At 37.8% G+C, this 144179-nt stretch overlaps 5 protein-coding genes across 8 annotated transcripts; 3 read left to right on the forward strand and 2 right to left on the reverse strand.

Annotated features, from left to right (window-relative positions):
* Window positions 1-18739: 18739 nt before the first annotated feature.
* On the reverse strand, window positions 18740-97392 carry LOC106083736 (coronin-1C-A). Of its 4 annotated transcripts, none has more exons than XM_013246960.2 (7): window positions 97297-97392; window positions 42057-42755; window positions 29930-30196; window positions 29430-29843; window positions 29068-29361; window positions 19771-19977; window positions 18740-19695 (listed from the first exon to the last, which is right to left on the reverse strand). In XM_013246960.2, exons 2-7 carry the CDS (start codon window positions 42252-42254, stop codon window positions 19438-19440), a joined length of 1638 nt encoding a protein of 545 aa, XP_013102414.2. In that variant the 5' UTR covers window positions 42255-42755; window positions 97297-97392; the 3' UTR covers window positions 18740-19437. The 4 variants fall into 4 exon arrangements, with proteins under 4 accessions (XP_013102414.2, XP_013102415.2, XP_013102413.2 ...); XM_013246961.2 differs by having other exon boundaries at window positions 19771-19956; window positions 97019-97392; XM_013246959.2 differs by having other exon boundaries at window positions 97208-97391.
* LOC131997945 (uncharacterized) lies at window positions 65120-68918 on the forward strand. Its single transcript, XM_059369833.1, has 2 exons — window positions 65120-65332; window positions 68721-68918. Exons 1-2 carry the CDS (start codon window positions 65174-65176, stop codon window positions 68916-68918), a joined length of 357 nt encoding a protein of 118 aa, XP_059225816.1. The 5' UTR covers window positions 65120-65173.
* LOC106083737 (uncharacterized) lies at window positions 74478-78145 on the forward strand. The gene is made up of 2 exons (XM_013246962.2): window positions 74478-76069; window positions 78008-78145. Exons 1-2 carry the CDS (start codon window positions 74983-74985, stop codon window positions 78139-78141), a joined length of 1221 nt encoding a protein of 406 aa, XP_013102416.2. The 5' UTR covers window positions 74478-74982; the 3' UTR covers window positions 78142-78145.
* Window positions 97393-105346: 7954 nt separating the features above from the next.
* On the forward strand, window positions 105347-106096 carry LOC106083735 (uncharacterized). Its single transcript, XM_013246956.2, has 3 exons — window positions 105347-105451; window positions 105513-105581; window positions 105643-106096. Exons 1-3 carry the CDS (start codon window positions 105443-105445, stop codon window positions 106012-106014), a joined length of 450 nt encoding a protein of 149 aa, XP_013102410.1. The 5' UTR covers window positions 105347-105442; the 3' UTR covers window positions 106015-106096.
* A 25738-nt stretch (window positions 106097-131834) lies between these two features.
* LOC106083732 (uncharacterized) lies at window positions 131835-133284 on the reverse strand. Its single transcript, XM_013246952.2, has 2 exons — window positions 133087-133284; window positions 131835-132353 (listed from the first exon to the last, which is right to left on the reverse strand). The coding sequence occupies exons 1-2, from the start codon at window positions 133093-133095 to the stop codon at window positions 131943-131945; spliced, it is 420 nt and encodes a 139-aa protein (XP_013102406.1). The 5' UTR covers window positions 133096-133284; the 3' UTR covers window positions 131835-131942.
* Between the last annotated feature and the right edge of the window lie 10895 nt (window positions 133285-144179).

The raw sequence follows: 144179 nt of genomic DNA on the forward strand, positions 1-144179 counted from the left end.
GAACAGGGGCAAACTTCTCACATATCAATGAGTGCAGTCCGATTCAAGTTTAAGCTCAATGATAAGGGGCCTCCTTTTTATAGCCGAGTCCGAACAGCGTGCCGCAGTGCGACACCTCTTTGGAGAGAAATTTTACATCGCATAGTACCTCACAAATGTTGGCGTTCAGCGTCATAGGCGGACATGCTAACCTCTGCGCTACGGTGGCCTAGCTTTACCCCTTCGAAAGTTAGCGTGCTTTCGACAGACAGACGAACGGTCATGGCTAGATCGACTTAAAATGACATGTCGATCAAGAATAAATATACTTTATGGGGTCTTAGACGAATATTTCGAGGAGTTACAAACAGAATGACGAAATTAGTATACCCCATCATGTGGTGGAGGGTATAAAAACACATAAAATTCTGAAAAATGCATGAAATCTTTATTTGAATTGATGGGTCCTATATGGACTTATGGATTTAATGTTTGAAGATTATTTCATGTAAATGTTGACCGTGACTGCGCCTAAAATGGTCCATCCGCTTAGTCCAACCTTGGCATACTCTATCCAACATTTCTACCGGTATCTCACGAATAAATGTTTCAATGTTGTCTTCCAATGCGTCAATGAGCTATAACATAGCCCCACAAAAAAAAATCTAAAGGCGTTAAATCGCACTATCTAGGCGGCCAATCGTTCACCGAACTCGCCTCTCAATAAGTCCAATGTTACGCCTGCTGTGTGGCATGTGGCACCATCTTGTTGAAACCACATGTCATGCGAGTCCAGCTCTTGCATTCTGGGCAAAAAATGTTGGATATCATCTCAAAACAGCGCCATTCACCGTTACGTTACGATTCGCATTATCTTTGCAGAAGTATGGTCCAATGATGCCACCAGACCATAAACCGCAAGAAACTGTGACTTTTTCTGCATGCATTGGTAGCTCTTGCAACGCTTCTGGCTGATCTTCACTTCAAAATCGACAGTTCTGCTTATACGTACTCATTGGGCCAAACATGAGCTTCGTCGTTAAAATGGAAGAAGCGCGCGATGAACTTTCTTAACAGAGCACGCATTTTGATAATAAAATTCAATAATTTGCAAGCGTTATTCGTTTGTAAGATGATTCATAGTTAAATTAAAGACCAAACTGAAGATGTTTGACAGTGAAACAAAACACGAAACGTACGTGTGCAACAGCTGATGAGGAATGCAAAATAGAGAGGAAATGAGAAACTAATAGGTTGGGATGCGAACTCTCACTACGTTTCGTGGGGTAGTACCAACATCGGGGCCAAGCCTTGACATAATTCTTGAATACTAACGACCTAATAGCACTTAATATTTTTAACGCCGCTACCTTTATTAATAGGATTAGAGGGGAGGTTTTAGATGTGACAATGCAAATGCAAATTTGCCCATGAAAATTCCATTAAGGAACAGGGCCAAGCTTCTCGCATATCAATGAGTATTTTTAAAGTTCAAACTCAATGATAAGTGACCCCCTTTTTATAGCAGAGTCCGAACAGCGTGCCGCAGTGCGACACCTCTTTTGAGGTGAAATTTCTAAATTACAAAGTACCTCATAAATGTCGGCAGTATTTTTAGAGGATAACCACCGCTGAATTTTTTTATGTTCTCTGCTCTACGGTGTGGTTTCCTTAGAGCACTCCTTCTTGGACCATCGCTACACTAGGCTTAAAATATCACGGCCAGCGCCGAACCCGATAAGCTTTCGGAATAAGATGAAAACCAACAGGACAAAATTTGGAAGACTCCTCAGAGGAAGATTTCTGCGAACACGGCGATAACGTTAATGACGCGGCCAAGATGAAAATTTTTATCTCAAAATCCCATGTCTAAACTGAGACGTTAGTAGACGACATGGGGATGAGAGCAGATACAACGTAGGACATTTTGAAACTTTTGATGAAAAAACATTTTCCAAGGAGCAGGATCTGGAGCTTGAGGAGCTTCCAACCATTAAGTCACCCGGACCTAATGGAATATTTCCAGCGTTACTACAGAAGGAAGTCCGTGGGTTCTATTCCCATCAGAGGCCTTGGTATGTCGCTACTGTATTATCACAATGGTCTTAAAAATTGTCTAAGGGAGTCTATTAAGGACTGCCACTCTTACCTAACCTATTACAGAAGGAGGCGAACTATCTGGCGCCCCATTTGGCCACTATTTTCACACCATGCCTAGTACCATGCCATAATACTTCTACCAAAAAAAGAGATCTGAATTAGCTATGCAAAAAGGCCGAAAAGATATTGACCATGACAAACGACTGGGCTAGACCTAGGAGTCTGAATATTAATTCAGGATAGACCGTAATCCGCCTGTTCAGGAAGGAATACGAACATCGGCCAATTTGACGCATCACGTTTCCTCAACAAAACGATTTCCATATCTGACAAGGTCAAATACTTAGGTGTGATCTTGGATAGGAAACTGAATTGTAAATGTTACATTTAGGAGCGTACCAAGAAGGCTCACAGATGTTGGGCTCTATGAAGACAGGCCGTAGGGGCCTCAATCCGAGGATAGTCCACTGGCTCTACAGGAGAGTGATTAAACCAATACTTCATTACGCCTCAGTAGTTTGGTGGACTGCGATGGAGAAAAAGTGCAACGCAATAGTTTGGTGGACTGCGATGGAGAAAGTGGTGCAACGCAAGGATAATACAACAGGTTCAGAGGACATGTTGTTTTGGCACTAGCGAAGCGATGAGGACATAGACCTCGCCCACAAGGGCACTGGAGACTATTCTAGATATACGATCCATAGACATACAGATTAGGTGTGAGGCAGCCACTACGGTTATCGGACTTTGGGCAATAAGAAAATGGCTAAAGGATAGGAGCAGGACATACCATCGCGGTATAATCGAGGCGACGATAGGAAACCTAAAGGGAATGGAAGACGTTTCCGATCGGATACCTAAGACGACACTTGAAGTCGAGTGTGAGGCATATTAACCAGCGACAATGTCTGGAATTTCATGCTATACTGATGGATTAAAACTAGGCGTCTACATTGAGGAATTGAGATCTGTTTTCGACTGTCAGACCATAATACGATCCTGCTGGCAGAGATCCCGGCAATCAAGGAATGCGTGAGGTGGTGTTCTGTTCACGCGAGGACGTCGAGTGCGAACACCTTTTCGGACAGAAAACTGACCATTAGGGCAATAACAACCAGGACGGTAAGGTCTGGAACAGTCTTGGAGTGTAAGAAGGAGATAAACGCCCTCTCTGAGAATGGCAAAATCTGCATCTGCATCGGACTCGGCTTTGAAAACGAAGCCCCTTATCACTGAGCTTAAAAAAAATTGTGATGGCAACACTTTATTAAAAAAGGTTTTATACCGCTTTCGTTTCCGGTTTCTTCAGTGGTTTTATCAAATAAAACAAACATTTAATTAATATTGAAATTTTTTATTCTTATTGAAAATTGTTGATATAAAACGGGTGCAAGCAATTTATTTATATTTTTTTACCTTATTTTCTCATTTACATATCTAAATCTATTTTTTTTTATAATCGAATAAAAATGTTTATAAAAAATTCTTACAATAGTTACATTTTTATGGCATTTACTACATGGTTAGTGCCTGCTATAATTGAAATTTCAGTATTAATCTATGTTAGAAAAAAGTTAATTATTAAATATTCTTATGTTATATATATTAGGAATAGGTTAACAATGCGGGCGGATATACAATTATTTTGCAATAGCAACAAGCAGCAATTCAAAAAATATAATCGTTTTGTTCAGGTCATTTCTTCAGCAGTGTGTTAGGTATATATTGATTCCAGGTTCATTTTCTAAGAGACCGGTTATAAAACATTGTGCCAAAAAAGCAGGCCTTTTTTTTTTAAAAAATATCGGGTGCCAGAAGATTTACGGGACGGCAATTTGTTTATGATATGAGTATCGGAGAGAATATTAGGTTTAAAGCAACGAGACCCTTCATACATATCGAAAATATTCAGTGAAAATAATTTAATTGATACCATAGCACATCTAATCAAATCATCTCTCCTTTGGATAGTAGCTCCAAGTGCAATCTCGAAGCTACAGCCCATAAATGTGTGCTATTTTGATCTAGTGTATGTTCTTAAATGGTAATAGCTGAGGTGTTGACCAGAGTAGGTTCGACGCACAATGGGATAGAATCGAAAAAATTTAGTAAAAATATGCTATTTGAGAACGGATAGCGATAAATCTTTAAAATGTTGAACGGTTAGAGTTCAGGTGTCATCGAGATCATATGCAACATTTCAAAACTCTCGGTGGCCGGGCGCCTCTTGCCTGGCCCCTAAATTAGGCCACCTCGGGATTCAAAAAATTGTTCGGGCTGCCAAATCTTCATTTGTGGTTCAAGTTTTTGCTGGATAGTGCTTAAGAATCTCTATAAAAAAGTCTGCTTGAGGTCTGTCATGTCTTTCCTGGGACTCAATTCTCTTTTTATGAAAACAAGAAATGAAAAAAATATTTTCATTTCGGTTTACATATGAAAACAATATGACAAAGTGTTTTTTGTTTTTGTGTTTACCCAAAACAGGAATTCGATATGCTATGAATACATGAAAAAAACTTTTCATTTTTGTTTTAGAACGAGAAATTCGAGTTTCCCGAATATTTGATTTTTAATTTATATTAGCTGAGCCCGGCCCGCTCTGCTGCGCCCTATTATGCTATGTTGGAGAGAAGTGCTCTAAATTTGAACATTTCTGCGTAATTGTAGTTGAAAATGTATTCCAATTTTCCTATGGATTTTTCTACACTCAAGTACCTCTTATTTAAACCCCACATTGCAATGGTCAGTAGAAGTCCTTCTTGGGGTGTGGTGGACCTACGATTTACGAAGACAGTTTTTATTCGATTTTCGTTGTGATGCATGATTTAAGTAGTTTCAAAATTTAAAATAAACTCGCCGCGAAAAAAGTCCACATCCGATAATTCAGTTAAAAGTTTTAGGGTTTGAAAGTCAAAAAATTTAGATATTGCATTTATTGGTCACACAAGTATTTTCCTTGCTTAATCTTTCATTGATAAAACTCCCTTGAATAACTTAATTTGTACGCCCTGCACCATCGAATGGAGGTATACTTATTTCATCATTCCGTTTGTAACACATTGAAATATTGATCTCAGACCCATCAAAGTATATATGTACATATATTCTTGATCGTTCGATATTCGAAGTAGATTTAGCCATATCCGTCCGCCTGTCGAAGGCACTCTAACTTTCGAAGCAGAAAGCCAGGCGCCTGAAATTTGTCACAAATACTTCCGATTAGTGTAGGTCGGTTGGGATTGTAAATGGGCCATGTGAGTCCGTGTTTTAATATAGCTGTCATATAAACCGATCAAGACTTCTTGAGCCTCTAGAGGGCGGATTTGGCTGAAATTTTGTATGAGGTGTTTTGTTTTCACTTTCAACTACTGCGCCAAATATGGTCTGAATTGGTTCATAACCTGATATAGCTGCCATATAAACCGATTTCCCGATTATACTTCTTGAGCCCCTAAAGGATGAAAGAGTTGCATCCTTCAGAGGCTGAAAAAGTATAATCGGGAAATCGATTTATATAGCCAATTTGGCTGAAATTGTGTATAAGGTGTTTTGTTATGACTTCCAACAACTGTGCTAAGAATGGTTCAAACCGGTTCATAACCTAATATAACTACCATATAAACCTATATCACGATTATTATTTTGAGCCTCTAAAAGACGCAATTTTTATCCAATTTGGCTGAAACGACTTCTCCTATGATCATCATCATACGTGCCAAGTATGGTCTGAATCGGTCCATAACCTAATATAGCTCCCATATAAACCAATGTCCCGATTTTATGTTAGGATCCCTATAGGGTCATAAATCCCCATTTGGGTTTATGACTTATTTACTTCTATGTCGCCTAAACGTTTGCAACAAATTTTTTTTCGAAAACAATATTTGTAGGCTCCATAGTAAAATTATTAGAAAATTCCGATTTGAAACCATCTTTGCCCGAAATATTTTTGCAAAAAGAAAAATCGGCCAATATTTATGTTTTATTTGCCCATGAACCTTTCTATTAAGGAATAGGAGCAAACTTCTCACATACATATCAATGAGTGCTGTCCAATTCAATGATAAGGGAGCTCCTTTTTATAGCCGAGTCCGAACAGCGTGCCGTAGTGCGATACCTCTTTTGGGGAAAAGTTTTTACATGTCTGTTATACCATTCTATCAAAATGGCATAGTACCTCACAAACGTTGCCAGCATTAGGAGAGATAACCACCCCTGAAAAATTTTTCTGATGTACTTGCCAGGATTCGAACTCAGGCGTTTAGCGTCATTGGCAGACATGCTAATCTATGTGAAGCTATCACTATCCGTTCAAAATTGAAGAATTTCATTCACAAAATTGTTTTCCCATTCCACTTTACGCCGATAAATATTGACGATTATTATGCATCAGCTAGCTGTTTATGGGACATGAAAAAACACTGCGGCTTCCGTGTATTAAAATCGTTTTGGTTCATTCGACCCAAGTCAGAAATGGTTAATTTCGTAAAAATTTTGCAATTTTTGCACATGAACATTCCTGTGGCAAACTTCTCACGTACCAATGAGTGCAGACGGAATCAAGATTAAGCTCAATGACAAGGGTCTCCTCTTTAGAGCTGAGTCCGAACGGCGTGCCGCAGTGCGACACCTCTTTGTAAAGAAGTTTTTGCATGGGATAGTAGCTCACATATATTGCCAGCATTAGGAGGGGAAAACCACCACTGAAAATTTGTTCTGATGTTCGTGCCAATATTCGAACCCAGGCGTTCAGTGTCATAGGCGGATATGCTATCCTCTACGCTACGGTGGCCTCCTCCGGCGGTGTAAATTTCTAACAAACATAATTTGGCGATTTGGTATGAAAATAATTAGATGCCCAATCCCAATTAAGAGACCAAGGTGGCGTATGATATATGGTGCAAAAGTTAGCATACGCACCCATGTACATTTAATATGCCTGAGATGTGGGAGCAATGGGGTGGATCAATCAATGATTCATCATTATGGACTTTATATTAAAATAAGCCTTGAGGAGCTTCAAACTATTTAAGAATTGCCTAGGATGTGCATATTGGTCAATTTGTAAGGGCCAAACGACAAATTCTAAGAAGTTTTGCTCAAGATTTTAGACCATAGCTAAAATAAAAATAGAGCTTCCGATTTTTAACTACAAACTTTTAGTTTTAGAATAATATTTAGCAAACATTCGATTTATGACGGTAAAATTCGGAAACTCGATCTTAGAATTGGGCAGTTTCTTGAATTTGTCATTGATTAGGATTCTAATAAATGCCAAAATTTACCCACCAATGGTGGTGTCTATGTTCAAACCCAGCCAGGCAAGCTATGCGGCATCAAGACAGTAGGCCAGTAGACTTTCAATGCCCTACTCAGGGATATGGAGCGTTTGGTGGAAACAATGATAAAGTATGGGACATCCCAATGGACTCGTGAGGTTGTGCATAAAATAGAAGAATGCTTATCTTGATATAGGCGGAGCGATGAGGCCCACACCCACAAGGGCACTGTAGACTACTCTAGATATCCGACCCTTAGACGTACATATTAAGAATAAGACAGACATTGAATACATAAGACTTAAGGCCATGAGGAACAGGCCATACCATCGAGAGATACTAGAGGCGACGATAGGAAAACTGAATGGATTGGAAGAGTTTTCGGATTGGATACCTGAGACAACACTTGAGGTCGAGTTTTGATCTGACGGAACTCTGCTTTATGCCACAAGGATGGCTCAAAGCTTTTGGACAAAGTGGTCCTTGGGTTCTATATCAGAGCACTAAAAGCGGTTAGTTTTTTTCTGTTTTGCGATGTACTCATAAAAATGCGGTGTTCGTACGTATCGCCACCGCAACCGACGTTTTGTTAGGCTCAGCAAACGTATGAGAGTGACTGTATCCACAGCGGTTTTGCTTTCAGAACGATGAGAAGGGTTATTTATCTACCTAAAAAACTTTTTAACATTGCTAATAATTGATTTTCTTTTTGACTATTATTTTTTTATAGCTTTTATAAGGATAAGGAGATTAACGCCTTCTATAGGGTGGCACGATGCACATAATTTGGGGGCCGTGCCATAGCGGAGTAAGGAGGAACGAAAGGGCAAACGAATTCACAGAAGACTGCTCTCAGTAAACTTGACGAAAGCAAAGCATTTCGGAGCGAAGCAGTCCGATTAAGGGCTTGGCCGATGAACGCGGATTTTGTGAGCTGCATGGAATTCCTGATATAGATTTCTTCAAAGTTATGGCTGTTACTATTTTCGTTTTTCACCGTTGCGATTACTGTTTTGTAACATTACGAAAATAACAATTTTTGTTTGTTTCTCTTTCGAGACGAGCTCAATGATCGGAGATTCAAATGGAAAAGGAAAGCCAAAGATAGCAACACACACCTACCACTATGGGACGCGTTTCGTCTTTGATTAGAAGACTTTTCAACCATATTAGGTGTGATGGCTTCAAGGGCCGTGCGTTGGTATGTTGTATTTGAATCGTATTAATAACGAAAACACATCTATGATACAATTACCACATTAACCACGCTCGACAACCCTGTCTATTAGCTGTACTATTTCCCAACGCATGTATTTTTATGTACTACACATGATTATGTTCATCTGTTGGAAATTGTATTGATAATTTGTTATTTGTGTAATTTGGCACAGAATGAATGTCTGTCATTACACAAAAATACATGCATTGGGAAAAAGTACAGCTAATAGATAGGGTTGTCGAGCGTGGTCGAGCTCGTCTCGAAACAGAAACAAACAAAAATTGTAAATTTTAATGATCTTCGCCCTAACAGGCAAAAAACTTGAAAATTTTAAAATAAAAATTTTATTAAAATAGTACCATAAGTATTGAGGGAATGTCGTAGTGAATGAAATCAGCCAGTTTATTTGCTTTAAAACCTATTCACCCTAATTCCCGTTGTAGAAGGCGAAAATCGACAGCAGTAGTTGTCGAAGGCGAATTTCACATTTTGTGGTATTCTGTAAATTATTCGCCTTCAACAGTTTGATAATACAAAAATATTGTGCTAAATAAATAAAATAATATAAAAGTGGGCTCCATACTCTTTCGCGGAGGTCACCGTAGCGCAGAGGTTAGCATGCCCTCCTATCACGCTGAATGCCTGGGTTCGAATCCTGGCGAAAACATTAGAAAACTTTTTCAGAGGTGGTTTTCCCCTCCCTTGTTAGGTACTATGCCATGTAAAAATTTATCTCCAAAAGGGGTGTCGCATTGCGGCACGCCGTTCGGACTATGAAAAGGAGGCCCCTTATCATTGAGCTTAAACTTAAATCGGACTGCACTCATGGATATGTGAGAAGTTTGCCCCTGTTCCTTAGTGGAATATTCATGGGCAAAATTTGCATACTCTTCAACGGGCGCGATATGGTTTTTCTTTTTTCCTATATATGGATCGTTTTCGTCAAATTTAACTGTCAAATTCGACTTACGAAATACCAAAAATGTAAACGAATTTTCGCCTTCGACGAATATAATACCGACATTCGACTATGCCATCGCCACCCGGTATGAAGGGGATTACCTAAAAACAGGATTTGGTGAACAACTTCGCGAAAAGCGAATATAGTACCAGACTTTACTTGCTAATTGCAAGATTACTACTCGGAATTAAAGTACACAACAAGCCGATTATTGATTTATGTGTCTGTCCAAAGTGGCATTGGGCGGATAAAGATCCCCATCCTCTTTTTAACCCAATCCGAATTTAAAATACGATAATAAACAAAGTGGAAGTGACCGTAGCGCAGAGGTTAGTATATCCACCTATGACGCCGAACGCATGGGTTCTAATCGCGGTGTGAATCAGACAATGACAAATTGTATGGATTTGGATACCACAAAAATATTTCAATATAGCGAAATATATTTCAATTGGTTGTTCATAAAAAAATTCATAGGTATATACATGTGTACACATTTATTCATTCCAACAAACCAAACAACCACCACTAACCGTCAAACAGCTATCATACTGGAACATTCAACTTGGAGTATGGATCATACCTTTCTCGAATATATTTGAGTTGTTCATGTATGTGACAAACAAAATCTATTTCGAGTTGCGACTTGCAACTTGTGAGTATGGTAAGTGTGTTCCCAATTAGAATTGGGTATGTGTCTTGCACATACCCACAACATTTTGTGATTTTGTCATTCTCTGGTGTGAGTATCAGAGGAAATTTATTTACATACCAAACTTCTCTCAAACCAGCAAAAAATAAAGCTTATAGGAACCTAACAAGGATAATCTAGAGACCGATATCAGGCTATAGACCGATTTGGACCGAACTTAGCACAGTTGTTGGAAGTCATAACAAAACACTATGTGCAAAATTTCAGCCAAAGCGGTCAAAAATTGCGGCTTCCAAGAGCTCAATTCCGAAGATAGGTTTATATGGGAGCTATATCAAGTTAAAGACCGATTTGGACCATACTTGGTACAGTTGTTGGAAGTCATAACAGAACATTATCTGCAAAAGTTTGTCCAAATTGGACAAAAATTGCGACTTCCAGGGCTCAAGATCTCAAATCGGGAGATCAATTCATATGGGAGCTATATCTAAATCTGAACCGATATGGCGACTTGCAATCCCTAACGACCTACACCAATAGTAATAATTGTGCAAAATTTTAAGCGGCAGGCCTTACGCGTTCGACCGATATCGTGATTTCGACAGACTGGCGAACGGACGGACGTGGCTACATCGACTTACAATGTCGAGACGATTAAGAAGGTATATATTTTATAGGGTTTTAGGTCAATATTTCGAGGTGTTACAAACGGAATAACTAGATATATATACCCCATACTATGGTGATGGTAATCACGTTAAAAAAATTCAGTATTCTTAAAAACTGATCCTTGGAATCTTTTTGGTCTTACATTTATTATAAAAAGCTAACTGCGAAATCTAAGTCTTGTTTTAGCTTTTTTTTGTTTTGATCATTGTATGTATTATATGAACTAGGACTTGTATTGTCTTGTATTTGCTCGTTTAGTTTTAACATTTTCTAGAGCATATTGGCCTTTTAAAGTTTACGAGTATTGTACCATGTTTATAAGTGATTTCAACGTTATAATATTTAAAAATGATGTAATGCTTCTATTTTTATTGTTATTATAAGTAATATTTGTTGTATTTAAAGCCTAGTACTGAGTTCAACTTTCACCACGAACAATTGTCAAAACGCATTTAGAAAAACTGATGGCGAACATAACACATGCGAACACATTCCGCAGAAGTGATACTGAGTCTATGAGCAAACTAGCAGCGACATGGCGCTGATCATTATGAATTTCGCTTAAAATAATTACACATATATATTAAATCCTCATGAACTGGACCACAATAAAATCAGTTTCAATTGTTGTTTTGTGTTGTTGTATGACATTTGTTTATGTTCTGGCGAAAAATACAGTTCGTCTGATTAGGCAATCAACTAATAGGCAATTTCGCTGCGAATGAACTTAGTACTAAGCTTAAGTGTTCCTTGAATATATTTATTTGGTTTTTTATATTGTTGGTATAAAATATAAAAAATAAAATTGATGGGTTACCTCAGTTACATAGTTGTTTGGGATGTATATTAAGTGGTATGATATCGGACTAAATTAGAACCCAGTTCTTTAAGGTTTCCTAATTTATTTATTTATTGAATGAATGCCTATGCAGCAAGGCAATAATCTTGTAGTTACAGTGCAGATGTATAAATGCAATGAAATATCCTTCTAGTATAAATATGAATTTTTCCAATCCAGAGGGTTCCGAGTACAGCTGCCAAAGATCACTCAATCAATGATGTCATATGAAAAAGCAATCAAGTTATCGTCTTATAATATAAAATAAAATCATTCTAGGATGGTGAGGGACTAGTTATTATCCAAAGAATTTTCACGGCAGCTTTTGAAACAGTTTTTTTTATACCTTCCACCATTGGATGGGGTATACTAATTTCGTTATTCTGTTTGTAACTCCTCAAAATATTCGTCTAAGACCCCATAAAGTCATGACATTTTAAGTCGTTCTAGCCATGTCCATCAGTCTGTCCGTCGAAAGCACGCTAACTTTCGAAGGAGTAAAGCTAAGCGCTTGAAATTTTGCACAAATACTTTTTATTAGTGTAGGTCGGTTGGAATAGTAAATGGGCCAAATCGGTCCATGTTTTGATATAGCTGCCATATAAACCGATCTAGGGTCTTGACTTCTTGAGTATCTAGAGGGCGCAATTCTCGTCCGATTTGACTGAAATTTTGCACGAGGCGTTTCGGTATCACTTCCAACAACTGTGCTAAGTATAGTTCAAATCGGTTCATAGCCTGATATAGCTGACAAATAAACCGATTTTGGATTTTCTTAAACCTCTAGAGTGTGCAATTCTCATCCGATTCGGCAGAAATTTTGTACAACGGCTTCTCCCATAACTTGATAGAGCCATATAAACCGATCTCTCGATTTTGCTTCTTGAACCCCTTTGGCTATTAGTTTTTCCTTTAGAAAAGAAAATATCTTATATAAAGCAAGTAAAAAGGCGTTATGTTCGGCCGGACCTTAGATACCCACCACCTCGGGTATATATGCAAACCACCTTTCGTCATAATCCGGTGAAAAATGCACAATTTATGCCCCCATAGCAGCTATATCGACATATGGTCCGATTTGAAACAATTTCGGCACGGACATTGAGTGGTATAATAAGTACAAGTTATTGTTCAATTTTGTAGAACAAAATATTGGTATTTTTGGTAGCTGTATCCAAATATAGACCATATACGACATGGATGTCGAAAAGCCTAACATAAGTCACTGTGTCAAATTTCAGCAATACCGCGTAATTAATACGACTTTTAGGGGCCAAGACCTTAAATCGAGAGATCGGTCTATATGGTAGCTATATCGAAATCTGGACCGATCTGGGCCAAATTGAAGAGAGATGTCGAAGGCCCTAACACAACTCACTCTCCCAAATTTTGGCGACATCGGACAAAAACAAGTAAAAAGGCATTGAGTTCCGCCGGGCCGAACTTTGGATACCCACCACCTCAGGTATATATGTAAACCCCCTTTCGTCACAATCCGGTGAATATTGGATAATTTATGCACCCAAATGGTCTAAAAAATATAAGTCACTGTTCAATTTTGTAGAACAAAATTTTGGTCTTCTGGCAGTTCGACACAGATGTCGAAATCTGATAATAAATGCGCTCGAGAGTTCTTTGTATATGACACCTACATTAGGAGGCTTAAAACAACTCACCTTTTCAAATTTCAGCGAAATTGGATAAAAAATAAAGCTTTTATAGGCTTATAAAGGGTCTGCCTTTATCGACAGATCGGTCTATATGGCAGCTATATATATCTTTAGTCTGATCTGAACCATATTTAGATCAGATGTCGGGGGGCTTAAAATAACCCGCTGTTTTATATTTCAGCAAAATCGGGTAATAAATAATGCATTTATGGGCATCAGACCCTTTATCGGGAGATCGGTCTATATGGCAGCTATATCCAAATATAGTCCGATCTGAACCATATGTGGGTCAGATGTTAAGAGGCCTAAAACTACTCACTGTTTTAAATTTCAACGAAATCGGATAAAAAATAAAGCATTTATGGGCATTAGACCCTTTATCGGAAAATCGATCTATATAGCAGCTATATCCAAATATGGTCGGATTTGGCCCGTTCAAGAACTTAACCACCGTACACCAAAAAGACGTATCTGTGCCAAATTTCAGTTCAACTCAATTTTTGAAGGCTGTAGAGTGATTACAACAGACGGAGAGACACACGGACATCGTTAAATCGTCATAGAACTTTACGACGATCCAAAATATATATACTGTGTAGGGTCGGAAATTGATATTTCGATGTTTTGCAAACGGAATGACTAAATTAATATACCCCTTATCCTACGGTGGTGGGAATAAAAATGCGCTCTTTATGGATCCAAAACCATAAATCGAGAGATCGGTCTATATGAGAGCTATATCCAAATCTGAACTGATCTGGGTCAAATTGCAGAAATATGTCGAAGAGCCTAACAGAACTCACAGTCCCAAACTTCGGCGAAATCGGACAATAAATGAGCCTTGTATAGCCCCAAAACCTTAAATCGAGAGATCGGTCTATATGGCAGCTATATCCAAATCTGGACTGATCTTGGCCAAATTGCAGAAAATCTCGAGGGACTTAACACAACTCACTGTCCCAAATTTCGGCAAAATCGGACAATAAATACGCCTTTTATGGGCCCAAGGCCTTAAATCTGGAGATCGGTCTATATGGCAGCTATATCCAAATCTGATCCGATCTGGGCTAAACTAAAGAAGGATGTCGAGTGGACCAACACAACTTACTCAAATTTCAGCAAACTCGGATAATAAATGTAGCATTTATGGGCCTAAGACTTTAAATCGGCGGATAGGTCTATATGGGAGCTGCACCAAGATATAGTTCGATATAGCCGATCTTCGAACTTAAAATGCTTATGGACAAAAAAAGAATCTGTGCTAAATTTCAGCTCAATATCTCTATTTTTAAAGACTGTAGCGTAATTTCAACAGACGGACATGGCTAGATCGTCTAAGATTTTTACGACGATCAAAAATATAAATGATTTATAGGGCCGCAAATCTATATTTCGATGTGTTGCAAACGGAATGACAAAATGAATATACCCCCATCCTTCAGTGGTGGATATAAAAACATAAAAAGGAGAACAATGTAGTCGCGAATAAGAAGTCCCATCTCTTAAGACAACGCTGAATTCACCAAACAATAACTCTAGAAAAATGATCCTAATATTTATGTAATAATCGATTTTTTTAAACTAAAATAATAATAATATATATATACAGGGTGGCTGATGAAAGCCGCTACCAAAAAAAAATGTAATAACTTTTTTTCTATTTAATAATAATAATTTAATAATTAATTTAATTAATTAATTAATTAATTTAATTAATAATAATTTAATAATTAATTTAATAATTTAATTTAACATGAATAAAAGAAAAATGTATTCCATACACCGAAAAAAAAATGTAGCAATATTCATCATTGTAGCAATATTCATCAGCCACCCTGTATATATATATATATATATATATATATATATATATACATATATAATTTAATTTAATTTAATTTTTCTAAATTAAAATGTTTGAATATATTTAACATCATTTCATACCTACCTCTTGGTTCGTTGATTAGCATACATTTTGAAAATGGCCTTTCAGAAGAGGAGTTACCGCAGGACACAGGAAAGCGAGAAAATAGCCCACAAATGTTGACTTCATCGTGAAAAATCACAACATGTACATTTATTCAATGTCTTGTGCGGAAAGACTACTTCTTGATACATAATTTAACTAGAAATTACTACCAAATTTTCCATTTAAGTATCAGGGATTACTTCTTTCATATCAATAAGTGCAGTCCGATTAACGTTTAAGCTCAAAGATAAGGGGCCCTCTTTTCATTGCCGAGTCCGAACGGCGTGCCATATAGCGACACCACTTGGTAGAGAAGCCTTAACATACCTCACGAATGTACCCAGCACTAGTAAGGGGAAAACCATCGCTGACAAATTTTCTGATTAACATGGCAGGATACCTCACAAATGTACCCAGCACTAGAAAGGGGAAAACCGTCGCTGGCAAATTTTCTGATATTCACGCCGGAATTTGAACCCATGCGTTATGTGTCATAGGCGGACATGTTAGCCTCTGCGCCACGGTGGACCTGGAAGAGGTTGTTACTAATTTACATTTGTAGGGATTGTTAAGGAATTGTGATAAGAGTCAAAATCTTTGCATGAATGTTGTCTAGACCCGCTTGATCTAGAAGTTCTCTCTTGTAGCGCTGAACCTCACGCTCTAGATCATGCAGATCTAGAATGCGTCCCAGTACTCTTAGAGATATACTTTTGAAAACTCTACGTGCGACAGCGAAGTGGTCTAGGCGTAAATCCATCAAGATAGAAGTAGTTCTTTTCAGAGGGAGATAAAAGTTACCTACAATGGTACCTGTCTTCTTGCAAGAGAGAATGTTTCATTTACTGAAATCACAAAATATCTGAGTGTTTTGCTGGACAGGGAATACAACTTCCAATCAAACATCTTGGAAAGGGCAAGAAAGTCAACTCTTGCACTATACACCTGCAAGAGAGTCATTGGCAAAAGTTGGGCATTTAAACTGGGTGTATACTTCAGTTGTCAGACCTATAATGCAGCTCCCTACGAACCTCATATGTGTATGTAGTGAACAATGTGGCTGAAGATTTGGTGGCAGATATCATCAGATTCTCGCATCGAAACAAGAGTCAAGTTCGTTGAGGCAGACGTTTTACCTATCGCAGATGTCAAATATGAAACGTTCTCTATGCCGTCTGGAGGGGGTGGAATGGAGGGTGTGTGCGGGAGATATTACCCAGCTTAGGGGCACTCCATGTTTCACTTTACGGTGTTTCGATTTCTTATTTCTAAATTCCACAAATGACTGACAAATGGCCACACAGATAATTCGCGACCCAGCGTTTCAAGCCTGGCTGAAGAGACGTGGTGGCGATGTCCTCAATTAGTGTCGAATGCTTTCGATAGGTCCAGTGCCACGAGGACCGTCCTATCACATGGCTTGGGCTTACTGAACCCTCAAACAATGTGGCTGAAGATTTGGCGACAGATACCTTCAGGACTCTTGCAGAGAAATATGTAGCAAGTTCGTTGAGGTAGACGTTCAACCTATCGCAGATATCAACAATAGGTGGAGGGCCTGATGCCATGATCGTACAATCGTCCGCATATGATACGATCTCTATGCCGTTTGGAGAGGGTGGAATGGAGGATAAGTAGTGGTTAAACAGTGCCGAAGATACCACTCCGTCTTAGGGAACTCGCTGTTTCACTCTACGGTGCTTCGACTTCTTATCTCTAAATTTCACAAATGACCAGCGACCACACAGATAATTCACGACCCAGCGTTTCAGGTCTGGCTGGAGGGTTGGCGAGGTCCTCTGTGCTATGCAGTCTTCGAAATCCATGTTGATGCTGGAAATTCTCCTACGAGGCTCGGGAGAAGTAATGCCTCAGCGTCTTTGCTAATGGTGAGAGTAGGGAGATCGGTTTGTACGACTCCCCCAAACTCGGGTCCTTTCCAGGTTTCAGAAGCGGGATCACTCTGCCCATTTTCCAGACATCGGGAACAAAAAGGGACGAATCTGTTATTAGTTATTAGCCACAAGGTATGGGCTTCATCTCCAAAAGAATATATATACCGACCATACTTGGATTAAAAGGTGTATGGAAGACAATACAAAATGCAATTTTTGCCCATGAACATTCCACTAAGGAACAGGGGCAAATTTCTCACATATCAATGAGTGCAGTCCGATTCAAATTTAATCTCAATAATAAGGGGCCTTCTTTTCATATCCGAGTCCGAACGGCCTGCCGCAGTGCGACACCTCTTTGGAGAGAAGTTTTACATAGCATGGTACCTCACAAATGTTGCCAGCATTAGGAGGGGAAAAACCGCTGAAAGTTTTTTCTGATGGTCTCGCCAGGATTCGAACCCAGGCGTTCAGCGTCATAGGCGGACATGCTAATCTCTGCGCTACGAAAATGTCTTCAAAAAAGGCCCACATCAAAAAAAATCCTTAACATTCATGTAGGCCGATTGGGTCAAAAATAACAATTTAACAAAATATAATTGGAGTGGAGTTAAAATCAAACGCAAATTTGCCCATGAACAGGGGCAAACTTCCCACATATCAATGAGTGTTGTCCGATTCAAGTTAAAGCTCAATGATAAGTGGCCACCATTTTATAGTCGAGTTCGAACGGTGTGCCGCAGAGCGGCACCTTTTCAAGGAAAAAAATTTTTACATGGCAAAGTACGTCACAAATGTCGCCAGCATTAGGAGTGGATAACCACCGCTGAACAATTTTTTCTGATGCTCTCGTCAGAATTTAAACCCAGGCGTTCCGCGTCAAAGGCGGAAGTGCTAACCTCTGCGCTACGGTGGCACCCAAATTATGATTAAAGTTGATTGAAAGGACCTTGAATTTTAACTGTTGTGGTACGTTTATGACATGATCTTGAAAATAGATAACAAATACGTTAAATGAATTTATTAATGCGTGTCTTAGAAGGACCTATTGCCATAAATGTAGCCACCAGCTTCAAAATAGGATGTAGCAATGCGCACTCGGCCAGCTTGATCTTAAGTAATTCCAAGTTCTAATGATGCAGAACTTGCCGCCAGCTCCAAAACCGATATTAAATCTATTGTGTCGATGTAAAACAATTAGCCCTTGATTATATGGGTTTAGTTCGCCCTGCGTTATATCAGTCTCTGTTTAAAACAACACTAACTATATATTCCCCCATTCTAAAATATCAGAAAGAATTCCTTATATATTCTTTATAACCCAAAAACTGATAATCAATGCTAAAAATTCCTTTAAATAAAAAATGAAAAAAAATTATACGTTTGTGTTTTTACGATTAACATTAAGGTTTCTCTTTGTTGTTTTGTTTTCTTGCTGATTTCCTTTTTTGTTTTAATAATTAAAATTAATTTATAGAATTAATTAAAAAGAATACAAACACGAGGACTACAATTATAAAAAACAATTTTTTATAGAAAAAAAAATAATAATAATAAAAATTACATTAATGAGAGAGAAAAAAGGCGCGGATCTCTGGTTAAGACTTGTTGTTGTGGTTGTTGTTGCTGTGAGCTATAATAAATATTTAAGAAAGTAAATAATGATTGGAAAAAATAATACGAATAGCAATACAAAACTAAAAAGATAATACAAAAACAAATGAATTGAATGATTTGAAAAATAAAATAAAATTAAGAGAGAGAGAGAGAGTACAAAACATTAAATAAAAGAAAATAAGTTTAATAAAAATTAAAAAAAAAATAATCATATAGGTATATGTAAATCCTTTCTTTGCTTTGCGTGACATGATCATTGTGGTTGTTGTGATTTAGTTTAAATATTTGTTGTCGTTTGTAATTTGTTTGTAATACAACATTATATGTAGTAGATAGGTATTATTTTTTTCTTTTTAAATGTAAAAGAGAAGGAGGGTGGTTGACAGGTTGTTTGGTGGGCACAGACGATCCATCACACGTCCGTTTGTTTAGATGATGAAGTGGGGGGGGGGCTTTCTTTGCATATGTTCAAGTTGTTGAAAACAAAAGTTTGTTGCTTCAGTTCGATAGAGAGTTGTGTGAGAGAGTGTGTGTGTGTGTGTGTGTGTGAACAGAACAGAAGAGAAGGCGGCAACTAAATCCTCCGCTTTTACACATCCTCTGACGCTGCTGTTGTTGCAGCAGAACCATTGGCATCTTCCTTGTTGGTGTTATTGCTGTCGCTGGTGGCTTTGGTGTCATTGCTGCTGCTGCTGGTGGTGGTGTTGTTGGCTTTGGGCGCAGCACTTTCGGCATGTTCCTCCTGCTCCCGTATTGTTGCTTCTAGAGCCCGAATACGATTCTCGTGCTTGACAATGATAGCCTTCAGTTTGCGGATTTCATCGGTTATGTCACGTAAATCTTTTTCCTGCAAAAAAAATCATGGGGAAATAACTCCAATTCTACTATGAAACTAATCCCCGCTACTTGAATCAACACTTACGGTTATTCCGCTAATCGGCGCAGATGCTGAAGAATTGTTATTGGAGGCACTGCTGCCGCCGCCGCCGCCCGATCCCAGTGTCGCACTGCTGGCACTCTTTGAGGTTCCCACGGCCGATTTATTCAAGATGTTGGCCTTCTTCGATACCGACAGTGATTTCGTCGCCGACTGCGATACATAGCCACCCTGTACAATAGAAACACGATCCTTTTTAGATTTTTTAGTAATTCTGTTCATTAAGGCGTTGCAGAACAAGCAAGCAACACAAAACACAACTAGCAATGAAGACAGCGGCGCTCTATATATGAAACACAGCGCTGGACAACACAGTGGTTTGTCTGTTGGATAATGGGGGAAATGATTGATTGAAGGTGATACTAGGTGGCGGGTGTTGGCGTTTAATTTTTTAAAAAGAGATGGCGTATCATTATTTTGTTGTTGTTTGAGGAGAAAAAAAGAAGCCATGAGATGTGGTGGTTACTTAGTGCAAAAAAAATATGAAATGAGAAACGCAAGCCTGGCACAAATGCATTCCAGTTAAAGAAAATTGTGTTGCAACATCATCATTATCATCATGTTAGAAGGTGAAAATCATTCTCCAAACTTGAACGACGAAAGAAGAGCAGTAACTCATTTACAATGTTGGTTATCACAGGGACATACTTTAGGTTTTATTTACTTATTACAACACTGGGACTTTGTAACAACGTAGAAAACAACATTGGCAAATTGAAAAGCATCACTCAAAAAACTGAACTGAAAAATATTGGAATACATTAAGGACCAAAAATCATGTTCATGATATTCAAAACTGCCATGTAGCGAAAGTTTTAAATACCATGAATGAATTAGAGTCCATTCGTTAAATTTGATTCACGGGAATGTGTTATGACTCAGACTCAGAGAGTATATGAGGACAAATTCGGATAAAAAATTCTCATCTTTCCTTTGTAATTATATAGGAAAACATTATTATTATAAAAACTTTAAATGAAAAATATGTGAAAAAAACGTGTCAAATTTTTACGGGTCAAAAATTGGGTACACATTATAATGGTCCACCGGATCAAGAAATCTATGAACTGCTTGGTTAAGTCCGCTTGTCCTAGAATTTAACAAAGGGACAAAAAAAAACAGACGCCATAGACGATATATCTGAGACCACTACGATAGGGTACATAAATAAGTTAGGTAGCATTGGGACAATGCCTAGTGTCTAATGGTCCACCGGATCATGAAATCAATGAACTGCTTGGTTAAGTCCGCTTGTTCTGGAATTTAACAAAGGGGCAAAAAACTGACGCCATAGACAATATATCTGAGCCCATTACGATAGGGTACATTAAGAAGAAGGAGGCCACCCTAGCGCAGCGTTAAGTTTTCGTTTCGGGAAATTTGCTTATTCCAGGAAATTCTGGAGCAGAAGAACTTGCTAGACAAGGAACTACTTTACATATTCCTTTCTTTTTATCTTTACCAACACGCCTGGGATGTCCCCTATATAAGCATATAGCCAGACATCTGTCTTTATTGACTATTGCACATCTCCCAAAAATATGACTGAACATTTAAAAAAGTTTTCGGGAAATTTGCTTATTCCAGGGAATTCTGGAGCGGACGAGCTTGCTATTCAAGGAACTACTTTACATAATCCTTTTTCTTTAGCGTTGGCGAGTGAAAATTAGGAATGGGAAGGGGAAAAGAGGAATTAGTGTTTATTGGCATTCGTCTTTAATCTCTAAATGTCATAGATGATGGGAAAGACATTAGCCGGAAGTCCATTTCACATAAGAGCAGTACGCTCGAAAAAAAGAAATATCCCTATAGTGCATGGTCCGGTCAGCTGGCCAATCACTGTCCGTTTGGAAAACATAATGATAGACTATAGGATGCAAGTAACGATGTTTACAGAAACAGTGAGGACGTCGTGAAAGAGGAAAATATGGAACATTCTGTCCCTTGAGAGCAGAAGAAGTTCCACTTTAGGATAGTATTTCTTTGAGGACTTGATTTGACGGATTTGAACATTTGCTAGTTTTAATCTTTAATCTTATCTAGTCTAAAATTCCATTAAGGGACATGGGGCATAAAAGCTTCTTACAGATCAATGAGTGCTGTCCGATTTAAGTTTAAGCTCAAGTTTTTATAGCCAAATTTGAACAAAAAAATATTAAAAAAAATTATTAAAAAATATTTAAACAATAAAAAATAACAATAAAATAATAAAACATATATATAAATTAGTGAGTATGTGGAACATGTACTCTTTTTGAGCCAAAATGGACTGATGAAGCTTGGTTAGCTTCGAAATCGCGATCTCCATAGCCTGCCCAATGCATTTAATAGCAACTACATTAATTTTTTTTAATGGTTTTTATATTGCATTTTATTCTAAATAGAAATAAAAAAACCCATTTTGGTTTCAGCTGGACAAAAAAAATCCAACGATAAAATAAAATATAACAAAAACAAAAACAATAAAAAATTATAAAAATAACTATAAAAAATTTAGAAAATAAAACAAAAAGAAAAAATAATTGTATAAAAAATAATATATTGCAAAAAATATAAATAAAAAAAAATAAAAAAAAAATTAGGAAATAAAACAAAAATAAAAAAAAAATTAGGAAATAAAACAAAAATAAAAAATAATTGTATAAAAAATAATATATTGAATAAAAACATAAAAAATAAAATAAAAAAAAATTAAAATATTCTATAAAAAAAAAATTATAAAAATAAAAAAATTGTATAAAACATAAAAAAATAATTGTATAAAAAATAAAAAAATAATTGTATAAAAAAATATATTGCCAAAACAAAAATAAAAACAAATAATTATGTAAAAATTAAAAAAAACACACACATCTGTTATATAAAAAGTAAACTGTTTCGCTTTGTTTGTTTCTTCCGAGCAGACTCAAAAACGGCTTAACCGATTTTCATGAAACATTTTGAAACATGTATACCAACGGTACAATATGGAATTCCAATGAAATGTTTTTTAGAGTTAAATAGAAATATATATTATTTTCAAATTTGGATCATGTCAAAAGGCGACCACAAACACTTAAGAGTGTAGCGAAGAACTAGATAGTTGGATATTTAAACAATACAAAATTTAATAACAAAATACAAGCAAAAACAAAAATTATAACATGTTAAAAAAAACAAAAAAATTATAAATAAGTTAACAATTTTTTTTTTGGTTTCTCTTTCTCAATGCAAATGGAAAAGGAAAGCCAAAGATAGCAACACACACCAACCACTATGGGACGCGTTTCGTTTTTGGTTAGAAGACTTTTCAACCATATTAGGTGTGATGGCTTCAAGGACCGTGCATTAGTATATTATATTTGAATCGTATTGTATTAATAGCGAAAACGCATCTATGATACAATTACCAAGTTAACCACACTCGACAATCCTGTCTATTAGCTGTACTTTTCCTAATGCAGGTATTTTTGTGTAATGACAGACATTCTTTCTGTGACAAATTACACTTCTTCCGTACTACACATGATTTTGGCCATCTGTTGGAAGTTGTATGGATCATTGAGCTCGTCTCGAAAGAGAAACAAACAAAAATTGAAAAATTTAATGATCTCGTCCTAACGGGCAAAAAACTTGAAAAATAAGTAAAAAAATATAAATATGTAAAAAATAATTATAAAAAATTATTAAACATGTACAAATAAAAAAAATATATATAAAAAAAAAATTTATATAAAAAAAATGAAAAAAAAAAAAAATAAAAAAATATTTGGACAAGCCGAAAAAAAACGGAGTAATAAAATCCAATAAAAACAAGTAAAAGCGTGCTTATACGGACGGGCCGAATCTTATATACCCTCCACCATGGATCACATTTGTCAAGTTTTTTGCCCCATAACACTTTTTAGGTACACAAAGGATTATTGATAAGAATTGGTCCGATTTGGACGATAATTGAATTGAATGTTGGACACCATAGTAAAATTGTGTAAAAATTCAGCATAAATGGGTAAGAATTGGGCCCTCCAGAGGCTCAAGAAGTATAATCGGGAGATCGGTTAATGTGTAGTTGTTTCGAGACAAAACAAACCACTTCAAGTTAAATTTAAGTCAATTCGGATAATACTTGCCCCCTCTAGAGGCTCAAGAAGTCAAGATCCCAGATCGGTTTATATGACATCTGTATCAGGTTACTAACCGATTCGGACAATACTTGGCACAGTTGTTAGAAGTCATAGACGAATATTTCGATGTGGTACAAAAGGAATGACGAATTAGTATACCCCCATCCTGCGGAAGGAAGGAATAAAAACAATAATAAAAAATAATAATAATAAAATAAAAACAATAATAATAATAAAATAAAAACAATAATAATAATAAAATAAAAACAATAATAATTCTAAAAATAAAAAATTAAATAAAAAAGCATAAGAAAAACAAATTGATTAATAATTGACAAAAACTTATAAAAATTATAAAACATAATAAAAACAAAATATATTAAATAAAAAAATTAATAAAATAAATAATAAATTATAAAAAACACCCTTTTCATTTTGGTCTCAAAAATATTTCTTTTGTTGTTGGAATTGTATCCAGCTTAGTCCAATAGGTTTCGTTTTACGCTCCTATTTAGGGTAGAAAAGCAAAATAAAATCCCTTTGATAAGTTAGGGCAGAATATTAAGAGGGTCATATCATTGCCGGATAATCAAAGCAACGACAAGAAATCTGAATGGATAAGCAGAGATATCGGATTAACAACCTGAGACAACCTTCAAATCCCATGACAGCCGGTTGTACGTACCGGATTGACCCCATAGAATCCTTCATCGGCAAGGGCTGCCGCCTCGGTGTATAATACACTGCTACAACAACAACAAAAATCTTAAAAATATCTTGGAACGGTCGGAAGAACGATCTATCGGGAGATCTAGACATTGGCAAGAACCAAGCATGATTTAATTACCACGCGGTAAAAAGAATCGTTTACTTCGGGAGATCAGACAACATTTACAGAATTTGTAGAATGAGAACTAAATGATCATATACACAGTTTTTATATTTTTATTGGTCACAAAGAGATTTCGAATCTAATACGTAAACGTCTTATTAGTGACAATGTCGCTGATGAATATTTAAAAAATCCTTGCAGTGATATGTTTGCTAAAGCTTTAATGATTTTTTTGCTCGTTTGCGATGAATTAAGAAGCCGTGCTGTAGCTAGTTTTACACCAGAAAGTTCTGAGGATAAGTTTCAGAAACTCAACGGTGGTTGTGTGACATGTTCATTTTTACAAACATACAAGAAAGTAATTTTACTTCGATTTATGAAAAGGACACATCTTTTGCGTCTGGCATGCCAAAGGACGTGCCACAGAAAAATCCTTCTTGTAGAGAAAAAAACTCGCCGGGATTTAATCGAAGCGTGCAGCATTAAAAATGTATGTGGTAACCTAAGTACCACGATGGCCTAGAGCCCGAAACACGTTTGAGATCCGCATTACTTTCGATTCAAAGACCGACCTAAAATATTGTTTGAGTAGTCAACATTTGATTTATTGGGTTGCCCAAAAAGTAATTGCGGATTTTTTAAAAGAAAGTAAATGCATTTTTAATAAAACTTAGAATGAACTTTAATGAAATATACTTTTTTTACACTTTTTTCTAAAGCAAGCTAAACGTAATAGCTGATAACTGACAGAAGAAAGAATGTAATTACAGAGTCACAAGCTGTGAAAAAATTTGTCAACGCCGACTATATGAAAAATCCGCAATTACTTTTTGGGGCCCCCAATAAATACAGGGTGCGCCAGAGAAACTTACTTATTTAAAAGGTCTATAAAATCTAAAGTACTTCAGTAATTCTTTTAATTCTTATTTAATTTGAGATTACAATATCCAATTCTTTTTTCCTGCAGACTTGAAAATGACAACGGGTAAATGGGGACTCCATGGCGCATACACTGAACAAGTCGATTTTTAGAATTCGTGTCCACCCTTGGCAGCGTATTAATCGATATCAAATCTTCCGAGGTGTTCATGAGGATTTACGCTACTCCAATAACGCATGTTGTGCTTGTTGATGCATCCGAAAAAGTTGAAGTGAGCCTCGTCCCTGGAAAAAACTAACGAGTCTTCAGACAGGCTGTCAATCAGCATTTCACATGCATTTTGACGAGCAACAAAATTGCGTTCGGATTCTAGCATAATTGATAGGGATAAATTTAAGGCCTTGAAGGACAATTCGTCGAACAGTGCTGTCAGAAATTCCCATAGCAGCTGCGTGTTTGGGAGCTGAACGCCGGGAAAAATGCACAACTGACTGCCCTACTCTTTCGATACTTTCCGGAGTTCTGTTTGTCCGTTTAAGTCTATTTCTGGGTTTAGCGACACTTTCACACTCTCGAACTGATTTAACCCACGACGGAATCGAATTACGGCCAGAAACGAGTTTGTGAGGAGGAATTTCAAAGCGAGCGGGGAAGGCACGTTGGGGTGCAACAAGTGAGCGACCGTTAGAAAAGAAGCTGTCGACGGTGAAGGTCCGCTGCTCCTTAGAACAGAGAATGATGGCAACTGACTGGAGAGTGAAACAAACATGGGGTCTTCCCCTCCAGATACGCCCTCTCTCGACCCTTCCAAACGCACAACTAACTGTCTTACTTTTTCGATATTTTCCGGAATTCTGTTGGTCCGTTTAAGTCTATTTCTGGGTTTAGCGACACTTTCACACTCTCGAACTGATTTAACCCACGACGGAATCGAATTACGGCCAGGAACGAGTCTGTGAGGAGGAATTTCAAAGCGAGCGCGGAAGGCACGTTGCGTAGCAATAAGTGAGGGACCGTTAGAAAAGAAGCTCTCGGCGGCAAAGGTCCGCTGCTCCTTAGAACAGAGAATGATGGCAACTGACTGGAGAGTGAAACAAACTTGGGGACTTCCCCTCCAGATACGCCCTCTCTCGACCCTTCCAAAACGCACAACTAACTGTCTCTTTCGATATTTTCCAGAGTTCTTTTGGTCCGTTTAAGTCTATTTCCGGGTTAAGCGACACTTTCACACTCTCGAACTGATTTAACCCACGACGGAATCGAATTAGATACGCCTTCTCTCGACCCTTCCCGACCAACTTAACGCTATGTAATTTGTTGCCCTACCGTAGTGCAGAGGTTAGCATTTCCGCCTATGACGCTGAACGCCTGGGTTCGAATCCTTCCGAGACCATCAGAAATTTTTTTTTCATGCAAATTTTTCCCATGAACATTCCACTAAGGAACAGGGGCAAACTTCTCACCTATCAATTAGTGCAGTCCGATTCAAGTTTAAGCTCCATGATAAGGGGTCTCATTTTTAAACCCGTGTCCAATCGGCGCAACGCAGTGCTACACCTGTTTGGAGAGAAGTTTTACATGGCATAGTACCTCACAAATGTTGCCAGCATTAGGAGGGGAAGCCACCGCTGAAAACTTTTTCTTATTATTTTTTGGTCTCGCCATTATTCGAACACAGGCGTTCAGCGTCATAGGCGGACATGCTTACTTCTGCGCTACGGTGGCCAGATTTGGATACAGCCCTCATATATATAAGGGGTGATTTTTTTGAGGTTAGGATTTTCATGCATTAGTATTTGACAGATCACGTGGGATTTCAGACATGGTGTCAAAGAGAAAGATGCTCAGTATGCTTTGACATTTCATCATGAATAGACTTACTAACGAGCAACGCTTGCAAATCATTGAATTTTATTACCAAAATCAGTGTTCGGTTCGAAATGTGTTCATTCACCGTAACGTTGCGTCCAACAGCATCTTTGAAAAAATACGGTCCAATGATTCCACCAGCGTACAAACCACACCAAACAGTGCATTTTTCGGGATGCATGGGCAGTTCTTGAACGGCTTCTGGTTGCTCTTCACTCCAAATGCGGCAATTTTGCTTATTTACGTAGCCATTCAACCAGAAATGAGCCTCATCGCTGAACAAAATTTGTCAAAATTTGAACACATTTCGAACCGAACACTGATTTTGGTAATAAAATTCAATGATTTGCAAGCGTTGCTCGTTAGTAAGTCTATTCATGATGAAATGTCAAAGCATACTGAGCATCTTTCTCTTTGACACCATGTCTGAAATCCCACGTGATCTGTCAAATACTAATGCATGAAAATCCTAACCTCAAAAAAATCACCCTTTATTAGTTCGATTTGGACTAATATTGCAATAACGTGGTCATTTTTAACCGATTCACATGAAATTTGGCACAAAGAATTCCTTATGAATCCCGACATTGCTGTTGAATTTCATAGAAATTGGATAGAAATCAGATATAGCCCCTATATATATGTAATAACCGATTTTCACTTTGTCAGGGTATTTCTTAACAGATTTTCTCTAAATTTTGGTCAATGTCTTTTTCTATTATTTTAGCTATATACGCCGAATAAGTTCAAAATCGGTTAAGATTTGTCCCTGAAGTTTTTCTTATGTGTCTTTTGATCGGTGGTACATTTTATAGAAATCTGTTCAGATTTAGATATAGCTCCCATTTATATGTCCCTCCCGATTGTCACGTTTAAGGCTTTTGCTAACGCATTTATCAACCGATCTTCTCAATATTTTGCACTAAAATTTTTTCTATAACTCCCACAATATGTCCGAATTTTGGACGAAATTCTACATTTCAAATTTAAGCAATTTTTAATTTTGACGACTTAACCTGCATACCCTATCTGGAGTAGGGTATCAAAAGGTTTGCTATGCCCAACTTTAGCCCGTCCTTACTTATTTCAAGAAAGTTAGTTTCTCTGGCGCGTCCTGTACAATATTGATGGAGATCTTATTTATCAAGTAGCCAATGTGCCACTTCATTACAAAAAAAAAAAAAAAACTAAAATGGATAATTTAACTCAACTTTATTCCTTAAACAACTACGTTTTCATCTCGAATAGGGAAAGTGAAAATAGGGTTCCAAAAACTCTTTCATTAAAGAAACAATATCAAACAAGAAGGCAACATTCTACAATGGCCTGTATATAATGGAACTATCGTGGCTAGACTTGATATGAAATAAGACTTCAAATTCGCTTTACATAGTTAAATGTCTCTAATATCCCTATAAAACACGTGTACTCAATATCCACGACTTCTCCCCAATGTTCAATTCGATATAAAGCACTCAATGTGGAGATCATGTTGCAGTCATAGCTGCGCTTATATGATGCCATGATCGCCCCAGAGTACTGCTGTATTCCAATATTTGGTAGCAGGCATTGTGGACATGGGCCATGTGAAAACTTACTTTAAGCGAAAATGTTACGGGGTCCGCATCCTCGCCCATTATCCATTTTTCCGCAGTGATGGCAGCATCTTCGGCTAAAGTGTCGGGATACAAGTCCTCTTGGAACAAATCCGATTTGCGGGGTACAGTCATCGAGATGACTTGACAGAGGCCATTGTTGTTGAGACGGTAAAATTTGGAAATTTCACAGGTTGTGACATCGCAACCACGCTTTGGCATCATGCCAATGCCACGTTGTGGATCGGGTGTTTGGAAGGTATTGATATAGTGAACAAATGGTGGCTCAGGCGTTACCTGTAGTACGAAAGAAGGGGAATGGAAAATTATTCAGCCATAGGTTTTGTATGTGATGCAGAACTCACTTCAAAATATCTGATCACAGAATCACCTTTACCACAGAGGTAAATTAAGTTGGTATCAGGGTCATATAGTGGGAACATTACACCGTTTGATGTATCCAATTCAACCATAACAATGGGATCACTTAGAGCGTCGGGGGCACGCAATGAATATTGCCGTTCGGAGGAACGATTGAAACCGGTGGTAAAGATTAGACCGTGGCGCAGGAATATAGCTCTTGTGGCCTTTGAGCCTTCGTGACAGACAGCTTCGCTTTCCACTTCACCGGTACGAGGATCATAGATACGAATCTTCTTATCTTTGCAGGTGGTAACCAATTTTGAGCCATCCCAATTGAAACAGGCACTGTAGACAATGTCCGGATGTGAGTCGATGTGAACCAAAATCTCACCGGTACCAACGTTCCAAATGACAACCTGAAAATTGAGAGGAATTTTAATAAAAGTTTTTGATTAATTTTACACCTCTTCAACACATTCGTGAATCGTTCAAGGGCACTCACCTGATTATCTGAGCCAGCAGTCAGCAGAACATTTAAAGCGGAGGGATGCCAAACTACTAAACCAACACGTCGCTGATGGAATACCAAATCCACGACGGGTTCAGTAAGGGTCCTCGATAGGCCACCGTCTGGAATTTGCCAAACTTTAACAACACAATCTTCCGAACCGGAAGCGATGACATTGTCGTTGTGCGGACACCAGGAAATATCAAGAACAGGACCCTTGTGACCGCCCACAAGAGGATGATCGGCAGCAATTCGGCCAACCTGAAAATGAAACACAAGATATTTTTTGCTTTTAATTACACAAAACACAAATGAAAAAACCCCAAATCCCAGATGGCTTAACAAAAATAAACTGCCGGCGAGCAAAAGCCAAGCCAAAATTATTCCCAAAACAAATTTTCATTAGTACGAAAAAAAAAACATGAAAGGGGTCATTTTTATGTTCAATGGGATGGGCTCTTCAAAGTAAATCAGTTTGGCTATATGTACATATTACTCATTTTGAAGGTGACAATGGACTACGTGTGCAGATATGTATGCTTTGGCTAGCACCACTGACCAACATTCCCCGTTCTTCTACGTTAACCTAATTTATTTTTTGTCTATTACCAGCCAATGACTGTCTGACCGAGTGTGTCATATTCCGCCGCCCCTGATGTACAATGGGATGATATTAAAAAAAACACAATTTTAAAGAAAAATGTAACTTTCGTAAATATCCGAAATATTGGGTTGCCCAAAAAGTAATTGCGGATTTTTTAAAAGAAAGTAAATGCATTTTTAATAAAACTTAGAATGAACTTTAATCAAATATACTTTTTTTACACTTTTTTTCTAAAGCAAGCTAAAAGTAACAGCTGATAACTGACAGAAGAAAGAATGCAATTACAGAGTTACAAGCTGTGAAAAAATTTGTCAACGCCGACTATATGAAAAATCCGCAATTACTTTTTGGGCAACCCAATATGAAATTTGGAGATTCAATTTGGTCATTGGCCCAAGCAGCACAATTCCAACAACAAATCATGAGATGATGTGAATATAAAAACAAGTAAAAAGGCATTAAGTTCGGCCGGGCCGAACTTTGGATACCCACCACCTCGGGTATATATGTAAACCCACTTTCGTCACAATCCGGTGAAAATTGGATAACTTATGCACCCAAATTCGGCACGGACATTGAGTGGAATTTTGTATTTATATTCCACTGTTGAATTTGTATTTCAAATTTGAACAAAATCGGGTACTAAATAAATCCTTTATGAGCTTCAGACCTTTAATCGGCACATCGGTCTATATGACAGCTATATCTACAATAAATACAGTCCGATCTTTACCATATTTGGGTCGGATGGCGAGGGCCTAAAGCTATTTTTTGTTTCAAATTTCAGTGAAATCGGATAAAAAATAAAGCTTTTATGGGCTTCAGACCCTTTATCGGCAGATCGGTCTATATGACCGATAATATGATCCATATTTAGGTCGGAAGTCAGGAGGCTTAAATTAACCCACTGTTTCAAATTTCAGCGAAATCGGGTAATAAATAAAGCTTTTATAGGCTTCAGACCCTTTATCGACAGATCTATCTATATGGCAGCTATATATAAATATAGTCCGATATGGACTATGTTTTGTTCAGATGTCGGGAGGCTACTACTCACTGTTCCAAATTTCTACGAAATCGGATAAAAAATAAAGCTTTTATGTGGCAGCTATATCTAAATATAGTCCGATCTAAACCATATTAAGCTCGGATATCAGGAGGCTTATATTTACTCACTGTTTCAAATTTCAGTGAAATCGGGTAATAAATAAACTTTTATGGGCTTCAGACCCTTTATTTGCAGATCGGTCTATATGGCAGCTATATCTGAAAAAAGTCCGATCTGAACCATATTTGGATCCTTTGTTAGGAGGCCTAAAACTACTCAATGTATCAAATTTCAGCGAAATCGAATGAAAAATACAGCATTTATGGGCATTAGACCCTTTATTGGAAAATCGGTCTATATAGCAGCTATATCCAAATATGGTCCGATTTGGTCGTATAAGAACTTAACCAGCGCGCATTAAAATAGATGTATCTGTGCCAAATTTCAGCTCAATATCTAAATTTTTGAAACCTGTAGAGTGATTACAACAGACGGACGGACAGACACACGGACATCGTTAAATCGTCTTAGAGTTTTACGACGATATATTTGATTAAAGTTCATTCTAAGTTTTATTAAAAATGCATTTACTTTCTTTTAAAAAATTCGCAATTACTTTTTGAGCAACCCAATATATATACTTTGTAGGGTCGGAAATTGACATTTTGATGTTTTGCAAACGGAATGACTAAATAAATATACCCCCTATACAACGGTGGTGGGTATAATAATATGGAACGCAAGAACAAATAAAGTTGTATCAAAACTTATAGCATAGACACGTTGTCCAATATGGATACGTATTGTTATAAGATTGGTCCTCTAATGCCAAAGACATTTCATTTGAATCCCATTGACCTACTGTCAGTTTTGGAGATTTTTTGCGGGTGAGGTTGTCCTTCAATTAATCGATGGCACTAACGACATTTTATTTTTAAACCCTCCACCATAGGATGGGGGGTATACTAATTTCGTCATTCTGTTTGTAACTACTGGAAATATTCGTCTGAGACCCTATAAAGTATATATATTCTTGATCGTCGCGACATTTTATGTCGATCTAGAAATATCCGTCCGTCCGTCTGTCTGCCGAAAGCACGCTAACTTCCGAAGGAGTAAAACTAGTCGCTTGAAATTTTGCACAAATACTTCTTATTAGTGTAAGCCAGTTGGTATTGTAAATGGGCCATATCGGTCCACGTTTTGATATAGCTACCATATAAACCGATCTTGGGTCTTGACTTCTTGAGCCTCTAGAGTGCAATTCTTATCCGATTGGAATGAAATTTCGCACGACGTGTTTTATGATGATATCCAACAACTGTGCCAAGTATGGTTCAAATCGGTGCATAACCTGATATAGCTGCCATATAAACCGATTTTGGGTCTTGACTTCTTGAGCCTCTAGAGTGCGCAATTCCTATCCGATTGGAATAAAATTTTGCACGACGTGTTTTGTTTTGATATCCAACAACTGTGCCAAGTATGGTTCAAATCGGTCCATGACCTGATATAGCTGTCATATAAACCGATCTTGGGTCTTGACTTCTTGAGCGTCTAGAGGGCGCAATTCCTATCCGATTTGGCTGAAATTTCGCATGACTTATTTTATTCTTACTTTCAACAACTGTGTCAAATAAGGTTCAAATCGGTTAATAACCTGATATAGCTGCCATAAGACCTACACTTAAGTATTTATGCAAAATTTCAAGCGCCTAGCTTTACTCCTTCGACAGACAGACAGATGGACGGACATGGCTAGATCGACTTAAAATGTCATGACGATCAAGAATATATATACTTTATGGGGTCTTAGACCAATATTTCGAGGTGTTACAAACAGAATGACGAAATTAGTATACTCCCATCCTATGGTGGTAGGTATAAAATTTGGTTGATTCATTCTTTACCTCAAAACGGGAGAAGTTCTTTATGGAATCCATATGCTGGTAGAACGATGGGAAAGGTAGTGGCTAACTTTTGACATTAAGTTGAACAATGTGTCACTAAGTTTTGCATTTTTCAAGCAAAAAAAACCATTGGTATCTTGTTTAACTTAAAAGGTAATGGTGTAGCTAAACAAAGTATAATAACTGTAAAGCTTTAAAACCTGCTTTATATTATACATAGTTAATATTTCATCCATATAACAATTATATATCATATTTTTATCACCCTTGCCCATAGTGCGTAGGTGCATTCGAATAATTTCGAATTATCGTAAATATAATTTTCTAATTACATTTTTCATCACTCGTTTTTGTTCTTGTGCTTAATTGAAATGGTCATAAAACATTTTTGTCATATATTATTTTTTTTGATGTTTAATTGCAAAATCTTTGAAAATCCACCGTATGTTCTTTGGTGTGCCAGATATTAATTTTTGAATAGATATCCGCCGGATATAGAGCTAGCTAACGGCAGTGTGTCGTGTGTAGAAAACAGGTGTCAAAACGAACGAAGACAATAATAACAGCTCTTGACAACTATTGCGTACGTTTGCATACAAACATAGATATTAAACACATATTTACACAAATGATTATGTATGACCGATTATTATCTATGGAAATTTCGCGCTTCTTTCATAAATTTATTCACACATTTATATGCATTTGCGAAACTGGGTTGAATGGGATTTGGGATAGCAGCATCACTTCCACTTTTAAAAGCTGCCATAACATGGTGATGCTCATGCTAATGAAATGCAAATTTTGTTTAATACCGTATTATGTGATTATGACAATTTTGAATAATTTTTGGAATAGGTCAGATCTACACACCCTCTATTCGAAAACTATGCACATATACAATCAATTTATTTGAGTTTATGTCGTATGAATACGAAATAAAATTTGGATTGGTTTGCAAGATTTTTTGAAACATTCATAGTTTCAAACGATTGACAAAGAATGTTGGCAAACGCCAAAACGAAGAAAGAAGATTAGAAATTTAGTCAAATCGAACAATGCTTAAGAATTTGAAGATATGGGTTTCTTTGTGGAAGGTTATTCTTTCAAAAAAATGAGAACCTAAAGTAGAACTTCTTCTGTCTGCCAGTGCGGGACACACGCACAGCAAATGTTCTAGAGTCTTCTCTTCCTTGACGTCCTCACAACTTCTGCAGAAGTCGTTACATGCAACATTCAGTCCGCCAGCATGTTTTCCGATTAGACATTGACCTGCTATGACGCACACAATGACTGAGACGCCTGGGCCACATAATTTTGGAGTGTTCACTGCATTGCAAAACCGAGCAGATAAAGATAAGGGAGAAAGTTGGAAACCACAACTTTGAGACAGTCAGTAACTTTATATACCTCGGCACCGCCGTAACCGAAACGACTGACACCAGTTGTGAGATTAAGCGAAGAATAATACTGGCAAACAGATGCTACTTTAGACTAAGTAAGCAGTTTAGAAACAAATACATCTCTCGACAGACTAAGATTACACTATACAAGACACTGATACTACCCGTGCTGTTATATGGTTCTGAAGCATGGGTACTTGTGAAAGCAGATGAGGCAGTGCTTGGAATATTTGAGAGAAAGATCCTTCGTAAAATATATGGACCAGTTTGCCATAATGGAGAATACAGGCGACGTATGAACCACGAGCTGTATGACGACGATAGCATAGTTACACGCATCAAAATACAACGGCTGCGTTGGCAAGGTCATGTTGTCAGAATGGATAAAGAAGCTCCAGCAAAGAAGTGTTTAGAAGGCAAACATGGTGGTACACGCAAACCGGGAAGACCAAAAGCCCGATGGAAAGATCAAGTGGCGGGAGACCTCGAAATTTGGTGTCAGAGATTTAGAATGAGCACAGAAAGTCGAGGCGCTTGTGACTGTTTTTTACTTCTAAAGATTTCTACTGAGCATTGTTCTTTTTCAATTCAAGTTATTTCATGCATAATTAGTACGTTGACGCGAAAATTAGCTCGGTCTATGCTTACATCGCTTAACTGGAAGCTAGTTTTATTTATCCGAACTATGCTAAAGTGAAAATTACGGATAAGTGAAACCAAATCGATGTATTTTTAACGTTTCACTTATCCGGAACAACAAAATTATAAGAGGGTGTAAATTTGGTGACTTTCGATGCGAAAAGCGGCGTTACATTCGGTCGAGCCAAATTTTGTATACACCCCACCATATGTAGTCTGCAATGATTTCATCGTCCTATTTATTTGTAAGTCAGCGCACGTATAGTCTGAACTTCATCTTAGTTTTACCATATTGGGTCCATATTTATTATGGTACTGCAGTTCTATTTACCCCTTTTATATGCAATTCCCGTTATTTTTGTATGATATTACATGTAACAAACGACATTTTGTTTAAACCACATCTTATTTATAGAAAGTTTACAATATGCCTTTTTGCTATTAATATCCATGATGCATGGAAACTTTTATGATTGCATCAAAATCACTAGAAAATATTTTCAAATATCATGTGAGCCACTATACGTAATTATTTCTATAAAATGCAAATATGAGGCAAATAAGACCTGTGCACCCCCAAAAGAGTTTTTTTTTTTTTTTTTTGAAATTTCTATCTTTCCTACATACACAAATATTCGCGTTCCAAATATTCCAACACAAGGCTCAAGTGGCACGCACACCAACGCCACAAAGGAAGACACCATAGGCATCATCACCGTGAAACACAACAACAAACATAGGCCATAGAATATCCATTTTTGAATTTCAAATAAAATAGAGAGAAAAAAAAACGCCGTGTTCGTTTGTGACTATTTTTGGGAAATGAAACAGAAATGATTTAAAAATAGAAGAAATGCTCGATTGTTTCATGTGTTATAATATATTTAATTTTCTTTTTGTTTTTACTCTTCGCTGAGCAGTTTTTTTTATTGGCCATTGGCCAAGAAAATGGGGTAACGCGCGCAAAAAACGCTTCTCATCTTAAAAGAGTGGAATACAAAAAAAAAAAAAATGAATGAAAAACGACAAAAAAAACGGAAAACTTCCATTGAATAAGCGGCGACGCTGGCGTTAAGATTGAATATTGTATATAATAACATGTACAAAAAACATACATTTGCAAATACACATAAATTAAGAGTTCAAATGTAAATACTTATAGGCTTGTATTTCTGGAGGATATGGAAAAGTTATCGATTACACAACATTTGGATTCATCAGGAAATACAAAAGTATTAAATTCATGTCTAAATGATAAAACTTTTTAAAAATTTATTAGGTGTGAAAGTTAAAAAGATCAAGGTCCTAAAAATGATGACTAAGAGGCCATCCAGCCGCCTTAGTTACAGTTGAATTGGTTAACAATGCTGACGTGACTGTTCTGCTAGGTCGTAAATCATATACACCCAAGCAAATACGTTTGTTGTTATCAGTAAATATTGAGTGCTGATATTAAACTAAACAAAACTTTTGAAGAAAGCCGTGTCTTCCTCTTCCATTTAAATTATTCTTTTGTAAAATTTACTTTGTTTGAATTGAAGTATTTATGACATTTTATTATAACAATTAAATTTTTTACCATTTTGGTGTTTAGCAAACAATTACTGCATTTCCTTCTTTAGCAGATATTTTGTTGTTATAGAAAATATTTTTCCTGCTTTTATAGAAAATGTTTTTCCTGTTTTTATTAAAAAATTTCCCTGAGTGAAACCGCTAATATGACCTTGGGCAATGCGATGTTTTCAAGAGGATAAGCTAAATTATAAAAACTTAATGCAAAACAATACAAATACAGGTTATTGAAGTTTTCAAAAACCATGTTTCCAAGATCTCTCGAAAGGATTGAAAAATGTGTTAGGAAAATTGTTTTGATGAACTGATCTATTTCGAACATGTTTATCTCTTTAAGAACATCTTCATAAAGGAATACAAATTGCAAATTTTGCCCATGAATATTCCACTAAGGAACAGGGGCAAACTTCTCACATATCAATGAGTGCAGTCCGATTCAAGTTTAAGCTCAATGATAAGGGGCCTCCGCAGTGCGACACCTCTTTGGAGAGAAGTTTTACATGACATAGTACCTCACAAATGTTGCCAGTATAAGGAGGGGAAAACCACCGCTGAAAATTTGTGTTGGTGGTCTCGGCAGGATTTTAACCCTGGCGTTCAGCGTCATAGGCGGACATGCTTACCTCTGCGCTACGGTGGCCTCCATTCATAAAGGAATGGAATGCTTTTTAATGGAAGTTACACACAGAAAAATGCCAACCGCAATTACTTTGTAATTACATAATAAAGATTAGTTTATGATTTTTACTTATATTTAGTTACAATAACTTAAATGTTATGAAAATTTACTTATTAAAAATAAAATTTACTTGAGTGAAAACTAACTATTTTCACACACCCATATGGACATATGTCACAAAATATGTTCAGTTCGTATGCTTAAAATGTTATTTTGGTTGTGGGAAAACGACTTTAACCCCAGTGAAATTAAACTACTAGTTGTAAACTAGTTGGACGAGTATATGTATATGTGGAAGTCATAGAGGAAGTCGTTGTGTATAATTTTTAGAAGATCGTTCGATAAATAGCGTTAGCGAAGGCCCTTAAAGTAAAAATCGGGAGATACATATACAGCTGCGGTCAAAATAATAGCACCAATATAATTTTTTTTTTTAAATTGGCGGTTTTATTCCATATAACTTCCAAACGATTTATATATTGGTTTCAACGATTTCGTGTAAGTTTAAGTTGGATTTTAAGTTGGGTTTACAACATAAAATAATCATGATTATTAGTTTTTTGGAAAAAAAAACTAAAAAAAGCAGTCGAAATAATAGCACCTCATATAACGAATTGGCCAAAAATAATATTGATACAATTGAAACAGGAACAACTTGGGGGGTTTTAAATTAAAGCCGGGAACAATGAAAAATTTTTGATATTTGCTTACGCGTCCCTTGTGAGTAATGACAGCAAAGCAACGCTTTCGAACTGAATTGATAAGATTTTAGCATAATTTTGAGGAAAAATAGCTCCATATACCCTATATTACATTTCAATGGTTTTTGTTTCTTGGTAGGTCTCTTGGATACTCTCATTTCTTAATTTCTGTTCCCTAATTTTCATTTGAGTTCAAATGATGTGACTTTTCTGGCCCATTTATGACACATTTTGGGATGTCCGCAAACTAAATTTTTTGCTAGTGTGTTTGGGACAACTATACTGTTGGAAGACGCAAACCAGCGGCATTTCGCAGGAGACATGTGGAGGCGGTTTTTATACCCACCATCATAGGATGGGGGTATACTAATCTAGCCATTCCGTTTGTTACACTTCGAAATAATGATCTAAGACCCCATTAATCATTCTAGCCAAGTCCGTCGACCGTCCCTCCGTTCATCAATCTGTCGAAATCACGATACCGGTCGAACACGGAAAGCTGGCCGCTTGAAATTTCGCCCAGATACTTACTATTGACATCCGGGCGATCACGGAATGCGTGAAGTGGAGTAGTGCTAACGCGAGGACGTCGAGTGTGAACATCTTTACCGACAGTAAAATTGCCATAAGGGCAACAACAACCAGGACGGTAAGGTCACGAACAGTCATGCAGTGTAAGACGGAGATTAACGCCTTCTCTGAGGATGGCAAAATCCGCATCGTTTGGGTGCCGGGCCATAACGGAGTAAGGAGAAATGAAAGGGCAGATGATTTGGCGGTGAAGTCCAGAGGACTGCCGTCAATAAACTTGGTTAACCCGAAGCCTTTCGAGTCGACGCAGTCCGAGTTAAGGGAGTGGGCGACGAATACACATGTAACATTGTGGAACAGTGAAACGGTCGTGAGAAGACGAGGCTATTACTGAAAGGAAGCAAGAAGGAGGTCAGTATAGCTATTGGTGTCATAACGGGACACATAGGACTACGAGCTCACTTAAGTAAATTCGGTGCGGCAAGTGATAGCATGTGTAGGGCATGCGGGGAAGACGACGAGACGTCAGAGCATTTCCTTTGCCATTGACCGGCTCTTGCGCCTTTGACAGATACCGGCACTTAGGTGGAGACACAATACCAGACATGAAGCAACTTAGGGGAGTGGTATTGAAAACAATTAAGGGTTTTGTAAGTAGCACGGAATCCCTAACTTAAAATTTTCTTTTTAGAGGTTACTTTATAGTTTTTAGAGCGCACAACAAACCGATTACCGATTAGTGGCATGGGGCGGATTAATATCCACTACCCTCTCTTCAACCTAACCTAACCTACTATTGATTTTAAAATTTTGCAGATAGTGTTCTGTAATGACTTCAAACAAGCCCAAATGGGTCTATAACATGATATAGCTCCCATATAAACCGAACTCCCGAACTTAGACTTTTTGAGTCCTTACAAGCCTCATTTTTTGTCCGATTTGGCTGCCATTTTGCACACAGTGTTCTGTTATGACTTTGAACAACTGTGCCAAGTGCGGTCCAAATGGGTCTTTAACGTGATATAGATCACATATTTCAGTAGAATCTATGGTGATGGGTTCTCAAGATTGTTGTTGGAGTAAACGGAGTATAATTTCCATACTTTCTGGTATATTAAGAAATTTTCTTAGATCCTCGGTAGGCATAATGATCTCTCTTTGGATTTTCGAACCAAACGAACGAATGACAATGAGTTTAATTTTAAACTTGAGCATAAGAGCGTTAATGATCATTTTGTTTGCAACAGTCAATTAATTTCCTTATATCCGAATAAGATTTTCCTTCAGATACCAGCTTGTTGATCAAATTTTGGCATTAATTCGACATTAAAATGTTAGATTTAATTAACATTCTAACTTTGTTATTTAAGCTTTTATCTGGTAAAATGGGATGTCACCGACCAGGTCCTTGTTTTTGCCTTAATTTTCAGGGTTTACTATATATTCAAATCAAGTTGTTTTCGATATCTTGAAATTATTTGACTTCCTAGAATCTAGGGGATTATATTGGGTTGCCCAAAAAGTAATTGCGGATTTTTTAAAAGAAAGTAAATGCATTTTTAATAAAACTTAGAATGAACTTTAATCAAATATACTTTTTTTACATTTTATTTCTAAAGCAAGCTAAAAGTAACAGCTGACAACTGACAGAAGAAAGAATGCAATTACAGAGTCACAAGCCGTTGAAAAAAATTGTCAACGCCGACTATATGAAAAATCCGCAATTACTTTTTGGGCAACCCAATATTAAAAAAAACATAATCGGTCCCATGCACAGTAGTTTTGATTTACCTGCTAATCGTTTAAGCGCGAATTCGTTTTTTTTTTGGCAAAAATCAAAAACCAAATGAATTTCTTTCCAATGCATGTGCTTATTTTGTTTACTTTTTCTTGTGGGGACTCTCTCTTATTATTTTAAAATTTCAGTTTTTATTATTTAGCAAGTAAAAAGGCGTTAAGTTCGGCCGGGCCGTACTATGGATACCCACCACCTCGGGTATATATGTAAACCACAATTCGTCATAATCCGCTGCATAATGCATAATTTATGCCCCTATATTGGTTTTTTATGTAGCTATATTCAAATATATACCAATCTGTACCATATACGACAAGGATGTCGAAAAACCTAACACAACTCACTGTCCCAAATTTCGCCGAAATCGCACAAAAATGCGCCTTTTATGAGCCGAAGACCCTAAATCGACAGATCGGTCTATATGGCAGCTATATTCAAATCTGGACCGATCTGAACCTTGGAGAAGGATGTGAAAGGGCCTAACACAACTCACTGTTCCAAATTTTGGCAAAATAGGACAATAAATGCGCATTTTATACCCCCAAAAACTTAAATCGGCGGATCGGTCTGTATGACAGCTATATCCAAATCTGGACCGATCTGGACCAAATTAAAGACGGTTGCTAAGGGTTTAACACAACTCACTCAAAATCGGATAATACTTTATAAGGTCAGAAATGGATACTGTACTGTATATGCTAAGTAGGTCCTATATAAACCGATATCTCGATCTGACATCTTGAGCAGCTATACAAATTCTAAGTTAAGAATTTAATAAACTACTTTTTGGACAACAATTTCTAATGCCAAGTAAAAAATCTGTTACCAAAGGAAAAGGTTTCTTAAAAAGTTGGAAAATTATACATCATTAAGTTACTTAACCTTGGCTCAAATCTTAAAGTTAAGACAAACATTGTTTCCCTATAAGATCATTATTATGAAATATTTTGTTTTTAGCTTAGCTTTTTTTGTAATTTCAATTCATGCAGTCTCTAAAGACAATTTTGCAGCTTACTTTTTACTTCAATTTAAGTAAAAAAAGAAATTTTACAAAATGTTTAACTTAACGTCGTTACTAACCAGAATAATATGCGTGTATGACTATTCTAGCCTTAAAATTACGTGTTTGGCATATAATGAAATGAAACTTAATCTTCACATAAGCAAATAGAAATGATGGTGGTGTTGGTGGTGGTGCATAAATCTATTTCAGGCTGCTCAGTGTGACTTACTTACCTTATTGTGTGGCAGAACTATGAAGGCACCGCCACCTGCTGACTCCACAATGATAGCCAAAAACTTTGGATTCACCGCACAAAAAGTGGAATCCCAACTGCTCTTTGAGACACGTATGTTGTCGTAGCATTGTTCACGTTTTAGAGCTTGACCGTAAACGTGACGAAATTTTGAACTTCTGACTACACGAAAAGACATTTTTTACACTACTCTCTGTCTGAGTTGCTTCTCTTGTTGTGTGGTGTTTTATTTTTCTTGTGTCGCTGCTGTCGCTGATGCTTTTGCGGTATGTTGACGAATTTATTATTATGAATGCCGCCACCGATTATGACACTGACACTCGCGAGCGCTCCCTCTTTGAACAATTTGTTAGGATTATTTTGTTGTTCTCTCCACAATACCCCAACAATAAGTAAAAAACAACAATTAAAGGCAAATATTCCAACTATAAAAATTGTGGAAAAATAAACAAAAAAAATAAACGTTGATCTGCTCTCTTCGACTGCTGCTGCTGTTATTGGGTTCTTGTTGGTTTGTTCACTCACTTGCACAGCATATTAGCAAGGTAGAGTGTGGACGGAGAGTTAGAGAAGCTTTTTTAAAATACAAAATTTTAGAAAAAAAGAAAAGAGAACGTAGTTTCTTAGAAATCGATGCTACGAACAAACAGCGGTAGACAGCAACATTTGTACGATAAAACTGAAAAGAACAAAAAAAAAAAAAAGAAAAATATACGTTAGTAAAAAATTTCCAAAATAAAAATAATTAAAATATACAATATTTGAATTTGGCTAGTAAGGTCTGTTTGTCAACACCGTGTTTTGCAAACAATCTATTCAAGGACTTAGAGATATAAAGGCAATTTTTTTAAGGCAAAGGCAAGGTTATCATAAATTGCTATTAGGGTGTTCAATAAACCGGGTTTCCCAAAAACCGAAGAAGTAATAATCACAATATATGGTTGGGAATGAACAATTAGTATAGAAATATCTTAAAACATGGTAATTTGTAGCAAGAAAGCGATTTTTTAAAATCCCGGAATATGGCAACATTTAAGAAACCGATTAAAATATTCAGCAATGAACATTCCATTGAAGAACAGGGGCAAGCTTTTCACATATCATTGATTACATACTAGAGCTGGCAAACTATCGATAATCGCAACATTTGATATTTCTAACAATAAATATCCATCGTATCGATACTATCGTTAATTTCTCATTACCTATATTTTTTAAACGAAAATGAGAAGTAACAATCAGATCAATAGATAGAAAAAATATCCATGCATAGACCGAATAAAACCAAATTTAATAATTGGGGTAGGCAGTATCCCTGACATATGGCCCAAAATTGTTTCAGATTTGTATTCTACTCTTAAATAACTTTCGATATTATTTATCGTTAATTTCTCATTACCTATATTTTTTAAACGAAAATGAGAAGTAACAATCAGGAGATCAATAGATAGAAAAAATATCAATGCATAGACCGAATAAAACCAAATTTAATAATTGGGGTAGGCAGTATCCATGACATATGGCCCAAAATTGTTTCAGATTCGTATTCTACTCTTAAATAACTTTCATTTGAGACCCATATTGTACCTATCGATCTGCATGTCCGAGAGCCGCACCCTTGGAGAACTTTTTGGGTTGCGGCATTCCCCCTAGGTACTTGATTCCAAATTCAAATATCTGATTTGGTTTCGGGTTTCTATTGGGATACAAAGTGAAAATTGTTCCATTTATCTCTGATATGTCTATCGCAAAATATGAAGACCCTTAGTCTTCGATTAAAGTTGTATATGAAGAGCCGTAAAAGAAATCTGAGAACAAAAAATCCTTTGATCTACTGACATAAAACTGTCAAATTAACTTGGAATTTCCGAGTTCCTATATAGAAAAAAATATTGGCCGAAAATTAAAGATCACGGTTCTTGCTTGAACCGTTGAGTGGACGTTTTGTTATTTAGCTCCGCAAAAATATTCTTTAACTAGTAATGTTTCCAGTGGAGCGTCAGACATAGAGCCCGGGAATAGCTTTTGAATAGACTCTAAAGACCCAACAGCTGCGATGGTGGTATCAGGCCGTAGCTGTTGTCTCCTGCTGACATCTCGATTGGTGGATCGGCTGCGCCAGGCTCCACTAGCCGATAGACGACTGCTCAGCAAGGACTTTTGACGAAGACACCTGGATTGAGTCTTAAGGACAAGGCCGAATCTATTTTATAGGTATTCTTCGTGTATGAAATTGACAGTTCTAAATATTATGGGATGAGAAATGGTCCTCCATTTTCCAATATGAAATTAGTCCAGTCTAATGTTGATATATAAAACTTTTACGATTTTTTTGTTTTTTACATTCCAGCTTAAGATAATATTAATTACAATATTTCTACCAATCACCATAATAATTCATAGACTGACCCAACAATACTTGTACTTAAGGCAGCCTAAGATCATATCTCATTTCAATTTCACAAATCACTGAACATTTGATTCAATTGATTTCATTAGAATTGCATGTTTGATAACGTTTTAGCCTATTTAAAAAAAAATAATAATATATATTTTTTTGAATTTTATCATTGAGTCGCATCAATTGAAGTGATTAATGGTTAATGATACATTTGCGTTTTCACTTAAGAACGTGTTACGAATTATATTCTGGTTGGATTGAGTGGTTTGTTCACATGTCAGAAATGTCAATAGATTTTATTGCTAAGAATATAACACATGTTATAATTATTAGAAAAACAAGGGCTAGCGTTAAATAGGTTTGAAATGCATCTAAATATTTACACCGGTTTTCATAGTACTTAATGTAGATTTGAAGTAGGTTTATTTGACAGATTTCGTTTACAAAACTGTCAAATAAACCCATTTGAATACATCATTAAGTTTTATGAATAAGGCCGTTATAGTTATATATTAATTTCAAGAATTATATTAATCAGCAAAAACTATTATATCTTTCAGTTGATTAAATTGATAACATAGGTGCCGAAAAGGATCATTTTTGGTTCTATAAAAAGAAATTTTCAAAATATCTGGTAGGTCTGATAGGAACGTTAAAGAAAATTCAACTCGAAAGAAAGCAAGAATCTATTGACCATGAATTAATTTTGTGAAAAACGTAATGTTTAGCATGGTTCTACGACTTTTTAATGTAGGAAGCTTTATAAGATTTAATCGGTACCCGTACGAAGGTAATGAACTTCTGTCCCACCCATTTCGACGAGGACAAAATAACAGAAATTGTTTTTGAACCGATTCTATCAAATCAAAATGAATATTGTAGTACGGATCCCATACCACTGAACCCTACTCGAGATTACTTCTGACTAGCAACGTATATAAGTTTTTCGTCGCAGAGAAATCATTAAGTTCTTTACTCCAGCGTTTCATGAAGCCAAGAGCACCACGTGCTTTGTCTACAACCATTGAGATGTGTTGACGGAAGTTTAAGAGTTAGTCTAGAAGAAATCCAAAGTCTTTAAGGCAAGTTGATTAGAACCTAAAAAGTAGGTAGATTTAAGAGAGGTTTTTCTTAAATGATATGTGTTTGCATTTGGAAATATTAACTTCCATAAAGTTCTGGTTGCACCATTCGTAAAGAGTATCAAGGTCATACTGAAGATACACTGTTCATCAGAGTCTCTCGTTGATCTGAAGATCTTTACATCATCTGCATAAATAAAAATATTCGAGTGCTTTAAAAGGGAGATCGTTTATGAACAAACAAAACAGCGTAGGGCCAAGATGACTACTCTGTGGAACACCTGAAGAGACAACAATTGATTTGGAAACTGCAGTACCAAATTTAACTCTTTGAGTACGTCCAGTCAGATATGATCTGATCCACTTTAGTAAAGATAGACTGAAACCAATAAAGTCTATTTTTCTTAACAGAAGGTTGTGGTTAACTTTATCAAATGCTTTACTAAAATCGGCAAATATAGTATCCGTTTGACCAAACAAGTAAATTCTAAAATATTTGTTATCGTCGATTTCGATTTCCGGAACCCAAGTTGGTAGGGAGACAATATAGAAGAGACTTGCTGTGAAATAGTGTCAGTTAGAATTTTCTCCAATAGCTTTGGAATAGCATTCGAAATTGAAATGCCCCTATGATTAGAAACCTCATTACGATTTCCGGCTTCAAATAACGGTCTTATATAAGATTGCTTCCACAATTCCGGCAGATATCCATGCTTTAATGAACCCAGATCGTGAGAAGACGAGGCTGTTGCTGAAAGGAAGCAAAAAGGAGGTCAGTATAGCTATTGATATCATTACGGGACACATAGGACAACGAGCTCACTTATGTAAAATAGGTGCGGCAAGTGATAGCATGTGTAGGGCATGCGGGGAAGATGATAAGACATTGGAGCATTTCCTTTGTCATTGCCCGTCTTTCGCGTCTAACAGATACCGGCACTTAGGTAGAGACACAGTACCAGATATGAACCAACTTAGGAGAGTGGTATTGAAAACAATTAAGGATTTGTAAGTAGCACGGAATTCCTAACTTAAAAATTTTTTTTCAGGGGTTTCTTTATAGTTTTTAGAGTGTACAACAAGCCGATTACTGGCTTAGGTGTATGTCCATAGTGGCATGGGCGGATTAATATCTGCACCCTAACCTAATCCAAAAAGTTGTATTATAGAAACATGTATACTGTTATTACTACTATATCTATTATTGATCGTCATGACATTTAAGGTCGATCTAGCCATTACCGTCCGTCTGTCTGTCGAGGCGCTTGAAATTTTGCACAAATACTTCTTATTAGCGTAGGTTGGTTTGATGTAGCTCTCATACAAACTGATCTTGGGTCTTAAATTTTTTAGCTTCTAGATTCATATACGATTTGGCTGAAGTTTTGCACGTGGTGTTTTTTTTTTATTTAACAATTGTATGTATGTATGGTTCAAATTGGTTCATAACCTGATATATGTAGTTGCCATATAAACCGATCTCCCGATTCGACTACATGAGCTTATAGAGAGCGCAATTCTTATCCCATTTGGCCGAAATTTTGCACATACCGTTTTGGTATGACTTCCAACAACTGTGCCAAGCATGGTCTAATTCCATTCATAACCTATAGAGAGCTCAATACTTATCCAAATTGGCTAAAATTTTGTACAACAACTTTTTCTATGCGTGCCAAATATGATATGAATCGGTCTATAAACTGATGTAGCTCCCATATATACCGATCTCCCGATTATACTTCTTGAGTCCCTATAAGGGGCAATTCTTATCCGATTTGGCTAATATTGTGTTGCCCAAAAAGTAATTGCGGATTTTTTAAAAGAAAGTAAATGCATTTTTAATAAAACTTAGAATGAACTTTAATCAAATATACTTTTTTACACTTTTTTTCTAAAGCAAGCAAAAAGTAACAGCTGACAACTGACAGAAAAAAAAATGCAATTACAGAGTCGCAAGCTGTGAAAAAATTTGTCAACGCCGACTATATGAAAAATCCGCAATTACTTTTTGGACAACCCAATATATTGCACAATGACTTTTTATATGGTCTTCAACATCCAAACCAAGTATGGTTCGAATCGGCCCATAAGCTAATATGTCTCCAATAGCATGGCAATTTTTTGTTTGCCTAGAGATACTGGGCAAAGAACTTGACAAATGCCATCCGTGGTGGAGGGTATATAAGATTCGGCCCGGCCAAATTTAGCAAGCTTTTACTTGTTCAAATGCATGTGATCATACTTTTATTTGACCTCTCCATAAAGGCAGAGGTGGTTCTGGCAACAAAAATACGCCTAGTTTCAATAAAAGTGTCTTCTGTAGAGTGTAATTTGTTGCAGACGCCTCCGAACACTGTGACGATTGGTGGTGGTGACATGTCTCTAACTGCGAGGTGGTATTTCTGTCTGACTGTGTCAAATTGTATGCGCTGTCAGTTTATTTTATTGCTGTCAACTCACAGTTGTTCTAGTTTTCGATTTTTTTTCTGTTTTCGCGCTTTGTTTTCGGCTTCGAGTAACAACAAAAACAAAAAAAGAAAACCAACATGGGAAAAAGACAAATAAATAAATATAAATAAACCAAAAAATAAAATAGAGAAATGCCGAACGCAAAAACGCACTGAACAAATAAAACATTTCGAATGGCAGATTTTCTGTTATGAGTAACGCACTCACTCAACATAAGTGGCCGGTCCCATTCATGCAGGCCGGTCCCAACATAGATCACCCATGCACGCACACAACACTTTCCCCCCACTTTCTAAGGCCACAAATCAGGTGCGATTAGGTTTATTTGAAGTAGATAATTTTTTGATAAATTGTATTTAGTTTTCCTACCCTAGTTTCTTAAGAACAAAATTATTATTAAAATTTTACAATAATTTCTTATCTTTTGGGGGCATTAGGTAAAAGAATCCATTAATATAGAAAAAAATGCCAGGGTAATGAATCATATAACTGAAAAACAGTCTATTGTCAAATACTTTATGAATTAAAAAACTTAATAACTTTTCGACGATAGCTACGTTCTGGATGAGGCGTATTTATCAGGTGGCCGCATAAACCCAGCCGAGAGAATTTGACAACTAATTTTGAATTCGCCCTACAAAAATCTAAACTTCAAAATAAATATTCTTTAAATTGTGCTTGCTGCTGTTATGGTTTCTAAACTTATGGTGTATAAAATATGGCTAGCAACCTCATTTACTATCAGTTTCACTCAGAAAACTTAGGTCTATTGTGGTGATAAAATTTACGTCAGTATAATGCCAGACTTTAAAATGAAGATGATTAGCAGCCAACATGCATGACAAAACAGCCAGGCGGTCTGGAGAAGCTCTTTCCAATATGCCATTTAAAGCTGTAGTAGTCAAGAATGGCGAAAGGGCTATAGCATGAAGATAATTTAGACAGGAAAATAGGTTTTTTGTGTAGCCATAATCCTGCACTTATTCACGCACGCAGTCTCACAATAGGTGCTCAGCCGTCTATGACTCCTCCTCATCTCCACAAATCAAGCTTAAGTCCACCATGTGACTGACATTACAATGGCTTTTCAGGACATTCAGTAGTGAGATCGGCAGCTCCATCACATCTAGGAGAGGTCCCCTGAACATACCAAGTAACCTAGTGTTTTGGCAGCATACTATATGCACTCTGAACGGCCACACACCATGATGACAACGTTATCCTCGAAGCCAACAAACTTTAACTGTCCTTTTCAAATGACCTGAAAATCCGACAGATATCCAAGAGCAAAAAGGAGCGCATAACTCCTCCTTGCGATGATTGAGCTCTAATCACAATCTTCCTATTCGAGTCATTTGTTGGCATTCACTTGGTAGCTATCTACGGCTACTATACAAAAAAAAATGCAAATTTTGCCCATAAACACCTCTTTGGAGAGAAGTTTTACATGGCATAGTACCTCAAATGTTGCCAGCATTAGGAGGGAAAATCCACTGTTGAAAATTTTATCTGATGGTCTCGCCAGGATTTGAACCCAGGCGTTCAGCGTCATAGGCGGACATGCTAACCTCTGCGCTACGGTGGCCTCTACGGCTACTATAGCCTTATGAAAACTATTTGCCATCTTGCCATCTTGGTGGTTTTTATGGGTTGTCGTTGTAGCTACATATTCATGTGGAGGTGGCGATCCTCGTCAGGCTCCCGTAGGTGAGCAAACTCGTTCCGGTCCAAAGGACCTATCGCCGCGGGAACAGGGTAGCCATTGGCGCCAATAACCCTCCTTGTCATATCGAGCATCATAGGCAGTCATTATTTGTGCAAGAGCCGGTGCCGTCCGATCTCTCACTGAGACTCTCCGTGCGATACCGCTGATTGTCCGCGTCTGCCGTTAAAGCTACTCCCCATGGAGCATTCCACTATCCGCAATTTGTAGTCGCAAGCTCGCAGCTAATAGATGGGACCTCGATGTTCCAGCCAGTTTTGTGGGTAAAGCCTCTGGAGCTAATTGAAATTTTGAACATTTTTATACCCTCCACCATGGGATGGGGATATACTACAATAATATCGTCATTTTGTTTGTAGCACCACGAAATATGCGTCTGAGACCCCATAAAGTATATATATTCCTGATCGTCACGTCATTTTAAGTCGATCTGGCAATTTCCGTCCGTTCGTCCGTCTGTCGAAAGCACGCTAACTTTCGAAAGAGTAGAGCTAGGCGCTTGAAATTTTGCACAAATACTTTTTATTAGTGTAAGTCGGTTGGGATTGTTAATGGGCCAAATCGATCCATGTTTTGATATAGCTGCCATATAAACCGATCTAGGGTCTTGACTTCTTGAGCCTTTAGAGGGCGCAATTCTCGTTCGATTAGACTGAAATTTTGCACGTAGTGTTTTGGTATCACTTCCAACAATTGCGCTTAGTATGGTTTAAATCGGTTCATGTTTTGATAAATACTGAACGCCTGTGATATTCGAAATGACAAGACCCACATGTTTTTATGGTTAAGGCGCTGGGACAGTAACCCGCACTTGTAAAAAATTCCATTACTTAATTTTGTTATTGGATTTACGTCCAGCTTATACCAATGGGTTTTGGTTTAGTTTCCATTTCGAATAGAAAAGAAAAACAACAAAAGTCCTTTAAAAAGTCAAGGAAAACGTGGTGTGCAGAATGCATTGGGCAAGCTACAGTGATCGCGATTTCGGCCTTCTCATGGGCCTCATCAGACTATATTGACGCTAAAAGATGACATGCTTGCACCTACGCACTAATTGGAGAGTAGTGCAATGGTGGTAGAAGCATGCCTTTCGAATGAAGCGCTGAGTCTTATTGGTTAGGTTAGGTTAGGTCGAAAAGATGGTGCGGATATTACTCCGCCCCATGTCACTGTGAACATACACCAAAGTCAGTAATCAACTTGTTGTGAGCTGTAGATACTAAAAAGTAACCTCGAAAAAGAAAACCAAATTCCGTGCTACTTGTAAAACCTTTAATTGTTTCCCATACCACGCCCCGAAGTTGATTCATTTCTGGTATTGTGTCTGTTAGCCGCTTATAACGGAAAACGTTTTCTTACAGCGCAGTAAGAAAAAAATTAGAATCCAAAATCTAAAATCTCCACAAATAGACATCGAGCAAAGACAAAGCCAAAACTTATAATGAAGACTATCTTCGATTGCCGTAGAAAAGCCTTTCAGTATGAGCATATTGCAGCTACATATTTTTCGACGTGCTGTTCATGCATTAATTTGTTCTTGCGCTTCCTTTATTTAGGATACCTCTTTCCTTACTCGAGCTAAAATTTTTCTAAGACAGCCCCATTCTTGGGTAATTTTCTACCCATTCGTCGTTAATGGATTAAGTGACAAAACAGTCTGACTGGTTAGACTGAAATCGCGATCACTTAAGCCTGCTCGATGCGTTTTGCACACCACATTCTGCCTTGACTTTTTAAGGGGTATTCATTGTTTTGTATTTCTATTTGAAATAAAAATAAACACAAAAACCCATTGATCAAGGCTGAAAAGGATTCCCCCTAGCGTTGACGCCACACGCAAACGACTGAAGACAGAAATTAATATCAAGTTTTTTGATTATTTCGTTTGCAACACCAGATTTCAACATCGTGATATTCCCAAAGCCAAAGATGTCCCCCGATCAAGAAGTGAAAAACCAAAGTGATTACGTTGTTATAGATGGAAAGCGTTCATCCAGCTTGTTGCAGCAAAGATTAGCACACGTCTAAGTGCAGCGAGAATCGTACGATCTGACGCAGTTGAACAAACTCAACAGATGGAAGCGGCACACTCTATTCAACTGAACCAATTGCATGATAACAATTAAAAAGGCGTTAAGTTCGGTCGGGCCGAACAAATATGAACCGATTTGGGCCTTATTGCAGAAAGTTGTCGAATGGCCTAACACAACTCACTGTTCCAAATTTCGGCGAAAGCGGATAATAAATCCCTTATATCGAGAGATCGGTCTATATGGCAGCTATATTCAAATCTGGACCGATCTTAGCCAAATTAACGAAGAATGTTGAAGAGCCTAACTCATTTCACTTCGGACAATAAATGCGCCCTTTATGGGCCCAAGGCCTTACATCGAGAGATCGGTCCATATGGCACCAATATCCAAATCTGGACCTATCTGTGCCATATTCTAGGAAGATGTCGGGAGGCCTAACGCAACTCACTGTCCCAAATTTCGGCGACATCGGACACTAAATGCGCCTTTTATGGGACCGAAACCTTAAAACGAGAGATCGGTCTGAACCGGACCGGTCTGTGGCAGCTATATCTAAATCTTGACCTATCTGTGCCATACCAGAAAGATGTCGAGGGGCCTAACACAACTCATTGTCCCAAATTTCGGCGATATCGGACAATAAATGCTTAAATCGAGAGATCGGTCTATGTGGCAGCTATTTCTAAATCTTGACCGATCTGGGCGCCGTTGCTTGGCCTAACACAACTAACTGTCCCAAATTTCAACAAAATCGGATAATAAATGGGGCTTCAATGGGCCTAAGAGTCTAAAATGGCGGATCGGTCTATATGGGGCTATATCAAGATATAGTCCGATATAGCCCATCTTCGAAATTAACCTGCTTATGGACCAAAAAAAAAAATCTGTTCAAAGTTTCAGCTCATTATCTCAATTTTTAAAGGCTGTAGCGTGATTTCAACAAATAGACGGACGGACGTGGCTAGATCGTTTTAGATTTATACGCTGATCAAGAATGTATATGCTTTATAGGGTCGGAAATGGATTTTTCGATGTGTTGCAAACAGAATGGCAAAATCCCATCCTTCGGTGGTGGGTATACAAATCGCTTATTGTCCAAATGATATACAGGAGCAATAGAAAACCATTGTCCACTCCATGGAAAATTCTTCGAAATCCGTGATAGAGTACCAGAAGACTCACCCATGAAACCCATGGTACGACCTAACAGCCCGAACTTGACACCCAATGACTTCTTTTTATTCCCCCACTTTAAATCAAAGTATATCTAAATCTTGACCTATCTGTGCCATACCAGAAAGATGTCGAGGGGCCTAACACAACTCATTGTCCCAAATTTCGGCGATATCGGACAATAAATGCTTAAATCGAGAGATCGGTCTATGTGGCAGCTATTTCCAAATCTTGACCGATCTGGGCGCCGTTGCTTGGCCTAACACAACTAACTGTCCCAAATTTCAACAAAATCGGATAATAAATGGGGCTTCAATGGGCCTAAGAGTCTAAAATGGCGGATCGGTCTATATGGGGCTATATCAAGATATAGTCCGATATAGCCCATCTTCGAAATTAACCTGCTTATGGACCAAAAAAAAAAAAATCTGTTCAAAGTTTCAGCTCATTATCTCAATTTTTAAAGGCTGTAGCGTGATTTCAACAAATAGACGGACGGACGTGGCTAGATCGTTTTAGATTTATACGCTGATCAAGAATGTATATGCTTTATAGGGTCGGAAATGGATTTTTCGATGTGTTGCAAACAGAATGGCAAAATCCCATCCTTCGGTGGTGGGTATACAAATCGCTTATTGTCCCAATGATATACAGGAGCAATAGAAAACCATTGTCCACTCCATGGAAAATTCCTCGAAATCCGTGATAGAGTACCAGAAGACTCACCCATGAAACCCATGGTACGACCTAACAGCCCGAACTTGACACCCAATGACTTCTTTTTATTCCCCCACTTTAAATCAAAGTGCGTGGTCAACGATTTTCGTCGCCAGAAGATGCTGTTGAAGCGTTCAATAACCATGTTTTGGAGGTGTCTCAATCGGAGTGGAAAAGGTGCTTCGACAATTGGTTTGAGCGCATGTAAAAGTGTATAAATCATGCTGGAGAATACTTTGGAAAATAATAAAACTATTTTTAAGATAAATATTTGCATTTTCATTATAAGGCATTTCGATTATAATGCAACCCTCGTGAATATAAACTTTAAGCAGAAATAATGGTGGTATGTGCCAACAAATCGACCCGGCTGAATTTAGCCCAGTTTTACTTGTTATGTTTTTTTTAGTTTTCTAATTTTAAAAGGTACACAAATGCAAAATAAATTTTTCATTTTATTTAAAAAAAATCTTTGAAATTTTTTGTCATAAGTTTCCTTTTTGATTATAAAAAATTCAAACATTTTTAATTTTCACACAAACTTAACTTGCGGTAATTGATGTTCTTTTCGTTTGCAAAAGCTTATAACGCAGAAAAAGCAAACAAAAGCGCTTCCACTACATTCGCTAATAGGCATATCTTCTCATATACAATTTATAAAAATATGGCTATGACATCATGCGCTAAACAAAATTAAAGAAATACTAAAAAATGTTTAAATGTTATATACAGACGCTATTTTTTGTGTTTTTTTTTATAGCATAACTGTTTTTGTTTTAGAAGATAAGATTACGGTTAAGAAGATGTAAAATAAATTAAAACAAAAAGAAAGAAAAAATTAATTTTTCCCTCCAAACAAAAAGAGGCAAAAAATAATAAAAAAAAACAAAGATAAATTGTTCGAATATCATTCATTCAGTCAGTTTCTCATTCATTCATTTTTGGTAGAGGCTGGTATATCACCATGTTGTTAATACCGTAGTAGTACCCGCTGCTGCTGCCACCAATGTCGCCGTCATCATCCCAACCTTTTTAGCTGCTTCAGGGCAAAAACATAAATGAAAAAAGAAACCAAACTAAAACAGTAAAAAACGGCCAGCGAAAAAACACAAACGACAAGACATTTGTTTATTTATTGTTTATAAACTATTTGAACTATAGTGAGAGATTGTTGGTGATAGTCCAACAAGTTACGGAGAAAAATAAACAAATGAATGAACTTTAACTTAGTCTATACCAACTGAGTGTTTAAAATACTGCTTGTCTGTCTGTACAAGTGCTGCTAGGCCAAATGAATGTGTTTAACTTGTTGAACGTAGTTGCGCCTTTATTTGCCTTGGCTTGGTTGGGCAGGTACGAGTACCAGATGGTAGGAAAACCCCTAACCAATTTAATATTTGCCAAATGACGTTTGAGCAAGACAGGAAATCTTCTTTATAGAGCTAATTTTTGGCTAAGACTACCAGAAGCTGAAAATCAGTATTAAAATTGAGCATAAATTGAATTTGGATTAAAATAACAAGTCATAAGACTATGGTATTCTGTTATGACTTGAAACAGATAAACGGAAAAAACAACGGCAAAATTTGTTAATTTTACTGCAACAATTTATTTTTAATCCCAACGATCCAAAGCATAAATTTGTTGTCGAAAGCCACTCGCCTTGCAAGCCAACATATAACAACAACAAAAACAATATTATTCATAAGCAAAACAAAACCATTAAGCCAACCACCAAATGTTCTTTAGTGGTGGTGGTTGATTTTATTTCTCTGTTTACTACTTGCTTTCGGGGTTTTCTGTCACTCTCTCTACTGTTACCCTAAAAACAATTTTATTATTTTTGCCGCCGCGGAAATTTGAACTCGTAGATCTCATGTTTGATTATCTTGAATGCCTCCTCTAGCCTACCGACATAATTTTGTTGATTATGGAAAAACTCAATAAACATTACTGCACAATAAGTCTCTCAATATATTAAATTATAAAAGAATCTAAGAACCACTCTTAAAAACTTGATTTGAACATGAAATACACATTATTAAGCCGAATTAACAAAAATAAGTTTAAATAAATAATATTCGAACTTATTTTTTGTGTACAATCTCCCCTGAATACTTGCATACAAAGAAAAAAAATATCTCAAGTTTTTTTAATTAAAAACTTTTTTGAAAATACAAATGTTTTCAATTAAAAAATTAATTAAAACAATGATTTTTTTAATTGAATCCGGATTTTTTTCAATTGATTGAAATTAAGGAAACATTCAATTAAACAATTAAATAATTGATTTTTATACCCATCACCATTAAATTGATTTTGTCATTCCGTTTGCAACACATCGAAATATCCATTTCCGACCCTATAAAGTATATATATTCTTGATCGGCGTAAAAATCTTAGACGATCTAGCTGTGTCAGTCTGTCCGTCTGAGATATTGAACTGAAACTTTGCACAGATTCTTTTTTTGTCCATTAGCAGGTTACGTTGAAGATGGGCTATATCGGACTATATCTTGATATAGTCCCCATATAGACCGGTACCTTGACATAAACCCGTATCGCCTCTTTTTCCCTTATAATTCGGAAAACAATATTTTCCGTTGCATTTTAAGTAGTGATCATGGACCTTAACATAAACCTCAGATTCGTGTTCCAGGATTTTAACATATGTGAACCATGTTTCATCGAAATTGAGATGCGCCCAATACATTGAGCTTTTCGCAAAAATTTTAATATAACATTTGCATCTTTTTAATATTTTCAATTCAATGACCCTATAAAAAATTAAATTGGTTTTTTTCGGAAACTTCAATCATTTGTTTAATTGAATATGCAATTTTTCTAATTGAAAACATTTTTTAATCACCTTTTCAAAAACTGTGATTGATATTATAACGTTCGTGATTAAAGCAGATTCATTTAAAAAATTAATTGGATCAATTAATTTCGGAATTCAAACCGATTTTTATTATTATTTTTTTTTTGCCATAAAAACCAATTCCCCGAGTTGACCTTTCAGGTGTACAAAAAGTTTTTCTTTTCACACGTTTTTTATGAAACTATTAGAACACCATTAGCTCATTTGAAACATAAGCTAAAACCATGTTTGTAGTTAATATCATAACATTTTTCTCCCAGTGTATAACAGCAAAGTAGCAAAAACTCACAATTCTATTCCTATTTCAATAATACAATGCCTTTTGACATTTCCGCATTTGTATGGAGAAATCAACAAAACTTCATCTCCATAAGCGGACAAAGAGACGAAAACAAACAATGCAGAGTTACTAACAAGTGCTGAAGTGCTTGATTTTCTTATCACTTTCGGTTTTTTTCATTTCCATTTGATTATTATGCAAGTCTGGAAGAGTAAACCCAACAACAATAGCTGGCTGCACGTCAAGCAGGGGGAGTAACGTATCCATTCGTATTCACGTTCACTCTACTGCCCGCTGCCTAGACGACCCGCAACAGACGACTGCACAACACTTGTCCCAGTCATCACTATTCCGCCAGAGGTTTTTCTTCTTGTTATTCATCTTGAGGCTATTGTGCGATATCATTTTCATAATATTTGTCTTTATTTTTTAATTCTACACTCAAAGAAATTAGTTTAGAAAAGGCTGCAATGTTTATTATGAGTATTTATAAAGGCATTTGTGGTGTTGAAACCAATTGAAACTCTGATCATCTTTTTAAGTAGATGTTCTACTTTTAAAGTAGATTTTACATTGAATGGGCCAATGGGGAGCATGGGGCGAGGCAAAATGTTTTAGGCGTCCTAAGACTTTTTATGGCCAAGGTTGGTGGCACTTTGCATATATCTTCAATTAGTAAGAGATATTGGCCTCTTTTGATAAGAATTTACGCAATTGATACGGGTTAGGTGATAGTTAAAATATGCTTTAAACCAGCCGAGTGAAACAATTAACTTTTCACTTTCGATTATATTTGTCATCAAACGATTAAATATACCAAGTGACCTTTTTGAGTGGCTTTAACTTGGCAAATTCCAAGATAATCTTGGTTACTCTTTCATTCCAACTATGACTGACTACCCGTGGAGTATACTTCACTGCTGTTAAAGAGTAGTGAGCTTAAATTGGTTTGTTAACTATAAAAATATGGTTGAGGCGCTGGGACCGGAAGAGACGAGAGAAAGAAACATGCATTGTCCTTAATGGCCCGTTACGATCACCGAAAGGAATTAAGAACCTTTCATTTTGAATCTGCATCCAGAATGTACAGAAGAATAGAATCAACAGACGAAGAATTTATATTTCGAGATTCTAGAGATTACTTACGAACACTGACCCGCATATTACATTGAAATGATGACAGGAGATTTCCAAAATAGGGAGAGTAGAGATTACCAAAATTGGCAAAGATTTTAGCATGTCCGCATATGCCGACGAACGCCTGGGTCGGCCTCCGCAATTAAAATGTGTTCCCTTATCATTTAACTTAAATTTTTGATCAGATAGAAGTATCCCACGTTGCTTAATGGAAATTTTATGGAAACATTTTGAAATCACAGGGTAGCTGACACAAAGTGTTTCAAATTTCACACTGGTGTATCTGTCAAACTAGAAATGACAGCTAAAAGATATTTGTTTTATTGTGATTATATATTGTTTATAAGCCACGAAAAGCATTTGCCTCTGAGTTTATTCAAAAATAAAATAATTCGTGATGGAATTCAAGCGCAATACTCGTGGAGTGACTGCGTTATATTATGCTGGAAAATCAAAACCAGCTATTGTTGGCGAACTCAAACAACTCAAAGTGGACAAATGGTTTTTGTATCAAACCATAATACGCGGCTAAAAATCTGAAAAAATCGTGAAAGGATGCAAACTACATTGAAAAAGGAGCTACATAAAGCCTTACAAGTTCCAAAATGAACACCATTTTACACAATGCAAAAAAAAGTTAGACACGAAAGTCCAAGGTATTTGCTGCCCCTTGCAACTCGTAACATGGAATACTAGGGTACAGCGAAACGATCGGTAGAATGACGAAAATTCTATGCGGAGATCCGCATCGTGAGAAGATGAGACTATTACTAAAGTAAAGTAAGGAGGCCTGTATAGCTATCGGTATCATAACGAAACACATAGGACTACGAACTCGTTTATCCAAAATAGGTGCGGCAAGTGATATCATATGGGCAAAGATGAGACGTTGGAACATTTCCTATGTCATTGCCCGGCAATTAGATAGGAACAAAAGGCCAACCATGGAAAACACCGTAGAGCAGAGGTTGCTTGTCGGCCTATAACACTAAACGCCTGGGTACCAATACTGGTGAAAACATCTGAAAATTTTCCGCTTTGGTTATCCCCTCCTGATACTGGCGACATTTATGAGATCCTGTATCATTTTGTACGGCAGCCGTATAAAAACTTCTCCACAAAGGGGTGTCCCACTGCGGCACGTCGTTCGAACTCGAAATGTGGGACAGTGAGTTGTGTATAGACAGATTTCTGGATTTAGAGCCTTGGGCCTATAATAAGCGCATTTATTGTCTTATTTCGAAAAAATTTGGTTAGGCTACTCAACATCCCTGTTCAATACGGCCCAGATTTAGATATAGCTGCCATATAGACCGATCTCCCGATTTAAGGTTTTAGATCCTTAAAGGATGCATTTATTAACCGATTTTGCTGAAATTAGGCACAATGAGTTGCGTTAGGATCCTCGACATTCGTACCGAGTATGGTTAAGATCGGTCTTTATTTCGTCATAACTGCCTTTTATTTTCTTTATTTCGTCATACCCATCTCTCAATTTTAGACCTTGAGCCCATAACAGGCGTATTTTTTCCTTAAATATGGGATAGCGGGTTGTGTTAGGCTCCTCGAAATCGCTTATCCATACAGCCCAGATTTGGATAAAACTGCCATACTGCCATTAGGCCGATAAAAGGTGAATCTATTAGCCGATTTTGTTGAAATTAAGCAAAATGAGTTGCGTTAAGACCCTCAACATTCGTATTGTTTATGGTCAAGATCGGGGTATATTTGAATATATAGCCGCCATATGAGCCGATCTCCCGATTTCTTGGGACAATAAAAGCACGTTTATTACTCGTTTCGCTGAAATTTCACACAGTGGGCTGTGTTAAGCTTCTCCACATCCGTGTTCTATATGGTTCAGATCACTCTATATTTGGATATAGCTGTCAAGGTGCCCGTAAAAGGTGAATTTTTCAACCGATGAATGTGTGGTCTAACACCTATTGCATAGCCTTCTTGAATATGATGGAGAACGGACTATATTTAGAAATGCTGCTAGGGGCTCAGAAATTATGAATTTTTCACTGTATAATGACGAAGGGTTTTTAATATATATCCGAGATGGTGGATATCCCGGCCGAACTTAATGCCTTTTTACTTGTTCAAGGTTACTTTTTAGTATTTAGAGCGCAAAACAAGCCGATTGCTGATATGTCCATGTTGGTATGGGGCGGATTTATATCCGCACGCCCTTTCAACCTTACCTAACCTATTCCAACTACAGGGAAATAAGTTTTTTCCCATCGCGTGCAAAATTCCTTCGAGCGTTCTATATAAGAGTTTGACTTCTGTAGTTAACGAGATATTTCGGCCTCGGTACGCACTATAAAACTGAGAAAATATTGAAAGTCATGAAATATAACTATAAAAAAAGTCTGCAAATTTATCTACTTCAGCAACGCCATAAGCGAAATGAACGGCGCCAATTCGCGGTACGACCTACTAACGAATGGCCCTTGAAGCCTCCACACCTAATGTGGTTGAATAAGTCACCTAACCAAGGACGAAAGGCGTCCCACTGTGGTTGGTATGTTGCGATCTCTGGCTTTCCTTTTCCAAGCAAGAAATCTTCGATCATTGAACTCGCCTCGAAAGAAAAATAAAGGAAAACCACCTCTCGCCAGATAAAAAAGGCATGGCTGCACTGGGCGTGTTTGAGATACTGTCTACTCAATCCAGAGTAGCATTTATTAGACTATATTATTCCTCGTTTTAGTTCAAAACTGGTCCCGTTCATTTCGTTCATGCAGATTCTCCAAATTATAGTTTCCAACTTTGGGTTCCAAGGACGTTTTATATCTCTTAACCGCTAGAGCGTCATGTTTGCTAAAACTAAAGCCATATTTCAAGTCTAGCTTTTTGGTCTAGAAATATTTGAATCCAGAATAAAAATTACCTAATTCTGACACACAATAATCAATTAAAAGGCGTGGATAGTTTTTTCGGTGTAGAAAATTTTCACTCCTGAATAATCCCAAGTTTTGTGTTGTAACATAGAGTTATATCGCCATTTTTCGCAAAATAAATTAGCAATCATTTTGCTATAATAACAAAAATACGAGTACGTCTCCAATAAGGATGGTACTATATTCGCTTTTTGAAGCAAAAAAAACTTTCTGATTTCATTCAGTAAGACATACCCTCATTACTTTTGAAAAAATTTCAATAAAAGTATTGTTTTATCATTGAGATTTTTATAATGTTTCAAACAAGTAACCGTGAAAAACATATGTTTTCACCTGTGAAAAACAACCAGCAGATAGAGTTTTTTACCATTTAATGTAGTTGCTAGTCTAACTTCATTGAAAGGTTTGTAACTGAATCAACATACTGACGAACAGTATATTCGCTGGAAACTATTTACCATGATGATATAAGAAACTAACCTAAAACCTGCCAGTCAAATAAGCACTGCATGGTTCTATTATTTGCTAATATCAAATTAGCAAAAACCAGAGAGTGGAAGTTCTGCACAGCATTCTGTCATCTCCATGTCTATTGAGTTTAGTGTGAAGTTTTATCACAGTACCATGGCATGCTGCGCTGCAATCACTTGTTAACGCTGCAATTGCTTCATTGTTTGTTATTTAAACGTTGTCGTTGCGTTGTTTGGTGTCATTTAGCCAGTCCGGCGGCAGTGAGTGGCAAGCAGTTGTTGGTGATGGCCACCAACCAGCAAGTTCAACAACAATAGCCGACTTCTAAAAAAACAAATATTATCGCACCATGTTGTTGCTGCCATTGTTACCCTACTACTCGGCCTGCTCTTATAGCTACCCGCTGACTGGCAGAGAAGCCACATTAAATCATCGAACTAAAATAGATTTGTTGTGCTCTACCATTGTGGCTGCTGTTGCCGCTGCTACTCGTAGTGATGATGTGTTCCTTTGATTCCAATTGATCAGCAAGCGAAAGTCATAAATTGATTAGAATTTAGAGATAGTGAATGATAGAAATTTCTGCACAGGGTCACAGCATAGTTGTTACAATGTTTTATTGTTGCTCATATTGTACATTAAGACAATGATTAACAATGTTTGATTTTGATGATATAATCGCGACAGATTTAGTCTATTTGCCAACCGTCCCATATCAATAAGAAGTATTTGGGCAAAATTTTGAACGGCAAGCTTAGCTCGTTCTACAGACGGCTGGATAAACAGGTAGGTGCACATGGGTAGCTCGATCAAGAAAATATTTACTTCGTCTGTGATCAATATTTCGAGGTGATACAAACGGAATGAAAAACTGGGTAGTAAAAAAACTGGTAAACAAGGCAGCAGCAACCGATGGGTTGCCAGCTGAACTATATCCGACCGGAGGCAACACGTTAATGCGAACTGGCTAGAAGAACGCATACCCGATGATTGGAATCTCAACATCCCATCTCCGTACACAAGAAAGACGACACATTTTTTGCCAGCTACAGAAGAATAAGTATCCTTCCCATACAAGATATTTTCGTCGGCCACAAAGCCGCGTTTGACAGTCCAATACGTTCAGATATTTGACATCATGTCTGATAATTTGATATACCTACGAAACTGCTACAACTTTGCAGTGTAGCCTTAGCTGACATACGTTGCTCAGTTCAAATAGGAATGTACCTCTTTGAACCGTGCAATACCAAACGAAATTTTCGACAGGGCGACAGCTTTTCTTGTGATCTTTTTTATATCCTGCTGGAGAGACTTTTGGACCAATCTGTATTAATGGGAAATATTGGTGGCATTAATTGAGGCCACCGTAGCGCAGAGGTTAGTATGTCCGTCCTTGACGCTGAACGCCTGGGTTCGATGGTAAACCCCTCCTAATGCTGGCGACATTTGTGAGGTAAGCTTGACAGCACTCATATAGGGCACGGATGTCGAAAAGCTAAACGTACTTCACTATGCAAAATTTCAACGATATCGAATAATAAATGCGCCTCCAATGCGGGCTCAAGACCCTACATCGGGAGATCGGTCTATATAGCAGCTATATCCAAATATAGACCGATCTGGGCCATATTGAACACGGATGAGAGCCCGACACTGCGCACTGTGCCAAATTTTTGAGCAAGATCGGATAATAGATATGGCTTTAATGGACCTTAGACCTGAAATCTTCTCAGACAGCCATGCAGCCATTAAATCCCTGGAGAACGTATTTCTGAACACAAAAACCGCCCTCGACTGTCGCAGATCCCTCAACGACATGGCCGAACAGTTCAAAATTCACCTGTTCTGGGTGCCGGGCCACAGAGATATCCCAGAGAATACTAAAGACTAGACTAGACTAGACTAGCAACTACCTTACACACTCCAGGGACACTGGAATCTATGGGTATGCCTCTAGCAATATGTAAGCTAAGTTTTGAGGACCAGGCCCGAAGGGCAACGAATGATAGATGGTCTCAAAGAGGGGGCTGCAAGCATTTCAATACTATGTGGCCTCATCTAGACTTGAATAGGTCTACTGCGTTGCTCCTATTGGCTAGAACAGACGTCTCAGTCATTGTGTCATTGCGAACGTTGTCAGCAACGATTTTTGCAGAAGCTGTAGGAACATCGAGGAAGAAGAGACTATAGAACACCTACTGTGTGTGTGTCCCGCACTAGCAGTTAGAAGGAGTTCCCCCTTAGGTTCTCATTTCTTTGAGAATCTGTCTGATTTTGCGGATGTGAACATTCGCAAGTTATGGGGCTTTTTAAAGCGATCTGGATGGTTCAACGGTAGGAACTAGAAGGAATCTTCCTTCTTCTGTTCCTGTGGTATCACAATGGACGAAAACGTCTAAGTGAGTCTGATGGCAGACTGTCACTTAAACCTAACCTAACCTAGACCTGAAATCGGCAGATCGATCTATATTGGAGCCATATCAAGATATAGTCCGATATAGCCAATCTTCGATCTTGCCTATGGGCAAAATGAATCAGTGCAAAGTCTCATCTCAATATCTCTATTTTTAAAGACTGAAGAGTGATTTCAACAGACAGATGGATGGACAGACGGACGGGCAGGCTAGATTGTGTTCGATTTTTACAACAATCAAGAATATATACTTTATAGGGTCGGAAATGGATATTTCGATGTGTTGCAAACGGAATGACTAAATGAAAATATCCACATCCCTCGGTGGTGGGTAGGCTGATCGTTTTTCCTTGTCTTCTAATATCGTATCCTGTGTGGTAAATAAGGACATATCAAACAACGGTTCTTCGGACTTATTGTGGTTATGTGAAGGTGACATGATACAAAGTTGCATGTGTTATCAAATGTGTTCGGTTACAGAGCTTCCGCATCTCGTCAGTTGCATTTTCAAGTGCTCCGTACAAAATTTTTGACTTTTTGAGTTAGGTGTGATGTTTAACCTCCATAATTAGGGAATTTCCATGGTAGAATCAACTCAAAGGTATCGTCACTAGCCCAGCTGATTAAAAATTGAAGAATTTCAGAGTTGTATTCCAATTTTTAGTTGTTGGGCATCTGACTATAGCTTTTATATGAATCTACCATGAAATTTTCCCAGTTCCTAGTAAAATCTATATTTCAGCCTGCGTTGCGTAAAATGTCTTTCAGAAGGTTCTCCACAATCCTTTTTCAGAAATCTCGACTTAAAAATGAATCCTATTATACAATAAGGTGGTTTATAATTACTAAATCAAGTCTCACACAATGAAAATGGGGGTGATAGAATGATAATGAAAACTATTTCTTGTTCATATAATGTGACTATTAAATTCCGATACTAAATAACTCTAAATGAAGACAAGATAAATGTTGCTCCCACTAAAAATACTAAAATAGGAAGATTATTTTTAAAACTATTCTCAAATGCTCTCAAGGGCTCCTGATGGGTAATAATAATAACATAAGGTAATTTTCTGTTGTACTACAACAAATGTGTTCACCATAAATCTGTCAGAATTTAAGCGTCATATATAGGAAATGTTTATTTTTATACTTCAAACACACCAAAGAGTAAGAGATCATCTGGGCGAGAAGGCATGACCATGCAAATGCCACCATGCTCTACATGTACCGCATGTATTATCATCATACAAAATAATGCCAAAATGATCGAATATTGAAAATATTATAATATGTGGCATTCCTTTTTAAAAAATTTAGAAATTGAAAAACGTAATCCTACTATAATGACATGATATCCGAATTTAAGATCTGACGTGTTAAGAGAAGCGATTCCATTTTCAAAATGAAGGTCATCGTTTTTAGGATGTGTGGGGGTAAGAGTTGGATGCTTGGACCAAAAAATGAGGTGAGGGTAGTGGTGGTGGCCAAAACGGATATGACCAATGCCAATGTTGGTGCTAGTGGTGTGGCATTTGCTATCAACAATGGAAAGATATACAAGGTATGAAGGCAAGAGTGGATGTGTACGAGTATGTTTGTTTTTTATATTTATTATAAATCAACAAATTAAGATTTCAACGCAAACTGCTATAAATTCTTGTGAAGACACAATGTGAGAAACACTGTGAAGGGCTGCGCCAGGCCACCTCAGAGCAATGGCATTCATTCTCGTCATCATCATTATTTACACAGCCAATTGTTGGTTATAAATTTTATTGTTTAAAACTAGTAATAAATTATTTGCATGGTGCATAGAACCTTCGTTTAGGGGTGGATCGAGAAAATTGATGCTAAATGGGCAACGACTTGTCCAATAAGAAAACAAAACTATAGTTTAATTTGCTTTCATTAAGATTAATAACACTTTTTACAAATATTTAAACAAGCTTACTCGGAACAGTTTAAACAAAATAATAGCGTACTTAGTTTGGCCGGGCCGAATCTTATATACCCTCCACCATGGATCGCATTTGTCGAGTTCTATGCGCGGTATCTCTTTTTAGGCAAACAAAGAATATTGAATAAGAACTGTTATGCCATTGGAGCTATATCAATTTATGGTCCGATTCGGACCATAAATGAATGCTGAACATTGTAGAAGTCATTGTGTAATATTTCAGTTCATTCGGATAAGAATTGCACCTTGTAGGGGTTCAAGAAGCAAAATCGGGAGATAGGTTTATATGGGAACTGTATCAAGCTATTGATCGATTCAGACCATATTAGACACGTATGTTGATGGTCATGAGAGAAGCCATTGTACAAAATGTTTGCCAAATCAGATGAGAATTGCGCCCTCTAGAGGCTCAAGAAGTCAAGATCCAAGATCGGTTAATATGACAGTTATATCAGGTTATGTACCGGATTGCGCCATACTTAGCACAGTTATTGAAAGTCATAACAAAACACCTCATGCAAAATTTCAGCCAAATCGAATGAGAATTGCGGGCTCTATTGGCTCAAGAAGTCAAGACCCAATATCGTTTTATATAACAGCTATACCAGATTATGAACCGATTTGAATCATACCCAACACAGTTGTTGGAAGTGATACCAAAACACGAAGTGCAAAATTTCAGTCAAATCGGATGAGAATTGCGCCCTCTAGAGGCTCAAGAAGTCAAGAGCCAAGATCGGATTATATGGCAGCTATATCAAAACATGGACCGATTTGGCCCATTTACAATCCCGACCAACCTATATAGCTTTACTCCTTCGAAAAATATGTTAAACAAAACGAAAATATGATCAGTAAGTCTTTGAGTTTTCATTGTATTTAAGGAGAGGCAAAAGTCAGGAAGTATCGTTTATTTAATACCCTCCACCTACCTTATGAGAGAACATTGGGCAATATCGCTAAATCTATATCTAATTCTGAACCGATTTTGATACATTTCGGAAGAGATTTTCAGATGTGTAAGAAGAAAATCCTTCGAGCCAAATTTCGTGAGAATGAGTTAAAGAAAGACCATATTATTGGAACTGTAGTTCAAATCGGGTGAACTTTTTCAATTGAAATTTTTTTCAATTACTCCTTCAAAAACGGTGATTGATATTATCATTTTCGTGATTGAAGCAGTTTCATTCAAAAAAATTATTGAATCAATTAATTTTGTGATTGAAATCGATCATTATTTTTTTCTGTGTAGTGATGCGTTTATATTCTGGCCTTTCAGCATCGTATCAACCCAATAAACTGATGTCCACCAGAGCGCCATATATGGGCCCCCAACTTCACGTTATTAGGTTAGGTTAGGTAAGAATGGCAGTCCTTAACAGACTCACTAAGACAATTTTAGGTCCATTGTGATACCACAGTAGCGACAGACCAAGGCTTCTGGCAAGAATCGAACCCACGACCCCTACAATGGTAATCCAAGAACGCTACCAACTCGTCTACCGGAGCGCCCAACTTCTTTTAAGCATCTGGATACCCAAGGGGCTACGGGGCCAACGTAGCACAGATATTAACATATCGACCTTCGAAGCCAAGCATCTGGGTTCATATCCCGGCGAGAACAACCGACAAATTTTTCCGCGGTGGTTATCCCCCTCTAATGCTTGCGACACTTGTAGCACATATATTTACATATCGACCTTCGAAGCCAAGCATCTGGGTTCAAATCCCGGCGAGAACATTCGACAAAATTTTCCGCGGTGGTTATCCTGCTCTAAAGCTGGCGACACTTGTAGCTCAGATATTAACATATCGACCCTCGCAGCTGAGCATCTGGGTTCAAATCCCGGCGAGAACATTCGACAAAATTTTCCGCAGTGGTTATCCCCCTCTAATGCTGGCGACACTTGTCTTCTCTACAAGTGGTGTTACTCTGCAGCAAGCCTCTCGGGATCGGCAGTTAAAAGTAGGTCCCTTAGTATTGAGCTTAACCTTGTATCGGACAGTACTCATTGATATGAAAGAAGTATCCCCGTTGTTCCTTAATGGAATGTTTATGGGCAAATTTGCATTTGCTACGCACAATAAGGTCACCAAAGTGAAGTCGCCCACGCTCAAATTACCTTCGATTTAGCCAGCCGACCATGAAGAACCGACCCACTTTGGTTTGGTACTTATAGCTGCATAACACTGAAGTGTTGAGACTGATTGGCCGGTAGTCCTTAGTGTTTCGGTTTCCCCGCCTTCAGGATAAATCAATCTTAGTCCAAATATACATATAAAAAAAACCTCAGTATGATTCGGGTTAAAACATCTCCAAACTTGGTGTTAGAAAGTGGAAATGAGGCATAGGATATTGGAGAATCTTGGATTCTGCCCTTGACCACAATCTTTTTATACCCACCACCGAAGGACGGGGGTCTATTCATTTTGTCATTCCGTTTGCAACACATCGATATATCCATTTCCGATCCTATAAAGTATATATATCAGCGTAAAAATCTAAGACGACCTAGCCATATTCCGATTTCGCTGAAATTTGGCACAGAGACTTATGTTAGGCTTTTCGACATCCATGTCGTATATGGGTCAGATCGGTTTATATTTGGATATGGCTGCCAAAAAGACCAATATTTTGTTCTACAAAATTGGATTATGACGAAAGGTGGTCGACATATATACCAGAGGTGGTGGGTATCCAAAGTTCGGCCCGGCCGAACTTAACGCCTTTTTACTTGTTGGTATTAAAACTTATACCATTAGCTAGAGCAACATAGGTTTTTTAAAGCACTACAAATCTACTCTTTTTCTATACACAACAATCGACCCACTCTAATATGTACGTAAATGTTGCACTATTATGTGATATTGCGAATTTAAGTTGAATTTTCTTGAATAAAATAGTTTGTATCAACAAATCGATGTTATTCTTTAAATTTGTAAAAAAACTGTTCGTTCTTGTTAGATTTCACCTGTTTTATATTTATTTTAGAAATCTGCATTAATTGTGGGGAGCAATGGATGGAGGACGTGGTGGAACGGCGGGCAACCCGTTAATAGACACACGCCAACACAGAAAGAACAAATTTTCGGTATGCGAACCATTTTTCGCACAACACAATTTTTGGCGGTTATTTTTAAACATTCCGAGTGCAAAGAGTCCAAGCACATCAGCCAGCTATGGCGTTGATGATGATAGCCGCCAGTCAGTCAGCCAGCTAGCTAGCCAGCACCAATGCTTGTTTGGTGGCATGGTTTTTGGCCAAAAAAAGTGATCTGTTTTTCGTTTATTCTATGCAAGTTTCTTATTCAATAAAATCGAATAAATCTACACGTAGGTATTGTAGGAATGTATGAGTGTGCGTGTGTCTGTATGGGTGTTTTTCTTTTTCAAAATTGTTATTCTAAACTCAAAGTAAAGTAACATGTTCAACATGTTCTCAAACGCCTCTCCTTATGTTTGCCCCTTGTGCCACCACAGTGTCTGGTCTGTTTGTCTTTTTCACCGGGTTGCGTGAAGTTTGTGTTCAAATCTTGTTTGAAAATTTGTTGCTATTTGGAGGCCAAAACATCCAGTCGTATTTTTATTCAGCAGCAAATTATCAGCATGTGGGCGAAACTTGACAAAGTCAAACATAGAAAAAAAAATAAATACTAAATTATGTTCTTTTTCTCAATTCGCCAAAAGATTAAATGATGAAATATGAAATGAGGCGGTTGTTTTTTTTGCAACTTCAAAAGGTTTTTATTTCTAGCAAGCAAAGTTTTTGTGAATCCAAGTTTTTGAAGGACTATGTATCTTCTATTACCTGCAAGAGAGCCATTGGCAAAAGTTGGGGGGTTTAGACCACGCGTCATGCACTGGATATATACTTCAGTTGTCAGACCTATAATACTATATGGTGTTGTGGTCTGGTGGACGGCGCTTCAAAAGTCCACCTACCAATCAATAATCAAACGCATGCAAAGGATGGCTTGTTTGTGCATCACTGAGAACGACACCATCTTATGCACTGAATTTAATGCTTCATCCTATGCCTCTGAACATTGTGGCTACCCAAATTGCAGCGATCATTGCCGTGAGATTAAGGGAGCTTTCTTATTGGTCATGTGGCGGCTACGGATACTGTGTTATACTTGATACAATATCCGATGTTCCAGCCAATGGGGATTACACCCTACCTGAGCCCGGTTTTTGATAAAAATTACTTTACCACTATTCCTGAAAGAACCGATTGGAACTACGATATCCCTGGTAACAGAAGTTACATAGACTTCTATATGGACGGTTCCAAACTAAACGACCAGGGGGGCTTTGGGCTGTACTCTAAAGATCTAGAACTGGTCATACCGAAGAGGTTACCCGACCATTGCAGTGTGTATAAAGCAGAGATCCTTGCAATTAAGGAAGTGGTGGAATGACTAAGATATAATGTCATTACGATGATTGGCATTAATATCTTCTCAGACAGCCAGGCAGCCATTTAATCCCTGGAGAACGTATTTCTGAATACAAAACCGCGCTCGACTGTCGCAGATCTCTCAACGAGATGTCTGAACAGTTAAAAAATCACATTTTCTGTGCGCCGGGCCACAGAGATATCCCAGTGAATTCTAAAGCGGACGAGCTTGCGAGACTAGGAACTACCTTACACACTCCAGGAACACTGGAATCTGTGGGTACGCCTCTAGCGACATGTAAGCTAAGTTTTCACGACCAGGACCAGACCCGAAGGACAACAAATGACAGATGTTCACAAAGGGGGGGCTGTGAGCAATCCAAAACTATGTGCTGTCATTGGCTAGAACAGACGTCTCAGTCATTGTGTCCGTCATAACACGTCACTGTCTAATCGGAAAACATACTGCCAGACTGAAGGTTGCCAGCAACGACTTTTGCGGAAGCTGTGAGGAAGAAGAAGAAACTATAGAACACCTTTTGTGTGTGTGTCCTGCACTGGCAGTCAGACGGAGTTCTTCTTTCTCATTTCTTTGAGAACCTGTCAGATTTAGCGGATGTGAACGTTCGCAAGTTGTTGGAGTTTTTAAACAGATCTGGATAGTTCAACGGTAGGAGCTCCTTCTGTTCCTGTGGTATCGCAATGGACGAAAACGTCTAAGTGAGTCTAATGGCAGACTTTCACTTTAGCATTACCTAACCTAAACTGCATGTCTGGGTTAAATGTTTAGAATTCTCTAAATATGAAATTAGTGTAGCGGTTTATTAGAGAACCCCGATCATTTGAATTTCTTATAACCTATGTCAATTTGCATTTAATAAATGCATTTTTTTCACTTTTCTTAAAAATGCTGCTCTATTAAAAATAAATAATTATACATATGTGTATGTCAAAAAATATAAAAAATCCAATTTTGTTTTCACTAGACTCGAAATGATGTTGCTAACCCAGTCTAAACCTCAGAACATTACTCATGTTCTAACAAAAACTAAAACTAAAAAAAAAAATGACAAAGCCCCATGACAAATACATACATGCCTTGGGCACTAAGGGATTGGAATCGGCATTAGGAAAGCGGTCACAAAATGAGAAAAATTACAAAATGCCAGCATTATTTGAAATTACTACTCGTACAACAAAAATCCCAAGAACTTGTTGTTGTGGTTTATTTTTGGACTAATGTATCAGTGTTACAGAAATATCTTTCAACATTTCAAACAGCATTGCGTCCATCATCCCTAGGACATTGTAAATTTAGAAAACTTTATCATCATCATCACCATCCGAAATCATTGAGTGGCAATGCTAAAAAGAATAAGCATCACAGCTTGCTTGACTCATAGAGTACACCAAAGAAACCACACTAACACACACTCACACATGATGTGACAAATCATAACAAAACAAAAAAAAAAAAACAAAAGCGACAAGATCTTGCAGAAGAAATTGTTGCATTTTTCACTTTTAGTTTTATACCCTCCGCGATAGGTATAGGATAGGGTGGTATATCAAGTTTACCATTCCATTGATAACGCATCAAGAATGCAACGTTAAGAACTTAGCAACCTTTGTTAACAGGATTAGGGAGGAGGTTTTAGATGTGAAAGTATGTTCGGAAAATCTAATCGATGAGGCTCATAATTGGATGGTCTCCTTCTCGTTCCATAGCTACATTAGGTTTAGAATAGCAAGGACAGCGCCGAATCCAATAAGCTTCCGGAATAAGCTAAGAACCAACTGTACTGAATTCGGAAGACTACTCAGAGGAAGACTTGGACAAAATACTTTGAATTATCCAAGCGTAGATGGCAAACAATGTCAACAGGATTTCGACTGCAATAGTGGGGTCTTTCGGAGAAAGTTGTCCTCTTTGAGAAAGGATGGCCGGTTAGATTCGCAACAGTGAAAAGAGGTCTCCATTTTATAGCCGAGTTCGCGTACCGCAGTGCGACACCTCTTTGGAGAGAAGTTTTACATGTCATTGTACCTCACAAATGTTGCCAGCATTAGAAGGGGAAAACCACCGCCTAAAATTTTTTCTGATGGTCTCGACAGTATTCGAACCCAGGCGTTCAGCGTCATGGGCGGACATGCTAACCTCTGCGCTACGGTGACCTCCGGGTCCTTATAGACTGGAAAAACCACATGCTAAAAAACAGGTGGATAAATTGTGGGTCCCAGACATAAATACAAGGAAGAAAGTACCACAGGGCACATCACTGGGGGCATTTTAATAACCTATTGCGGATGCTGAACACGATGCTATAATACTTTTAAGGTTAGGGATCCGAAACAGCTATGCAGAAGGGCCAAAAGGATTTTTGAGATGGCATATGACGGAGCTCGTTCAAAGGGTCTCAATGTTAACCCAGAGAAGACTGAAGTTTGCCTGTTCATGATGGAGACAATGTTGTGCCAATTTGATTCACCACGTTTCGTCCAATAAAGTCAAATAGTTAGAAGTGGCCTTCGAAAGGAAACTAAATTGGGAGTGTCACATTCAGGAGCGTATCGAGAAGGCTCACACATTTTGGGCATATTGTAGATGAGCTGTACAACAACAGAGTCCGAGTGCAATCCGATTCAAGTTTAAGCTCAATGATAAGGTGCCTCCTTTTTATAGCCGAGTCCGATCGGCGTGCCGCAGTGCGAGACCTCTTTGGAGAGATGTTTTACATGGCATAGTACCTCACAAATGTTGCCAGCATTAGGAGGGGAAAACCACCGCTGACAATTTTTTCTGATGGTCGCGCCAGCATTCGAACCCAGACTAACCTCTGCGCTACGGTAGCCTCCAGTCATTTCAGCCAAATCGGATAAGAATTGTGCCCTCTAGGGCCTCAAGAAGTCAAGACCCAAGATCGGTTTATATACCAGCTAAAGGGTGATTTTTTTGAGGTTAGGATTTTCATGCATTAGTATTTGACAGATCACGTGGGATTTCAGACATGGTGTCAAAGAGAAAGATGCTCAGTATGCTTTGACATTTCATCATGAATAGACTTACTAACGAGCAACACTTGCAAATCATTGAATTTTATTACCAAAATCAGTGTTCGGTTCGAAATGTGTTCATTCACCGTAACGTTGCGTCCAACAGCATCTTTGAAAAAATACGGTCCAATGATTCCACCAGCGTACAAACCACACCAAACAGTGCATTTTTCGGGATGCATGGGCAGTTCTTGAACGGCTTCTGGTTGCTCTTCACTCCAAATGCGGCAATTTTGCTTATTTACGTAGCCATTCAACCAGAAATGAGCCTCATCGCTGAACAAAATTTGTCGATAAAAAAGCGGATTTTCTGCCAACTTTTCTAGGGCCCATTCACTGAAAATGATTTGCAAGCGTTGCTCGTTAGTAAGTCTATTCATGATGAAATGTCAAAGCATACTGAGCATCTTTCTCTTTGACACCATGTCTGAAATCCCACGTGATCTGTCAAATACTAATGCATGAAAATCCTAACCTCAAAAAAATCACCCTTTATATCAAAACATGGACCGATATAGACCATTTACAATCCCAACCGACCTACACTAATAAGAAGAATTTGTGCAAAATTTCAAGCGGCTAGCTTTACTCCTTCGAAAGTAAGAGTGCTTTCGACAGACAGACGGACGGCCGGACGGACGTGGCTAGATCGACTTAAAAAATGTCATGACGATCAAGAATATTCATACTTTGAGTTCTAAGACGAATATTTCGAGAGGTTAGAAACAAAATGACGAAATTAGTACACCCCCATCCTATGGTGGAGGATATAAAACAAAGCCGTAAAGTTCGGCCTAATCGAACTTTGGTTGCCCAAAACCATGGACATCCATCCAAACCTTCGCGATATGGGATTATGTTATATACTTTCTAGGGTCAGATATGGACATTTGGATGTGCCAATATTAAATATACCCACATTCTTTGGAAGATAGTAAAGGGCAGCTTACAGGAAATGTTAACAAGTTCACACTGGTACTATAATAATTTCAATTCAGTAAAGATCATTCGTCGCTGATTGAAAAATAGAGAATTGAAACCATCACCAGCGAAGAGAGCTATGCACCCTCCACTAGAGTCTCCGATTTAACTGCACGCACAGCAAAACGATGCAAAAGTTTTAAAACACATTTCCACCTAGAACGAGTGCTTTCCAATTCTTGTTTCTTTATCAGTTTTCATTGTATTCTCAAGGGGCAAGCATTGCTTCGGCTTAGCGGAATTTATTTTTGAGTCACCGATATTAAAAGAAAAAGTGCAACCACACAGAATGCAAGCCCTTAATCAAATTCTACAAAACGATGATATTTTAATTCACATTTTTCGCATATTAGATATCGATGATCAAATTCGTTTTTCCAAGGTCTGCCAAGCGTTAAGGAATATCTTTGAATTGTACATTTTCACCAAAGAAGACTACAGCTCTCTGACGGTGAATGCCAATCATGACTACTATGTGGTCAATAATGAGAGCGAATGCAATCGCTTGGTGTTGAAACGTAAAGAGCTGAACGAATTTCTAGACTACCATCACTCCAGGGTGCGACCCTTTACTAAGCGAAATGGTTCGATTCCCTATATACGGCCCTTTTGCAATTTGACCCAACTTCACTACAGTTTCATGAAGGTCACTCAGGAGCATTTGAAAGCCTTGGCCAGATTTCCCAATATAGCTCCACAATTGGAGCAGCTTGTAGTCGACTGCTGCTTGGATGAGTATGGACACGACATAATGATTGGCAGCAATTGGAATGCCGACTCTTTGATGCCTATAAAAAATTGCGTATTTTGGAGGTCAATATGCCACACGTTAAAGCGAATTGGATACGACTTAGTTATAAGGATTTTTGCAAACTAGTTACTAAACAGAATCTGGAATACCTCCTACTTAGATGCATTGTTCAGCCTAGGAAACAAGGACGCAAACAATACCCCATCCCAACTACAACCCTGACAGAGCTGAATATTGGCATAAACTTCGGTTCAAACGACGATCTTATTCCTTATTGGGCAATGCTGGAACATTTGGTGACGCTCACGCTAATTGTCGATGGCTACGTAACCCAGAAAATGCTTAACGACATTGCCACCATATGTGTCAACTTGGAGGGGCTACATTTCCAAACCTCTTCTTTTGAAGAAATTAAGACCTTCGTTGTTCCTGCCAAAGTAAAAACATTTTTCTTATATCGCTGCAATTACCTGACGCCAGAAAATTTCCAACAAATCCTCTCAACAGCTCATTTGGTCAAATTATCCATAACTGAAACTCAAGTGAATGTCATGGAAAACCAAGGCCTGTCACCAAGCATAGAACATTTGGATATTAACGTTGACCTATGGAACTCGGACTTGATATTGGCTTTATGTGGCAGTGAAAATTTGAATTATTTATACTGGAATGCTCCAGGCTTCGACCGACATGTTGCAGCGAATGAGGCTGCCTTGAAAAGATGTAGCAGCTTAGAAGTACTGGACTTGAAAATGGGCACCTTGTCCTTGGACACCCTTTCACATTTGCAATGCCTTACTAAATTGACTCTACCACCCTCGATGCCTACGTTGTCATGGTCCCTCATCGTAGGTGTTCTCAAACATCCAAATCTAAAAGAATTCGCCTTAAATAAACACTGCACAGCTCGAGATCTAATAAATGATGCTGAAATACCGAGGAGGGGGTTTCCCTTGGGTCTTAGCACCATAAGAATAACCTTGGACATTTTCTGTATGGCATTGGACTTTTGGTTTGATTTATTTAACCAGAATCCTCACCTACAATTGGGTGTCTATAACTTTCGAGGAAATCCAGAACGCGTGCGAATGATTATAAACCATGAGAAGTTTCCCAAATCCCTGAGAACTTTGGATATTTGTCATTTTATTATAAGTAAGTATCAGCAATATTTTAATGTTTAATACACCCCACCATGGTAGAAGGGGAGATATACATAATTTAATTGTATTTGGCAAATTGCAAATTTTGCCTATGAACATTCCACTAAGGAACAGGGGCAAACTTCTCACATATCAATGAGTGCAGTCCGATTCAAGTTTAAGCTCAATGATAAGGGGCCTCCTTTTTATAGCCGAATCCGAACGGCGTGCCGCAGTGCGACACCTCTTTAGAGAGAAGTTTTTACATGGCTTAGTACCTCACAAATGTTGCCAGCATTGGGAGGGGAAAACCACCGCTGATAATTTTTTCTGATGGTCTCGCCAGGATTCGAACCCAGGCGTTCAGCGTCATAGGCGGACATGCTAATCTCTGCGCTACGGCGGCCTTCGTATTTACTGAACGCAATATTGATTTGCGGGAGGCCACCGTGGCGCAGAGGTTAGCAGGTCCGCCTACGATGCCAAACACCTGGTCTAAAATCCCGGCGTGAACATTAGTAAAATTGTCAGCGGTGGTTATCCCGCTTATATTTATTCCTTCCGTGCTTACTCTCAAATAAGCATGTATACCCTCTCTGTTTTGTTCAAATACTTCTTTGCCGTATAGGTTAGTAAGGACTGTAAACCGACTAAATCGATCCACAATTTGAACAGGCACCACATGAACCGATATTTTAAGTTTTAGAGTCCTTGTGAACTTAACACTTATCCTTTTGTTTATTGTAGTCAACATGATTTTCTGTTATGATTTCGGCAATTCTAATCGGATTTTAAAATTCAATTAGAGTTTTAACAACCCAGGCAAGTATGGCTCAAAATTGTTCAAATATCGATATCGTTAACGATCCCTGGTGTGAATTCTTAAGTCTCTAGGAGGCGCAATTCTTATCAATTTGACAAAAATGGCGACTTGTAAAGGCTTAAGAAGTCAAATCGGGAGATCGGTTTATATGGGAACTATATTGGGTTCTATACCGATTTGGACCGTACTTGAGACAGATGTTGGAAGTCGTAACAGAACACTATATACAAAATTTCAGCCAAATCGGACAAAAATTGTAGCGTATGAGGAATAAGGAAGTCAAATCGGGAGTTCGGTTTATATAGGAGCTATATCAGGTTAGTTAGCGATTCGGACCGTACTTGCCACAATTGTTGGAAGTCATAGCAGAACACTAAGTGCAAATTTTTAGCCATATCGGAGAAAAATTGCGGCTTCCAGGGGCTGAAGAAGTCAAAAAGGGAGTTCGGTTTATATGGGAGCTATATCGGGTTATATACCGATTCGGACCGTACTCATAACAGAACACTATCTGCAAAATTTAAGCCAAATCGGACAAAAATTGTGGCTTCCAGGGGCTCAGTCAAAGTCAAATCGAGTCATCGGTCTATATGGGAGCTATATTCAAATCTGAACCGATATGGCCCATTTGCAATCCCCAAAGACCTACATCAATATTAAATATCTATGCAAAGTTTGAAAAGGCTATGTTTGACGCTATCGTGATTTCGACAGACGGAAGGACATGGCTAGATTGACTCAGAATGTCGAGACAATCCGTCGACAGACGGAAGGACATGGCTAGATTGACTCAGAATGTCGAGACAATCAAGAATATATATACCTTATGGCGTCTTAGATCAATATTTCGATGTGTTACAAACGGAATGACTATATTAGTATACCCCCATTCGATGGTGGTTGGTATAATAATATGGAACTTATAGTTAGATCTTGTTCCATATCATCCATTTGGTATGACCAAGAATTTATATACAAATGGTAAGTAAATGTGATGCAATGGTCTACTGTATTATATAGTCGAATCCGCCCGACTTAAGACTTTACTGGATTGTTTAAAAAACATTCTACTTAAAAACATTATTCAACTTTCCTGTTGTCTTTGAAAATCTTATCTTTTAATTGCAGAATGCCGGGCTTTGAGACAAAATGTGGAGGCTACCATGGCAAAGCTAAAACAAGACATTGCCCATTTCAAATATCAAAACAATGAATACATGTACCGGATAATATTTGATAGAAATTTAGGCCAAACACAATAACAAAATTTATTATGTAATGATTTAATACCTATAAAAATATATAAAAAAATTTTGGAAAATAATGTTGTGCAGGTGAAAATTTAGACTTCTAGGGGCACAAGAAATCAATTCCGAGGATCGGTTTATATGAGAACTATATCAGTTTATAGACCGACTAGGATCGTATTTGGCATGGATGTTGGAAGTCTTAACACAAGTCTTTGTTCCAAATTTCAGCCATATCGGATAACAACTGAGGCTTCTAAGGGTTCAAGAAATCAAATCAGGGGACCGATTTATATGGGGGCTATATCCAAAACTGAACTGATATTTATTTGTTTGTTTGTATGTTACCCATAGACTCAAAAACGGCTGAATTGATGTTCATGAAATTTTCACAGATGGTAGAGCGTGGGTAGGGGTTCTCCATTTTTCGAAAGTCAGCGGGGGAGCGGACCCTCCCCCTTACCTCAATTTTCAAAAACGCAAGGTCTAGGAGATGTGTGCACCTTAAAGCGAAAAACACGAAATTGGTACACAACTTTGGGTTAACGAATCTAAGGGAAACCCCCACCCCAAAACCCACCCAAACGGACATGTTTATCGGCTGGGGCATACACATATTGTCAAATGAAATGTATTTAAAAATAGACTACGAACTTGATATAAAAATTTGGCCCTAAGTGTCCCACCCCCAAACAGATATGTAGACCAAAAGTGGCAGTATATGACTCAAACGAAAGATATTTGGCTGTAGAATACGAATCTTATATAAAAATTTGTCGACAAGTCCCAAAGGTCCACCCCAACCCTCGGGATAACATTGAACTCAAACGAAAGTTATTTGAGAGTAGAATACGCAACTTGCATTAAAGTTTGGGGTCTATTCGGTTTATATGGTACCTTTATCTACCTATGGACCTATCAGGCCGATATTTGATGTGCGTGTTGGTAGGCATTAACGTTCTTCACATACCAAATGTTACCCAAATCGGATACAAATGAAGGACTTTAGGGCTCGTGAAGTTAAAGCACCTTTTTATATGAAAACTATATCCAAATCTGAACCGATATGACCCATTCGCTGTCCCCTGCTCATTCGAGCGCTATTGTGATTTTCGTGGAGGGTCGGGGGGACCGGCATGGCTAGATCGACTTTGTAGGGTTTTAGATCAATATTTCGAGGTCTAAGAAACAGACTGAAAAGACGGCTAGGTCGACTTATTGAGGTCTCAGATCAATGTTTCGAGATGTTGGAAAATATTAGGCGGGTCAGCCAGTCTTTTAAAACCATTTTTTTATTTGACTTGAAAGCCTTATTCATCTGTTTCATTGAAAGGAGTAAGTTTATTATATATACACATATATTAGCCCAAGGCACGTGCGGATTAAATTACCCTCAAAAGTACTACTCAAAAATAAAAGTGGACTGTTTGGGACTGTATGGGACTCAAAAGAAAGGTATTCAGGAGTAGAGTACGAATATTGTCAGGAATGAGGAATATGCTTTATAATTTTTTGATATCGGAAGGGGGCGGACCCTCCCCCTTTACCCCGAAAACACCATCCAAAATCAAAAGTGGACCAATAAGGACAATATGGGTACCAAATGAAAGGTATTGAAGAGTATAATACGAATATTGGCCTCAAATGAAAGGTATTGGGGAGTAGATTACGAATCTGGCATACAAAATCAGGTCGAAGTATATGGGGGTCACCCCACTCCCCCAAAAACGCCTCAAAGGGGCATATTAGCCAATCACAACAAAAAACGACTCGGCTTGTTTGTTTGTTTCGTATAGACTCAGAACAGCAGAACCGATTTTCTCGAAATTTTCACCCATTGTGTAGGTTGGTCTGGAAGGAAAGATAGGCTATAAAATTTTTCGATATCGGAAGAAAAACCCCTTACCCCAAAAACACCACTCAAAATCAAAAGTGGACCGATCGGAACAACATGTGTATCAGATGAGAGGCATGAAAGGTCTTAGTACCCAGCGGGCCACCACAAACCCAAAACTTTCCCAAACAGACATATTGGACGTTCATTTCAATATGGGACTCAAATGAAAGGCATTCGCGAGTAAATTACAAATATGGCAAAAAATTAAGTCCATGTAATGGGAGGATATGGGACTCAAATGAAAGCAATTTGGGAGTAGATTAAGAAAATTACATTAACATTTTTTTAATGCTAGTTAGGTGGCCCTTATCCTCCTTAAAACACTCCAAATAGGTTATTTGACCCATCATGACAATATGGGACTCAAATGAAAGTTACTCGACAGTAGAAAAGAAATTCGGTTTTGAGGCCAAGTGTTTTTGGGTAAGCCCCAAAGCACATATTTCCCTAACATATCAATATGGGGCTCAAATGAAAGGTTTTGGGAGTAAAGAACGAATTTGGTAGCTATTTTTAAGGCAAAGTGCCAGACGCAGGCCCAAAACGCCCTCCAACCATGGCAATTTTGGACTTAAATGAAAGGTATTTGGGAGCAGAGCACGAATTTGACATCCGTATTTGGATATGGAAGGAAGTAAAAAATTTCACATATTTTGATAAGTATTTACTAAAGATGGCTTCAGTGCAAAATAATCCATTTATAACTTTTAAGTCAAGTTTTTATATGCGCTAATTACAAGTCAAAGGGCGTATGTCTGCCGGATTTAGAGATTAAAATTCAAAAAAGAATTTTGACAGAGCTTAAAAATATAAAAAAATGGAAGAGCGTGCTAAGTTTGGCCGGGCCGAATCTTATATACCCTCCACCATGGATTGCATTTGTCGAGTTCTATGCGTGCTATCTCTTTTTAGACAAACAAAGAATATTGAATAAGAACTGTTAAGCTATTGGAGCTATATCAAGTTATAGTCCGATTCGGACCGTAAATGAATGCTGAACATTGTAGAAGTCATTGTGTAATATTTCAGCTCATTCGGATAAGAATTGCGCCTTGTAGGGGTTCAAGAAGCAAAATCGGGAGATAAGTTTATATGGGAGCTGTATCAAGATATTGATCGATTCAGACCATATTAGATACGTATGTTGAAGGTCATGAGAGAAGCTGTTGTACATAATTTCTGCCAAATCGGATGAGAATTACGCCCTCTAGAGGCTCAAGAAGTCAAGATCCCAGATCGGTTTATATGGCAGCTATATCAGGTTATGTACCGATTTAAATCATACTTAGCACAGTTATTGAAAGTCATAACAAAACATCTCATGCAAAATTTCAGCCAAATCGGATGAGAATTGCGCGCTCTAGAGGCTCAAGACCCACGATCGGTTTATATGGCAGCTATATCAAAACATGGACGGATTTGAACCATACTTAGCGCAGTTGTTGGAATTGATACCAGAACTCCACGTGCAAAATTTCAGTCAAATCGGACGAAAATTGCGCGCTCTAAAGGCTCAAGAAGTCAAGACCCAAGACCGGTTTATATGGCAGCTATATCAAAACATGACCGGATTTGAACCATACTTAGCGCAGTTGTTGGAATTGGTACTAGAACTCCACGTGCAAAATTTCAGTCAAATCGGACGAAAATTGCGCGCTCTAAAGGCTCAAGAAGTCAAGATTCAAGATCGGTTTAAATGGCAGCTATATCAAAACATGGACAAATTTGGCCCATTTACAATTCCAACCGACCTCACTAATAAAAAGTATTTGTGGAAAATTTCAAGCTGCTAGCTTTACTCCTTCGAAAGTTAGCGTGCTTTTGACAGACGGGCGGGCGGACATGGCTAGATCGACTTAAAATTACATGACGATCAAGAATATATATACTTTATGGGGTCTCAGACGCATAATTCGAGGTGTTACAAACAGAATGACGAAATTAGTATACCCCCATCCTATGGTGGAGGGCATAAAAACAAAATATATAAAAAAAGTATGTCCCTATAATTTTATCCATCACTGTATATACTGAATTGATTTTTGCATATAGATGATTTCTGCGAAAACGATGCTTGGTTGAGGGTATGCTAGATTTGGCTCAGGCAAACTTATTTTTTTAATTAAAAAAAAGCTGAGAAATAGTAGAAAATCTCACAAAGGCACATTTCCAAAAGCTCCATTATGACTCATACATTACAAAAATTTATCAGAAAAGCAAAACGTTGAGAAAAATTTGAGTTTTTTATGGGTACTACCCATAAAGATTAGACTATTAATATTGGAACTTTACATTTTTTGCAGTTCCAAGTTCTTAAAGTCCATCTGAGGTTAAAACGGGGTTTTATTGGTATATGTGGTATATGTGATTGGTATATGTGAAGAATTTAATTGAAGCGCCGTAAATTGAGGCTTTGTTAGCCAGGTGGTATGGTGAGATTCTGACTACGGTCACTTTAGCATTCCACACATGTCTCACATCTTCCCAGTTCATGTCATTCTACTCTATGTGGAAATAATGCGTTGAAAACAATTTCCCCCTCAAAGGACATACAATATACCCTTATTGCGTTGAGCATGGTTTTAAGCGTCCCGTTGCAAAAATAAAACTTTTCATGGGCAAAATTTGCACTTGAAAGCGAGCGTCATTCTGAGCTGTAGTAGTCATTCTGTGTAGTAGTGTTTTAATTCGTCAAAATTAAAAATTAATTAACTTTTTCAAGTATTGTAGATTTTTTGATATTTGTTTGTAGAGTTGCATTATCATAGAGATAAACAAGATCCCAGATAGGTTTACATGGCAGCTATATCAGGTTATGCACCGATTACACTCATACATGGCACAATTGTTGAAAATCATTACAAAACACCTCAAGCAAAATTTCAGCCAAATCGGTTAAGAATTGCGTGCTCTAGTGGCTCAAGAAGTCAAGATTCAAGATGGGTTGAGCCACACTTGGCACAGATGTTAAAAGTCATGACGAAACACGTTGTGGAATTTCATATGGGATAGGAATTGCGCCCTCTAGAGGCACAAGAAGTCCAGACCCCAGATCGATTAAAATGACAGCTATATAAGATTATGGACCGATTTCAACCATACTTATAACAGTTGTTGCAAATCACAACAAAACACCTCATGCAAAATTTCATTCAAATCGGACGATAATTGCGCCCTCTAGAGGCTCAAGAAGTCAATACTCAAGATCGGTTTATATGGCAGCCATATCAAAACATGGACCGACATGGCTCATTTACAATCCCAACCGACCTACACTAATAAGAAGTATTTGTGCAAAATTTCAAGTCGCTAGCTTTTCTCCTTCGAAAGTTAGCGTGCTTTCGACTGACAGACGGACGGACGGAAGAAGATGGCTAGATCGACTTAAAACGACATAACGATCAAGAATATATATACTTTATGGGGTCTCAGACGCATATTTCGAGGCGTTACAAACAGAAGGACGAAATTAGTATACCTCCATCCTATGGTGGAGGGTATAAACATGAGTCTATGCCAATTTTTAAAATGATCGGATGGAATTGGAACCTGGACAGACAGACAGACAGACGAAAATAACTAGTTCGAATCAACAAGTCTTTAAGTCGTTGCAAACAAATTCACTTTGTTTTAATAAGCTGTAGAATAGTAGTGGTGTAAAGTAAAAAGAATAATTTTATATATGAACTGGAAAATGTAATTTATAACCAATGACCACTATATGTAACTTAGGTTATTGTCACATATTACCTAGATGGCAAGAAAAAAACCCAAAGGCAAATCGGACAAATACTTTCTTCATAAAACGGCTGGCGTTTGAAGTTGTAGTTCTGTTTACTTTAGTTTCATTATGTTTTAATATACAAAGAACCCCACGCATAGCTCCTCCAGACATGGTATAAAATCCATGTAAGGCTACATGCAGACCAGCACGTTTGAGACATACTCCATAGGAGAAGAAACTTTACAAAAAAGCATGAATCACAGCGGCACAACATACATAGAGATATGTACATACATACGTACATATATCAATTATACATACGTGCAATATTTAAACGACAATTTACTTAAGCTGTGGCATTATGTGTGTGAGCTGCGTGCTCCTATGCTGAAAGAAAAGTAGTTGGTCGTTGATCAACGTCATAAAATTTTGCCAAGATCGTCCATTTGTAAGTGGGGTTACATGACAACTAGTCATAGGGGATAGCTTGGCTAGCTGCTCGTTTGAGTTGTGCTGAACTTGTGTTTGGAAATCAATGCAAAAACAAATTCTGTTACCGTTTTCAATTCAATTAAGGCGGGCCGCGTATGAACCACTTTCACTTGACGCACATAAACCAACGCGCTTGCTTGGAAGTGCCATGATAACACAATCTATGTATGAATAAGGTGGCATTTGTATCATCGTCATCATCAGCATAGGTAAATAAAACTTATTAGAGACAATATTATGGAATTGAAATTTTAAAGAAAAATTGGTCTATTATAAATGTTGCATTTAATGGTGTTTTATATACAACGCAAAAGGGGGAAACTTATATATCTCGTCACAGCATTTATGACACCTTGTAATATTAATGTGCGATATATTATACAATATATTGTCAATAGTCTTGACATTCTATATAGATATTTTTTTAACTCGGTCCCGAATATCGTTTTCAAATATCGAAGCCAATCCATTTGTGCTGCAAATTGTCGCAATTAGCGGCCTATATGCCTATTTGGGGATGGGCGGCAACCATATACTCATCACTAAACAGTTATGTCAGATTCGTGCTCAATCTCAAAGACGTTTTACTATAGTACCTTATAGTCCCGATCGATTCACGTGCTTTGTTGGATAGTTTCTTTTTAGTATCCGAATCGAATTCGAATAGAAACCAAGTATTTGCGGCGAATCCGCAAATACTTGGTTTCTATTTTTCTAAAGCAAGCTAAAAGTAACAGCTGATAACTGACAGAAGAAAGAATGCAATTACAGAGTCACAAGCTGTGAAAAAATTTGTCAACGCCGACTATATGAAAAATCCGCAATTACTTTTTGGGCAACCCAATAGCTGGACCAGATCCGCTCCGCCGTCTTTCACATTCTACAACTTTTTAGTTGAGCTCTCTATGCCATGGCCTCCAAATAAGTTCTGGTTTATGGTGTTTTGGGAGTGAGACAGCCCCTCAGAATTTGTTTCCCGAATGTGGATATCTAATTCGTGCTTCATACTTTTCACTTGAGCCCCAATTTAGCATAGTCTGCAAATAAGTTCGGTTTGGAGGTTTTATTTTTACCATAATGGTAATCTACTCCCGGACACCTTCCATTTGAATCCCATATAGACATCAATTTCTAATATATGCTTGGGGGAGTTTTAGTGCTGGGGCGTATTCGCATTCTACTCTCCAATACCTTTTATTTGATACCCATACACATATTTCTGTGCCTTATTTCTGTGACTTATAACCTGTATTTTGATGTCTTCGACACATGGAGTCCGAATAAAATCTTGGCATCTGTTTACAGGGTGATCCTGGCTTTAAGAGGATTTTGCGCCTGGCATTACGCACTGCGTTGCCCATTTGGCGTTCGGTTCCCTTTTACATAATTCCAATGTTCAGTGGGATTGACAACAGGAGACTGAGCAGGTCACAACTTAACCACCCCTTACTAATATGTTCTCAGTAATTATCTTATTAGAGTACCAAGCATATTTCAGTCCGCATAATGTGTACTTGCTCGAAAGTTATAACATATCCTGGATGCCTGTTATTTCATTATTGAACCTACACCGTTGTAAAAACAACGCTCCATCAATACTTTTGCTCCAACATGTTTGACTGTGTTATTTTGGAAATTGTCATTTATATTTTGTGTTTGTTGTATTATGTACGGCAGTTCGGCCCTCCCTCGCTCGATTTGACTTTCTAAGCCCCTATAAACGCCAATCATTGCCATTGATCCAGAAATATACCATGTCAATTTATGTACATTTTTAGCACAAAACAGACCAAGATTCGGCCCGGACGAACTAAACCATATTTTCTTGTTTCCTTCAACAAGTTGGCAACACTTATCTAATGTAGTCAGCTGGTTACACACCGGTCCCAAAATATGCATCATTTAATGAGAGCGTGCTTTCGTTTGATATGGGAAAAATGTCTATCTGTCATACCCTCTGCCATTGAACGTGCTAGTGGTGTGTGGTTGAGACTTCTTGCGTATGGCCAATGTTCCCGTCGTCTTTCTTCTTACTTACTAGTATGTTTTCGGTTATTATCTTGTTAGAGTACCAAGCATATTCCAGTCCGCATAATGTAACATTGCTTGCTCGAAAGTTATAACATATCCAATATGTCTTTTATTTCATTATTGAACCTACAGCGGTCAAAAAAAGTATTCATCATTCAATGTTTTTTTTTTAATAAGTCTACAAAAGACAATTGGAATAAAAACATATTAAACTAATGATGCAGTAGTGCTTGTGTGATATATATGTACACAATTTCATTGTTTTTAAAGAAAAAAATAGTATTTATTGGAACAAAAAGGGCCATTTTACAGCTGAACACAAAAAATTAAACAAAAAAAGTATTCATCATTGCAAAAAAACAAAAAAATAAATAACATAATTTAAAAAAATTAATACTTTGTTATTCGACCACCGCGTCTTATAACTTCTTTTAAACGGTTTGACATCGATTGGACTAATTTAGCGGTTATATTTTGGTCTATATTAGTCCATTCCTCCATTATCACCTGTTGCATTTGACTCTTGCTCGAAAAATTGCGCGTTCTCAATTTGCGTTCGAGATGTTCCCAAAGATGTTCAATTGGGTTCAAGTCGGGACTTTGAGGAGGAGTTTTAATGACTTTGGGGCAGTTATACAGCATCCACATCTTGGTATTTAAAGCAGAATGTTTGGGGTCATTATCTTGATAATATTGAAAGTTATTACCAAGCCCAAGTTTTACAGCACTATCTTTTAAATTCCTCTTTAAAATGTCAATGTAATACTTATGATCCATTACTCCATTAATAATTTCAAGATTTCCCGCTCCTGAAGCCGCCATACACCCCCAAACCATTAAACCACCTCCACCATGTTTTACAGTAGCAACTGTGTTTCATTCTTCAAGCTCTGTATTTGGTTTTCTGTACACTATGACCTTTCCATCGCACCCAAAAAGATTAAACTTGCTCTCGTCTGCAAAAATGACTGTTTTCCAAAATGATTCGGGCTGTTTTACATACATTTTTGCGAAGTTTAGCCTTTTCACTCGGTTTATTTTATTTATAAAGGGCTTCTTACGTGCAGTTCTTCCTCTGTAACTATGCCTTTTGAGTGTATTTCGAATTGTTTGTGTAGTAACTTCCTTCCCTAAATATTCCATAGTGTTTTTACGAAGAATGGTCGCATTTGTCTTCGGAGTTTTCTGAACTTGCCGCACTAGCCAACGCACATCTCCAACTGAAAGTGCTTTTGGTCGACCAGATCTTGGTTTATTGTCAACAGTTTTCGTTTCTGTCCACTTTCTGATGATGGATTGTATAGTAGATCGTGGTCTATTTAATATTTCACTGATAGTTTTTTGAGTTAAACCATTCCTGTGGTGTTTTATTATCAAAACTTTTACCTCATCAGAAACCTCGTTTTGCTTACGACCCATTTTGACAAAAACTATATTTTCAATGAAATTAAATATTTGCTGTCAAGGGCAAAGCCTCCTTTACTAAATAAAACAGAAAAGGGGGATTCCCAAATAATATTTGAATTTGACTTTGATGATAGCACATCAATGATGAATACTTTTTTTGTTCTGTTTTTGGTGTTATTATATAAAATTGCATTTTTTGCGCTAATTAAATTTATTTTTTGAATTTATTTTAAAACATATTACGAAAAATAAACTATTGCATAAAACTGCATTATTTGTTTACTTTAAATTTTCTTCAATTACCCAAAATAAGTGAATTTATTATCAATTTTGCTAATGATGAATACTTTTTTTGACCGCTGTATACCGTTGTAAAAACAACGCTTCATCAATTCTGTTTTTTTTTTTTTTTTGCTGTACCATGTTTGACTGTCATAATTTGCAAATTGTGATTTATATTCTGTATTTGTTATATAATGTTCCGCAGTTTGGCCCTCCCTCTCTCGACTTGACTTTTTAAGTCCCTATAAGCGCCAATCATTGCCATTGATCCAGAAATATACCATGTAAATTTATGTACATTTTTAACACAAAATAGCCCAAGATTCGGCCCGGACAAATTAAACCATATTTACTTGTTTCCTTCAACAAGTTGGCAACACTTATCTGTTGTAGTCAGCTGATTACACACCGGTCCCAAAATATGCATCATTTAGTGAGAGTGTGCTTTCGTTTGATATGGGAAAAATGTCTATCTGTCATACCCCCTGCCATTGAAAGTGCTAGTTGTGTGTGGCTGAGACTTCTTGCGTATGGCCAATGTTCCCGTCGTCTTTCTTCTGTACAACATACATAAATAGCAGCTGAGGAGGATTCGAGTTGTTGTCACCAACAACTTTGTTGCTCTTGTTGCGATCATTTAAATCATCAAACCAAGTCTCATCTGAGTCATGGAGATTTGTCGTTTTTCTTGATTTGATGGATTTTTCTCTTCGCTGCGAGGTAGGTAGATCCTTTTGGTGAAAAATTTATTGCTTCAAATTGCATGCAACTGGTTGCGTTTGTTTCTATTTCGTCTGGGCGTCAGACAGTCTAATTGCCAACCAGAAAGAGCCACCAACCAGTCTGCATGTTTGTCAGTCAGTTGTGGCACACCATACAATAAAGCGAATGACCTAATACATACATATACACGTACATACATATGCAGTATATGAATTTCGCATAGTTATAATGTTTGGCGTTTATTTTTTAATTAGAGTTTCACTAAATTTATGGGGGCATTTATTCATTTTGCTTTTGTACCACACTGATGGCAGTTTTCGATATTATCTGGTTGATTTTTAGAAAGGAGACCCCCTATCTCCTTGCAAATTGTTATCCTAACCAGTTCGTCGGATGAATAGCTGCGACTAGAGACAGGCTGACAGATAAACGAAATCTCTAATAGGGGTGGGGGCAGATGCTGTCTTGCACCAAAATTTTATTTTTAGATGCGTTAAAATGAATTGTTATACTTTCATCTGATTTTGCTAGCTAGGCCCCAAACTAGGGTGGCGGTATGCACACAGTTCGCACTCGCGACAGCTTTTCCTCTCTTTTTCATTCTCATTTGTTTCCAAATCGTGTCATTAGCTTTTTATGTAAAACAATGAGGAAAGAACGGCATCTTAACTGGAAAACTCTTTTGCAAAATTTTACCAAAACTTTTGATTTTGTTGAAGCTCGTGGCTTGCTTCATAGAAGGAGCCATTTGTTGGTGTCAAAGTGGCATCCATCTACAGCGCTATCACTTTTACACCTGAGAAGATATTGGAAACTGTGGGACATTGATAGAATCTTCAAGCAGCATGACCTAGAACCAAAACAAAGGGCCAACAACGTGGTGGTCCGCTGAACTGGTTGGTATTAAAAGGGGTGGCAGGCGGAATTTCAATAAGGCAAAAGCCTCAAGGGAAACTCATGACTTCGACGTCTACTAGCATATGGCTGAGTTAGCAAAATACATGAGCAAGCTGAAAAAGATCAGAGCAAATCGTGGATGTTGTTCTGCAAAATTCACACCAATGTGCAGACAATGTCTAGTGGGGAAAGACTAGAACTACTCGGGAATAACATTCCGCGGGAAACTTTCCAACGAACAAAGTAGCGCTGGAAGTGATTGTCGTTGATAAGGATTATTCCTGGCCCAGAAGTCCTTGGCCAGTAATTATCTTGGATATATCCCGGTACGTAATCTCGGGAATCTACTGACATGGGTTCTTCGAGGCTTGTTGAGAAAGTTACGCCTGAGCAGAGAACTCTTTGGGGCAGGTTTCGACAGCTTTTAATCGCCAGAAAGTAGTTAATTACGCAGCGAAATCGTGTGACATGATTGTGTGCAATACGCATTGAACAAACCTGCAGACCTATTAAAACGTAGCCTTAGGGACACAAGCTTCTTAAAGACTACACACTTCCCATCTACACGAGGATGTCAAGATCACACCTTCTTCCGAGCTCCCATCACAAAGATCCCCGAATGTACAATTCAATAAGTTGGAAGCTACTGAGAGACATGACAGGAGGAATGTTTAGATGTTCAAAATTGCAATTTTAAAACACCTCACCGATCCACTTACAACCTTCTCATACAGAACGAGATTGCAAGACATTCTCCAGGATGTCGTAGCCCGGGTCTAGGCTTAAATCTGTGGTCTAGGCCTTAATGCCTGTAAGATGGAAGTGGTTCTTATCAGTAGGGGACACAAGGTATCCACGGTGACAATTGCCTGCTTGGAAGAAGAGAATGTTCCGTTTACTAAAACTGTTTTTCCGTAAAGGAAATTGAAATCTATCATTTTACAGGCTGCCTTGGGATTGATGCTTTATCGTGTTGTGATCTGGTGGGCAGTGCTTCAAAAATCCACCTACTACTCAATACTCAACCGGAACCTGAGTGAGGGCATCACAGCCGCAAATGCAATGCAAATTTGCCCATGAACATTCCTCTAAGCAACAGGTGCAGACTTCTCGCATCTCAATTAGTGCTGTCCGATTCAAGTTAACATCTCCGTCTATGACACTGTACGCCTGGGTACGAATCCGGGCAAAAACATCATAAAAAAATGTGCTACAGTTATCCCTTTCTAATGCTGGCTACATAGGAGGTACTATACCATGTAAAAACTTCTTCCCAACCTAGTCTTTGCCGATTTTTAATCAAAAATGTTGCTGTACCACTATATGTACATAATGAAAAAACTGATTTCACCTGCAATATCCTTAAAATAGAAAGTACGGAATTGCACAGATTCTTTTTTGTCCATAAGCAGGTTAAGTTCGAAGAAGGGCTATATCGGACTATATCTTGATATAGCCTGATAGACCGACCCGCCGATCTAGGGTCTTAGGCCCATAAAAAACACATTAACTATATGTACATAATGAAAAAACTGATTTCAGCTGCAATATCCTTAAAATAGAAAGTACGGAATTGCAAAGATTCTTTTTTGTCCATAAGCAGGTTAAGTTCGAAGATGAGCTATATCGGACTATATCTTGATATAGCCGCCATATAGACCGAGCCGCCGTTCTAGGGTCTTAGGTCCATAAAAAACACATTAATTATACGATTTTGCTGAAATTTGGGACAGTGCGTTGTGTTAGGCCCTTCGATATATTTCTTCAATTTGGCCCAGATCGGTCCAGATTTGGATATAGCTGCCATATAGACCGATCTGTCGATTTAAGGTCTTGGGCCCATAAAAGGCGCATTATTGTCCGATTTTGCCAAAATTTGGGACAGTGGCTTGTGTTAGGCCAGTCGACGTACTTCTTCAATTTGGCCCAGATCTTTTCAGATTTGGATATAGTTGCCATATATACCGATCTCTTGACTTAAGGTTTTAGGCTTATAAAAGTCGCATTTATTCTCCGATTTCGCTGAAATTTGACACAATGACTTATGTTAGGCTTTTCGAAATCCGTGTCGTTTATGGTTCATATCGGTCTATATTTGGATATGGCTCCCACAAAGACCAATATTTTGTGCTACAAAATTGAACAATGACTTTTACTTATTAGACCTCTCAATATCCGTGTCGAATTTGGTCCAAATCGGACCCTATTTCCATAAATCTGCTATGGGGCCATAATTTACGCATTTTTCACCGGATTATGACAAAAGGTGGTTGTTGTTGCTGTTGTAGCAGTGTGTTGTACACTGAGGCGGCATCCCTTGCCGATGGAGAACTCCATCGGGTCAATCCGGTACGTACAACCGGCTGCCATGGGATTGATAAAAGGTGGTCTACATATATACCGAAGGTGGTGGGTATCCAAAGTTCGGCCCGGCCGAACTTAACCCCCTTTTTACTTGTTTCCTTTTTTTAATTTTTGAACACTTTTAAGATGCTTTTTTTTCTTTTAGTTCAATATTATTCTTAAACCCCGTTTACACTGCTCATTAAATCCGAATTCAAGGCTCTCGTCAGCTGATTTTATAAAGTGAAAACAGATGATCGAGCCATTAAATACGGATTTGAGGAGCAGTGTAAACGGGGTTTTAATACTGTTGTCCCTATTGTTTTTTTTTTTCAGCACTGTATACCTCTATAGTGAAGATATATCTTCCCTGATAGCTATTCAACACATGACTGTCGCAGAACTCTCAAACAGAAGGTTTAACAAGTAAAAAATTCAGCTATTCTGGGTGACTGACCACAGAAAGTGTAGAACAGACGAGTTTCCAAGGGTAGGAAATAAAACATACGTACAAGGAAAAGTGGAATCTGAGGGCATGCCTCTATCGAAAAGGATGTTAATTTTCGAAATAAAGCATAAAAAACAAAGAATAGCAAATGGTCTCGAATTGGGGCCTGTGAACGTTCCAACCTGACAAGAAGAAGTCTCACTGTAAGGATGTTACTATTTTCATTTTTCTCAGTTGAAAACATGATTTTCGCGTTTTTTTAACTACAAAAACCTTAGCAATTTTGTTTCAAAATCTATTAATCACGAAAATATTTCACAAAAACGAACATAACAGCAGCCTTTAGATTCATATGTATTACTTCAAGAATTTGTCTGAATTAGCGGATGTGAACATTCGCAAGTTATTAGGGTTTTTAAAACGATATGTCTGTTTTAACTCTGGGAACTAAAATGCATATTCCTTCCTGTTCCTGTGTTGTCATAAGTCAGATTGCAAACTGCACAACTAACCTAACCTAGGACTCGAAAGAAATTGATTTTTTTAAATAAAAAAATTTTATAAATCCAAAAAATCATGCACCACAACTCTCTCTACTTTGCATTTTTTCAACTTTCCGCAATTGTTATTCGATTTGTCATAAAATCAAAAATAAACTCTCTCATTTTTTCATTGTGCACTTCCTACTTTATTCGTGGTGCTCTATCAAATGACAACTTGTTGCATGCATTCACTTCCAAGTCGTAACCAAAGACGCTGGGTAATCATTGTCTTATATCAAACAACCAAATTAATGAGACAACAAAAAATAAAAAAAACAATCCTCACCAACACACCCAAATAAATATCAAACTTAAAATGCATTTTATTTTTAACATTAGATTTGTTTGTTTCTTTCAAATTGTTGCTCTTTCGCAGCAACAAGCGAGTGAGAACGAACCAAAGCAAAACCAAAACCAACAACAAAAAACCATGATGTTTTGTAGCAAAACCTCTTGTGCGGCGACAAGAGAAAGAGAAGAAAAAGAGAGTATCAGCTGCCAAACATCAGGTATGATAAATTGGTAAATAATTTTGGTACCTTTTATGATTTGGGGGGTTTCTTCCAAAGTAGGTTGGGCCCAAAGCAGATTTGATTTTTTGAAGAAAACAAATTGTCACTATAATAAAACTTTCGTCAAAGTTATGTTGTAGCTTACAATTGCACATGAATTGAAATTGTGTTGAAAATTTGTGCCAATTGGCTTTTGTTACATATTTGTTTATACAAATCTATACGAAGAGAGGATTGTAGAACTCAATTCTTATTTTATAATGTGTTATTAGAAATTGTGGTTTGTGAGGTAATACCTATATAAGTAGGTATATAAAAAGATTCCGAAGTAATAAATTCTTTAAAACAATACTTATAAAAACCACAAGGTCAAAATAAGTATACATTTATACAGTTTCAACGTTATTTATCATTAGCAGAGAGAAAAAAATGTAACATTTTAAGATTATGTAAAATATTTCCAAATATTGCATTTTCTGCAGAAAAGGGTTCACTTTTTGATATGGGTGAAATTTCCACTGTGCGAAAAATTGGATCTTTGTGTAAATTTTATATAAGAGTCTCTAATCCTGTCGGACAGAAAATTTTAAACAAAAATCTAATTTGATTTGGACCGTTTGATCCATTTTAATACGACAGCAACAAAAAGCTTTACTTTTGATAAGATTAAGATTATATTAGATTTTGATTAGATTAGTTATTTTAAATTTTTATACAGTTTGTATATAAAGAATTTGTGTTTTTGCAAAAATAACCAGATTTTTAGATGGGTATTGTTTCCTTTTTTTTACCCTCTCCTGTTATGAGCTCATTTCTATACAAGAATACTCTTTTTAATAAAACTTATACATAAAAGCGAAAATATGTTTGTGTTTCGCTTAGATTCAAAAACCGCAGTTATCTTGAAGGAATAATACGCTATATAATTTCTCGATATTTTGAGAATACAATTCCGAAATTTGGAAACATACAACCATAACATAAATACCAGGTAGTCTACCGTAAACAGCTGAGTAAATTTTTTTCTCACGAATTTCACTATCCGTTAACTCGTTTGGTTGTGTGTGTGTCTTATTGTTAAGAGCCATAGCACACAAAAACAAAGAAACATTGCTCCAACTAGTAACATACTAAAAATTAGAGTTGCACTTATCGCTTATCTTGACAGAAAGTGCACTCAATATTTTGTAGTTGGGCAACTGCCATTATCTGTATATGAATATACCTTGCATACAACCAAGTCTAATGCGGGCTGCCCAACCTCCTAAACGAATCCTCTGATCTACGGATCCCAAAGTCGACGTTCAGCCAATTGATTTTTGTGTAAATAAAGCCGAAAATTCAAAGTCGACTTTCACTGATTAAAAATTATAATAATCGAAAAGAAAGCCGAAGACATATGTTTTGCTTTGCTTATGTTGCTGCTGAATAGTGATTCGTTGCAATAAATCGAGTCCACTGCAAAACAATTATTTTGTATTTTTCTGAGATGCATTTGGGCCCTTTATACTTGCCATAAATATATTTTTGAAAGTGAGCAGTTATTTAAATGAGAGGCAAATTTTGGTAATATCATTACATTGTTGAATCGATTCGATGAACTTCGGCACCGGTATACAGATGGGTTAAAGCAATTCGTGCCAAGTTTGGGCATATCCAAACAAAATTTTAGGGATTACGTCCTTATAAGATCGATCTCCAGATTAAACATATTAAGTCTACAAAGTGCGAGCATATAAAATATGGTCCATCCATATCGGTCCTACCTTTAGTATAACGCACCTCAAATTTTCGGTATTTTGAAACCACATTGTTGTTCTAATTTGTCTAAAATTAAGCAAGTGACATTTTCGAGCAAAAGAATATTCTAACACTTGGACGAATCGACCAATATTTTATAGAAGCTCTCATATAAGGGTACATTCCACAAATAGAGATTTTTGCACCTAATTTAGCGAAGTCTAGATAGAATGTAGAATAGATACACTCCGATTTTGGGGTCTGTTCTTATAATCAATGGTAAAGAAAACAAAAAAAAAAGTTCGAGATTTTTAAAAAATGGTATTTGATAATGCCGGATATAAAACATCGGATGGAATAAAGATATATTCATGTTTCTATTTGGGATTTATAGAGGAAGCGATAGAGAGTAAAAGTTGGTTACTCATATGTACAATAAAATTTGATGTTCTACTTGGGTTTTAACATAAAGAAGAATTATTTTGAGTGCCTAGTGTTAACTCTAGTTGAAAGACGGCAAGGATATATAGATCATTTCAAACTTTAATTCAAATAAATACCTTTTGGATATTTACCCATCGCCCATCTCTAGGGATTAGGGAGAACCTACTGTATTATTATCATTATCTCACTTAAGTTGAGACAAACTACATCAAATATGGTTTAAAAAACCAAAAATTTAATCAACTTTTTTTTGTGTTTTATAAGTTTTTTAATTTTTTAGAAAATTTAGAAAAACTTTGTTTTTTGCAAAATTGTCATTACTCGCAATTTGATCTTCGGATACAATTACGGCTGTTTTTAAATTTAGTTTGGGAGAATTTAACATTCCCTTATCTTACAAAGGTTTGCAAAGTATTCACAAAACTAAATAAAGCCTTAAAAAAGGTTTTTGTGACAATTTTATAAAGGAAATTGTCAAAAAAAACCTAATTCAAACCACATTTTTAGGATTTTTTGGAGGGCTTTGTTGTTTAATTTGCTCCAAATAGAATTTTTTCAACAAACATAAGATAGTCTGAAAATATCAGCTTTTGCTTATAAGCACTACACACATGATCTATATATATGTATGGGTCGACACTGTATGTTATTATCTTTTGTTGCATAGACAACACCCTTTTTTGCCAACTTTAAATATATTTGGGGCTAAATGTACAATTTTAAACAATTTTTGGTTTCATTGACTCAAATCTCATCGCTGCACAGCACACAAAAGAAAAAACGCGCCCATATCATACGAGTGAGAGCGAGGTGAGAGTAAGCCAACACTGAGCAGTAGCAGTAGTAGCAACAACGAAACACAAATTACGCGAGGAAGTAATAGCAAAAAATTTTTATTCCCTTTTTTGGGGTGTTGGACTCATATAACCGACACAACACTCACACTGGCGCATTCTCTGCCGCACTTTCGCACACACATTTGCATAAATGACCGGCAACAACAAGAGACATAAAAGAGATAAAACGCTGTAATTTAAAATATAGCCACACTACTTACTCTCATACCACCGTAAAGGGGAAATAGAACAACATATTTGCAAAAAGACCAAAGAAAAACAAAAAGAAAACAACCAAGAAAAACACTTTATTTGCTTTTACTTTGTGCGGTCACTTTTTCTTCTTGTACGTGCCGAGATTTTGTAACTTTATAGTGGAACTTTTTTGTTACTTATTAAAAATGCTTTAAAATTTTTATGAAATTATTCATCGGAGGGAAACCATAGAAACACACTTAACATTAATTAACAAAGCGAGCATTAACATGGAGTCGCAGCATTGTGTCATTTTCTTTATTGCCTGCTTGGGGCCAAACCCAGTGGCACGAAATTTATAATCTGTTGCACCACTCACTTGGGATCGTTTCAATTCTTTTCCAAAACGGGGGGGATTTATTACGAATACTCTATTTTCAGCCTGTTTTTCGGATGGCAGATGATGATGGAGAGCGAATGCGTATTTGGTTAAACTTTTTTTGTTTTGAATTGCAAGTATTTCGTTTTGTTATATCTTTGTTAAAATTGATGAGGTGACAATTTTTACCGTTATCAACTTAGTCGGACGGTAAGCTCTATATTTTACCAATAATTCGCTTAGTTTCTGTTATTTTATCTTTTATGAATTTCACTCACACATTCACGACACCACGACAACGATTCGAACGAATAATTTTTTCCCGTTTCACACTTTCGGACGATGTAGTGCCAGCCAATGTTAAATGAAAATGATAACGATGGGGGCCTGCTTCAACAAAAAACACACCGAACAGAGAGCATCGGAGATGGACAATTCAGTTGAGTGTGTGAAGGTACAAAAGCATGCACTTTACGACCCCCATCCTCGAGCACACGATGCCCAAACAATAAAAAATATAACCAATATACTTTAGTGGATTGCTTATCACCTATGAAAAGTTCTAATTTCCATTAAATGTATTACAAAAATGTTTATTTTGGAGCCTTTACTTCGAAGGAATTTTTGTTGATCTTTGGTTTTGGTACTAGTTCGGGTAAATGGGATGTGCCATCACTGCTTAGTGATTATATTATTGTTGGGTTTATCGTGTGATCTCCTTCTAACGAATTGAGCAACTAAGAAGAAGGAAGTAAACAAAGAAGAATTTTAACAACATAATAATCAGCTGTAAAACTCAGTACGCACCTCCTGCTAAATTACCAATCGGATGCAGCCAGGAAAGGCGTTACCACCTCATGGCAAACAAATATACTTGCAGAGGAAACTTTTTGTGTTTTATTTTTGCTCTTCACGGCTTGTCTATCCAGTACCAAAGAAAACCAGCATATGTCTCCACTGGAAAATAATTGTGTAAACTACAAGACGGATTTAAAACGGTAGTCTCACATGAACAGCTGTTCACAGCTGTACAGATTTATGTTTGCATTCTCTTTTCTGTTATCTTCTTTCTCGCATTTTCTCTGCTCATGTACGCACATGTATACCCAGGCGCACACAAATTTCTTTGTGTGTGTTGGCAAAACATCAATCAGCTTGATGACAACATGGCGGATTGCACCATATGATTTGTGGTTGTTGTACAAATGAGATCACCTTTAATTGTTTCAACATGTGTAAACTACAAGATGGCGACAAACATATATTCATTATTTTGCCTGATTTGTAGATTTTCGATTTATTTATCCATTCGGCCCATTTAAGAATTACAACAACAACAAAAATAATTACTTTATAGTTTAAACATACATATAAATCAAGATATTGTAAAGCTTCTGTCAACAAACTGACTCTTTTTATTATATTTTTCAAACAAACAACATTAAAGGAACAAGCTAGTCTACTTAGTTTCATCAAAAGTTTCTTATAAATACGAGTATAACAAGTTATCATATTACAATATATTCATTAACAGCTAGTGGCAGTTGCCCAACAACAAAATATTGAGTTCACAATCTATCAAAATAAGTGATTAGTGCAACTCCGATTTTGAGTATATTACTAGTTCGCGCCATTTTTCGTTGTTTGTGTGTGGTATGGTTCTTAACTAGAATGCACACACACAAACAAAACTCGTTGACAGATAGTGGACTTCGCGGGAAAAAATTGTACCCAGCTGCTTACGGTACACTATCTGGTAATTATGTCATGATAGAAATCATAGCTACTCATATTTAACCCCATTTAAACTGCTCTTAAATCCGGATTTAACGCTCTCGTTAACTGATTTTATGAAGGGAAAAACAGATGATCGAGCCATTTAATCCGGATTTAAAGAGCAGTATAAACGGAGTTTTACATTATTTATATTAAATTTTAAATATAAACATAAATTCGAAATAATAAAAAGGTTGTTTAAGTTAAGTTGGTTTTCTCATATTCTTCTTTGGAGAAAAATTCTATCCCCGTTTAGCTAAGCGGCAGACGATTTGGCGTTGAAGGCCAGAGGACTGCCGTCAATAAACTTGGTAAACCCGAAGCCTTTCAGGTCTTCGCAGTCCGAGTTAAGGGAGTGTTTCGTATAGGTACAATGAAATTTTCGGAAATAGTATCGAAACAGAAAATTTCGCATATTACATGTCAATGCGTTTCTTGTGGAAACGATATTTACGAAAGAGGTGCATACTGCCCATAACATCAATTGGTGATGTGACTATGATGGTAGACTGCCATTTAAACCTAACCTAACTAGCTTTCTCACAACTTCAACAATTTGTAGCCATAAAAATTCAGATTTTGCTCACATTTTTAGGTTATGTCATACAAAAATTACATTTACTAGTGTGATAGCAAAAGTGATGATTCGTAAGTAAATTGACAATTATGACACACATAATGAAATACCAATGACACATAAAAAGTTGCATGTCATACGACAAGAACATATAGTGTGATAACAACATTTACATATACATTTTTTTTGATTTTGCACATACAATTACGAAAAGACGAAGAAAATTGGGCGGATTACAAATTTAGGCCGGTTTTGATAGCGTTTTCAATATATTTAACACTGATTTGATATTTGTTGACATTTTTAATTATGAATAAACTTTGTATTGTGTTAAGTATGTTTTGTTTCGGTACTTTGTATGTGTACGAACTTTAAACACCGCAGTAGAACGGTATTCAAACTTTGCATTGATACATTTTAGAAGTCAGCCATTATGTGCCACGTAATTTGACATTAGTCTTCAACTGTAGATTTTCGCATTAAGACTGGTACTATGTTCGTTTTTCACTGTTGAAAATCCCTGTTTTTCGCGATAATTTTTTTGAAACACTTCAAAAAATGTCGCGAAAAGCGAATATTAGCCTTTAGATAACCGTATGCAAGAGCGAATAAGACTATTGCATGTTATCGTCAAACATAACAAGTTGAACATAATATACATACAAATTTGCCGCATAGTATGGGGAACAGCATATGATAAAATGCAACCATGAAACAAACCAATGAAAGAAACAAAAACCTCTTCAAACTGTAGTTTGTCTAGCCACCAAAAGATGGCTAACAAGGGAGTGTTAGCTAAAGCAATGCATAAGAACTTGGCATTTTTTTTCACATAAGTACTGTATGGACCCAATTCATCTTGTATATTCAAATCAATTTGTGTTTGTTTGCCAGTTTGTTTTGTGTTGCTTATAGCCTCAAAAACGGCTGTACCGATTTGTTGAAATTTTCACAGATGGTGCATAATGATACCATTGTGAAAATAGGGTACTAAATTTTTTGATGTCTTAAGGCGGGCGGAATCTCCCCCTTACCATAATTTTCAGAAACGCCAGATCTCGGAGATGGGTGGTGGTGTGCGCTCTCTTATAATAACCTAAAAACAATAGTTTGGTGTTCAAATTTCCGATGAGGTACCTAGGGGACACCGTAAAACCTACCAAATATATATAGACCAATCACGACAATATGGGACTCAAATGAAAGGCATTTAAGAGTAGAATACGAATCTGATATCCAATTGTCGGACCAAGTGTTTGGGGGACCACCCCAACCAACAAAACACACCTAAATCGGACATATTTACCCACCATGGCAATATGGGACTCAAATGAAAGGTATTAACGAGTAGAATACGAATTTGATATCCAAATGTGGGACCAAGTTTCTGGGGGTCCACCCCTTGCCCAAAACACCCCCCAAACATGACTTATTTACTGACCATGGCAATGTGGGGCTTTAATAAAAGCTACTCGAGTGTAGAATACGAATCTGATATCCAAAAATGGGACCAATTATTTGGGGGGTCATCCCTCCCCAAAGAGGACACATTGATGACCATAGCAATATTGGGCTCAAATTAAAGTTCTGTGGGGGTATAGCACGAATTTGATATTAATATTCAGGAAAGTGTGTATGGGGCAACCCCACCCCCATAACACCACCCATGTAGGAAGTATTGGCTGACCATTGTAATATAGGGCTCAAATAAGAGGTATTTTAAAGTAGAACATGAATATGATATTACTTTAAATGCCAAGTTAAAGTGGCCCATCCCCAAAACACCCCCAAACCAAATGAAAGGTGTTTGAGAGTAGACCACGAAACTGATGTCAACATTCGGGACCAACTGTATAGGGGACGTCCCACCACCATAATAACCCCCCCAATAGGACATATTTGCTCACCAACACAACTAAATCGGACGTCATGAGAATATCGGGCGGAAATAGTCTTTTTAGAAAGGCATGTTACGTGCGCTTTCATCGACCACGCCCTTAACTCGGACTGCGTCGACCCTAAAGGCTACGAGTTAACCAAGTTTGTTGACGGCAGTCCTCTGGCCTTCACTGCCAAATCGACTGCTTTTTCATTTCCCCTTACGCCGCCATGACCCGGCAACCAAACGATGCGGATTGTGCCATTGTCAGAGAAGACATTAATCTCCTTCTTACACTCGAAGACTGTTCGTGACCTTAGCGTCCTGGTTGTTATTGCCCTGATGGCCAGTTTACTGACCGTAAAGATTTTCGTACTCGACGTCCTCGCGTGAACACCACGCGTTCGTCACGCTTCCGTGATCGCCCGGATCTCTGCCTGTAGGATAGTATTACGGCCAGGCAATCGAAAACAGATCTCAGTTCCTGGGTTCTGTCATACACTTCTACAGCATAAACCCTGCAGGAGTCCGCATCCCCCTGTATCCAATACCTGTAAAGACTCCTATAAGCAATACGAGGGCATGTTTCCTCAGCCCTGGGACTAGTGAAAACCTGTTGCGTAAAACACTCGGGTACAAGGCGTTGGAAACCCTGCAACACACGCTTTATTCCACCCTGTCAAGAAGCTCACACACCAAATCACCAGCGATACACTCCTGGCAGGTTTTCATTTGCCTTGTTTCCCGTCACATCTTACTGGTAGTGTACCAGACCTGACAGCATTCTCCATGGTTCGAAGACACTTTTTGCAATCTAGACTTCGCATAGCTTGACGTCAAAATCTTCATCGCCGCCTTACTGTCTTCCTTTGTCGTGACAGTCCAATCAGACAGCTATTCCTGCATCAATATCATCTGCAATGTCTTCAGGATCTCGGAGCACTCTACCTAAAATACGCTACACGTGCGCAGAAGCCTATTCGACGTCCGATTTCTAAGGAACACAATGTAGACCTTTGCTTCGGTCCCCCATCCAATTTAGATCTATCCGCGTATACAGTTTGTCATGAGAATGGTGGGTATCCCCAGTCCAGATATCGCCTCCTGGGAAATAGAAGACCCGGTCATCAACAAGAAGTACCCCTTTGTTACGTAATCAGTCACACCGCATATAGCCTGTCGCCACTACATATTGCCAGCCTCCATCAGTACAGCATTAAAGCGGGCATGGCATTTGGCGCCTTCACTGGGGGAGGTAGAGATTCACATTACCGCTCTACCCAGTATCTTATTGGTCATCCTGAGGAGGGCACAATTGTTCAGAGTTTGATGTCATATCGAATATCCATAGGTGATGTCGCCGGCCAAAGCCTCCAACTCCTTCCTTTCGAGTTGCGTCAGAAATAGTGCGTATTCAGTTCCTATCGGACACTAACCTCGAATTTCTATATCTAGCTTAGTTTCGAGGCAACAATCACACCCAAGTACTTGGATTCCAGAGAGAGCGACCACTCTTCCCCATCTAGGACAGGTCCCCTGAAAAGGACGAAAAGCAAATTTGCCCATGAAAATTCCATTGAGGAACGGCGAAGATATTTTTCTCATTCAATGAGTGCTGTCCGATGCAATTTAAAGCTTAATGATAAAGGACCCATTTTTCATTACCGGGTGCGAACGGCTTACCCCAGGGCGACACCACTTAGCAGAGTAGTTTATATTGCTTATTACTAACGGTTAATACCTCACAAGTGTTGCCAGGAATAGGAGAGGAAACTACAGTGACAATTTTTTGTTATGTTTTCGTTGGGGATATGAGACCAGGCGTTGCGCTTCAGAAGCGGGCATACTAACCTCTGAGCTACGGAAGGATTTGCCCACCAACATTTCATTAAGGAACAGGGGGAAACTTCTCACATATTAATGAGTGCTGTCTCCTTTTTATAGCCTAGTCCGAACGGTGTCCCGCAGTGCAATGCCTCTTTGGGGAGAAGTTTTTACATGGCACAGTAGCTCACAAATGTCGCCAGCTTTAGAAGGGGTAACCACAGTTGGAAGAATGAAGTCGCACTCAGTAGCAACGCCAGATGAAGGAGAGGTATCGGGAGAGAGGTGAAATCCGACTGATGAACAACAAGGTAGCAGGAGCCGACGGGTTGCCCGCTGAACTTTTTAAGACCGGAGGCGACACGCTGATAAGGCTTAGCGCAAATGTTAGCATGTCCGACTATGACGCTGAACGCCTGGGTTCGAATCCTGGGATAACCATCAGAAAAAAATTTCAACAGTGGTTTTCCCCTCCTAATGCTGGAAACATTTGTGAGGTACTATGCCATGTAAAACAAGTAAAAAGGCGTTAAGGTCGGCCGGGCCAAACTTTGGATACCCACCACCTCGGGTATATATGTAAACCACCTTTTCCAAAATCCGGTGAAAAATGCATACGTGCAATATGTTCCGATTTGGATCAAATACTAATAAGTACAAGTCATTGTTCAATTGTGTATAACAAAATATCATATCAAAACTCACAGTCCCAAATTTCACCAAAATCGGATAATAAAGGTGGCTTTAATGGGCCTAAGACCCTAAATCGGCGGACCGGTCTGTATGGGGGCTATATCAAGATATTGTCCGATATAGCCCATCTTTGAATTTAACCTGCTTATGAACAAAAAAAGAATCTGTACAAAATTTTCAGCTCAATATCTCTATTTTTAAAGACTGTAGCGTGATTTCAACAGACAGACGGACATGACTAGATCGTCTTAGATTTTTACGCTGATCAAGAATATGTATACTTTGTAGGGTCGGAAATGGATATTTCGAAGTATTGCAAACGGAATGACAAAATTAATATACCCCCATCCTTCGGTGATGGGTATAAAAATTGCAAATGTCTCACATGGACAGTGCTGTCCGACTCAAGTTTAAGCTCAATGATAAGGGGACTCCTTTTTATAGCCAAGGCCGAGCGGTCTCCCGCAGTACGACGCCTATTTTGGGAGAAGTTTTTACATGGCATTGTACCTCACAAATGTCGCCAGCTTTAGGAGCGGGCAACCATAGTTGGAAAAATGAAGCCAAGAATGTGCCATACAGAGCTACCCTGCAATCAGTAGCAACACGCCAGATGAAGGATAGGTATCGGGAGAAAAGGAGATATGAGAAACCCGACTGAAGAACAACAAGGCAGCAGGAGCCGACGGGTTGTCCGCTGATCTTTTTAAGACCGGAGGCGACACGTTGATAAGGCGTATAGTCAGCAACTTTATCTACCCCGGCACCGCCATAACCGAAGCGAATGACGCCAGATTAGAAATAAAGCGGATACTTGTTAAAGCAGATGAGGCAGTGCTTGGCGTGTTTGAGAGAATGATTCTTTGTAAAAGAATCATTCGAATCCAGGCATTCAGCGTCATAGGTGGACATGCTAACCTCTGCACTACGGTGGCCTCGAATTTCCCGTTTTTCAACATCTTACCAATCCACTTCGAAGGCCACCGTAGCGCAGAGGTTAGCATGTCCGTCTATGACGCTGAATGCCTGGGTTCGAATCCTGGCGAGAACATCAGAAAAAAGGTTAAACTTTGGTTACTTACTCAGAAAAAAATAACGGTGGTTTTCCCCTCCTAATGCTAGCAACATTTGTGAGGTGCTATGCCATCGCCTATCAAAAGGAGGCACCTTTTCATCAGACTGCACTCATATGTGAGAAGTTTGGCCCTTTCCTTAGTGGAACATAAAAATTGAATTTACCAATACAATTCATCAGGATTTAGAAAATCCTCATGTCCACCCGAGAGTCGTGCCAAGGGATTTCTCCTGGTTTTAAAGTGAAAAAGTCTGTCAAGACACTGCATGAACCTTTTGGAGGTATGTGTCTTTGATCGGCTAATCTCTTTCAAAGATCCCTAGATTTTTTAATGTATTTCCCATGTGTTTCTCTTGACCTCCATTTAAGAGATGAGGCATGCATTCGGGACAAACATTTTCGCACCCACCAACAAGACTCTTTGCAGAGCAGATGCCAAAGGCATTCGCGAATTATTCTTAACTATAAAAGCTAGCTGAAGTGCAGCAACTTACATCAGTTACAACTGCAACTAGACCAGGTCACAAACAAGAGAAAAGTGCTAATTTCACAATAAAAAAAACTTAAACTGAAAATTAAAAAAAAAAAACTTCTGTAATCATGAAGATGGTAAGAACTAATTTTGAGTTGCTGAGTTACTGGGTCAATAAAGTTCGAAATTTCTTTTCAGTTTACGACTGTTGCGACTTTCATTTTCTTAGCTTTAATGCATCAAACTATGGCGGGACCAGTAGAAGTGGTGAATATTTGCCAAGTAATTTGTGATTTTTCAAATTTCACTCATCGCTTTTTAATTGCAGGAAAAATCCAAATCTACCTCAGAGAACCCTGATGATATGAATACTTCTGAAACTTTTGGTTATGGTTATTACCAGCCCGGCTTTTATGCCGCTGCCCCTGCTGTCCCTTTAGCTGCTGTTGAACCTTATCATGCTGCAACTTATTCAGCAGTCGATTCATATCCTGTCGTTAGTGCTCCTTTGCCTACTAAAACTACGGTGCGCACCTTTGCTGGTAATGGCCGCTCAGCTTATGGCTATGGCAGTGATAGCGGTTATAAATATGGAAGTGGTTTTGACCGTCGTTGGGGCTATGGTTCTGGCGCTGCAGCACGTGGCACCCTTACTAATGAAGTGTACCGTCGTCACCCCGTCTATGTTGCTTGGGGTTAATTTAATTTTCATTGACTTGAATCACTGTGAAAAATTACCAATTGATACAGATACGAAAATAGTGTGGCTCTTACCTTAATAAATTCAACTTATCAGCAATTCTTTTAGCAAAAGTATATCCCATTTAATGACCACCATAAGACGTTACAAAAGACGTCTTTTTATGAGAGATTTTGAGAAAATGTTAATGAAGTGGTTTGGAAAAAAAAACATTTGCTAAATTCGTCCGGGTCTTCGAAGAGCCGGTTTGGTAAGAAGTTGAAAGCCACTTCGGTTAAAGTCGTGGGTTCAATTACCATTAGACGGTTTGATTAATCGCTACTGTGGTATTGTTATAAACTGTAAATTGGCTTGTAGTTATTGGTTGAATGTTTTGAGCCCAAAAAAGGTGAACTTATTATGTGATTTCGCTAAAAAATTTAGAAAATGAGTAGTATAAGATCCCTTGTATATCCAAAATAGTCCAGATCGATCCATATTTGGATATAACATCATAAAGGCAGAATCGCCGATTGTACCATATCTTTCTTATATATAAAACTGGACAGGGCGCGCTGCGCCTTCTTTGACTCTCTAATATCTATTTAGGGTGGGGACACTTCGCCCTGAATGTGGATATCGTGCTACTGTAGCCTATGTCCGCCATGTCGCAGAACGCCTGCGTTCGAATCCTGGCGGAACTTCGGACAAAATTTAAAGCAGTGGTTATCTCCTTTTAATGCTGGCGACATTTGCGAGCTACCAAGCATGACATGTAAAAAATTCTCCCCAAAGAGGTGTCGCATTGCGGCACACCGTACGAGCTCGGCTATAAAAAAGGTCTCTTACAGCTGATAAACTCAACTTGCTCGAAAAGTACTCATTGATGTATGAAAAGTTTGCCCCTGCTCGGTTCCTGGGAAAATGTTTACTCTACTCCCAAATGCCTTTCTTTTGAGCCCCATATTACTGTATTGGTAAATAATTCTGGTTTAGGGGGTATTTCGGGGGTGGTCACTTGGTCATCAAAGTAAATATAAGATTCGTGCTCTACTTTCAGAAAAATTTCGTAAGAGTCCCAGAATGGCACGGTCGGTAAATAAGTTGTGTTTGAATATGGAGTGGACCCCAGGGTCTTTGTCCCGAAAATGAATATAAATTTCCCGAAAATCAATTAATATCCACCCCAAATAGCTTTTATATAATAGAGGGTATTTTGGGGTGGGGCGGCTCCCCAAACACATGGCTCTATATTGGCGTGTTTGTCTATATATCCATTTGACGGGTTTTGGGCTGTCCCCGCGGCACCCTTCCCCAATAATAGAAACCATGTTTTTTTTGGTGATTGTTAGAGTGCAAACAATTTCGAACTAATCGCATTACCAATCTCCGAGATCTGGTATTTTTGAAATTAGGGTAATAAGAAGTGCATTTTAGTGGAAACATTTCGACTCAAATATGCTCCCCAAAACTCCTCTAAACAGATATATTCGAAGTCCATGTCAATATGGGACTCAAATGAAAAGTAATAGGAGTTAGATTACAAATATGGCATAAAACATTAGGTCCAAGTAATGAGAGGTCGCCTAACACCAAATGGGCATATTAGCCGACCATGGCTATATGGGACTCAAGGTATTAGGAAGTAGATTACGAATATAACATTAAAATTTGCGTTCAAGTCTAGGTAGCGCTTTTTCTTCCAGGAATAAGTCAAATTGGTTGATTGACCCATTATGGCAATATGGGACTCAAATGAAAGGTATTTGAGAGTAGAACACGAATTTGATATCCAATTTTGGAGCCAAGTGTTTGGGAGTACGCCCTAAAGGACCCCATGAACTTCAAGCAGAATTTATTTACCGATCATGCCATTATGGGGCTCATACAAAATGTATTTGAAAGTAGAGCTCGAAGCGCATATTTCCATTTAGGGCCAAATGTCTCTCTAAAACTCAAAATAAAGGTATTTGGGAGTGGAGTAAAAATTAACCCAGGAACCGAGAAGGGGCACACTTCTCACACATCCTCGAAAGCTTTCCGATTCAAGTTTAAACTCATTGATAAGGGATTTTTTTATAGCCGAATCCGAATGGCGTGACGCAGTGCGACACCTCTTTGGGGAGAATTTTTTACATGACCATGCATGGCAAATGTCGCCAGCATTAAGAGGGAATCACCCCAGCGTTCGGAACGGAGGGGTTCAACGTTATAGGCCGACATAGGCTATAGTGGCACGAATTCGAGGTTAACATGTTCGAATCTTGACGAGAACATCAGACAGATTTTTAACGGTGGTTACCCTCCTAATGCTGGTGTCATTTGTGAGTTACTGTACCATTCGTTCGGAATCGGCTATAAAAGGAGTCCCCTTATCATTGAACTTAAACTTGAATCGGACAGCACTCATTGATATATAAAAAGTTTGCACCTGTTCCTCAATGGAATGTTCATGGGGAAATTTGAATTTGCCAGTTGTTTGACTGAAAACGACTGGCAGGAAGGTCTATAGAAGCGGAGGGGTTTGGGAAACAGGAGACAACTCAGCAGTTGTTGCTGAACACTTGCCTGAGGAGCTATCGACCACATCGCTAAAGCCTGGCGAATTGCAGAAGACAGAAAATCTCCCTGCCACAATCTAGACAGAAGGGGATGGCATCGAAACGGGTCCCGGCAAGTCCTGTGTGGGTGGATCATCCAGTTGGACTGGGGTCAAGGTGTGCGCCAGCGAGGAAACACGGAACTCAAAAAATACTTCGACAGCAGCAGCTAGTGAAGCATCTAAGGAGGAATCATCGACAACCCAAGTGTCTTGTGTCCTGAGGAAGAGTGGTTCCACAGCTCTCTCACCTCGAACGAATCTTGTTAAGATGAACTCCTGGTGGAATCAGAAGACGAGGCTAACACAACAGTGGTGGTAGTTATGAAACCTGACTATGGTCCGATTTCTACAGATAAATCTCCACCATTGTAAGGCCGTTTCGTTGGCACTGGCAGGGGGATTTGACGTGGTTCTTATCCAGAAACCATGGGTGTGTGGAGGAATGGTTCGTGGACTAAGAATTCCGGTATTTAAATTACTCAAGGGCAACGGGAATGGGAGACACAGAGCCTGTATTCTTGCAAAGAGTGGTCTAAATGTTTTTCTTCTTCTGTCGCTAAGCACTGACGATTTAGTAGTAGCCAGCCTTGAATTAAACAAGTCTCATTACTGGCTGGTTTCCCCATATATGGCACACGTTTCAGAGATGCCGCCTTCAAACCTTAAGTTGCTGGTTCTGTTTTAGACTGCCTGACCATAATACGATCCTGCAGGCGGAGATCAGGGCGATCGCGGAATGCGTGAAGTTATATGGTGCCAACCCGAGGACAACGAGTGTGAACATCTTTACGGACAGTAATATTGCCATAAGGGCTATAACAACCAGGGAGGTAAGGTCATGAACAGGCTTACCGTGTAAGAAGGAGAATAACGCCTTCTCTGAGGATGGCAAAATCCGCATCGTTTGGGTACCAAATTTCGGATGGGGTACCTAGGGGGGCGCCCCTCCCCCAAATCCTACCAAATATATATATATATACACCAATCACGAGATTAGAAAACGTATCTGATATCCAATTGTCGGACCGAGTGTTTGGGGGACCACACCAACCCCCCAAAACACCCCTAAATAGGACATATTTACCGAGCATGGCATGTGGGACTCAAATGAAAGGTATTTGCGAGTAAAATACGAATCTGATATCCAAATGTAGGACAAAGTTTCTGGGGGTCCACACCTTCCCCAAAACACCCCCCACACAGGACTTATCTACTGGCCATGGCAATATGGGGCTTTAATAAAAGTATTTGAGTGTAGAATGCGAATCTGATATCCACATGTGGGACCAAGTGTTTGGGGGCCGCCCATTACCGAGAACATCCCCAAAAGAGGACGAATTTACGACCATAGCAATATGGGGCTCAAATGAAAGGTCTTTGGAAGTAAAACACGAATCAGATATCAATATTCGGGATAATGTCTATGGGGACATACCACTCCCATATCACCGCCCAAATAGGAAGTTTTTGTTGACCATTGCAATATGAGGCTCGAATAAAAGGTATTTTAGAGTAGAAAACGAATCATATATTTTCAAAGCCAAGTCACTGAGTGGCCGCCCCATCCCCTAAAACACCTCCCAAACCATGAATCTGATATCAACATTCGGAAACAACTGTCTAGAGGACGTCCCACCACCATAACAACCCCCAAAAAGAACGTATTTGCTCACAAAGATAATTTGGGTCTTCAAGACAGTGGGGCTCGATATTCATAGGGCCCATACCCCAAACCCGACATATTTTCTGGGTTTAAATGAACGGCATTTGAGATAAGAAAATGAATTCGATATCCAATTTTGAGGCCAATGGCAATATGGAGTACAAATAAATGATATTTGAGAATAGAGCACGAAGGTGATATATTTTCAGGGCTAAGTGTTTGGGAGACCATCCCACTTCCCAAAACATCCCTAAATCGGGCATATTTACCGACCTTGTCAATAAGGGGCTAAAATGAAAGGTATTGGGGGGTAGAGCAAAATTGATACTCACTTTCCGGACCTATTTTCTGGGGGTCTACCGCTTTCCCAAATAGCCCACAAACAGCAATTTTTTACTGACCGTCGGTTAAAATAAATGTATTTGGGATAGAATACGAATTTTATAGCCAAATGTAGGACCATGTATTTAGGACCCGTTCCCCAAAACACCTCCTAAAGGGTAAACATTTTTCGACCAGATTAGAAAACGAATTTGAATTTTGAAATTCTGATTGAAAACAAAAGTTGAGTAAGACATCTCGAAACTAAGGGTCAGAAATTAGTGAAGCACCGCAGCGGATTGAAAATCTATTTTGAGTACGGCTAAAAGTACGTTTACAATGAACATTAAAACCTGTTTCATTTGATCAATCATCTATTTCCCCTCTAACAGCCAACTTAGTAAAATTTTTTTCACCACGCAAAAGCGTTACAGTTACTTCTGACGCACCGCAGCGTATCCATTCAACGTGCCATGTGCCCTTTGACATGCTATCATCATCTTTTCAATCCATACACATGGCTCTTTAGCAACTCCAAAGGTCAGTCTTCACTTTCACATCGCTTGTAAACATTAAAAAAAGGGAATGATGAAGTACAAACTTTGATTTTAATTATGCTACTCCAACCGTTGCTGCATGGCTGGTTTTTTGACTTTGAAACAATGACGACAACAAAGGTTTCTTTTTCTCGATTTGTCTTTATGGGTACTACAAGTTGAAGCAACAGAATAAATTTGGTGTTTTTTATGTTTTATTTTCTGGAAGCCATAAAAAGTCACAGATTTTGTGGAATAACAACGCCGACAGAAAGAGCGAAAAATACAGTTTTAACCATTTAATTTTTGTGTGTGCTTTGGCCTATCATCCTTTTAATTAAGACTAGCATATTGTCCAAGCTGCATCAACAGTACAAGTATATCAATTAAGTTGTTGTTGTTTTTATACCCACCACCATAGGATGGGGGTATACTAACCTAGTCACTCCGTTTGTAACATCTCGAAATATGCGTCTAAGACCCCATAAAGTATATATATATTCCTGACCGTCATGACAATTTAAGTCGATCTAGCCATGTCCGTCCGTCCACCCGCTTGTCGAAAGTACGCTTACTTTCGAGGGATTAAAAGAGTGAAATTTTGCACAAATTCTTCTTCTTAGTGCAGGGCAATTGGGATTGTAAATCGGCCAAATCGGTCCATGTTTTGATATAGCTGCTATATAAACCGATCTTGGGTCTTGACTTCTTGAGGGCGCAATTCTTATCCGATTTGGCTGAAATATTGCACGTGGTGTTTTAGTATCACATCCGACAACTGTGCCAGGTATGGTCTAAATCGGTACATAACCTGATATAGCTGCCATATAAATCGACCATGGATCTTGAGTTCTAGAGCTTCTAGAGGGCGCAATTCTTATCCGATACGGCTGAAATTTAGCATGAAGTGTTCTCTCAACAACCTAATCAATCCATAACCTGATATAGCCGCCATATAAACCGAACTCCCGAATAGATTTCTTAAGCCTCTAGAGGGTGCAATTCCTATTCGATTTGGCCGTAATTTCGCATAAAGTGTTTTATTTTGACTTCCAACAACTGTGTTAAGTATGGTCTAAATCAGTCTATATCCTGATATAGCCGCCATATAAACCGATCTTCCGATTGAGTTTATATCACATAGTACGCTCGATAGTTGGCCTTCTAGAGGTCGAAATTCCTATCTAACATGGTTGAAATTTTGCATATGTCGTTTTGGTATGACTTCCAACAGCAGTTCTAAGTAGTTTACTTTAATTGGCTGTGACAGAACATTTGTTCCACTAGCCGAACGTAGAATAGCGTTCTAAGCGCCTCGATCTTCTGCGCTCATTCTAAAGTCTCTGACACCAATTTTCGAGGGTCTCCCACCACTTGATCTTTCCATCGGGCTTTTGGTCTTCCCGGTTTGCGTGTACCACCGTGTTTGCCTTCAAAAGATTTCTTTGCTGGAGCTTCTTCATCCATTCTGACAACATGACCTAGCCAACGCAGCCGTTGTATTTTGATGCGTGTAACTATGCTATCGTTGTCATACAGCTCATACAGCTCGTGGTTCATACGTCGCCTATATTCTCCATTAACGCAAACTGGTCCATATATTATACGAAGAATCTTTCTCTCAAATACTCCAAGCACTGCCTCATCTGCTTTTACAAGTACTCATGCTTCAGAACCCCATAACAACACGGGTAGTATCAGTGTATTGTATAGTGTAATATTTGTCTGTCGAGAGGTGGCTTTGTATCTAAACTGCTTACTTAGTCCAAAGTGGCATCTGTTTGCCGGTATTAATCTTCGCTTTATCTCAAAACTTGTGTTATTCGTTTCGGTTACTGCGGTGCCGAGGTAGACAATGTTACTGACTATCTCAAAGTTGTGGTTCCCAACTTTTCCATTTTCTTTATTTGCTCGGTTGTACAAGGTGTTTTGGGAGTTGAAACCATCCATTTCGTCTTATCTCCATTTGCTGCCAGACCTATTTTCACTGACTCTCTTTTGATTCTTTCAAAGGCAGCAGTTACTACTTCCGGTGACCGACCTATGATATCGATGTCGTCGCCATAGGCGAGTAGCATGTGTTCCCTTGTGATTAGTGTGTCATATCTATTCACATCTGCATCTCGTATAATCTTCTCCAGCAGGATATTAAAGATATCACACGATATGCTGTCTCCTTGTCTGAACCCTCGTTTGGTATAAAATGGTTCGGAGAGATTCTTTCCTATTCTTACTGAGGAACGCGTATCAGCAAGTGTCATCCTGCAGACTCTTACTAATTTTGCAGGGATACCAAACTGGCTTGAAATACCTTTGAACGTAAAGGGGTATCGAAAGCGGCTTTGTAGTCAAAAAAGAGATGGTAGGTATTGATTTGTCCTTCTCAGATCTTTCCAGGATTTGGCGCAGTGTGAATATCTGGTTCAGGGTGGTTTAATCAGGTCTAAAACCACATTGATAGGGCCCAAATATCTCATTGACTTTAGGTTTTAATCCTTCACATAGTACGCTCGATAGTGTCTTGTATGCGATGGGGAGGATACTTATTCCTCTGTAGGTGGCATATTCCATCTTGCCTCCTTTCTTGTGTTTGGGGCATAGTAGGCTCCAATCATAGAGTATGCGTTCATCTAGCCAGTTTGCGCAGATAAGCTGATGCATACGCCTTATCAGCGTGTCGCCTCCGGTCTTAAATAGTTCAGCGGGTAACCCGTCGGCTCCTGCTGCCTTGGTGTTCTTTAGTTGGGCCACTGCAACCTGGACCTCATTCTGACTACGAGGTAATAATAAAATCTGATATAGTTTCCATATAAATCGATCTCCCAGTTTGACTTTTTGAGTCTGTGGAGAGCGCAATTATTACTCGGTTTGCCTGAAATGTTGGATGTGGTGTTTTTCTACTTGAAATAGTCATTCAAAGAACTTAATAAATGCGTTCCAAGGTGGAGGGTATATAAGATTCGGCCCGGCCGAACTAAGCACACTTTTACTTGGTTTTTTTTTTTTAATTTGTGATGTATGTACTTTAGCCATACTTAAAAAGACGTTAATAATTGTGATTTTGACAATGTGTCGCATAATGATATGAAAGAGGCTAATGCGAGTTTGTTTTTATTGGATATGGCAATAATCCTAAAATGTATTATATTCTGAAATAAAAATGTTTGCAGATATGAACAATGCTCTAAGGGTACAAATTTTAAACTTCCGAATTTGAAAATAAAATAATAAAAAGTTTTTTTTTATAATAACCAATAAGAAAAGGCAAAAATTTGGTGGAACCTTCTATATACTACCCTATACAACTGAGTCTACTTTTAATGCATAGAATATAAGTCTAAATCTAGTCAGATTGTCATTTTGAATACCCATTGAAATATCGAATAAAACCTTGCAAGATATTCTTACGATATGACCTAAATTGGGGCTACTGCTGTCTTATCGGCTAAAAGAACGTCTAAAAGGAACGTAAAATGGAACATCTGATGTACAAGTTTGTAATTATCGGGAGCTATATCTAACTTTGGGCCGATTTTAATGAAATTTTGTACATGTATTGATACATCAAATAAAACACCTCATGCCAAATTGTTGTACTATCGGACGAAAATGTTTGATCCTACAGCCTTAAGAGGCCATATCAGATGAAACATGTGTATGGGAGCTTTTTCTAAATCTGGACAGATTTCGATGAAATCTTGGTCTTCCTTCATCTAATTGTGTACACAAACCTCCCCGGTGTGTATCCTGGGTAGCTACCTTTAACATCCATTGTGCCACGAGTTCACCCGTAGAATGTTAAATAGATGTTTTGGGGCGTCGGGTTAGTAGCACATCCCCTTGAAAACTCGAAGAGATTAATTGGGAAAAACGAAGAAAATTATAAACGGATCCCCCTATGCTGACGACCCTCGCAATTGTTTTAAGGACCTTAATTTTCATATCTGCACCTGAAATATCCACCCTCTTTATAGAGAGGGCGCAGTACAGTGAAATACAGGGCAGACATTAGCGCCATACAGGAAGTGCGATGGCTCGAAGAGGGTACACAACAACACCGAGAGGTGACGCCCTGTATTCTGGCTGCCATCAAACGAGGCATGAATTTAGCTGCGGATTTGTGGTAAGTCGGAGACTGAAACACCTTGTCTCCGCATAAAGGCCAAATTCTTTAACATTAGGCTTTTTGCGACCATGCCTCGACGGAAACAAGGACGAACAGACCAAAGATAATTCCTACGAGCGCCTAGAAAAGAATATGACAGCTGCCTGCCCATGATATTAAAATCGTTCTGGGCGATTTTACTGCAAAACCAGTAAGGAAAGGCAAAAGTCGGGCGGTGCCGACTGTATAATACCCTACACCACCTAGTGCATGTAGTACTTTTTATATGTAGAACTAATCTCGAACTCTAGTCAGACTTTAATTTGGATACCAATTGAAATAGCAATTTAGAACCTTGTAAGATTTTCCTACCATAGGACAAAAGATTTGGATTTCCACATCTTTAAAAGGCCATATCGGATAAAAGATTATATGGGAGTTAATATATCGAAACCTGTGCCAATTTTAATGACACATACTGGGGCGTCAAATAGAGATTGATGCCCCAGTATGTGTCATTGAGATGTGACCAAAATTGTGGTTTGTACTGCCATAAAAGTCCATATCGGATGAAATATACTCATTGGAGCTATATCTAAATTAGGAGTGATTTTAATGAAATGTTGCGCACGTATTGGAACGTCAATTTAAACGTCTCATGTAAAATCGGGCAAAAATTTTGGATTCTACAGCCTTAAAAGGCCATATCGGATGAACGATATGGTAGCTATATCTAAATCTAAACCGATTTTTATGAAATTTTGCACACATATGAAGACGTCAAAAAGCACCTTATGCTAAATGTTGTAAAGATCGGACCAAAATTGTGGCTTCTGCAGCTTTAAAAAGTCAAATCGGATGAAAGATATATATGGGAGATACATCTAAATCTTAACCGATTTTTATAAAATTTTGCACCAAATTTGGTAAAAGACCGGACCTAACTTGTGGCTTCTACAGCTTAAATAATTCAAATCGGATGAAAGATATATATGGGAGCTATATCTAAATCTGAACCGATTTTTAGGAAATTTTCCAGATATATTAAGATCAGTAACAAAACAGTCCGTGCCAAATTTTTGCAGATCAGTTGAAAATTGTAGCTACTACGGCCATTCAAGTTCAAATTGGGCGATACATATATATGGGAGTTATATCTAAATCTGGATCGATTTTTATAAAATTTTGCACATATATGAAGATGTCAAATAAAACACACCATGCCAAATTTTGTAAAGATCGGACTAAAACTGTGGCTTCTACAGCCATAAAAGTCCATGTCGGATGAAAGATATATATGGGAGCTATATCTAAATCTGAACCGATTTTTTGCATTTTGCACACATATGTAGACCTTAAATAAAATACCTAATGCCAAATTTAGCTAAGATCGGACGAAAATTGTGGCTTCTACAGCCTTAAAAACCCATATCGGATGAAAGATATATATGGGAGCTATATATAAATCTGAACTGATTTTTTTCAAAATCAATAGCGTTTGTTCTTGGGCCAAAAAGTGACATGTGCAAAATTTCGTGACAGTCGGACAACAAATTCGACCTGCACTTTGATTACAAGAATACATGGACTTACAGACGGACATGGCTAAATCGAATCAGAAAGTGATTCTGAGTCGATCGGTATACTTATCAATGGGTCTAGCTTTTCTCCTTCTAAGCATTGCAAACAAATGCACAAATCTATAATACCCTGTACCACAGTGGTGGTGCAGGGTATAAAGATGACAGATTGATTGGCCAATAATCCTTAGCAGTACAGTGGTTTATTTTTCCCGCCGTGGGGATAAACAGCACCCTAACCATCCTACGTGCCCACGGTAGGAGAATGCCAGGTTCATCCTGAAAATCTTTTCCAATAAAAAAATAATGAAGCCGGCTGGTTTGGCCAATTTGAACGGCCGGAAGTTGCAAACCGCCCACGCTATCTTCTCCTCGCCAATGATGTCACCGATAAGATGTTCCATTCAGCCCCTGTGGGTATTACGATGTCTTGATCGTCATCCTCTTCCTGGCTAACTGGCCATCGGTAGTTCCACCGTCTCCTGGTTGTTCTCCATTTAGGAGTTCCGTCTTCTCTCCTCAGAGACCATGGTGGTCTAGGATCCTTGGGGAGCACTTTACGCAATCTAGATGCTTCACTAGTCCCCTCTAAATTTTGCAGAATTTCGCCCAAGAACACCTTGCTTTCCTTATCTCTATCTTGAACATGCGCCCAGGGCATCATAATATTCGTCCCAGCCCTTTGCCGTGTTCTCCCTTTTCGCCGTGTGAAAGAGCCTCCTGTTTTCTTTCCAGAGTACCTTTAATTCAGGTCTCCCCCATGATTGGTTCGTTTTTGGCGGAGATTCTAGTCCTGGACAAGCTTACCCAAAATTCTCATTCAGGCTCTCCGTAACAAGTTTCACTGCGGACACCAGTTCGCTTGAGTCCGATATAGGTCGTTCAGGGAATCGAAGCCTTCTCATATGTTTCTAAAACTATCCCAGTTGGCCTTTCTCGGACCCCAATACGGCTTCCTTCCTTCTATCTAAGTTATTAAAAAAATGTTTTATCGCCATGCGTTTCTATATAGCGTCCAAGTAAGAGTTGTAGGTTTTTATATCCACCACCGAAGGATGGGGGTATATTCATTTTGTCATTCCGTTTGCAACACATCGAAATATCCATTTCCGATCCTATAAAGTATATATATATTCTTGATCAGCGTTAAAATCTAAGACGATTTAGCCATATTCGTTCATCTGTCTGTTGAAATCACGCTACATTCTTTAAAAATAGAGATATTGAGCTGCAACTTTGCACAGAATCTTTTCTTATCCATATATCGGACTTTATCTTAATATAGCCCCCATATAGACCCATCCGCCGATTTAGGATCTTAGGCCCAAAAAAGCAACATTTATTATCCGATTTTGGTGAAATTTGGGACAGCGAGTTGTGTTAGGCCAGTTGACATCCTTTTTTATTTTGGCCCAGATTGGTTCAGATTTGGATATAGCTTCCATATAGAGTGATCTTTCGATTTAAGGTCTTCGGCCTATAAAAGGCGCATTTATTGCCCGATGTTGCCAAAATTTGGGACAATGAGTTGTGTTACGCCCTTCGATATCCTTCTTAAATTTGGGTTTTGGGCCCATAAAAGGCGCATTTATTGTCCGATGTCGCCAACATTCGGGACAGTGAGTAAAGTTAAGCCCCTCGATATCTTTCTGCAATTTGGTACAGATTGGTCCAGATTTGGATATAGCTGTCATTTAGACTTATCTCTCGATATAATGTTTTTGGCCCATAAAGGGCACATTTATAGTCCGATTTTGCCGAAATTTTAGGACAGTGAGTTGTGTTAGGCCCTTCGACAGCCCTCTTCAATTTGGCCAAGATTGGTTTAGATTTGGATATAGCTGCCATATAGACCGATTTCTCGATTTAAAATTTTGGCCCCTTAAAAAGCACATTTATAATCCGATTTCGCTGAACTTTGACACAGTGACTTATGTAAGGCTTCTCGACATCCGTGTCGTATATGCTTCAGATCGGTCCATATTTGGATATGGCTACCAAAAAGCCCAATATTACGTTCTACAAATTTGAACAATGACTTGTACATATTAGACCACTCAATATCCGTGTCGAATTTGGTCCAAATCGGACCATATTTTGATAAAGCTGATATGAGGGATAAGTTATGCATTTTTCATGGAGTTAGGCCGAAAGGTGATTTACATATATAACGAAGATGGTGGTTATCCAAAGTTCGGCCCGGCCGAACTTAACGCCTTTTTACTCGTTTTTGAAGATCTTAGCAGCATTTTTCAACAGATTTAAGCGAAATTTTACATTTTGAGTTCTTAGTAGAAGAAAGGAGGCCACCGTAGGGAAGAGGTTATCATGCCCGCCTATGACGCTGAACGCCTGGGTTCAAGACCGGGCGAGACCATCAGAAGTTGAGATTTTTTTTTTACAAATGACTTGGAACCAATGGAAGAGGTCGACCAATACAATGGGGGGTGTGTATAGCGATAATGCTGGTGCAAATAAAGGAAAATAGCTTTAAATGCCAGATACAAAAACATTTTACAAATTAAAATGCAATTGCCAGTTCATTAACTACCGAATCGACATTGATTTGCAGGCTTAAAAGATAGAATGATGCGCTGGTATCGCCATTTTACTCCCACGTAATAACTTGTCTATTATAATTAATATTGGATTAAAATGGAATGACATGCATTTATTTCAATCAATCACCCACAGATTTAACTCTGACTGATATGTGCAATCATAAGCTTCCATTGTAGCATGTTATATGGATTTGGATTATATTGTAACTGTAGAAAAATTTCGTAGTTATGATCTTCATGGTAAGATATTCCGAGGTTGAGTGAAGCTACTAGTTCAGTAAACTGTTAAAATTGTTGTTCTAACTTCACTGTTTTCAATTTCAGCGAAATCGAATAATAAACGCCGATTTTTTACAATTAGGACCCTATCGCAGATCAGTCTAAAATGAATCGCACATCAGTCTAACATGAATCCCATTGTATAACATATATTACGATATCTCTATTCGTTTTTTTCTCTTCGTCTTCTTTCTTTAATTGGTTATGACAGAATATTTTGTTCCACTAGCCGAACGTAGAATAGCGTTCCAAGCGCCTCTATCTTCTGCTCTCACTCTAAAATCTCCGACACGTTTCGTGGTGTCTCCCACCACTTGATCTTTCCATTGGGCTTTTGGTCTTCCCGGTTTGCGTGTACCACCGTGTTTGTCTTCAAAAGACTTCTTTGCTGGGGCTTCATCATCCATACTGACAACATGATCTAGCCAACGCAGCCGTTGTATTTTGATACGTGTAACTATGCTATCGTCGTTATACAGCTCATGGTTCACACGTCGCCTATATTCTCCATTAACGCAAACTGGACCATATATTTTACGAATAATCTTTCTCTCAAATACTCCAAGCGCTGCCTCATCTGCGTTCACAAGTACCCATGCTTCAGAACCATAAAACAGCACGGGTAGTATCAGTGTCTTGTATAGTGTAATCTTTGTCTGTTGAAAGGTGGCTTTGTATCTAAACTGCTTACTTAGTCCGAAGTGGCATCTGTTTAGCAGTATTATTCTTCGCTTAATCTCAAAACTGATGTCATTCGTTTCAGTTACGGCGGTGCCGAGGTAGATAAAGTTACTGACTGTCTCAAAGTTGTGGTTCCCAAATTTCTCCATTTTCTTTATCTGCACGGTTGTGAAAGGCTTTTTGGGAGTTGAAACCATCCATTTCGTCTTATCTCCATTTACTGCCAGACCCATTTTCACTGACTCTCTTTCGATTCTTTCAAAGGCTGAAGTTACTACTTCCGGTGACCGACCTGCATGTGTTCTCTTGTGATTAGTTTGCCATATCTATTCACATCTGCATCTCGTATAATCTTCTTCAGCAGGATATTAAAGAGATCACACAATAGGCTGTCTCCTTGTCTGATACCTCGTTTAGTATTAAATGGTTCGGAGAGATTCTTTTCTATTTTTACTGAAGAAAGCGTATCATCAAATGTTATCCTGCAGAGTCTTATTAATTTTGCAGGGATACCAAACTCAGACATGGCTTGAAATACCTTTGAACGTAAAGGGGTATCGAAGGCGGCTTTGCAGTCAACAAAGAGATGGTAGGTGTTGATTTGTCCTTCTCGGGTCTTTTCCAGGATTTGGCGCAGTGTGCATATCTGGTCCAGGGTGGATTTACCAGGTCTAAAGCCACCGTGGAGGCCACCGTAGCGCAGAGGTTAGCATGTCCACCTATGGCGCTGAACGCCAGGTTTCGAATCTTGACGAGACCATCAGAAAAAATTTTCAGCGGTGGTTATCCCCTTCTTATGCTGGCAACATTTGTGAGGTACTATGCCATACGAAACTTCTCTCTAAAGAGGTGTCGCACTATGGCACACCGTTCGGACTCGGCTATAAAAAGGAGGCCCCTTATAATTGAGATTACAACTTGAATCTGACTGCACTCATTGATATGTGAGAAGTTTGCCTCTGTTCCTTAGTGGAATTTTCATGGGCAATTTGCAAAGCCGCAATAAAAGGGCCCAATTATCTCATTGACTTTGCTCGAGAGTATTTTGCATGCGATGGGGAGGAGACTTACTCCTCTGCAGTTGGCACATACCGTTTTGTCTCCTTTCTTGTGTACGGGACATGGTATGCTGAGGTTCCAATATCAGGCATGTGTTCTTCTAGCCAGATTGTGCAGATAAGCTGATGCATACGCCTTATCAGCGTGTCGCCTCCGGTTTTAAATAGTTCAGCGGGCAACCCGTAGGCTTCTGCTGCCTAATTTGCTCTTTATTCGGGTCACTGCTACGTGAACCTCATTCTGACTAAACATTCTATACCATCATAATTGACTGGTTCTGCGGTATCCTCTTCGCCGCCAACTGCTAGGTTGTGCACAATAAATTGAACTTTCCATATTCTCAACATCTGTGTCAGTTACCAGATTTCCTTCTTTGTCTCTGCAGGAGGATGTGCCTGCATCAAAGCCATCGGCTTGATGTTTAATTCTTTGGTAGAATTTCCGGACTTCATTCTGACTCCTGTACATCTCAATTCGCTCACACTCACGTCTTTCTGCGGAATAGACGTTTCTCCTCTCTCCTTTTCTCCCGATACCTCTTCTTCATCTGGCGCGTTGCTACTAATTGCAGGATTGCTCTATATGTCGCATTATTGGCTTCAGTAGCATCTCGACACTCTTAGTCGTCCCATGGGTTTCTTGAAGGAGGCTTCCGGTACCCAAGTACGGATTTCGCGGCATTTTCCATGGAGTGGACAATAGTTTGCCACTGCGCCATTATATCATCGGAACAAGGAGTGCTTTCATCAAGCAGTTGGGTCAGTCGAGTGGAGTGCCGCTGCCATCTGTTGTGTTTGCACCTTTTCAATGTCCAGCTTCCCTGCAGTGTCAGATTGTACTTTCCTTGCCATGTTCAAACGGGTGCGAACCTTTGCTGCAACAAGGTAATGATCCGATTCTATATTCGCTTCACGGATCGATCGTACATCTAATACGTTAGATGAATGCCTTTTATCTATCACAACTCGATCAATTTGGTTACTCGAGTTTTGTTCGGGCAACAGCCGTGTGGCTTTGTGAATATTTTTATGTTGAAATCTGGTGCTGCGTACTACCATGTTTTTTGTCGCCGCGAAATCTATCAGCCTCAACCTATTACTGAATGTTATTTCGTGGAGGCTAAACTTTCCGACTGTTGGACCAAAAATGTCTTCCTTGCCTATTTTCGCATTTAAATCTCCCAAAATAATTTTAATATCATGGGCAGGGCTGCGGTCGTATTCTCTCTGTAGGCGCTCGTAGAAAATGTCTTTGGTCTGCTCTGCTCTAGCTTTTATGCGGATTGTGGCTAGCCTCTCATTCACCGGAGTAAAGCTGGAGACAAGGTGTTTCAGTCTCCGACTTACCACATATCCACAGCCAAATTCATGCCTCGTGTTATGGCAGCTATAGTATAGTTCGTCACCGTTTGGTGTTATAATGATGGCATTCCCAGTCCATCGCTTTTCCTGTAAGGCGGTAATATCTGCCTTGTACTACTCTAATACATCCGCCAGCGCATGTACTGTACCTTCTCTATAAAGAGTGTGGACATTCCAGGTGCAGATCCGCAAATCATGGCCCTTTTTTCGTTTATGTGGGTCGTCATCCGTAATTACTTTGTTTCTCATATTAGTTCTCACAATTTTCTGGAGGCGAGATACTGGCCCAGGGCCCCAACCTCATGGGTTTTGTGGGATTGCTTGTATCCCTCGTTGTGTCGAGCCGCTTGCATCAAGATCCGACGCTCGGCCCCAGTTGCCCCCAAACCTGGGAACAGACGCCGAAGTTGGCCATTGGTTATTTGAAGGCGCCACTAACTCGCCTTGTCATCTCGAGTATCATTGGCACTCAGTATTTAATTAAGAGCCAGTGCCACCAGACTCCTCACTGACACTCTCCTCTCGTTTTTTTCTCTCACAAATGTTTATATTTGAATTTTCGTTTTCTGAAAATTTCAAGACTGAATGGGTGTGTAAAATGAATTAATGCCTAATAACAGAAATAGGCGAAAATTGCAATTTTCTGAAATCGATTTTTTTTGGAATCGAAATACGAATGAAGATATAGCAGCCCGAAAAAATTTTCGAAATGACAAAGTGACCAACTTTAGGGCGGCCGGACCATAGATATTCCACATGATCTCTTTAACACCTCATATGTGGCCTCCTTTTTATTGCCAAGTCAGAATACCAAAATACTGAGCCACTGACATTTGGTCAACTTCAGGAGCTGCTTCGACCCTTCTTGCGTTTCTTTACAATCGAAAGACTTTTTATCCCAAGACAAGTGATTTCAGAACTTTCGCGATGAACAATACAAAAAAATGTAGCTAATCCTAAAGTGGGGAAGCCTATTTATCAAAGACAAATCATATCAAATCAATTTGCATTTTTCCTTAAAAATGCTTTAATCGGTTTCTTGGTGTTCAAGTTACTGTTCGAACAACTAGAATGATCTCAAAAATTTATATCAACGTGGGATAACAAAAGTGTTGGGATAACTCCAACTTTCAACATTCGATCTGATATCATACAAATTGAACAGATGACACATTATTCGCTTCAGAATTTTTGACCGCGCATCAGGATACCAAACCAATAATTTTAAAAATGCTTATTTCACAACACCATTGTTTATTATTGTTATCAGAAATGGCAAATTCCAACACGTAAAAGCGCGTTAAGTTCTATCGGGTCGAATCGTATATTTCCTCCACCATGGGTCACACTTATCAGGTTCTTTGAATGACTTTTCAAATATATACCAGATACATCTACAGATACAGGATACATAAAAAACAAGTAATAACAGGCTAAAGTCGGGCGAAGCCGGCCTTTTGAAACCCTACACCACATTGGATATGCAGTCTAGGTACACTCAACCAAATTTGTTATCCAAAACAGCAAAAATGTTTGCTAAAACAGCAGTTTTTGTCTGCTGAAAATGGGTGTCCACTGCTATTTCAACTAACAGAAGGCCACCGTAGCGCAAGAGTTAACAAGTCCGCCTATGTGGCTGAGCGCCTGGGTTCGAATCCTGGCAGGAACATCAGAAAATTTTTCAGCGGTGGTAATCCCCTCCTAATTCTGGCGACATTTGTGAGGTAATTTGCTATGCAAAAACTTCTCCCCAAAAAGGTGTCGCTCTGCGGCAAGCCTTTCGGACTCGGCCATAAGGTCCCTTATATTTTAGCTGAATATTGAATCCGACAGCACTCATTGATTTGTGAGAAGTTTGCCACCACTTCCTTAATGGAATGTTCATGGGCGCATTTGCATTTGCATTTCAACTAACAAAATCTACTGCCTTTAGTACAAGTCTGCTGAAAAAAATTTGTATGCTTCTTTTAATGGCTGCCTGTTACTTGTTTTGATTACTTTAGGCATTTTTTAGATTTTTTTTAGAATCATTGTTGGAGGAGATGATTTTAATTTGTGGAATATTACTGTAAAGAATCTACCTGATCCATCCATTGGTATACATTTCGAAATGTGGCCGATCTATCTCGCATTTTTTGTTATTGCTCTACAAATGTGCACATGACTGCCATGGCCACTTGTATCTAAATTTAAAAAAAAAAGTTTATGGAAAGTATACGCTCAGTAGTGATTATTAACATCCACTGAAACAAACATTTTTCTATGAGTGTAGCAATATTGGGAGTCATAAGGGAATCCTTTGTGCCAAGTTTCGTGTGAATCAGTTTACAAATTATTGCAAAACTAGTTTAAATCGGACGAACATATAAGTTAATCACCACCACGATATCATTTCTCCCACTCTGTATTTGGTCTGCCCATGCTCTGCGTTTCAAAGTATGAGAGCAGTGCAAATACCGAATGGTGGGTTTCAGTTTCACACTGGCTTATTGGGATTGCTGGCCGATGGTTGAACTGAGCCCTAAATACATGGGGTGATGCCCTAAATACATGGTCCAACATTTGGATATCAAATTCGTATTCTACTCCCAAATACCTTAATTTGAGCCCCATATTGCGATGGTCAGTAAAAAATTGCTGTTTGTGGGGTATTTTGGGAAAGGGGTAGGAAAATTGGTAGGGGTAAAAAATTGGTCCCGAAAGTGGGTATCAATTCTTGCTCTACCCCCCAATACCTTTCATTTAAGCTCCACATTGACATGGTCGGTAAATATATCCGATTTAGGGGTGTTTTGGGGATTGGGGTGGTCCCCCAAACACTAAGCCCGGAAAATATATCAGCAACGTGCTCTATCGTCATATATCTATATATCATTTATTTAAAACCCATATTGCCGTTGGCCTCAAAATTGGATATTAAATTCGTTTTCTAATCTCATTTAAACTCCTTATTGCAAAAGTCAGCAAATATGTCCGGTTTGGGTATTGGCCCTAAAAACTATAAATATTTAGTTCCACTCTCTTTAAGACCCAAATTGTCTTGGTGAGCAAATACGTCCTATTTGGGGGTTATTATGGTGGTAGGACGTCCCTTAGACAGTTGGTCCCTAATGTTGATATCAGATACGTGGTCGACTCCCAAATACCTTTAATTTGAGCCCCATATTTCCATAGTCGGCAAACATGAGTGGCTTGGGGGGTGTTTTGTGGGATGGGCGGCTACTCAGTGAGTTGGCCTTCAAAATATATATCGGATTCGTGCTCTACTTTAAAAACCCTATTATTTGAGCCTCTTATTGCAATAGTCAGTAAATTCGTCCTATTTTGGTGGTGGTGGTGGGGGGGTGAGGTGGCGCCATAGAAACTTTTCCCGAATATTGATATCAGATTCGTGCTTTACTTCCAAAGACCTTTCATTTGAGCCCCATATTGCTATGGTCGTAAATTTGTCCCCTATGGGGGATGTTTTTGGGGAGATGCGGCCACCCCAAACACTTGGTCCCATATTTGGATATCAGATTCGAGTTTTACACTCAAATACCTATTATTTAAGCTCCATATTCCCATGGTCAGTAAATAGGTCCTGTTTGGGGGGGTGTTTTGAGGAATGGGTGGACCCTCAGAAACGTGGTCCCACATTTGGATATTAGATTCGTATTCTACTCACGAATACCTTTCATGTGAGTCCGACAATTGGATATCAGATACGTTTTTTTTATCCTAAATACCTTTTATTTGAGTCCCATATTGTCGTAATTGGTCTAAATATATATTTTGTAGGTTTTAGGGTGGGGCAGCCCCCCTAGGTACCCCATCCGAAATTTGGATACAAAATTTTTATTTTTAGGGTACTATAAGAGAGCACACAAAATTTCGCTTAAATCGCACCACCCATCACCGAGATCTGGTGTTTCTGAAAATTAGGATAAGGGGAAGGGTCAACCTATGGTGGAGGGTTTAAAAAGATTTATGCCAAATTCAATATGTCGTGTCGTTTCCCTTGCCTATGATGGCAGAATTTGACAGTATGAGTAATAACACCAATCGTTATCAATGCTCAAGGACGGTAGATTCCATACAATAGAATACTGATAACGTTTGGCATACGGTTAATGTTTTTGTTTTCATTTGTAGGGTAATTCCGTATTTCATCATACAAAAAAATTCTTTAATGTTGAGTACAATATTGGCAACGTCGAGCCACATACTTACAAACTTGCTAGAGTTCTTTAGACAAAATTAAAGAAAATGTTTTTCCAATCGGACATCAGGACGATGTTTGCCCTATTAGGCTGTCATCCTTTATGCTAAAGATTCTAGAAAGGTTGATTGATACATGTCTTACAGCTGGTACTATAACCGATTTTCACCGTTGAAAACCCATGTATTTCGCGATTACTTTTTTGAAACACTACACAGTTACAAAATTACAATTTTATTAAAATTTTACCATAAGTAATAAGGGAATGTCCTGTTGATTGAAACTAGCGAGTTTTTTTTTTGCTTTAAAACCTATTATCTAAAACAAGTGAAGGCGTGCTAAGTTCGGCCGTGGCGAATCTTATAATCTTTCCACCATGGATAGCGTTTGTCAAGTTCTTTCCCCTGTATTCCTTTATAGGCAAACTATTTAAGGTTGTGGACCGATTCGGACCATACTTAGTTTGAGTATTGGAGCCTATAATAGAAGTCATTGTGCAAAATTTCAGCCAAATCGTATGAGAATTGCTCCCTATAGGGACTTCAGATGTAAAATCGGGAGATCGATTTATATGAGATCTATATCAGCTTATGAACCGTTTTAGATCATACTTGACATAATTGTAGGAAGTTAAAACAAAAAACTTCATGCCAAATTTCAGTCAAATCGGATAAAATTGCGCCCTCTATAGGCTCAAGAAATCAAGATCCGAGATGGTTTTATATGGCAGCTATATAAGATTATGATCCGATTTGGACCATTCTAAGTACAGCTGCTGGAAGTCACAAGATACTTCATGCAAAATTTCAGTCAAATCGGATAAGAATTGCGACCTCTGGAGGCTTAAGAAATCGAGATTCGAGATAGGTTTATATGACAGCTATATGAAAACATGGGCCGATATGGCCTATTTACAGTCCCAACCGACCTATACTAATAGGAAGAATTTGTGTAAAATGTCAAGCGCCTAGCAATCTTTCGAAAGATTGCGTGCTTGACATGGCTACATCGACTTAGAAAGTCAAGACGATCAAGAATATGTATTCCTAGTTGGGTCTCAAATCAATATTTCGACGTGTTACAATGAGAATGACAAAATTAGTATGCCCACATCCTATGATAGAGGGTATAAAAAGTAATCGGCGGAAAAATATATCTAAAAGCGAACCTAGTATCAGCTTTTAGGGCCAAATTTTCATAGCATAGCAGCACACTTATCGCAAGGGCAAGTCCACAGAAACAGCACATCATTGGTGGTAGGCTACATATATTGAAGGTTTTCTCGTTGCTTCAATAATATAAAACCGACATCAATCATGAGGAAGCTGGATTTAGGGATCCATACTATCATAAGAAAGGTTATTACTAAAGAACGTAGGCTTGCGATGGGCCTGCAGAAGGAGGAGTGAGTATGGACCAGTAAGGAGGGGAATTGCCCCCACTTCTAGCCATTAATAATACACATATTTTTGTCTATGGAAAAAGTGGTCGCGTAAGTACCACCGTGGGTAACTTCAAAACAAGTTTTGTCGCCAAGACCACTACGCTGTTGTACGTGGGACTTGCCGTGAAACTTTGTTTTAACCACAATAGCCACGTCATTAGCATACCCAACCACTTTAAATCCTTTGTCTTCCAGAGACATTGCAAATTTTGCCCATGAACATTCCACTTCTCACATATCAATGAGTGCAGTCCGATTAAAGTTAAAGCTCAACAATAAGGGGCCGCCGAGTTCGAACGGCGCGTCACAGTGCGACACCTCTTTGGAGAGAGGGTTTATATGGCATAGTACCTCACAAATGTTGCCAGCATTGGAAGGGGGAAAACCAATGCTGAAAATTTTTTCTGATGGTCCCGCCAGAATTCGAAACCAGGTGTTCAGAGTCATTGGCGGACATGCTAACCTCTGCGCTACGGTGGCCTCCTGGAGACATTAATATATTGTTAATGGTTATATTCCAAAGAAAAGGAGACGGTACACCTCGTTGTGGAGACCCTCTACTGACCCATCTTTGTAGATCCAAAATTTGCGTTATGCATAATTTAGTAAGTAAGTTGTTAATAATGAGGTCGAGTGCAAGGCACTGCTGCCGACGGCATAGTCTTGGATTGACGGAAATCTGGTATTGCCATCTGGAGGTTCATGCTACACACATGGATCAAAGCTAGTGGAAAGAGTGGGCTTGAGGATCTGCATTTAGAACCCAGCGAATAAGATATGTTTTCAACTGCCTGACCATGATACGGTCTAGCGTGTGGGGATCCAGCCGATCATGGAATGCTTAAGGTGGTGTGGGTTAAGGCGAGGACATCGGGTGTATATATCTTTGCGGGCAGTAAACTCGCCATCAGTGCAATAACAACCACGACGGTGAGACCTGCTAAATGCACCATAGATCAGATATTGACAATGCGCCAACAGTAGAGTTTACTGGCAAGAAGAAAAAATAGTTTCAAAGTATATTCTGATTTCTTTGACGAATTGTATGAACTGAAGTTGTTGGAATTTTTAAAGCGATCTGAATAGTTCAAAGTAAGAAATTAGAAAGCACCTACTTTCTCTTATTCCTGTGGTATCACATGGACGAATATGTTTCAGTGAATCTGATTACCAAGCTGCTAGTGTCCAACGATGGCGGCGAAGAGAATACGGCAGAACCAATCCCTGATGATGGTGTAGAATGTTTACTTCCTAGTCTGAATGAGGTCCAAGTAGCTGTGACCCGACTGAAGAACAACAAGGAAGCAGGAGCCGACAGGATGTTCGCTGAACTCTTTAAGACCGGAGGCGACACGCTGATAAGGCTTATGCATCAGCTTGTCTGCTCGATCTGGCTAGAAGAATGCATATCCGATGATTGGAACCTCAGCATACTGTATCCCGTATACGAGAAAGGAGACAAGACGGAATGTGTCAACTACAGGGGAATAAGTCTCCTCCCCCTTGCATACATGATACTCTTGAGCGTACTGTGTGAAAGATTACTAAAATCAATGAAATAATTGGGCCCTATGAATGAGGTTTAAGACCTGTTAAATCCAAAATAGAACAGATAATCACACTGCGCCAAATCCTGGAAATCTTTGTTGACTACAAATCCGCTTTCGACAGCCCTATACGTTTAAAGATATTTCACGCTATGTTTGAGTTTGGTATCGCTGCAAAATTAATAGGACTCTGGAAAGAATCTCTCCGGTCCATTTAATACCAAACGAGGTTTCAGACAAGGAGACAGCGTATCGTGTGAACTCTTTAATATCATGCTGGAGAAGATTATACGAGATTCAGAGGTGAATAGATATGGCACACTAATCACAAGAGAACACATGCTACTCGCCTATGGCGACGACATTGACATCATAGGTCGGTCACTGGAAGTAGTAACTGCAGAGATTGAAAGAGTCGAAATAGAGTCAGTGAAAATAGGTCTGGCAGTAAATGGAGATAAAACGAAATGGATAGTATCAACTCAAAAAACGTACAACCGATCAGATAAAGAAAATGGAGAAATTTGGGAACCACAAGTTTGAGATATTCAGCAACTTTATCTATTGTACCTCGGCACTGTCGTAACCGAAACGCTTTATTTCAAAACTGGAATAAAGCAAAGATTAATACTGGCAAACAGATTAACTAGGCAGTTTAGAAACAAGGCCACCTCTCGACAGGTGAACATAACACTATACAAGACACTGATACTACCCGTGTTGTTATATAGTTCTGTGGCATGGGTACTTGTGAAAGCAGACGAGGCATTGCTTGAGGAGTTTGAGAGAAAGATTCTTCGTAAAATATATGGACCAATATGGAGAATATGGGAGTCGTATAAAACACGAGCTGTATGAGCTTCGTGACGACGATAGCATAGTTACACGTTTCAAAATACAACGGCTGCATTGGCTATGTCATACTGCCAGAAAGGATAAAGAAGCTCCAGCAAAGAAGTATTTTGAAGGCAAACACGAAGTACACGCAAACCTGGAAGACCAGAAGCCCGATGGAAAGATCAAGTGGTGGGAGACATCTCGAAACTTGGTGTCAGAGATTTTAGAATGAGCGTCATAGCCAATTAAACTAAAGTAAGAGTCTGATTACAGACACTGCCCCATAAACCTAACCTGATGGAAATTACAATATCCCTGGTAATAGAAATTACGTGGGCTTCAATATGAATAAAAATATTGCAAAAATTGCAAACTATGCCAAATGGGGTTATATCAACACGTGGACCTATATTAACAAGAGATTTTCTCTCTACAAATATCTCGAAGTGTGTTTTGGGAAACTGGCAAAACCCTTACAAATACGGAAATCGTGGGATTCTGTTATATAGAAGCACAAGGAGGTTTCCTTGCCGTGTGAATCCGAAATGTTCTACAATAGTTGAATAGATTGGAAATGAAAGCATAATGCTTTATGTCTTTATATAGAGGATATACCAAAATCATGTCTGCCTTTGACACTGTACCTCTAGGTTAGAACCCTTTATGGAACTTCAGAAAACTTTTTAGCAGTGGTTAGTCATTATTTTACTCTCTTGAAGTATGCGGCCAAGTAAAACATCTTCACAAAGTGTTGGCATCCAATGACACACCGTTTGCACTCGCCTATAAAAAGGTTTCCCATTATTAATGACCTTAAAACTTAAATCGGGCAGCACTCATTAACATGAGAGAAGTCTCCCAGCTTTTCCTTAATTGGAAGTTCATTGGTTGTATTTGTGTAAAATACCGCAGATCCTTTTTCTTAAAGGCCAACCCCTTTGAGGATTTTTCTACCTTAATCATTACCCTAACTTACCCATGATTGGCTGTTTTACTGGATGATAAGCTTATGCTTATATTTAAACTGAATTCTTAAAAAAAAGCGAATAACATCGAAAAGAATATTTCTAAAAATTTTAAATTATTTATTAAAGTTATTTTCAATTATTAATACACATTTCTACTAGTAATAAAAATGAAAGCGAAGATATGAATTCCTTAACTTAATGAAACTATTGTTGGACTTGCTTGCCACGCCCCTGTTTGCGACCATGCTTATTGTGATGGGTCTTGGAGGGACCATTTTGATTTGTCTTTGGCTTGGAATGAGATTTGCGAGAACGACCACTTTGCTGATGCGCTTCGCCAGCATGTTGACCACCTTTCCTATTCTTGCCATGACGATGATGTTTACGGCCCTCACGCACTGGCTTTTGTTCGGCAGGCAAATCTTCCTTCAAGGGCAAAGGTGATTTCGAGGAATGTTCCGATTTGTGGGCTGCAACAGCCTCCTTCAGTTGCTGCTGTTGTTGTTCATGGCCACCGCTTTTCAAAAGCTTTTTGTTGTCATGTTTGTTGTGCGTCGATTTCTCGGCCGAAATTGTGGAGACCACCAGGCATAGACAGATCGAAATGAAAATTATCTAAAGTTTCCCCACGCCGGTGTAGAAGGTGTTCGTTTTGGTAGGTGGGGAGCAATGTGGTGGTAAGCCATTTAGGATGGGAGGAGTTCCATGTGCAACATTTTGTGAACAAGGGGGAGGGCGGAAAAGAGAAAAGAAAATAGACAAAAAAATCAATTAATAATTCCTAAAAATATCCATAGGTCGCTATTTTGGTTTGTTGCTGTTGTTGTTGTTGCTATTGATGAAGTTTTGTTTAATGTGTAGAATTTAGAAAAAAAAACGAAAACCATTTTTAGGGGGAAGCATTCAGTGGCCTCCAATGATAAGATAGCAAAGCTTATTTTTTGTTTATATGGCATACATCGAACTGGGTGCTATTGTTGCTGTTTTGTTTTGGAGTGCTTGCCTCAATGCTTTCGATAACCACCAAAATATCAACTTGTATGAAATACCATCGAGGGTTTTTATCAATGGAGCTCATAGTCCTCTGCGACTAAGTTAAATGCCTGCTTGTTTGTTTTCTTTTTTCTACAAACTGCGTCGACTTTATTTTCCATATGGTTTCTTGTTTTTTGGTTTTCAAATGTAGAGTTTTGTGTTTTTTTTTTCATTTATCGCATTTTATTACAGCAACTACTCAAATTATTGCTGTTCACTTCCTTTGGAACAGTGATTACTTGCGATCTGCGTATCATTGAAGACCATATATACACACACACACCCACACATACGCACACAGAGCCACACTTACTGTTTTCATTTTGGTTTCTGTTATTCTTTGTGTACGTTGAATTCAAATTTCGCCGGAAAACTATAACGATAATGCGTTGTCGCCGTTTTCGTATGTGCCGACCGACGCCTTTGCTAATACTGTTGGTGATGGTCTACTGACGTACTGGTCGTATCTCGTTCTATCGTTTCTTCTTCAGTGAAGGCCTTCTTCTTTTAATGCGCAAATTAGATAACCTGATTAATTATGTTTATTAAAAAAAAAACAATTGTTTTTTTTTTTTTTTTTTTTTTATTTTTTTTTTTTTCTTTCTTTTATTTATTTATTCGTCGACTTGCGACTAAGAGGATGGAACTAAGACTAACTTTTACATTTTTAATTTACTTATTCTACAGGTATTATTTGTTAATTAATTATTGCAGTGTTAGCATAAGTTTATTTTAAATGAAATTTGATTAACACACTTTTGTAAATAATTGTATACTCAGCTCCAGACAGTTTTAACTGGAAAAATAAAATAAAGTCAAACTAAAGAATGTCAAATTCACTTATGCTTACAGTGCAATAATTGTACACGTTTTATTGGCTAATTGTTTCCAAGAACTTATCAATTTTATCAGGGGTAGTATGATTATACGTAACTACTCCCCCCTTTAGACTAGAATTCTCCTGAATTCTTTTATTTAATTTTACAGTTATATATTTATGTTTTGTTATGATTATGAAAATTAAAATAATTATTACAATTACTATAGAAATATTACATATATATGTTATTTTAGTGTGGTATTTTAATTTTCCGATATTTCTTACATTGTATTGATGTTCTTTTTCAATTTGTTCGAACGATATCTTATGTTTAAAATTTTGAGTTTTGTTTGTATTTTCAATTATTTGTCTTTCTTTTGTAATTTCTGCAATATTTGAAAAATAATAATCTTTTATCCTAACTGAACAATTATTAAAATTAATTAAATAATTTCCATTTAACAAAATTTTTTCAAAGTTACAAGTTTGATTTACAGTCGTGTTTATTGCATTTTTAATTATAATTGTGTCTATATCTAACTGTATAATTTCAAAGTCTTTATTTTTTATCAATTGACAATTATTCTTTATTAAACAATGATGACTTAACTTTAAATCTTTTAAATGTTTATTCTCTTCAAATTTATAAGTTTTATTTTGAAATTCAAAAAATCTTTCCATATTAGATTCTATTTCATTATTTTCATTATCTGGTATTGGTACAATAAATCTTAATTTTACTGTTATAAATTGTTTAGGTATTTTTATTCCAAACACAAGATAAGAGTTGTTAAGAAATGTTGTTCCAAACTGAATATATTTAAGTTTGTTATAATCTATTTCATATTTTCTTATTTCTCTACTTGTTAAAATACTTGGGTGTACAATCCCGTATTTTGCAGAAATTACATTGTCTTGCAAATGCTCTATCTTATTCTTAATTAATTGTATATTAGTCAATTGTTCTAAGTATAAACTTTTATTATTTTCTTCCTCTAAAAGTTTGTTTATAGAGTTTAATTCTTGTTCTATTTTCTTTCTATCATTCTTAATTACCATCTTTAAATGACTTAAAGTTATATTGAAATAATCATTAATTACAATCTGTTGATTATTATTTTCCTTAATTTCATTAATATTAAGAAGATGTTCTTGTATGTTCCGTCTGTCTTCATCGTCCATCGTCCCAAATAACCATTTGGTCATACTTCCTATACCGTTAATTAGTCCACGTCTTTTTCTATTTTGTTTGGGTATCAACGTCATTAATTTATTTCTGGCATCTAATAGTTCTAACTCAAGTAATTCTTTGTTTTCGATTTTCATTAGAATAATGTTATCTGTTATGTCATCTAAAATTGTTTCAATTTCGTGAAGATTGATTATATGTAAAATTATGTCCGATTCATTAACAATTTTCTGATTTCCCATGCAAATGTCCATATATCCTCTTTGTTCTGTCAGAAATTTTGTAGTAATTATCCCTCTAGTCTGTGGTATCCATATTAGTATCATCAGTATTGTCCAAATCTGCAAATTTCAAAGGTCTTTTAATATTGCACGGATGTATTCGCTCCAGTTTTGTCTTTTTATATTTCGGTTGTTCCTTATGTCGGACGGCCTTATAATTTTTTATAAACCCTTCTTTTCTATTTTCCTTATAATCTTCTCTAGAGTTATTTATTTTATCTATTATTTTTCTTTTACTGTCCTCTAAATACTTTCTAACTTTATTTTCATCCATTTTTCCTTGTTGAACCTCTTTAGGAGTACATTTAATAGTTGAGTGATATCGTTCGTTGTAATTTCTAATTGATCTCTGAATTAATTGTTTCACCGGTATTTCCTTATTTGCTTTATACATTATCCTAAACTTTTCCGCAATTGTGTTGTGAAATCGTTCTATGTCGGCGTTTCCCGTGTGACTATTAGGTTTGGTCAGATGCAATTCTATATTTTCATTGTCTAAGAATTCCTTTAGTCTAGTGGCTTTAAATTCATTATCGGCTATTATTTTCCTTGGCTTCCCTACCTTTGTAAAATGATCATCTAATTGCTCCATTATTGTTAAATGATTTCTATCATTCAATGGATACGCTGCACCGAATTTAGAAAATTTATCAATTATTGTCAAAAAATGAAATCTTTTAATCACATATGTGTCAATATGTATTATTTCGTTTTTCGTCGACGGTGTTTCTGTGTATGAGAATTTCAATTTAATTGGATTTCTATCATATTTTATCTCCTGACAAACTTCACATTGATTTATAACTAATTGAATTAGTTCCATTAATCTTGGGTAATAAATTTTATTTTTTATTTGGTTATAGGTTTCCTGTATGCCCGAGTGCATACTTTCTTTTACATGATATAATGATATCTGTTTCACCGCCTCCACTTCTGTTTCTATATCTTGAGCCCTGATAGTGCATTTAATAAATTCCACTTGTTTCTCATTAGAGTACATTTCTATTAGTTTTTCCTGAACAGTATTATAGCTTCTCTCCGATACTTCCGAAAATATACCTATTTTTCCTTTGGTAATATACTTTCTAAATATTTCCCCCATTTCGTGAAAATCACTTTCCGCTATGAAAATTATCCTTTTATTATGTAAATGTTTTATTTCCTGAACTTTATCATTTGTAAGTATAATCTGTGTCCTGTACTTATTCACTATTTCTTCTTTTATAAAGAAATGATCTTGTAAATTTTCATCAGCTGAATGAATTGTAATCATTGATACATCATCATCATCCTCAATATTATTTATTATTCTCAATTCTGAATTATTCTCCGAATTTTGTACCTTATCTGAAATGGTATCATCTTCATTATCTTTCTCAATTCTACTTAGAAAATCTGCCACCTTGTTTTCCTTGCCTTTTATGTATTCTATATTAAAATCGTATTCTCCTAATTTCAAAAACCATCGCTGGTGCCTGGGTGACATGTCTTTCCCTCTATATTTTGTGTGTAAAAATCTGATGGGTTGGTGATCCGTAAATATTTTAAATTTTCGACCATAGAGGTATGGTCTCAAATAATTAACGCTCCATAATATTGCTAGAAATTCTTTGTCCGTTGCCGAATAATTTCTTTCGTGATTGTTAAGCGTTCTTGATGCAAAACAAATTGGATGTCCCTCCTGTGACAGGACAGCACCGATTGCGTAATTCGACGCATCTGTAGTTAATGTAAATTGTCTTTCATAATTTGGGTATCTTAAAATTGGATGAGAGCTAATTAAAGATTTTAATTTTTCAAAAGCTTCTATGTATGTAGGGTCCCTTAAATTTATTTTTACACCTTTCTTTAAGTATTTTGTTATTGGCTGTGCGACTTTAGCATAATCTCTCACAAATTTTCTATAATATCCCGTTAATCCCAGGAAACTTTTGATTTGTTTTTCTGTTTTAGGTAAATCTAATTCTTGAATAACCTTAATTTTATTGGGGTTTGGTTTTAGTCCTTCCTTTGTCAGAATATGCCCCAAAAATTCCGTCTCTCTTTTCATGAAATTACATTTGTCGATTTGTATTTTTAAATTTGCCCGTTCCAATACCGTGAAAATGTCCGTTATGGCTTTAACGTGTTCCTTAAGAGAAGTACTAAAAATAAGTATATCGTCCAGATAAACTACACATGTTTTATTAATGAAATCTCTTAGTGTTTCATTCATTAATCGTTGGAATGTCGCTGGGGCATTTTTTAACCCAAACGGCATTCTTATGAATTCATATAATCCGTGAGGTGTCACAAAAGCTGTTTTCTCTCTGTCCTGTTCTCTTATTAGAATTTGATGGTATCCCTTGGCTAGATCCAAGGTAGTAAAATATTGTGCTCGTCCTAGTTTATCTAAAATTGAATCTATGTTCGGTAGTGGATATTTATCATCGATCGTCACTTCATTAAGCTTCCTATAATCTACCACTAATCTATATTTACGCTCTCCAGAATTATCTATTTTCTTGGGTACTACTATTAATGGGCTTGAATATCTTGAACAACTTTTCCTAATTATGCCCTGTTCCTCCATTTCCCTGATCTGTCGTCGTACTTCTTCTTCATGTTGTGGCGGATATCTGTATAATTTGGAATTTATCTGTTCATTTGTTGTCGTTCTTATTTCATGTTTTATTGTCATTGTACTTGTCAATTGGTCCCCTTCTTTAAAAAATATTTTGTCGAATCTTCTTAAAATTCTCGTAACTTCTAAATGCTCCTCTGCATTTAAATGATTCAACTGAATTCTGTCCAAGTCAACTTCCAGTTTTTCCAATGAACATATTTCCAAATCCCTATATGGATTAATTAAAAATTTTGTAATCTCGTTATTAAATGTTATGTGTCCGTCTATTAAATTTATCATCGTGTTAAAATGGTTTAGTAAATCAACTCCTATAATAAAATTGTACTTTCTTCCTTTTAACTCTTGCATTTTCCACTTAATTTTTGTATAATTTGGTAAGTTAAATTCCATAGGTGCGTCAGTTATAACTTCAAATTTAATTATGTCCTTCCTAGTTATGGTGCTAAATTCTATAGGTTGTTTTAGTAAAACTCGTTCAAAATCTTTTACCTTACTGTCAATCAGGCTTAAGTTTGCGCCTGTATCAATCAAAGCTTTATATTTCCTTTTATTAATCGTAATGGTTATGGTAGGTAAACAATCGGAGGTTGTTTCCGAAAAAAATTATTTTGTCTTTGGTCTTGTCCGTTATCCTGATGTAAATTTGGTTCAGAGTTTCCTACTACTCGATAATTATCTACTTCTATATTGTCTATTTCCATAGGTTCCTGCTGGTCTTGCCTAGGTTGATTCAAGCGATTTTGGCTGAAATTTGGCCTAGGGTTTCCTACCTGTTGCTGAAACCTTCTGAAATTTCCCGACATATTATTATAGTTACTTTGTTGGACTCTATACTGTCCTGAATGATTAAAATTTCCATTTTGATTCCTATTATTATAGTTATTATTATAACTGTTATTTTGTTGGACTCTATACTGTCCTGAATGATTAAAGTTTCTATTCCTATTATAGTTATCGTTATTATTATTATTATAGGTTTTATTATTATCATTATTATTTCGTTCTTGTCTAATATCCGACCTAAAATTATTTTGTCCTAACCAATTCCGTTGATTATATCCCTGGTTATTACTGTTAATCTGCGGATTAAAATTATTCCTATTTTGCGACCGATTTTGTCTAAATGTTACGTCGTCTTTAGTCCTAAACTTCCTATATTCTGGCCTAATGCATGTGTCTTCAAATCTCCTTCTTGTCAATATTTTTAATATATCATTAATGTTTCTTTCTTCGTAAATTTTGTCTAACAGTGTACCTTGTGTCATTTCCTTAACTGTATTTACTAAAAGACTGTCCACGTTTGATAAGTCAATATAGTGGTCATTTCGGTAATAAACTATTAACTCATCTGCCTTATATTTTAGATTCTGCAACTCTATTATTAATTCACTTACCGAATTTACTTTTAAGTTGGCTATCATCCTATATATATTGTGTGGTTCCACGTTCGGTCTATACCTTAGTTTTAAAGTCTCCTTGATTAGTTGCCAGTTGTCCGGTGTGGGTATGTTTATTATGACGTCTTTAGCTTGTCCCTGGATTATTTTATAGAATATTGTTATTATGGCCTCTTTCTTAATATTTTCATCTTGTATAGTTGACAGCAAGTACTCAGTGCTACTAAAAAAGCTGTTCACCGTTACTTCTCCGGTGCCGGTGAAAATGGGTAGATGATTTATCGTTTTTAAAATGTTGTCTTTTGCATTATTTGATTGTGTATCATATAACACCGGGTTACGCTGTTGTTGTTGTAGTTCTTGTGTTTGCTGTTGCAATTCTAGATATGCTTGGCGTAACCGTTCCAATTGTTGATCCTTTCTGGCTAGTTCTTCTGCCACATTTACGGATGCGATGTGAGCTTGTTCCTCCATTCTTCTTCGTTTGTCGAAGACTTTTTGCCTTTGCGAATACACTTTTAAAAGAAAAAAAAAAAAAAAGGATTGACTTCCTTTATCTAGTGGTGTCCACTTAACTTAAATGTTCACTGCACTATTGTTTATTTTAGTGGTGTTCAATTTTTTGAATTATTCACTGCACTATTGTTTATTTTAGTGGTGTTCAATTTTTTGAATTATTCACTGCACTATTGTTTATTTTATAATCCTGGAGGGTCCCGTAGGATTCGCAGAATTTATTTAATTATTTATAATTTAGGTACGTTTCACTGGATCCTTTTTAATTCCTAAAGGATCCTACCGACTGCGCCAATTAGATAACCTGATTAATTATGTTTATTAAAAAAAAAACAATTGTTTTTTTTTTTTTTTTTTTTTTATTTTTTTTTTTTTCTTTCTTTTATTTATTTATTCGTCGACTTGCGACTAAGAGGATGGAACTAAGACTAACTTTTACATTTTTAATTTACTTATTCTACAGGTATTATTTGTTAATTAATTATTGCAGTGTTAGCATAAGTTTATTTTAAATGAAATTTGATTAACACACTTTTGTAAATAATTGTATACTCAGCTCCAGACAGTTTTAACTGGAAAAATAAAATAAAGTCAAACTAAAGAATGTCAAATTCACTTATGCTTACAGTGCAATAATTGTACACGTTTTATTGGCTAATTGTTTCCAAGAACTTATCAATTTTATCAGGGGTAGTATGATTATACGTAACTCGCACGGTGCGTGTTAACTGTCCGCTGGTTCGTTACAAACTAAATTTGAAAAACCCTTTGCTGCTTATAATGCCTTTTTTATGATTTATCTTCGGAATTACTGTACGCTGAGACATGTGTGTGTGGCTGTGTGTGTGTTTGAATGCAATACATATGGGTTGTTGTTGTTAGTGCTGCTGTCGCTGCTTTCTTTAGAGTTCATATGCGTTGCATATGTGTTTATTAGGGTAGAATGGGTCAAATTCCTCCGAATTTTGGTAAAACCATCAACTATTCGAAGAAGAAAATTTTGAAAAAGAAAAAAGCAAGATTTTTACGTTGGCCATGATATAACAAAGAATGGATAGAGTGCAAAAATATTTGAAGTTGAAATCAAATATCAAATGTAGATGTTCAGCGCAATTATGACCCTGCTTCGATTAAGTGCTAGTCAGTTGTATATGATAAATTTATAGAGCAAAGTTGCTCGGGATAGTTATCGCAATGTTTGTAATTTAGAAAAACTGGATCAGCATAAAAATTTTTTTTTGTAGAAGCTTTAGGGTCACAAGATCAATTTACATGAGTACTCTATATATTTTAAGTTGGGCCAATAAGAACCATTCTTCTTATATGCTGTGAAAATCATCACACTATATGTTCTTGTCTTATGACATGTAAAATTTTGCTATTGTTAAAGTTGCACACGTAGTGTGATACGAATAAAAATTACACATGAAAATCACTGTAGCAAATAGCACTGTTATTTTTTATTTAAGCGGTGCTCCCTTCCTTCCCACAAAAACATAAAGAAATCTGCTGTATTTGTTGAAAGTTGGATGAAAGCAATTAAATAGTTTTCAGAACAGAATTTTGGCACACATAATGAAATACAAATTCTTATATATAAAATTTAATTTTTGTTTGTTTGTTCCGTATAGACTCAAAAACGGCTGAACCCCAACCCCAAAACCCCTTAAAATAAATAGGTTTATTTGACGATCATGACAATATGGGTCTCAAATGAAACGTAATCGGGAGTACGGGTTTACGAATATGGTCAGGAAGTAGGAATGGGCTTAATAATTTATTGATAACGGAAAGGGGCGGGCCTCCACCGTTACCCCAAAAACACCACCCAAAATCGAAAGTGGGCCGATAAGGACAATATGGGTATCAAATGAAAAGTATGCGGGAGTAGATAACGAATCTGGCATAAAACTTCATGTCGAAGTATAGGGGGTTACCCCACCCCCACATTAGCCAATCACGGATATATGGGACTCGGTTTGTTTGTCCCGTATAGACTGAAAAACGGAAGAACCGATTTTCTCGAAATTTTCGCATATTGTGTAGGTTGGTTCTGAAGGAAACATAGGCTATATAATTTTTCGATATCGGAAGGGGGACGGACCCTTCCCCATTATGCCAAAAACACATCCCAAAATGAAAAGTGGACCCATCGGGACAATATAGGTTTCAAATGAAAGGTATTGAAGAGTAGAATACGAATATGGTATTAAAATTTGAGTCTAAGTTCTCATCGGGCCGCCCAATCCCAAATCTCCATCAAACAAACATATTGGACTTTCATTTCAATATGGAGCTCAAATGAGTAGATTTCGAATCTGGCATACAAAATAAGATCGAAGTATAGGGGTCACGCCACCCCTCAAAAACGCCATTAGACCCATTATGACTATATGATACTTGGCTGAATCGATTTTCTTCAAGATTTTCATAGATTGTGTACGTTTGTCTGGAAGGAAACATAGGCTATATAATTATTAGATATTGGTTGGAGGCGGACTCTCCTCCTTACCCCAAAAACGTCACCCATATCCGAAAGTGGTCCGATGGGCACAATAAGGGTATCAAATGAAAGGTATTGCAGACCAGAAAACGAATATGGTATTAAAATTTAGGCCCCATGGCTATATTACTCAAATGAAAGGTATTTGGGAGTAGATTATGAATATGACATTAAAATTTGTGTTCATCCGATTCCGATTCAATGAGGGTGGCGCTTTTCCTCTTAAACATACGTCAAATGAGTTATTTGACCCGTTATGACAATATAGGACTCAAATGACAAGTATTTGAGAGTAGAAAACGAATTTGTTATCCAATTTTGGATCCAAGTGTTTTGGGGTACGCCCTTAAGCACCCCCTAAACTGAACTTCATTTCCGTTAGGAATAAAGAACGAATTTGATATCTATTTCCAGTGCAAAGAGCCGATGGCCGCCAAATATGGCAGACCCAAAATACCCTCCGAACGGTTCAGTTTTATCAGCCATGGCAATATGGGCTCAAATTAAAGGGATTTGATATCCACATTTGATTTGCAATGTCTGAGGTGCCATCCCTCCCCTAAAAAGCACTTATCATTACCTTAAATATTAAAAACACCAGGAACCGATCAGGACCAAACTTCTCACACATCAATGAGTGCTTTCCGATTCAAGTTTAAACTCAACCATAAGGGACCTTTTTCTATAGCCGAGTCCGAACGGCGGCCCGCAGTGTGACACCTCTTTGAGGAAAACTTTTTATTGTATTTTATTACATTGTACCTCGCGAATGTCGCTACCGCATTGTCCGATGTTCTCGCCAGGATTCGAACGCGTTCAGCGTCATAGGCTGCAATGATTTGAGATTCATTGCTTATAGACAACAAAAAAAGAAAAGGGAGAGAACATGGCAGAGGGCTGGGACTAATATCGCGAAGGTCTCGTCAAGTTCAAAAAAAAGACGAGGAAGAGAAGAAGAGTTCCTGACCGAATTTCTGTGGAGAATTGGAAAGCACTAGGATTATAGACCCGTTAGACTGTCAATGGGAAGACTGTTTGATCTGAAGGTGAGAGAGGGATTGACGCAGAAGAACTTCTGTGGGGCACAACAAGAGTGATCGATAAACCGGATATTTTGAATAACGGGTTTTTCCGGGTTGTAAAAACCGCAGTGGAACCGATTTTTTTCTTTTAGAAGCATATAAAAGCCTAAGTTTTTTTTGAAAAAAAAAACAAGCAAAAGCGTGCTAAGTTCGGCCGGGCCGAATCTTCTATACCCTTTGTCGAGTTCTTTTCTCGATATCTATTTTTAGGCAAACAAAAGATAAAAAAGATTTCCAATGCTATTGAATTGAATGTTAGAGACCATAGTAAAAGTCATTGTGTAAAATTTCAGCGAAATCGAATAAGAATTGCCCGATCGGAAGATCGGTTTATATGGGAGCTGTATCAGGCTATGGACCGATTCAGACCATATTTGGCACGTATGTTTTAGGTCACGGGAGAAAATTTTAGCCAAATCGGATAATAATTGCGTCCTCTAGAGGCTCAAGAAGTCAATATCCCAGATCGGCTTATATGGTAGCTATATCAGGTTATGGATTTAAACCATATTCGTCAGTCAGTCATAATATGCAAAATTCCAGCTAAATCGGATAAGAATTGAGCCCTGTAATGACTCAAGAAGTCAAGATTCAAGATCGGTTTATATGGCAGCTTTATCAGGTTATAGACCGATTTGAACCATACCTAGCAAAGTTGTTGAAAGTCATAACGAAACACGTCATGCTGAATTTATGCCAAATTGGAAAGGAATTGGGCCCTCTAGATGCTCAAGAAGTTAAGACCTCAGATCAATTTATATGACAGATTTAATCATATTCGGCATAGTTGTTGGAAGTCATAACAAAATACTTCATTCAAATTTCAGTCAAATCGGATAAGAATTGCGCCCTCTAGTGGCTCAAGAAGTCAAGATCCAAGATCCATTTATATGACAGCTATATCAAAACATTAGCCGATATGGCCCATTTACAGTCCCAACCGACCTACACTAATAAGAAGTATTTTTAGTTGTGAAAAATTTCAAGCTTGA

Source organism: Stomoxys calcitrans, chromosome 5 (genome assembly GCF_963082655.1).
Source record: "Stomoxys calcitrans chromosome 5, idStoCalc2.1, whole genome shotgun sequence".
Lineage (NCBI taxonomy): Eukaryota > Metazoa > Arthropoda > Insecta > Diptera > Muscidae > Stomoxys > Stomoxys calcitrans.

Coding starts and splice junctions, on each gene's coding strand:
- LOC106083735 (XM_013246956.2), top strand. Junction 105,582..105,642: donor TGGCGGGACCAGTAGAAGTG/GTGAATATTTGC, acceptor TTTTAATTGCAG/GAAAAATCCAAATCTACCTC.
- LOC106083737 (XM_013246962.2), top strand. CDS start 74,983: ATGCCACACGTTAAAGCGAATTGGATACGACTTAGTTATAAGGATTTT. Junction 76,070..78,007: donor TATTTGTCATTTTATTATAA/GTAAGTATCAGC, acceptor TTTTAATTGCAG/AATGCCGGGCTTTGAGACAA.
- LOC106083736 (XM_013246960.2), bottom strand. CDS start 42,254: ATGTCTTTTCGTGTAGTCAGAAGTTCAAAATTTCGTCACGTTTACGGT. Junction 29,844..29,929: donor CTGCTGGCTCAGATAATCAG/GTGAGTGCCCTT, acceptor CTCAATTTTCAG/GTTGTCATTTGGAACGTTGG. Junction 19,696..19,770: donor CGCCGATTAGCGGAATAACC/GTAAGTGTTGAT, acceptor TTTTTTTTGCAG/GAAAAAGATTTACGTGACAT.
- LOC131997945 (XM_059369833.1), top strand. CDS start 65,174: ATGAAGGTCATCGTTTTTAGGATGTGTGGGGGTAAGAGTTGGATGCTT. Junction 65,333..68,720: donor ACAATGGAAAGATATACAAG/GTATGAAGGCAA, acceptor TATTTATTTTAG/AAATCTGCATTAATTGTGGG.